We start from the raw sequence: 144,179 nt of genomic DNA, 5'->3' as shown, positions 1-144,179 counted from the left end.
GTACTATGAGAACAAATAGGCTGTGATGGGGAGGCTGAGGTGCTTACCTAAGAATAAAGTATTTAAGCATCAATCTGTGAACTTGGTTATCCCTCATCCACCTCTCTCTTCTCATTCTTTTTTGATACGCTTGAGGCCTTGATCTGAGTTCTGGCTAGGTAATATGATTTTGTCATTTTATGCGTGTGCTAATAAATTTATGAATGATCACTAGTAAATAATATTAATTAATCTCTATTGATGCTCTGAGGTAAGTACTACTTTATCTGCATTATCTTCTTAAATTCTCCCAAACCCTATGAGGGAGGTAGATACTATTTGTATCTCTGTCATACAGGTGAGGAAACTGAGGCTCAGGGAGGGAAATAAACTTGCCTAAAGTCATAGATCCAGTAAGTCACAGAGCTGGGATCCATACCAGAACTGTCCAGTGTCAGAGCCCATGATTTTAAATATCCCCCAAGGGGTGTTTGGGGAGTGCTCTGTCCTTGACATACAAGATATTATTGATAGGAAGAGCACGTAGTCTTCCGAGTTCCCTATTGATGCCAGTGGGACACACGCGGAGACAGAGGGGTCATGATTTTGATCTGATGTGGCTTTTTTTTTTTAAACTTTCTGGGTGGCCTGCTCCTCTCAGGGTTGTGCAGAATTCTTCTACCAGGAAAGAGATTTTCAGTTCATTTTGCAGCTCATACCTTTCTCCTCTCTTGCCTGACTCCGCCTCTTGGAGGACTGTGTGCCCCTCACAGAGTCGTGCATATCGTGGAGGCTGGTCCATATGTAGGACATCACACTTTATCTGAGGCCAGTGGGATGCCACTAACACATTTTTGAGAAGGGGAGCACTAAGATCAGCTTTACAATTTTTAAGGATTGCTCTGACCTCTTTTGGGGAGATGGGGGAGAGGCCAATAGAGTTCAAGAGCCCCTCTTTCCCAGGGAGTATTTCTCCATCAACTCCAAGTTTCAGCCCTGCTCCACACAACACTTTAGTTACCTACATCAAATGTCAGGGAGGTGGAGGGAACGTGTTCAGAAAAGAGGGCATAAATCAACCAGCTGGTGCATTTCCCTGGGGCACTCCTAACCTCTCGTGTCTCTGCCCGTAAGCCCCGAAGGACCCAGGCTCTAACAGCTATTTGGACCATAAATGACCAAATGAATACCCAAATTATATAAAAACTAGGGGGAAGTTAGAAATCCTTCTAGGACAAAGGGAGTGTAGGCCATTGCCATTTTCTGGAAGGAAGTTCAGGATAGAGGGCTGAAATATTCTTCAACTCCAGAGCAGTTCTAACAGCAAACATTGACCATGCCCTTAGTATGGGCCATGCATTGTGCAGAGCATGCTACATGAATTATTATACTTCACTCCTGCCACAAATATCTAGAGTATTCTTATTCCCATTTGGCAGATGAGAACATTGTGGCCTCAAGAGGTCAACTGACATTCTCAAGGTCACATGATAGTAAATGGTGGAGTCTAATTCAAACCCAAGCTGTCTCCAGAGCCAACACTTTACACCCTAATGACTCTGGATTCCCTGATGTTTAATTCAAGAAAGCTGAGATTGTCCCCTTCCACAAAACAGTTGATGCCATACAATGAAATGCATAGCAAGGCTGGGTCCTGCCTAACTGCTCTGTAGTGCTGCCCAAGTGTCATGTGATCCTCATCACATACAACATAGATATACCTATAAATATATAATCTCAACATTCCAATGTGAGGTGTGCCATCAGGCAGTACACAGTCAATTGTCAAGCAGATGGCCCTAGCAATTGAGTGTTAAACCATCTCTACAAGGTATAAATAAATAACAACATGGAAAGAAAGAAATTTGCTAGATGCAAGATGCCAGCTGTAATTTCAAGAAAATGTTGATTGCATGCTTCAGGAACTATTTCACAAAGCCTTGCTCCAGTACAGATTTTCCTTGTAAGGTAGCATGAAAAAAAAAAAAAAGAGAAATTTTTATTTTTACTTGGTGCTTATTGTTTCTTCGTCAGCAGCTGTGCCAACTTGGTGTTGATTATGCAGAGAAGAATTATTTTGATTATTGACAGTTGGCATTCTTCTCATAATTTGGAGTTCTTCATCTCAGAATTGTTTCCTCACCTCCTCTCCTGTCTGCACATGAATAAAAATCTAAAAGCACTTGCCAGGATCCTTACCCAAAGCAGCTGTTAGGAGGAACGTAGTTGAAAGTTCAGATGAAATTTGATGTTAAACTCTCCGTGCCGTTTATTCCTTTCTCTGAGCATCACTTCAGAGCAATGGAGCCTGTGGGGTTCATCACAAGTGTCTGAAAGGCCTCTCACAAGGAAGCCACACTCTTGTGGATTGCCTTTCCCCTGCGCTTTTGTCTGCTAGCTGGATGCCCCATCTTTCCTAGCCATGTCCATTCAAAACTCTATGCCAAACGATTACTGGTTAGGATTGGCTGAAATGAATAGTCTCTGCTACTTTCCATATTTTTTCTTAGAAGAAGACTGCTTGGGGCTTCCCTGGGGGCGCAGTGGTTGAGAATCCACCTGCCAGTGCAGGGGACATGGGTTCGAGCCCTGGTCCGGGAAGATCCCACATGCCGCGGAGTAACTAAGCCCAGGTGCCACAACTACTGAGCCTGCGCTCTAGAGCCCGTGAGCCACAACTACTGAAGCCCGTGCACCTAGAGCCCATGCTCCGCAATGAGAGAAGCCACAGCAATGAGAAGCCTGTGCACCACAATGAAGAATAGACCCCGCTCACCACAACTAGAGAAAGCCTGCATGCAGCAATGAAGAACCAAAGCAGCCAAAAATAAATAAATTTATTTAAAAAAAGACTGCTTGAAAAACAAAAATGATCTAAAGAACTCCCTTTCAGATAATTTTCATATGGTGCTTGTAACAGATTCCTTTGGTGTCCTGTGTCACACCCCCTGGCCTACCTCTATTTCATGCTGAGGTAAGACACACCTCAAATGGCAGAATCCCACCTCCTGCTCTCTCTTCGTGGGGGGAGTTAACACCCCAGAGGATTACCCTCCTATAAAGGGTCAGAAGCCAGTGGAAAATGACCCAGCTTCTCCTCCTGCAGGTGGGCAGTTCTGAGAGGCATTTTATCTGCTTCTCAGAGATCCTGGCAGAATCAAACATGTTGTCTGCAGTAGTAACCCCAATGTACTTCCTTATGTTGGCTTCTCCTATTTCCCTGGATCACCTCCCACGTAGGCACATGCATCCAAATCCTTGTCTCAGGCTCTGCTTTTGGAGAAACACAAAGTAAAACATTTTTGTAAAAAAATTTTTTTTTTTTTTTTTGTGGTACGCGGGCCTCTCACTGTTGTGGCCTCTCCCGTTGCAGAGCACAGGCTCCGGACACGCAGGCTCAGCGGCCATGGCCCACGGGCCCAGCCGCTCCGCGGCATGTGGAATCCTCCCAGACCGGGGCATGAACCCGTGTCCCCTGCATTGGCAGGCATACTCTCAACCACTGAGCCACCAGGGAAGCCCTGTAAAAAAATTTTTTTTTCCCACTGAATTTGTTTCTCTTTTCTCCTCTCCCTGTTCTTATCCATTTCTTTTGTTTTGGAGTAAGTAAAACAGTCTATTCTTTTAAAAAATGTAGGAGTTATATAGATGCATTAAAAATATTCTCTCTATATATGTATTTTAATATATGTGTAAATGTATATTTTTAATTTTTTATGCATCCATATCTATATCTATATATCTCTATCTCTATCTATCTCTCTAGATATATAATGTGAAAGTCATCTCTTTGTGGAGAAAGTACATCATGGGCAGAAGTCAGTCTTGGGTCAGTCAGACCTGTGGTTGAATTGTGGCCCAACAGCATTCAAGTCTTGTGAACGCAGGATAGTTATTCACCCTCCCTAGGCCTTAGTTCCAGCTCCCATAAACTAGAGGGAGCATATTTACAGGGTTGTTATGAATATTAATTGACATTGTGTGTGTGTAACACACTAGCATAGTTCTGAGCATTTACCAGGCACTTAGCATATTTCAGTGATCATTATAAAAAACAAAACAAAGCAATTTCTCTGTCAAACTGACATGCTCCCTCTACTTCCTGGGGAGGAATGGGAAGGGGCCAGGGAGGAAACCATTGTATCTGCTGTGCATCTTTCCAAAACTTTTTCTGTGTTTGTACAAACTTTAAAAACAAATGCCTATGTATATGCACCTTTGTATAGCTTACTTTCTTTCTCTTTTATGCATGTGGGACCATAGTGTACATGCTTTTCTGCAATTTACTGTTTCAAAATTTAATACCATACCGTGGACACTCTCCTGTGTTAGAATATTTACATCTATTGCATCAAAAAATGGCTACATGGCATTCTTCTGCATGAATGAGCCCACTTGTGACAGTTTATTTTATGTGTCAACTTGACTGGGCCACGGGGTACTTAGATATTTGGTCAAACATTATTTTAGATGTTTCTGTGAGGGTGTTTTTGCCTGAGTTTAACATTTAAATAGATAGACCGAGTAAAGCAGATTGCTCTCCCTCGTGGGTGGGCCTCATCCAATCTGTTGAAGGCCTTAATAGAACAAAAGGTTGACCATCTCCTGAGGAGGGAAGAATTTCCTCCTGCTTGACTGCCTTCAAGATGAGACATCAATTTTTTTTCCTGCGTCTGAACTCAAACTAAAACATTTTTCCTGGGTCTTGAGCCTGCTGGCCTTTGGACTGGAGCTACACCATCAGCTCTCTTGGGTCTCCAGCTTGCTGACTGCAGATCTTGGGACTTGTCCTTCATAACTGCATGAGCCAATTCCTTATAATACCCCCATCTATATATGTATATCCGTATCTATACATAGACACGAATTAATACAGGAAACATTCATACTTTATATAATTAATTAACGGGGGAGAGGGCAAAGCAATGGTGTATTAGTCAGGCTTCTCCAGAGAAATAGAACCAGTATGTACATATATGTATGAGGGAGGCTGGTGAGATGAACATGGTCCTGTCATGAAGACTCTCTGACTTTCTTAATTCCCCAGAGACTTCCCCATTCCCACCAGCACCTTTAAATAGATCAGCTTTCTTGAGCTCAGTCTTCCTTCTTGATTTCCAGGCTCACAGCCTGCTGTTTAAGGATACAGTCCCCAAGGATGTTGTGATGATACAGGGTAGAGTTGCCCTCAGGAGGATAACAGCCCTGGTTCCAAGGCTAACCCAGGGGAGCTGTTAGAATAGTGCTCTCTGGAAGTTCCTGAGCCTTCTCTGAAGATATTAGACAACTAAGAGTCAGATAAATTTGCACAATCTCTTAGCAATATCCAAGTCCTTCAACATAGTGTTTCTGAAGGCTGTAGGCAGACTACCCAAAGCCAGAATTCTGTCTGTGATTTTACTCCAAAAGCACTTTGTCCTGGATATATTTCATGTCCAGGATCAGCAATAGCCCTGAGCATGGAGCTCTCTCCAGCTCCAAGGAAGGCAGAGCTTAAAAGGGGACCATGTGCAGTTTAGGATTTCCCAGCTCCTCTCCTACCTGGAAGTAAAAGAAGATTCCTTACGTTGGATGCTCTGAACTGAGGGTCTCCGGGATGAGCAGACTCTCCTCTGTTGAGTGGCCCTATTTTGATCTACAAAGCCCAGCATGAGCTGCTATGGCTCTCAGGAACCAGCTATTCACACAAGCCCTTCCTCTTGAAGGCCACAAGAATAAAGAAAGGATAATACTGAAACAGTCAGTTGTCAGATGTCAGGCATCTGTTCTATTCCATTCTCCTCTCTTCCATTCTCTTCCACTCCATTCTATGCTGTTATATTTAATTACTAAACATTTTAGTCTATGTGGTCCCATTCCATTTGAACTTGGGACTTTTTATTCTATGTTATTCTGGTTCATTCTATCCTGTCCCATCCCATCCCATCCCATCTGATTCCATTCCATTCCAATTCTGTGTAAAACGAGTTCTTGCCTAGTTCAAGGGATTTTGCTAGATGTTACAAAGAAAGCTCGTGTGTGTGTGTGTGTGTGTGTGTGTGTGTGTGTGTGAGTGTATGCACACACGTGTGTTTTGAAGAGTAGTTTTCAGGATATCATTATAATAGACAAAAATTCCATATTTCTCGCACCTCTCTCTAGGAATATTCAGGAGGACGTCTTGAGTGAATTTGAAATATTACAAAATAAAGATTTACCTAGAGGTCATTGGTACTAGCAGTGAGTTAAGGAGAATTCAAGGTTTTAAACCTCTGTGTTTCTTTTCCAGTGATCTGTTAGAGACCATGTTTACTAACAGTGCAAATCCTATGGTAACTTAAGATAAGTTGCAGTCTGTATTTGAAAGTTTGAAAAGTGGAAGACACCAAATAACAAAAAAGACTAAGGTGAATAGAGAAGGTATATGCTTTCAGATTTATTTCCCAACCATCCTTCTTCAATGTTGGCTGCGATGTGGACTTTGACATCGTTTTGGTTGTTTTTTCTTGGAGAGTCAGTTATTCTGGAAATAAAATGTCTTCTCAAGAGGTAGTCTAGTGTCATCATTAAAGTCGTGGGCTTTATAAAGACCTGAGTTAGAATGTCATTTCTACTAATTCCAGCCATATGAACTAGGGAGTATTCCTTAAGCACTTGGATAATAGTAGTGTCTTGTTCAGGATGTTCTTGAAAAAATTCAATGAGATAATGCATATAAAGTGCTGAGGGTCATATTACCAATATTAAATGGTCAATAAATGTTATTTGTTAGTTGAGAAATAGGGTCAGTATAATGCTCTTAGGGATGTTTTTGAGGATAAACTGAGAAGCTTGTAAAGCACTTAGGTCACTACCTGACACATAGTAAGCAGTCAATAAATGTTGATCATTGACACCATTGTTTTTGTTATTACATCTTATCTGTACAATGTGGATAATGTAATTAACTTAGTATAGTTGTAAAGACTAATTGAGATAACGTGTATGAAGTATTTAGTGCTGTGCCCGGCACAGAGTGAGAACCAAATAAATGTTAAACTGCTAGAGGACAGGAATTGTGTTATTTACACTAACTAAGCACCCCAGCCTTATGCTTGACACATAGAAGGTATCCAATAAGTATTTTGTAAATAAATGAGTGAATGAATGTATTATAAATTAGGTTCTATTCTACCCCAAATGTAAAAGGAGATCTTGGAAAAACGTTCTGGTCTCCTTTAGAATCTGATGACCCCTGAAAAATGAGGAATAAAATAAACCCAAGGAGACAGGATGTTCCCAAACTCTGAGATCATTATTCTAATCCCCTACATTAGAAAGGTCTTTATGGTTCACAAAGAACTTTCACATCCATTATGTCATTCAATATAAAAAAAAGTAAAATAAAACAGGCAAGAAATGTCCTTAGGGTCGGCCTGGACAAGGAGCTCAATCTCTTACAAATGATTTAAAGCCCCCTCTGTCTTGCTACAGATATTGCTTATAGAAAACTGCAGGCACGGAAATGCTACCCAGCTTGATTTAGCTTAAAGAAACCTTTTGTGACCTTATAAACAAACACAGCCCAGTGGGAACCCAAGTGGAATTTCAGAATTTTGAAGATGAGCTGAGAGAATTTGCTCAGAAATGGGACTTATTAAAACAATCTCTACCAAAGGAGTGAAACAATAAAGACATTGACTCAGAAGAGAAAAAAAAGGCCAGTCCTGCTTATTGGTGAGCAGTAAGCTCCTGACTCATTAGAACTGTTGACTGTGGTTGACTGTGTAGTAATAATGTTTGGGAACATTGCAGTCTCATGAGCAGGCTTATAGTGATGTTCATCTGCTCATGTGGATGGACAGACTTACATAAACTCTGACTGCTCATGAAAAGAGTTTCTTATCCTTAAACTATGCTATGAGAATGGGACTGGGCAAGGCTGATTCAAAGACATTTTTATGAATGTAAGCGCCAGCTTTGAAATGCCTGTCCTCTGATACAGTGCTGTGTGTTCATGAATGCATTGGGTGAATATGTTTCAACCTTATGTCCTGAGTGAGTGGGTTAGGCCAGTTGATTAACTAAGTGGGTTATTGAAAGAGAGACAGGTGCTGTATTGGTCCAGGTCCCAGTAAGAAACAGATGGTTCGAATGGAGTTTCAAATGGTTCAAATGGAGGGCCTTTATTGACCGAGATATAAGCAGGGCTACTCCCAGATGAGTCAAAAGGACTGAAATATGGGCAGGGTTACAAAAATGGACAAGGGATTGTGAATGAGGTCCGTAGAGACTAGCGATAAGAAGAAGCTGCATCAACCCCTCGGGTGTTCATAGCGTTAGGGGAACCCAGTGAGGGCTGGCAGTGTGGAGGAGGTGCCATCTGGCAGGATCTGTGATCCTGGAGAGACACAGATGCCATCATAGACGTGGGGAAGCAGAGAAGAGGCTCTGGCCTCTCTCCTCTCACTCTCTTGTTCCCTGCAGGTATTTCCCACTGGTCAAACCTAACTGGTTGCTAGCAGGTGAGGAAGCCTGGGAAACACAGTCTGCCAGGGCTCCCAGGTACAGAACAGGACAGAAGAGGATGGATCTGGGTGTGGGCCATATCATCTTTGTCACAGCTACTCGCTCTGCCATTGTAGGGTAAAAGCAGACATAGATAATAAGGAAATGAATGGGTGTGGCTGTGTGTCAATAAAACTTTTTTTACAAAACAGCCAGTGGGCCAAATCTCCAGTTATAGTTTGCTGGCCTTTGGTCTTAGCCTCAAACTTGTCAGAAAATGGTTTACATATTGAGTCCAGCATAAGCACAGTCATTCAGTTTCTTGGTAGCATCAGACAACAGCAGCAATGTCCTCATTAAATCTTTTTTGGTAAGCGCCTGTCTCCACTTGGTTTCTGCCTTGGGTGTCATATAGGTTGAAGCAATTGCCCCACACAGGCTTAATGCACACCAGAGTAGACTCTGGTGGAAGCCTTTAGCGCACTTGAAATGAGGACATAAATAGTTCCGTCGAATACATAAATGATTCAAGGCCATTCCAGTAATGTGTGCACGGGCACACGTGTGTGATGTGTTCTATGTCACGAGTGAAAGGGCAACGTGAGGCTCACATGTGGATCAACTGGCACAGCTCAAAGGCGCATAATCTGTCTCCTAGTTAGGCTGGCAGACTTTGGGGTGGATGTGAGCCCCAGTCAAAGTCTTAGGCAGTTTCAGATGGGAGTGGAAATAAACAATGGCTACCTCAATGAGAACAAACAAAAGCCTTTTATGAAGGGCTTTGTTATCGCAGGACAGTCAGCCGCCATCACGGGTGTTTGGCAGAGACGGAGGGGCAGGCAGGGGAGAGGGCAAGTTTCCTAGTGAGAAAAGGGAAGGCTTCAGTGTGTTCTGACTGGAGGCTGTCGGTCTGGGGAAGCTGAAGGCAGGCCAGCTAGAAGCTGCTTGGCTTGGGAGCATATTTGGCTTTCTCCAGTTGGTCCCGAGTTGGAAGAGAAGGCAAAAATGAGAGAAGCTGGCATTACTGACCAAGTCCTGCTTGTTCTGGATTGATTGCTACCGGGTCTGTGGTTTGGCTTCCCAGGCTGGCTGCTGCAAAAGTTGTGGGTCAGAGTTCTATTGTCACAGATGGTCTGGCCATTGGCTGTTTATATATTCAGTCTGTCACGTTATACAGGTTACTGTTGACTCTCTGTCCTGGCTCTGTCACCTCCAGGATGTTGTTAAGACAGGAAGAGCATCTCAGCAACCAGCTGCTCTGCTCTGTACCCACTCATACTGGCCACCATGGCCATGAGCGGTTCCCTCCCTGTGACATGTAATGGATGCAGGTGACTCAAAATGGATCTCTAGCTACCAGATTATCACCACACTGCCATAATCAGTGTTACCAGGAGAAGCTATGGACGAATTCTCTGAATTCGTCTGTAAAACTCAGTCTTAAGTCAATCCTTTAATAAAAATCTCAAGTTCTTCCCATAATGACCTCATCCTTAGCAGCATAATGGCCTCCTAATTCCTTTTCTGATCTCTCCGTGAGATGGACACAACTATCAAGAGCTCATGTACGTATTCTTCTCTAGTTATCCCTTACCTCATTTGCATAGAGTTTGCTCATAATTTTATCACCCCAAGAAGCATCCTTGAGCCAGGATGACCCAGTGTGGAGTGTACCTAGTAAAATCTCCATTCAGGCCCAAACAGCTGTGGTCAGGTTCCTTCTGTGTCCAGGTTTCTCTGTCGTGTGTAGTGTGGGTAAAAGATTGCCCACCCTTTCACAGGTCTGTTTATTTTCTCTTCATGCCTTAGTTCTTCCTTCCTACAAGGTTTATCTCTCTCTAAACTACTGGATGCCTTTCTTTCCCTCTAAAATAAAATGCATAACCGTCTGAATTTCGTTTCTGATCAGCACTTCCCTCTCAACAGACACTACCTTCTCTGCTCTGAAGCAGACAAGCCTTGTAGGCAGTTTCTTTTTGTGTGTGTGCATTTGCTCACCTGACTCAAATGACAGCATTCTTTTTCATAGACTTGCAAATCCCTGGAGCAGGAAGAGGTCTCAGAGGTCAGGGAGGTTAATATTCTCCGAATGGGATGTATAACCCAGGGTAGGTGTGCATGGTGATGTTGGCTAAACATTTAATGTAATTTTAGTTGTTGAATATTTGCTTTAATTCTATTAGAAAAAATATATATAACTGGTACATTAAGCTACATGAGTTCATAAATAATTACTGTCTAGGCTGAGACAGTTGGTACTTTAGAAAGCTATTGTCCTGAGTGTATATGAACTGTAGGTGCTGACAGGTAATACCTAGATATGACTAAGATCATGAAAGTAGAATTTTTGGAAGCACTGATCTGCTCCAACCTCCTCAGGGTACACTAGAGTAAACTGAGGCTTTGAAGAGGTGAGGTTTATCCAAGGCCACTCAGCTCAATAGAAGCAGAACTAGGTTTAGATCATGCCCAGATTCCCAGTGTTCTTTCATTCAGTTTCCAAAGACTCCTCCTTGGCAACTGTGAGTTCAGCTGAAGAACGAAGACCATGATCTATAACGGCTCCTAGGGGATGGATTTTCAAAAGCACAAGAAGCTGGACAAAAGCCTATTCTAAGTACATGGCGAATTACCTGAACAAGTCCAAGAGCCTCATTTTCGAAGACAAAAACTGCTCGTTTATTGGATCTAGAACAACTGAAATTTTACTGGATTACAAGGTAAATGAATGCATTGCACCATTCACTGCCACAGAGGCCCACAAGCTGCTGGTTGCTCTGTGTAATAGGAGATTTGGAATGCAGTTAATGGGTTAGTGTAGTTTTTATTGTAAAAGCAAACTAAATTAAACTGATAGTTTTAATTAAATTTGAATTGGCTGTGATTTTACTCAGTTTTAAAGGCCACTTGAGACACTAGCATTGCACTTAAAATCTAGTGTTGTAATTAGTGACATCTACATTTATTACAATGGTTACTGCACTTTATTGAATTTATTCAAGAGTAAACAAAAGCTCAGCATCTGAAGAGCGTGGATCCTAGTTAGGTTGGCTTTGGGAGCCTGTTTTGTTTCTGTTAGAATGTCAGGTGATGATGCGGATCTTGGAAAGGGAGGTTTGGGGTTTAGCCATCCAGCCACGAGCTTAAGACCATGGGCTACCTCAGGCCAGAACTGTCCCAAAATGTTGTAATTAAGTTTTTACTGTATTTTTTTATCTGGAAAATCCAAATTATGTGTGTGTTTGAACATTGCTCAATCCCCCAGTTCTTCTAGAATTCAAGGTCCATGAATCTTGATTTGGAGACACCGTCAAGCAACCATTAATTTCATCTGGAAATCTCAAGAGCTGTGTGGCAGCTCCAGGAAATATCAGTGAGGGAGGCTGCTGGCTTCCTGAGGGAGGACCGTGCCTGGGTGGCTCAATATCATCCATTGTCCCAGATAAAACTGGACTCTAAAATGGCGGTTCTCATAACTTGGGTGTGTGCAGAATCACTTGAGAGCCTTGTTGTAATGCAGTCTCAGGGCCTCATCTGTAGAAATTCTGATTTAGTAAATGCATGGGGAAAACCTCATGTTGAGAAAGTCTGCTCTAAAGCATTAATTCAGTCTAATGAAATCCTCAAAAAGACAGCTGATAAACAGAAGTAGGAGTATCTCCTCAGAGGGTCACCATATTATATACTCTGTTGGGAAGTCTGTGTGGCAATGGTGTCTTAAAAATTGTTTGATAAGAGTGAAATTAAATCAAGGATTATATTTTTAATTAAAAATTAGTAAATGCTTATAAAATAATCCAGAAACATATAACATAAGATATGAATTACCCTTAGTTCATTCAGCTCCCTCTCCGCAGGAGCAAACAGCTCACTATCTGGTATGTTTCTTCTAGAGACATATTTGCCTCTTTATTCATAAGCATAGATATAAGTAGATGCTTCCCTACCAGATTTTTCCTATTTTTCACTTTCTTCTGTGTTCTGAGGAATTTCCTCTACTTTGTCTTTTTATGTTCTTCAGTTATTCCTCTTATGTACCATCCTGTTCTTGTTTAATGGTTATAAATACTTTCCCAAGGTTTTTGAAAATAATATTTAGTATTTTTGTTTTTTGGGGGATACTATCTCAGTTTTCTCTGTTACCACATTTCTCATTGTTTATCTTGATCTGTTTCTGCCAAGTAGCAGGCATGGTGGTTCCCATTTATCCATATGTGAGAATGAAGCAATAGGGAACTCTGGGTGTGGAGGGGGTGCCTGACTGTCAGGTGTCTCTTTTGGTACAACAGGCAGGAATCTGGACTGTCTGATTTGGAACTCCTAACACGTGGAGTTCTCTCCACATCCACACTCACCCTAGCTGCCTTCTTTGTCTCTGTTTATTCAGTTTTTGTAGAGGAAGAGTTCTTGCTGTTGTTATTGCTGTTGTTTTTTCCTGTGGTTGTTTTTATTGCAGGTAAACACCTGCCTTTAGGACATTCTGAATATTCCATGTGTAGAACTTTAATTAATTCCACTTTCTTCTTTCCTATTCTCATTTATCTCCTGATGTTTATGAGTTCCAAACCCCAGTGGAGCTGTCTCCTTTTAAGGTAGAGTAGGCGAAACTCAGAATTTTTCAGGAGGGTGACCCATATGCTTACTAAACCGTCTAAAATTTGAACAAGTTGACTGTTAACAAACCAGTACTGGTAAACAAACCTGCATATTTTATTAGGGACCAAGACTTGGGGCGCTCCCACATTATTCAGATGAATTTTAGATTTGAATCTGTAGAAATTGTGTCTATAAAGAACAGTGAACTTTGATCAAAGATGAAACAAATCTGAATCATTTGCATCTGATTCCTTCACCCCAAACTTGTTGTCTTGGGATCTATAGGACCTGAGTCTACTTAATGGCAATCAATCAAACAATCAAAAAAATAGCAAAGAGGGCTTCCCTGGTGGCGCAGTGGTTGAGAGTCCGCCTGCCAATGCAGGCGACATGGGTTCGTGCCCTGGTCCGGGAAGATCCCACATGCCGCGGAGCGGCTGGGCCCGTGAGCCATGGCTGCTGAGCCTGCGGGTCCGGAGCCTGGGCTCTGCAACGGGAGAGGCCACAGCAGTGAGAGGCCCGTGCGTACCGCAAAAAAAAAAAAAAAGCAGAGAAAAGTCCCAAACTCAATGAACATGGATGCAACACAAAAAAATTAAGTGTGATTTCTTTTTAATCAATATAAATTCAATTACTTGTATTCCTGTTGTCATTGTGAACTCTGGAGCACTGAACACCAATTTCAGAATCTCAGAGTTTGTTCACAAGAGCTATTATAGTCAACAAAATATTTTAGACCTTGATAGAGCCTTATTGTATAGATAAAAAAAATGAAGGAAGCCATATTGGGAAGAAATTAAATATTGGGCTTTGAATTTAGGTGACGCTGGGTTCTCATCTGCCTGTTGCTTCCATATTCTACTACTGTCAGAACTAATCACATGGCCCTCTCCTAACTGCAGGAGAGTTTGGGAAATATGGGACCACACAGACTATTTGGTGAGCTCTCTTTGGCAGGTTCAGTCGTCAGCATTATCATCAAATCTAAAGAGATGAAGTACCTTTTGTTTTGTTTACAGAACCAGTTATTGGTAGAATTAGGGCTTGAAGCAACGTAAGGCGTTTTGAACCACAGTTGAGGACTCTATCCACAAAAGTCTTTTATTTTACAAACAGTTAAACTTAGGTTCCCAGAGGTTGAGCAATCTTCTCAAGATGTGGGATGAATTAGGAGTAGAGCTAAATTTTTTATTCTTTCTACTTAACCACCCTGCCTGTCTTCTCCTGGAGATTTCTGTAGTATCTTTTCATAATTATTTCTGTGACATTCTTCCTCCAAATTACCGGATTGTTTATTATCACCTAGAAAGAATAAGTCTTTCAGTGGAATGTATGAGCATGTAAATTTCATGATAATGAGGAACACTTCCTCCTAAAACTAGGATAGAGCATCTGGAAACATAGAATGCATATTAAAATGACTGGAGAGACTCCCTCCTCCCAACCAAAATAATTAAAATTTGGTTGCAAAGATTTGTGTTAAGGTTAGGAAATGCTTATTTAGGTTCTGTCACAGTGAAGTCTTGTCACAACAGCACGGCAGTCTTCTAATGTGTGGACGATCTCGGGACTTCATCGTTGAAGAGCGTTCTTCCAGCGCTATGAGTCTGAACATTACGTGTCAATAAAATTGTGTGAAGTTAGTGGGTGCTATCTCCAAACTAGGTTGGACTTCCGTATTAGTGGGTGAAAAATGGCCACAGATTCTTTAACACACTTCCCAGGGAGAAGTGGGGTACTCTTGAGAGAACGGGCTCTGCGGCTGCTTAGACCAATGGACTGAAAGAATATGGTGGAAGGGACAGTTTCCAGTGCTAGTTTCCAGGCCCAGGCTAAGGTAGTTTCCATTTTTTGTCTCTTAAAATACTCGTTCTGGAATCCTTAACCTTCAGGTGGACAGGCAAACCTTGTGGAGAGAGAGGGCTCCAGCTGTGCTCAGCTTTCTAGTCACTCCTGCTAAGGCACCAGATGTGGGATAAAGAAGTCATCTTGGATGTAGATCCCACCAGCCCCAACTGCCACTCCTAAAGCCACATGGATCAGAGACAAACTACCTGGCTGTGCGTTTTCTGAATTCCTGGCCAACAAAACTGAGCAAATCAAATGGCTGTTGAAGTCATCAACTTTTAAAAAAATATTCTTTTCCATTACGGTTTATCATAGAATATTGAATATAATTCCCTGTATTATACAGTAGGACCTTGTTGTTTATCCATTCTATAAATAATAGTTTGCAACTGCTACCCCCAAACTCCCACTCCATCACTCCTCCAACCCCTGCTCCTTGGCATCCACAAGTCTGTTCCTTATGTCTGTGAGTCTGTTTCTTTTTCATAAAAGTTCATTTGTGTCATATTTTAGATTCCACATAAAAGTGATAACATATGGTATTTGTCTTTAAATACATTAATTCACGTAAGGTACTTAAAGCAGTGCTCAATAAGTACGTATTCAACAGTATGTTGAGCACCCACTATGTAGCAAGTACTGTTCTAGGCTTGGGGCATATCAGTGAAAAAAAATAGGCAAAAAGTCCTGCCTTTTTATGACATTTACCTTCTAGTTAAATATTATTATTATGCCATATATATTTAAAACGAACAGATAAACAAAACCCAGAACACATGGCATCAAGGGCTTTCTTAGCCTCAGGATGTATCAGTTAAACGTGTGCTCCCTTGTCACATTTCTGCACAGCTCCACTTTTTTATGTGGATAATCTTTGATATGGTGATGGTTAAGTCCCTATAGTAGTAGCTACAGTGAGTTACAGGGATGATCAAGAAGAGCCTTTGAAAGGAAAGCAACTGTGTAACTATAGCCAGACTGAACTCTCTGAGTCACGTTCGTTACCTGTAAAATGGACCAGTTATATCGAAGGAAATTTAAGGTCTTCTCCCCTACCTCTGATGCTTTGTGTGTCCATAAAAGGAAGTGACAAGAAGTCACCAAGGAAGGTGTGTGGAGAGTGAGGTAAGAGCACTTTCTCTCTTGGCAAAGGTGAGGGGATTAGAGCCGTGGGGATGGTATTTTCTAAACTTCGCATTTGTACGCATGGTCTGATATGTCTAAGTGCAGTTTCAGGGACAATAGGAAAGCATATTTAAAACGTGATTTGGAAAAGGTGAGGCACATGGCTGCCATGCTGTGGAGTTATTTGCATGTAGGTGAATATTTGCGGCAGTAAGAGTCTCCTTCCTTCTCACGCTCAGACATTGAGCACACAGCAGCCTCTCTCCATCTCTTTCTCAAATTCACATGCCTTTTACAGTAGGGCAATCACCCTGATTTACTGAAGTTGCTGATCCCTCTGCTTGGAGCCTCAGGAGCTGGTTTTTTCATTTATTCATGCGTTTGTTCTATGACTGTGTGCGGTGCAGTCATTTGGTGCTGGATGTACACAGGTGACTGTAATGTTTTGAGTTAATTGAGCCAATAGAGGTTTGCCCAGGATTCCGTGAGAGCTGGGGAAGGAGGCTGTCTGCCCAGGCTGGTAGGCTCAGGACAGGAGTCAAAGACAACTGTTGTTTTTTCCTCTCCAGCACCCCTTCTCCCTCTCTGCAGGCAACAGACCTCTTTCTAGGGAAGAATAAATCCTACGTGTTCTGAGTGGGACTGACTCAGCAACCCCTGGCGTGTGACCCAGACAAATAAATGTCCGCCTAGGAACTTTATGACACAGCCATTGGCAGAGACTCATTTTGTTAGGGTTGCTAATGTGAAGGGGTATAAATTTGGGGTAGCCACTGGTCATCTTTCCAATCATTTGGAGAAGGTTCGACTGTGAATGGAACGTACATTAAAACAGCTGCAGAGACACTTCCCTAATCAATCAAAAGTAATTGAAATTTGGCTGCAAAGATTTATATGAAAATCAGAAAATACACCTTTAAATTTTAGGCTGCTGCTCTCCTATTACAGTGATGCCACTGTCTTGAACTGCTGGAGCATCTGCCTAAGAATGAAACCAAAGAACAGAGGAAAGCAGACCCAAGGGAAGGAGGGAAAGACAAAGCCCTAATAATAGCATTCAAGCTCCTAGATCCAACCATGCCTGAAGGTAGACATTAGTCCTGTACTTCTTGTTATATGATCCAATGAGTTGCTCACCCAGCTTTTTTCCCCTAAGTTAATTCAAGGTAGATTTCTATTGTCTGCAAGTACAAAGGTCTTCTGGAGTATATAATGCCTTAGCTGAGTCGTAATGAATGAATAGGAATTTGTCAGGTGAAATGAGGATGGTGGCTGAGGTGGATAAGATTTTCCAGGCAGGTAGATCATATAAACAAAGGCTTGGGGAGAAAATTTCTAAGGAAAGTATCTATACAAAATAATACAGCGAGCATTGTCCTTGGTCCAGGCTCTTCACTTGGAAAAAATACCGCTACAGAGTGGCCAAAATTAATTTGGAAACAGTACCCACAAGAGCATGGCCTTCTGAGTAAAATCCACAAAGCAATAATGAGTTGGGAAAATACTAGCTCATAAGACTCACTTAACAGGCTTCCGAAATGAAGTTATAATTGTGGTAGATACAGAAGAAGTGACAGAAATATTACCGTTAATAAGAAATTCCATTTAATATATTAGGACACACCCAGAAACATTAGGGGAAATCAGTTACATTCATTTGAAGCTCTTGTTTATTTAGAATGACGGAAAAATAAGGTGTTTTTGTATAATTGCTATGAGTAAAGAAATTATTTTTCACCTGAGCTCTGCCAATTTACAAAAACCACATACTAAATTTAATACAGCTGTTGATGAAAATGAATCCTATACTTGGCTTGCACAGTGATATTAAAGCCAAAAGCGTTTTGAGCACATCATTCTCCTTGCTTGAAACGAGTCCTATTTCCTCTTCTCTACTGTCTAGATTTACCCATCCTTTAATGCCCGCTTCAAATTTTATTCCTCCAAATAGTTGCTTCTGAATGCTACAGCAGAATCAAGGCCTCTTCTGAATACATGCCTAAGTTTACCTCCTGGCCTAGACACTACTTAATGTCTCTCTATGAAATTAACTTGAATTACAACTTAACTTTGGGTTAGAGGCCTCCTTGGATGTAGCATCTGAGGCTATGGGGCTTTAATACCTGATCTTTTGGCTGTAGAATAGATTCTGTATATAACTCTCCAGGAGTTGCACCAGTATACCTCTCCCCTTTATGAAAGATGTCTCTAGGAATTGTAGTTTCATGGGATGCTGATAAGTATCTAGAAAAAATGGATCTGTAATGAAACATGTTTGGATATTTCATGTTATTCGGTGAAATACTATAAATGCAATAGGTCTCTAAAGTGAAAGATTTATCAGAACCTTCAATGTGCTTCTCTTCAAAAGGAGCATATTGTATAGTTGATCCTTGAACAACTTGAGTTTGAACTGTGTGGGTGTGGGTGCACTTATACACAGATATTTTTCAGTAGATTCGTGCTACCACACCACATGATTCTGGATGGTTTAATCTGCAGATGCAGAACTGCACGTACAGAGGAACCGTGTATATGGAGGGCCATCTGTAAGTTACACACTTATTTTCAAAAGCACAGAGGGTCGGCGCCCCTAACCCCACATTGTTCAAGGGTCAGCGGTATATATCTTCATATATTCTCTTGGTTGACCTGTTTCCCTTATCCTTTATTCAATACTGGACTCCTTGGTTTTCTAGAGGAAGATGTGTTACACTTGTGTTGCTCAGTGAATGGCTTCTAGAAACATCTCTTCTCAGATACCTGTTTCACTTGGGAAGCAGAATATCGCAGGCTTGTCATTTACAAAAAGAAACACTCTTGACCCAAGAGACCATGCAGTGTTTGCTGGTCTTCCAGTTCTTACTCCTTCTTTAGGATAAACCAGCAATGAACATCGACGGAGTTTATTTCACTGACTGCTGAATTTTATAACCTCCACTGTCCAGCAGAGGGATTCGTCCCCCTGTGAAGCCGTAGTGCATAAGGTGGCAAACTGTCTTTTCCGGCTGAATTCCTTCAGTCGCATTTGAACGTAAGAACAGTTTTAAACACAGCAATTCACACCTAAATTCACTTTTATTTATGATATGTAAGAGTTGTACTTACTTTAAGCAGATTTTATGAACAGTGATTTCTGTGCCTGTATTTGGAAATGCCTGGAAAGACTCTTTATTTCTCCCTCTTATCTTTGTAATTGGCAGCTCTGGGAGTCGGGATGTAGAAAGAGTGTGGTCTGTGGAGCAAACCCAACTTGAATTTGGATACCTGCTCTATTTCTTACTAACTTCATGGATCTGGGAAAGGATTTCGCCTTTCTGAACCAAAGTTTCTCCATCTACAAAACTAGAATGTTAATATTCACTTACCTCATTGGAAAGTTGTGATGTTCCTCTCTCTCCCTCCCTTGTCTTTGCAAACTGAAATGCGAGATGATCCAAAGCCAAATTATTCCCCTGAGTCCATCTGTTGTTAGCCTTGTTTGAAACTGTGCTTCCCTCTGTAGTGACACTTTTTTTCCCACACCAGCCTGCACTCACCATCCACTTCTGTTCAGCACTCTGACCTTTCCTGGCTGTCTTATTGCCAGTTTTTCTGCATACTTGACATCCACAATCAGTAAGTATCATGTGTAAATATTTCAGAATCTCTTTGGTCAATCATGTCCTGAGATAAACTCTTGGATTATTTTGTTCAAATAAGATTGCCCAGTGTTGAGTCTTACATGCGTAATGTTCTTTCCTGAGATACCTTGGAAGATGCCTTGGAACAAACCTAAGTATAAAAGAAATCAATCTAAATTTATTCTCTTAATCTTAATCCAAAGCATCACAGTTCCTGATTCTCTTTTTTTTTATATTAAGGAATTTATTTTAACTTTCACTATGAAAGATTTCAAACATACAGAACAGAGATAATAAGAGAGAATAGTATAATGCAGTCTCATATACCTGGCACCCAACTTTTAACAATTACCAAGTTATGGAAAATTTTATTTCATCTGTATCTTCTACTTCCTCCTCACCTTTGGATTATTTGGGGACAAATCCAGGATATCTTGTCATTTCATCTATGAATATATCAATGTGTATATTTTGAAATGATAAAGGCAACTTATAAAACTGCAACACAATTATCACGCTAAAAAATTAAAAAATACTTTAAAATGTTATGTCACTGATTTTGATTGGAGTAGGGGGACAAATGTATGGAAGTTGAGGTTCACTACGGAGCCATGCAGATTGAGAAAACAATGCCTTGCAAAGCCTGATCACTTTGTGACCTTGCCCTTCACCCCTGTCTACAGATCAGAAGAATCTGGCAAATTCTAAAATCATGAAAAGGAAAGAAGGGAAGTTTATGGAGTGACCATCCAGTATTCCTGAGCTCCCACCCAGCAAAGATTACAGGGAGCCAGAAGTTTCTGGAGACTTGTAGAGTCACATGCTGGGCTACAATTTTTGACACTCTCACAAATGTCAGTAATCACTGCATCATTGATAGAAGGTGATTCCTTCTGGTTTGGAATTGATGGCGTTTGCTGCAGTATGGATTTTGGACCCAAATGGGAGAATCAGTATGTTGGTGATATCATCATTCCTCTCAGAAACTGACAACAAGGAAAAAGGAAAAACATTTCCAAAATAAGTCCTAAATGTGCTACTGAGGACCAATCAGTATGCTCAGGCAGCAACGTTTCTTATCAAAATGTGACAGAAGTTCTTTTCTTAGAAAGGTGCCAAGTTAATTAGTACCTTATAGGACCTTGTTATAGCGCAGAACGACTTTCCATCTGCTGATAATGTAATTGTTATACACGTGACACAAGGAAATCGAGCTTCATATTCCATTACATAAGGTAAATCGACAGTCAGTGAATGCTGCTCAATACCTTGATGTCATTAATAAGGTTGTTTCTTAAACGCATAACAAATATCAAGTTGTTTTCTCAGTAGGTTAAAAAAATAGAATCAACACACGTGGCAGTTTTGAGAGGTGAATCAGCTGGGCATATCTGCTGTGCTTCCAGAAGTCGTGGGCTGATGATGGAGAAGATCGTGTGGGCACTGATCTTTGTTTGAGGTCAAAAAGTTTCTAGAAGGACATCCTGCAGGGTAGGGTGAAGGACCTTACAGCCACCGTTCTCCCAGGTTGTCTTTAGCTGTTGACTGGTGATGAGGGAAGGGTCCTGTCCCTGCTCTCAAGGCTTCTGCCTGGCTGGCGTGGAGATGCAGCCAAGGCAGCGCCATGTTGGGATGAGGGAAGGAGAGCTTTGTGAGCAGGTGCCAGCAGACTGGCCTCCTCTTATGCTCCACAGTCTTTCAGAACTGGGTCCAGGGGTCCTCTCTGGTCAGAACATTGTGGGAACCTCTGAGGTTTGGTGGCCCAGCAGAGCAGCCCAGGGAGTCACTGTACAGTTGGGGGATAGCACGAACCACGTCCCCACCCTGACCCTCAGCCCAGGCACCTCGAGCAAAGCAAGCACAGAGTCAGCCTGCATGGAGGCTCTGTGCTGCCTGGAGAGGGGGCCTCCTCCCCTGCTTGTTCCCACAATGCTGTCTTAATCCGCAGTGTTGTGCAGTCCTTGGCCTCGCTCCATCCATGGCTGAGTTACATTTTTCCTCTCAGACATCCCGTGGGAGGTAAACAAGGAAATCCTTCCTGCCTCTTTCAGGTGGGGTGGGATTGTGTTCAGAGTGCAGACACATAACCAAAGCCAACAGGCAAAAAGAAGCAAACAAAACCAAGTCAACAACGAAACAAAGAGGAGGCGGGGCTTTGGGCTGGCTGTAAGGATGGTAACTGCAAAAAGTTTGGGTTGGTTAGAGCAGAAAGGCTGCAGCTATTCTCCGGCTGCTGGGGCTGTGGGCTCCGAGATGGCAGGGCTCTTGAAGACCTGAGGGAGAAGATCTGGCGTGCAGAAGGACTGGGCCTGAGGGTGAGGGGCCGTGTGAGCCCAGACTCCTGCCGTCTTTGGATGGTGGGGATTGCACCAGTTCCCCCCACCCTTGGATGGGGAAGCTTCTGGGACAGAAGGCCCCAGAGTAGTGTGTCTGAGTAACCGTCCTCAGTGAGGTGGCAGCTGGACGCATGACATGGGCAGCACGGGGCTGACTCTGGCAGAACAAGGCGAGGGGCAGGAGCAGGCACAACTGTCAGGTCAGTAGCCCGTGAGGGTCCTGGGCACTGGCCACCAGTGAAGCAAATGCGTCTCTGGCCTGGTGGGTGAAGTACAAAGAGTGAGACAAACCGCAAGTGGTGCGAGACGCGGTGGCTAAGTGACTAAACTATGTGAAACAGGCTCCAGGTCCAGCTCGCTCTGTGTTCTTGGAGTAAGAGAGCGCCTAGCTTGAAATCTGTGTCTTTTTTCTTTTTAGTAAATAAATTCATGGTGATTTCAGAAAATTAGAAAGCTTAAATAGTAAAATTAAAGAAAAGCAAAAAACCTCCCAGATATTCTATTATATATGTAGAGATAAATCACTATCATAAACTTGATGGATTCTTCCTCTTCCTCCTCCTTTCTTTCTTCCCTCTTTCTTAATCTCCTCTCATATACATGTGTGAGTATATAAATATAAATATATACCACATACATATATACACACATATATATATATACATATATATAGAGAGAGTATTCTACCTTGTATCGTACTTTTCCTCCTTAATATTGAAGACACATTTTCCTGTATCGAAAACGTTACTGTTGATGGCTGAATAGCATTTCGCAGTATGAGTGTATTCAACCTCATTGCCTAATGATTGACATGATGGTCTTTCTACTGTTTTCTTTTGGGGGTTATATTTCCTGAGCTTCACCTCTAAGAGCTAACCCCTGAAGTTTTCTGGGAAGAGATGAGAAATGCTTCTAGAATCATGGACTCTCAAGGTGGGAAGAGAACTTGGTTGCAGTTTGGGAAAACGTCAATCTCTTTTTTTGTTTTGTTTGGTGCCATTTATAGCCACCTCACCTCTTGGGTAGTCCAGCCTCTATTTCACAAGTGACTGGGAATTCGCTATGTCAGAAAGCCAGCAATGAGCTTATTAAATACCCATCAGAAAATATTTTTTTCCATGAGATGATCCAGAATCTGCTTTAGAACATAGAGATCTGGAGCCAGACAGACTGAAGGCGGCGTGCTGGCTCCTCTACCCACCAGCTCTGTGGCCTTGGGCACACCTCTTTGACCCTCAGTTTCCTCATGGTATGATAAAATAGGAGGTGCCTCAGATGGTTGTTAGGAATATTAAGTGAGATGAGGCATGTGGAATGCATAGTAAGAGCTCAATAAAAGTTAGCTGCAATACAATAATGCCTGCACAGTATAGTAACACAGAATGTGCTCAGTCCCTGCCACCTGACAGACCTGTGTCAATTTAAAGGTGATGCATGTGTCATATCCCCTGACCCAGTCTTCTCTTCTTTTTTTTCGGGAGAGATTTCATGGGGTAGCAATTCACGTCCCTCCATCCCATCCAGCTCTGTCTCTCTCCTGAATATGCTGAATATGCTCCATATCTGCCCACTTCTCTTCATTCTCTTCCCACCCACCTCCACACTACCCGAGACAAAAAACCTAAAGCTTCAGGGTTACTCGTACCTTTCAGCAGGCTTCTCTGCCTCTCAGTGGTTTGATGAGTGAACAGCTTTGATTTCCTATCCAGAATATCTTAGGAGAAAAAAAAAAATTCTTCTGTGGAGACTTTTTCACGCATCAGTATTTTTAAGAAAAATTAAATACAACAGTAGAATTTTGGTTGGCAGAATTCCTTTTCTTGACACAATGGATAACTCTTTTGGTGCTGGCAACCCAAACTGTTTCGACAGCTCACGTGACTGGATCTGTTTGCTAAAAACCATTATGTGACCAAGGAGGTTGACGGATTTTCCAGGTCTTTCCACCCTGACCAGACATCTTGTCCAGTGTGATGTCTTTCTCCCATTGGATTAAATCAGAGAAAATGGTGTCTCGCCTCTAATTAAATTCTCATCTTTGCCCAGCTGTTTGAAAGGGCAACTGTCTTAAACCTCTGAACTTTATGTGTAATACAGAACTTCAATTAGATAAAGGACAATAATTAGCAGATATTTTATCTTTGGGCATAATTAAATCTTTAAGAAGGGACGTTTTAATCGATGAGTTGTAATGACAAGTTCATAAATTAATTAATCCCACCAATGGAGGCTTGGCAGTAATCAATGGATCTTTAAAGAGGTTCAGGGTGAGGGGACAGGGCTGTGGGAATGCAGATGCTCACTCAGTTCAGTTTGGTGTAAAGATTCTAATTTATTAAGGATTAGCTGGCTCAAAAGATTACCTATTTATTTAAGGGAAAATCATTTAAAATATTAACTTTTAATGGGAGGGAACACCTTCTTCTTGCAAGTTTTTGCTTTCAAACTTTCTTCTTAGACCTCTCAACTCAGACCATCATTGCTTATGTACGTTTGCACCCTTGTCCTGGGGCTGTTTTCCAATTTGCGGGCTTGATAGGTAGCTTGAATTAGAGAAACCAAAACCAAGGTTGACTACCATTAGCTGTTTAAAGGTTCTTCTTCTAAAACAGGAGTCAGCAAACTCTGGCCAACTTGACACATCTGGCCCTCTGCCTATTTTTATAAATAAAGTTTTATTGGAACACAGCTATGCACATTTGTTTCTGTATTGTCCATGACCATTTCACAGTACAAAGGCAGAGTTGAATAGTTACTCCAGGGACTACCTGACCTCAAAGCTGAAAATATGTACTATCTGACTATTCGTTTTGCAGAAAAAAGTTTGTTAGCCTCTGTTTGAAAACACTGTGTTCTTTTTTAAAAAAATTTTATTGGAATACAGTTGATTTACAATGTCGAGTTAGTTTCTGCTGTACAGCAAAGTTAATTTCTGCTGTTCAGTTATACATATACATATATCCACTCTTTTTTAGATTCTTTTGCTATAGAGGTCATTACAGAGTATTGAGAAGAGTTCGGTGTGCTATACAGTAGGTACTTATTAGTTATCTATTGTATATATATATAGTAGTGTGTACATGCCAGTCCCAATCTCCCAAATTATTCCTCCCCACCCCCCACCCCCCACTTTCCCACCTGGTAACCATAAGTTTGTTTTCTAAAACATTGTGTTCTTTTACCAAATCTTGAAAATTTTGGTAAAATTTAAACAACACAGCACTACATAGATGGTGTTTATTGTAAGAATGTAAATTAAATATTTCAAATATGAGGTTCTTTGGCTTTAGTCGCCTCCAAACCAGGTTCCTGGCATCAATCTCGGAAAAAAGCAAGGGAGATCGAGCAGCTAAGGGAAGAGTGTTGTTGCTGTTGGTGGCGGTGGAAGGACAGCCATGCAGGAGCAGGAGCTTGGTGTGTTCCAGAAGCAGGAAAAGCACCAGAGTCATGAGTGGTGTAGCAGTGGATCGGGGCAGTGAGGCAGAACTGGAGGCTGAGCCGTTACATCAGGGGCCAGAGAAAATGGTTGGAAATTATTCAGAGTGTGAATGGAAGCCATGCAAGGATTCTAAGTAGGGTACACTTGCTTCCTAGGAGGCCACACAAAATACCACAAACTTCTTGGCTTCAAACAACAGGAATTTATTTCCTCAGAGTTCTGGAGGCCAGAAGTCCTAAATTAAGGTGTCAGCAGGGCCCTGTTCCCCGTGAAGGTGTTGACAAATCTGGCTCTCTGTGCATCGATACCAAATAAAAATACGGAGACAGCGAATTGGAAGATAAGAAATAGAGAGGCTTTTTATTTTCTTTGCCAGGCAAAGGGAAGACACAGTAGGCTAACGCCTCAAGAACCGTGCCCGCCTCCTTGGGGAATCAGAGAAGATTTTATACATGGGGCTCGCAGTCTGGGGTATATTATAAGGATCAAAAGTAGTGGTGAAGTTCTTGCATTTATTTTCTTCTGCAAATTCATGGCCCAAGCTGACATCAGGTGGCTCAGCAAATGGGTCTGTTGTCCCTGAGGTTATTGGCCCGTGACCTCCTTTCTGAATTGAAGAGGGCTACAAGGGAGTGTAGGGGGAGAAGAAATGCCAGGTGCAAAGGGTAATTTGTATGGAGTCAGAGAGTACTCAGCTTTGTGAAGGACAAGTCTAGCTACAAGTGTTTGTTAGTAGTAACAGCTGAAGAATAACCAAGACTGCTTAACTCTTTCAGGCCTGTTTATGTTGTTTCCCCAGCCTGTTCATTGTTTCCTTATTTTCCTTGTTTGCCAGAAAAGTCTCATTTCTATTTTTGCTGCAACAAAGGCTCTAGGGGAGGAGGCTTCCTTGCCTCTTCCAGCTTCTGGTGGCATCAGCTGTTCCTTGGTTTGTGGCTGCATCACTCCAGTCTCTGCCCCTGTCTCACGCGGTGTCCCTCCTCTGTGTATGGGTATTAAATTTCCCTCTCCTTTCTCTTATAAAAACACCAGTCATTGTTGAGGGCCCATCCTAAATCCAGGAAGACCTCCTTTCAAGATCCTTAATTACATCTGCAAAGACCCTTATTTCCAAATAAGGTCCCATTCATAGGTACCGGGGGTTTGGAAATGGACATACCCTTTTGGGGGACACAATTCAATCCACCATCCAGGGGATAACACGATAAATCTGCTTTTGAAGTTAAGACCACACTGCCTGCTTTCTTGAGGCAGGAGATTGGATTGAAGTGGCACACAGCATGGAGCAGGGGGCCAGCTGCGAGGCTGCTGTGAGCTTCCAGATGGGAGAGGACTGCGACTCCCAAATGTGGTGGCCGGGGGGGCGGGTGCGGGGAGGTGCCAGGGGTGGGAGTTGCTTCTCCGGGAAGCTATCTGTGGCCTGGGGGGTCTTTTGCAAAGTCAGGTGATTTTTTTCCCCTACCCTTCTGAGTGCGTGTGCCAAGAGAAGTGCTCAGAAGATCAAGGAGACACTAGTTCAGTGAAGGGTCTGACCTAGCACAAGGAAGATGCTCAAACACTCAACATATGGGGGTGGAATACATGCAAGCAGAGGATTATTCTAGAAGCATCCTTCTCTGAGTGTATGTTGGCTTTGGGCAAAGATGCAGGTCTCCCCTTTACAAAATGTTTTAAAAAATAAACTCGTTTGAATGGGGCTTAGAATTCTTTGGCATGAATACATTGGATACTTGGAAATATTACTATTATTTCTGGAGCCAAATTTAGCAAGGACGGCTCTGTCTTTAATTACTGGTTGATGCTTAGTTGTACAGGGAAATGATTACATGCACAATTAGTTGTTCCCACAAGTAGCCAATAATGGGAACGATTATTTAAGAAAATTGTGGCTCCTGCTAAAGGGACTTTACATTGTAGCCTCAAAGTACATTTTTGTATAAAAATTCCTTTTATTGCATGCATTATTATTTTTTCCCTTCTGGGCTGCTAGAGAAAGTAGCCCTTGTGGTCTCATTTGTGGGGGGAGAGAGTTGTGGAAACCCGGAACTTCGGGGCATGGTGACGCTCAGGCAAGAGTGGGGTTGACAGTTGCAAGCTCTACCAGGACCTGTCTTGCTCTGGAGACCATGTCTTAACCCCAGAGATGGAATCTGGAGGAGGACTCAGGCCTCTGGGTGGTGATAAGGGATCATTTGGAGGCACGTGGAGCCCTGTAGCGTAGCCACGTGTTGCTCTCAACTCAGTCTTGGCCTTTGCACATCATGTTTTCCCTGCTTCCTGATGACTGGGCTTCTTACCTGGGCTCCAGCTCTAAATACCATTACCTTGGGGGCTAGGGCTACAACATATGAATTTTAAGGGGGATACAATTCAGTCCATAGCACTTAGTGTCTGGTTATCCCATCACCTGGGAAACTTAATATGCCATAAGCTTTCAGAATCTGAGGGACGTAAACATCATCTGGTCCATCTGTCTCATTTCAGAGATGGCAAAGCTGAGGCCAGAGAGGAGAAAGACTCACCCAGTGGTCATAAGTCTGGCTGAAATGTGACCCCAGCTCGCCCAATTCCAAGGCCTTGGCTCTTTCCACTGTGCCGCGCCGGCTGCTGAGGGCACCAGCTATGGGGCGGTGCAGCCGTCAGCACATTGTGACCATTACAGTCGAGGGGAAGCCTGATGTCTTCCTCGAGGTCCAGCACGTGCTGGGAACCGTGCCAAGGCAGGGTTGGAAGGGACTCCAGAGAACTTTCTAGTTTAGACCTCTTACTTTGTATCAGAGTGGAATCAGAAGGTGTATTTACCTGACATCCCCTTCCCCCTTTGAACTTTTCTCACAATATAGACCTCGAAACCTCCAGGGGCAATGTAGGAGAAACCACGAAGGGGAGAATTTAGCCCTGCAGATTGTAACACTTTAGAACAGGAGTTCTCAGGGGAGGGGGAATGACATTACCCGCCGGGTGATAGTTGGCGTTAGGAGACATTTTTGGGTATGCCGGGGTAAGCTGCTGGCATCTAGTGGGTGGAGGTCAGGATTGTAAACATCCTACAATGCACAGGGCGGCCCCACGAAATAATTATCTGGTCCCGTATGTCAATAGTGCCGAGAGGGATCAACCCTGTCCTAGAGGTCCTTAAAAAATATTTTGTCCTTGTCTTTAAAAGTCGTGCATAACTAGAAAGAGTGTATCAAGGAGAGTTCGGCAGGGCAGTAAACAACCGCAGTATAGGGATATGCTTTTTTTTGTTTTTCCTCTGTTGAAAGAAGAGTCTGATTAGTCTGAAAAGAAGCTTTGTGTTGTCTCAACTTCTCAGTCGCTGAGCTCTCTACTTCACACAGAGTGGGCTGGGCTAAAAGAAGGCCAGGTAGACGAGTGGTCTAGCTGAGCAGGTTCTGCATCTGTCCTTGGTCCCCGGACAGTGCCCATTCCCGGGGTGACTGAGGTTGAGAAACAGGCCCCTTCAGGTGGTCCCCTCCAAGGCCACTGGTTGACTTGTTTCTTGGGAAACATGGTCCTCACTTGGGGAAGCGTGTGGGCTGTTTGGGGCCACAAGTGTTTCTCCAGAGACAGGCTCTGGCTTTGTACTCCTTGTTTGTTGCTTGTTTGTTTTACTTTCTGCCCCTCTGCTTACTCTGTAACATTATGTCCTCCTCTCCCTTTGCTATGCTGGTCCTGGAAGTGGTAACGGTTTTGCTCTATTGCTGATCCTGAGGAGAAGCCTCACTCTGTGCTTGTTCCCTTGTCTCTGCCCACACCTTGTAAGTCATCTTTTCACTAAGGCCTTTTCATTGTCATCTGAACTATCTGGGTTAGTTCTGGATGTCATTGCTGCTAGTACCCTGATAAACCGCTGTCAGCTCCTCTGACTTCATTCCTTGTGACCTCAAGTTTTTCTACTGGTTCGTCTTACTTCCACCTTCCAGTTGGACTGAGTTCTTCACACCATTAGTGAGGTGACCATGGGCAGGGCTCTGCGATGCCAACAACCTTGGCTTTATAATCTGCTAGACTGAGATCTTAATTATTTGGCCTTTGGACCTCACAGGGCGATTACAACCATCTGAAGAAATCATCTGTACCAGTGAGCTTTGTGAATGGTAAAGTACTACACAAAGTGAAGGTGCTATTACTATTCTCATTTCCCCACATTCACACCATGTTATCACATCTGCTTTCAAAACCCTCCCCCATGAATCCATAGCAATGTAGGAAGGAGGCCTGTTCTTTTTAGATTTCAAACAAAGCACAGACTCCAGTAAGCATCACCTGGAGGTTGGCAAAGAGGGTAAACCATGGAAATTGTACACATGAGCCCCCATTGCATCTCTTCTGAGGTACAAAGCAGTGGAGTTTCCTTGTCCTTTGTTAACTTAACGGGCACCTACTGAGTGTCTTGCATGAGCTGATACAGGGGTGTATAGCCCAGCGTCTTAACTTAGGGTGCCATAACAAAATACCATAGAATGAGTGGCTTAAAAAACAGACATTTATTTTCTTACTATCCTGGCAGATGAAAGTTCAAGATCAAGGTGCTGGCAGGGTGGGGTTCTCGGTTCTTGGTGAGGGGTCTCTTCCTGGCTTGCAGACGGCTGCCTTCTTGCTCTGTCCTTTCATGACAGAGAAAGTAAGCTCTGGTGTCTCTTCCTCTTCTTATAAGAGCACTACTCCTATCATGGGGGCCCCATCCTTACAACCTCATCTAAACCTAACTGTCTCCCAAAGGCCCCAGCTCTAAATACCACTACCTCGGGGGCTAGGGCTACAACATATGAAATTTTTAAGGGGGATACAATTCAGTCCATAGCACTTAGTGTCTGCTTATCCCATCACCTGGGAAACTTGTTAATATGCCAATTCTCACTCCCTCTGAAGACATTTGGTATGTCTGGGGTGTGGTCAAAGATTCTTTGATTTTATATGCACCCCAGGTATGTCCAAAGCAAGTGGTCTCTGTACCACTATGTGAGAAACATCAGGGGTACTTGTTAAGAGCATGAAACTTTAAAAATTCTCTATTCCTTGCTACCTGGGTGACCTGGCCTAGAGTTTTCTCCATCTCTGTCTCTGAGGGATGCAGTTAGTTCATCTGCAAAATGGAGAGAGTAACAGCCCCTTGCTTCTCATGGGCTTTCTGTGGGGGGTAGTTTAAAATTATTGTCTAATTATTCATTACTATTAAGTATTAGTTTCTTTATTATTGATTATTCGTTAATGCATGCAGAGTGCCTGGCGGGGCTTAAATGCTTTAGCTATGCAACCACCATCAGCAACATCCTCAGGTTATTTTTCTCTGCCCTCCACATGATACTGTAACGTCTGGCTTGTCCCTTTTTGGTTTCTGAAAGGACCTTTGGAGCCTGGATCTCTAGCAGGCCCTCGTAATGCTGACTGAGTAAGGAATGCTGTGCTGCCCACAGGGGCGCCCACGTTCTGGGGGACTTTTGCCATGGACACCTTTTACCATACCCGCCATTTCTCTTCCCGCAGCCACGGGTCAGACAGACTGGAGCCAAGCCAGGTTTTGCCTCCTGTGCTGTTGGTAAAAGCATGGTTGACCTTTGTGTTTTCCAAACTCCTTCGATGAGTTTCTTCCTGCCTAAGTTTGGCCAGCCGGAGACAATGGGCATCTCATCTCCCTTAGAGCCACCAGATGGCGATGTTCCCCTTATCATTGCCAGGGCGCCGCATCTCTCCTCTGGTTTTAGTGCCCCAGCCTCCTGCTCCGGGTGCCAGGTCTCCCTGCTGACTGCCGTGGGGTCCCCAGGGTCCGTCTTGGGGATGTGGGTAGGGCAACCCCCGATTCTCTCGGTGGAAATCTCGTGCCTCTGTAGGCGCAGGACGTATTTAGAGTTGGCCCAAGGAAAGCGACTTTCCTCATTTCTAGATGGCCACGCCACTGTTTGCTGACAGCTTTGGTCCGTTTTTGGAGAACTGTGCCCAGAGGCTCACAGGGGTCAAACAATTCATTCTCAGGCTTCAGTTGACTTTTATTCCTCTCTTCCTTCGCTGAATGCCCCCATTGGTGGCTTTCTGATAAATGGAACCCCAATAATTAGCCTTCATAATGTGACTGCAAAACCATTTCCCACACTGTTTGAAGAGCAGAGCCCCCAATTACCATGAATTGCCTGAGAAAAGAAACAGACTGCAGGCAAAACCCTCTGATTTGATACCGAGAAAGGATGTCAGCTAAGCATTCAGCCTTAGCCATCTCAGAGTAATTTTCCGGCAACTTACCTGAGGTTGCCATTGGGGTTGCAGTGCCCCTCCATAACCACTCATTTCTCTGAGCTGTTCACATCCACCTTTGCTGGTAATGTGTAGACCTGACTGACTGTACAGATGCCCCAAACTGGGCCTTTTACCTCATCTCTACTGTATTGATCTCCTCGTGTTTCCCGGCAGGTGTCCCCAGGTAATTCACACCAGCAGGCAGCATGGTAATTAACGTAGCATCAAGTATCAGCCTTGTGCGTTTGAGTCCTGACATAATTATCTATTTCCTTTGTGTTCTGGGTAAGTTATTCAAGCTCTGATCTGAAGAGACCTCATCTGTAAAATGGGGATAGTAACGATACATACATGTCAGGTTGCTGTGAAATGTAAATGAGGTCATATTTGTGAGATTTGGAACAATGTCTGGCATTTTTGTAGAAGACTTTATTACATGACTTACCCCTGTCAGAAGATACACAGAAGGAAGGAACTCAAGGAAGGGATGGAGGAGGAAGAGACAAGAGGTCTGAGTGGCACCCAGGATATCGGAAATAGACACCATTTAGAGTGGTGGGGGTAAAGCAATGACGGCGCGCTTCCTGAGGCTGGAGATGCCAGTCCCTCAGTCTAATCTTAATACTACTGATGAGCCCTAGAAGTTGACTCGATAATGGAAAGTCTTTACTATCTGTTTAGGCTGTGTGTGTGTGTGTGTGTGTGTGTGTGTGTGTGTGTGTGTGTGTGTATTTTCTCCTTCCCATTCTTCATTCTCTGTTCTGGACATTCGTAATTTCTCATTACTCCCATCACACTTCTCAGCCTTTCCCCCCTGCCACCCTCTCCTCTCTCAGGGAAAGCCCCACTTGCTCTTCAAGCCCCAACTCAAACGTCACACAGTCCTGTAGTCTTTCCTAAGCACCGCTCCCCTCACCTCCTCGTCTGCTGCCCTCCCCTCTAGTCCACTCTATACTTCTACAACTGTAAGAGTGAATGCCTCCTGAATTTTGTGCCCTAGGCGCCTCATTCATTTCACCCTAGACCTGGCCCTATTGCACTTAGAGCACTTGAAAATTAAATTAAATTATGCGGTAATAGAAATAATGTCACTGAATATATTTTTGTAAAAAAATCAAACGTTGAATATAAGGCTCAGATTGTCTGACAGCCTTCCTCACCTGATCTTGATCCCTACATCTGTTTTTGCAATGAGGTGGTGGGGGCATCTACTGTTACCTGTTTGAAATGTATCCCGTTTGTGCACATGTCTGCTTCTCTTTAGTACTCTTTACATTCCCCCAAAACAACATTTATTGCATCATGTTGAATGTTTTGTTTCCATATCTGTCTCACCCAATAGGCTACAAGCTACTACACTGACTGTGTCTTATTCATATTTCTCTCTCCAGGACCCAGCACTGAGCCAGGCACGCAAAAGCTGTGTTTCTGTAGGGAGTGGGGGGGAGTGTGTGCTCACCGGCGTGAGGTGGGGAAGCCGGCAGGTGTACAGGGGAAAATCACAAGAGGCAGAGAGGAAGGTTTAATTGGAGTGTAACCTCCCCACATTGGCTAAAATTCCCAGAAGACCTCTCAGATCTTTACAGAAGCCACGAGAAAGGGCAAGGTTGGAGCGAGCAGCTGAGCAGAACATTGAGTTAAGTGCAGGCGCTGATCCCTGAAAGGCCCGGCTCAGCCAGGGAGAGTGCGGGACCTGGGGTGCAGGATGTGCGTCCCGATGGCAAAAGCAGCCAGGTCATTAAGATTCAGCAGGAGAAGCAGAGCCTCTCTGTCTTGACGAAGCCAACTGAGAATAGACTGTACGAGCTCAGATCTGGATGGTAGAAGGACTCATGAATTATGTCTCAAAACCTGTGGGAAAAGGGGGTGTGAAACGGCTTTTGTTATTAGAAGTGTATTTTATTACCGTCGCCTCGAAGGCTGTTTGCAGATGGGGAAAGCCTTCCCCGGGATCCTCCCCACAGGTGGAGAAGGTTTTCTGTATTTGCAGCCTGTCTCCTTCCCTATTAATCTTTCTGATTCTCTCCTCCTGTGCACGTGTCACAGGTCTCTATTTGAAGACTTTATTGGTATTTATCTCGTAGCTTTTAATAAATCATTCGTTGTTGGCGTGTGATCCAGGGTATTTTACATGACTGGAACACCACCCTAACCCCGCTTAACTACATCTCTTTGACATGTCTGAGTAACTTCTGTTCTGGCTCCCTGTCTCAGAAATGGGAGCTGGAAAACTGGGGCGAAATCGGCTGTCTCAGAAGGCTTGTTTGGAGAGAAAGGGGAATTTCACTGAATCTAATTATCTGCAGTCATTATTTTAATCAGAGGGTGCACGTTAAAGCAGAAACATTTGTTAGAACAGCAGACTGCTGAAAAAGAAGCTTACCTTTCAAAGGGGGCATGCACGTTGATCTCTCACCCGCCCGAGTCTTTCTGGTTTCCAGTAGGTTCTAACCCAGGGGCGGGCAAGTTACAGCCCTCTGGCCAAGTCTGGCTGCCCCCGCCCCCCATTTGTCAAAAAAACTTTATTGGCACAGGACCACGCCTGTTTGTTTTACTGTCTTCTAGGGCTGCTTTGCATGCTACAGCAACAGAGGTGAGCAGTTGTGACAGACACCTTCTGGCCCACAAAGCCTAAAACATTTACTTTCCAACCTTTTACAGAAAAAGTTTGCTGGCCTCTGTGCTAGGCATCGGATGGATATCGGTGGGTTGTGGTGCCTAGTGCCTGCCTCAGGGATCCCCTAACCTTGCTACAATTCTGAAAGCAGATCTGCCAGGGACCACAGTACATGTGGCCGCGTGAGCGTGTATGTGCACACTTAAGGTGTACGTGTGTGTGATGCATAGGTGTGCACCTGGGTGGAGGGAGAGTCCTGCGGATTGTACACCAGGGCGTCTGGGAGGCCAAATCTTATGTTCTTTTTCTCATTGTGTGTATATTTTTGAATCTTTCTGCCACTACTGTGTGCTAGTTCTACAACAACAACAATGACAAAACCCTTCCTTCTTGTGCTGCCTAACTTTCCCCACACGGTTTGTGATGGTGAATTTATGTCCCTGTAAGGGAATCAAGCAGTGGATGTGCCCCTTGTGGCTGGGGACTCAAGGAGTCCTGTGTGACGTGTGAGCACATGGTTGCAGCTCTCCTGACACCTGGAGAATAAGCAGTTGAGGTTATCTTTTTGGCATTAAAGCAAAAGAACACAATAAAATAAGTATACACACACACATATATATGTAATATATATACACATTATATATACATATATATGTATATATACACATATAAATTATTTTTCTCTATTCCCCTTTTCTGTGCACCCTTTCTCTATTTTCTCTTTATATATTATCATCATCATCATCATTATTATTATTACTTTGGTCAGAGTAATGGATATAGAAGGTATTAAGCAAACCAAAATGATGCCTTTTTAGATTGATTAGTTCATTTTCTAATGCATTCAATATTTCTGAGCACCTGCTTTCTGCCAGCTATTGGGGTAAGAGAGACCTTTATCACTGACCACATCCTAAACTCCCCTCCCGCCCCCCACACACCTTCAGCGTCCCCCAGGTTTATCCTGTTCTCTTATGTTTTGTCACCTTGTCTCTTTTCCTCCCCTTGGGGCCGCCGTCCCCTTCTTCTCCAGATGCATTTCTAATTATCGTTCAAAACCAAGTTCTAGGTTTTCACCTCTTCCTGGAATCTGCCCTAAAGCCACCTGGACGGGGGTAGGTGCTCTCCCCCCATGATGAGCTCTTGTTGCTTCCTCTGTGTGCCTCCCCCTAGAACAGGACCGTCTGCAGAAGCGTGATTCTTTGAGGGAGGGACTGTGGCTGGTTCTGCGCCCGGATGGGGAAGAAAAGGAGAGCGGGTCACCCTGGACCTGTGTGAGCATCTTCACATACACTGCCTGACGTCGTCAACAGAAGGAGCCTGTGCTGAGGTCCTTCTCGCTCTGTTTGACAGATTGGGAGAGTCGCAGAGACATGAAAGCATTTGGCCCAGAGCTGTCAATGGTGGGCCGAGGCCGGAACCAGCTCCGGCTCCCTTCGAAGTTTGCAGTTTTCCAATTGTGTCGTCTTTTGCCTGGTGTTCAACAGAGAGGGGGAGAGAACAAGGAAAGCTGAAGGGGCTGATAAAGGAGGGGGAAAGAGACCCATGAAGACGTGGCGATGCGGTGTGGTTACAGGAGCAGCGTTCAGCTGCCTGCAGGGCACGTGGGTGGAGGTGCAGAGATGGGCACCTTGGACAGGGGAGTAATGCAAACACAGAGGAACTGCTTATACTTTATTTTTTAAATTGAAAATGAAAAAATAGATTTTTTTTGTTTTTTTTTTTTTAATCTGGAAATTTACTGAGAAAAAAAAACAGCCTTGGCTCCATCCAACTCTGCGTTCCGAGTTTCCGAGGCAGGGCTGCTGTTCCCTTGTGTGGGCGGCGGGACGCTGACAGACCCACATCCTGCTGTGAACCCCAGGGTCTAATAAAGATCTGCTCCCCTGCTTTTCTGCCATTTTCCAATTGAAAGCACACTTAATACCGACAGGTTTTTGGCAGGGCCTGTCTTCACCAGGTTCAAGTCATCACACTGGAAACGGAAGAGTCAATATTCCCATTGAAATAGTTGCACTCAACCTCTCTTGGAAAGAACCCTTGCCTCATCCTCCACCCACCTCTCCCCCAGGACTCGGGCCTCTCCACCGAAATAGTCTTCTTTTTATCACCCCGGGCGCTCATGAGGCCACTGTGTGGGATTCTGGAATGAAGTCCTCATTGGAAGCAGCGGCTTCCTCCCCTCCCCTCCCCTCACCTCCCCTCCCTTCCCCTCCAGGAACTTGCAGAATGTGATTTTCCATTTTCGAATCTGCGCTTTTGGAGAGTGGTTCTCTTTATTCGCAACTGGTATTTGATCTGGTCTCCATTCAACTTCCTTAAGACAGCGCATTGCTGCTGTTATTTTGGCCGTGTGGCTGGGCAAACAGAGCTGTAAACTGAGCCAGTCATCTGGAAAAAGCAGGCTCTCAAGATTTCAGCTCCGTGTGTCTAGAAAACTGAGCCAGTGATAAAATGTTCGAGGTGGGCGCTTGCGTGGTGTCCCTCTCATGTTACGGAAGGGGACACTGAGGCCTGGAGAGGGACAGGCAGCTGGTCAGATCTCACGGGACACGGCTGGCTGGCGGACGCTGTGTTAGAATGCCTGCCTCTGTCTCCAAATCCATTCCCACCCCATCCCTTCTCTGTGTGTCCTGGTGTCATTGCAGCAAATATTTTCTGTTCAGGTGTAAACCCAGTGAGTGGGACTGCAGGGTACAAATACTCTGGGATTTTGTCCTTTTCTGGCTAATTTTTGTGACAGGGAGTTGCATGGAATGCAGCAAACCATGTCAGACTCTTGTACGTTCATGAGATGTTGGGGGAGGGGTGTGGTCTTTGGAGCCAGGGCTGACTTGGGTGTAAGCTTCAACCCAGCCACCAAGGACTGTGGGGCCGGGACCAAATCGATTTCCTTTCCTTTCCTGATTTCCTTGTCAGTGTGTTGAGTCTGATGGCACCTTCCTCGTCGGCTGGTCACCTGGTCGTAAGGTGTACATGACAGAATGTGGGAAATGCTGGCATCTCAGTGGGCTCACTACACGTCGGTGCCTCCTCTCCTCCTCCCCTTCTTCCATAGGCGCATAGTGCCACCTAATTACGTTCACTTTTGAGATCCCTAAATGTTTGGGGGTGTAGTAAGGCAGGAAAAGAGGGGAAAGGGAATATTTGTTGAGCATCTATTGCGTGCCAGGCCATATGCTTCTAGAACTGTCTTGTAATTAATCCTGGGATGTTCTTCACAGGAGAAGGAATATCTTTCTCTGAAAGCGCTTATGTTTGGCCACTCATGTTCACATATGGAATCCCTGAGAATGTTAAAGCAGGCCTTGAATTTTGTCCACATCGTGTATCCTAACTCCAACCAAATCCAAGGTGGTGGAGAGGCAAGAGTGGTTGCTCATTGGCCTCATCTCATCCCTCCGCCTGAGTGGGGACACAGTTTGGATTCCCCACGTGCCTTACCTCCCACGAGAGAGACGATTACCCACTTCACAGATAGAGAAAGTGAGGCTCAGAGCACTTATGCGACTTGCCCAAGGCCACATGGTGAGTGGAGTTGGGTTTTGAACATAGGTCCCTCTGATTTCTAAGGCTTTATTTCTCTTTTGACCCAGTCTTAACTTTGGGTTTCCACAGACCTGTGTTTGAATGTCACCATGTAATTCTGAACAAAGTGAGTTAATATTGGAAAGTCAAGTCCAGAGAGAAGGCCTGTGTGCTTTAGATGTTTGTATTTATCAGCTCAGGCTGCCATAACAAAATATCTTAGACTGGGTGACTAAAACAACGGACATTTATTTTCTCACAATTCTGCAGGGTGGAAAGTCCAAGGTTCTGGCAGGGTTTGGTTTCTGGTGAGAGCTCTCTTCCTGGCTTGCAGACTCTCGCCGTGTGCTCACATGGAGGAGAGAGGGTTCAAGCATCTCCTTCTCTTTTTCTAAGGGCACCAGTTCTATAAGATTAGGGTCCCATCCTTATGACCTCATTTAACATTAGTCACCTCCTTAAAGGCCCCATCTCCAATATAGTTACAAGAGGAGTTAGAGCTTCACACATGAATTTGGGAGACACAGATATTCAATCCATAACAGCCTTTATGTCGGGGATTCACAGAGTTAGACATGATTTTAAATTAGGGATTCTGATCACAGTCTTCTTAAGAGTAATAAGGCCCAGCGTTTAGGAAAAGCAAGTCTTGTCTGAAGGAAGCACTGTTCCCTGATTTTGGGTGTATATGGAACCCCAGGCCACATATCTTGCCCCGTTCACTACTAGCTCTGTTTTTATCCTCCTGACTTGGTTTCCCCAATTTGTAAGGAAAGTAGTTACCACTGTGTTAGGCTATGCCAAATGTGTGTAAATGTTAACTATGATTATTCTCCTATCTTGCTATGGTAGTTACTAGTGCAATTAAGGAAATATTTCTAGATGCCCCTGCCCCATTCCTAGCATTTCTAGGACCCCTGAGTTACATGTGGTTGTATAACTTGCTCTGGCCAATGAAATGGGAATGGAAGTGATGGGCATCACTTCAGGTGAAAACTTTAAGATCCAGTGCCTGATTCAGTCACCCTCATTTTCCTCTGCCCCTCTAACCAGCAACGCTCCGGATAGTGGCTGCTCCATTAGTCTGGGTCCTGGAGGCACAACAGTGTAGAACAGAGCTCCCAGCTGACCAGCCATGGACAAGAAGCATGAGCAAGAATTAAACCATATTGTTTTAAGCCCCCAGACTCTGGGGAGATTCATATTGCGGCATAATAGCTTATCCTGGCTGTTCCCTGCTACGGACCCAACAGTCCCTCCTGTCTACACCGTGGGCTCCTGATTCATTAGCACCTGGGGGTTCTGGGCTACCATCCCAATTTGCAAAAAGGGACACCAAGACTCATAGTGATGAAAGCATGTTGTAACTAGAGAAATAACTAGGAAGTGAGTTTGTTTTCAAACCCAGATTTTCTCAACTCAGGAGCTTATGAGATTCCCACACTGTGGGTACAGTTGTCTCTTTTCTTCACAGGGGTCTGCTGGCGTTTCGACCTCTGAATCAGGGTCTGAGCTGTCAGCTAATCAAAGACTACCAGCCATTGGTCTAGGGGTTGGCAAACTATGGCCCGTGGCCATATCTGACCTGTTGCCTGCATTTGTAAATAAAGTCTTATTGGAATATGGCCATGGCTATGTGCTGTTTTCTCCCTCCAACGGTGCAGTCGAATGGTTGTTACAGAGACCGTTTGGCCCACAATGCGTCAAGTACTTGCTACCTGACTTTTCAGAAAAGGTTTGCTGACCTTTAAAATCTAGGCAGACTATGCTTCATTTGAAAATTTAGGAAACTGAGACCAGAGCAATGGAATATGCATTAAAATGGAAAATTATTTTCATGCAAAGCTGTGCCTAACGAACCATTAGGCATAAGAAAATAATCCTCAGGGTCTACGTGCATAACCGTTCTAAAATTATGTAATTCCAACATACCATTCATTTCTCTCTGCATTAAAAAATGGCTATATTTTTGCTTTTCTTAAAATAAACTAATGAACTGTTTTTTGATAACCCTAAATAAAATAGCGATTAAATGAGAGAAAAAAGATCCATTCTTGAATTGGTTTGAAATTAATTCTTATGTTAGTTTATACCAGATGTCATAGATGGCATTGTCCCTATCTTTGTTCATGTGACCTTATAGCGTGAGCATTTCCCATGTCATTAACATTTTACGTGAATGCAATTACTGATGGTTGCATAACATTGTGCTCTACAGACATGCCATATATAATCACTATTTTATATATATATATATATATATATATATATTTTTTTTTTTTTTTTTTTTTTTTTTTTTTTTTTCGGTACGCGGGCCTCTCCCTGTTGTGGCCTCTCCCGTTGTGCAGCACAGGCTCCGGACGCGCAGGCTCAGCGGCCATGGCTCACGGGCCCAGCTGCTCCGCGGCACGTGGGATCCTCCCGGACCGGGGCACGAACCCGCGTCCCCTGCACCGGCAGGCGGACCCTCAACCACTGCACCACCAGGGAAACCCAATATTTTTGTTTTTTAAAGAAGTTTTCCATTATACTGTGTCTTTTTACATAAATCTCTGCCCACATTTCTGATTTTTTTTTTGGCACAGATTCCTAGAATTCCTGGCCAAAGCATATGAATGTTTTAATGGTCTTGATTCATTTTATAAATTTCTTTTTGAAAGGGTCTTCCAGTTTATATTGTACCTTGAGTATGTTTGTCTTACTACACTCCCTGAGTCATAGTCTGTTGTTATTTTTATCTTTTCCTGTGGTAATATGTAAATATAGTATTTTATTTTTGTTTCAATCAGTATGTTTTGATCACCATTCACGGTGAATTTTCTTTTTCATATGATAGTAGCTATTTATGTTTTATGTTCTGAAAATACTTAATTCTCATTATATGCCTTTTTACTAAGAACTCAAAATACTTTTAGAACTTTCCTTGATCTATTATTTATTAATCAGTTTTATTGATTAGTTCTACTATTTTCATTTGTTAGTGTTTTTCATTGGTTGGAAATAGCCCTTCCTGACCATCACACCTGTCCCTGCCCCACTGTGTTGCTTCCCTCCCCTCTGAGTGTTATATCTGTCATCCTCACAATCTGCATTTCCTCATCTCATCCCTGTTCTCCTGGGCTACCAACTTCCTCTGCAAACTGCAAAGAGTATATAAATGTTAATGTTGTGATTGTTCAACCATGACCCCATGTGCAGTCACTTCAGCATCACTTTTGACAAGTGATTAAGGCAAAGAGAACAGTCCTCAAGTGGCCCTAAGGAGAGAGTGTACCTGGCATGTTCGAAGAACAGCGAGGGGGGCAGTGGCTGGAGTGGAGCACTGATGGGAGAAGATGGAAGGAAGTAAGGCCAGAGGGGTTAGGAAAGAGTGCAGACCATGTCAGGACGTTCCAGGGAGTGTGGATTTACTCTGAGTGAGGTGGGTGAGCAGGGCACAGTTACAGCCTCTCGACCAGAGTGACTTGATCTCACACAGGTTTTGAAAGGCCTCTACAGGTTGCTGTAATGAGAAGTCTCTGCAGAAGGGCAAAGGCAGAAGTCATGCACTGTGCAGTACTGCTGTAGAGAGGATTGCAGCTTGGTTCTTGGTGGCAGCAGTGGAGATGGGGAGGGGTAATCAAATTCTAGACATACTTTGAGAAGTTACAGACAACTGGATTGACTGCCAGACTGGATGTGAGGTCTTTGAGAAAGAGAGAAAAAAAGGATAACTCCAAGGTTTTGGCACGAGCAGTTGGTAGGATGGGCTGCCATCATTTGAGAGGTGGAGGGTTATGGGAGGAGCAGACCTGGGGTTGAAGATTGGGGATTGCTTTTGGACACGTGGAACATGAGATGTCTAATTAGGATTTCAGGTGGGGATGTTGAGTAGATAAGAGTAGAGCAGGTTACAGGAGAGAGGTCTGAGCTAGAAATATCAAGTTGGGAGTTGCCAGGATATAGATGGTATTTAAAGCCAGCGGCACACATAATATCCCAAGGGAGTTAGTGCAGCTAGAGGATGACCAGCTCTTCTACAAATTACTCTGCTCTGATATCAGCTGGACTCTGTGTGCACACTGATAGTTCTTATTCTCTTTCCTTGACTTACTGTGTGCTTTTCAGTCTGAGTGATGACTCCTGCCAGGAGTTACATGAAAGGTTATATGGTATCACATGTTCTGTGTCTTTCTTGACCTCAAATATGATTCAAAAAACTCAGAAAAAATGTTTTTGTTACAATTATGTTTTATGGAGTAGCATGCAAGTGAAGTAAAAAAAAAAGAAAGAAACCACTATGTTTTAAAGAACACTCGTGCTTTTCTATGATTCATCTCATCTCTCTAATTCGGTCGAAGCCCAAGGTATGTGTTCCCCAGGTTAGGTATACTATGGTAGAAGATGGAAGTGTGGTATGGAAGTAACCTTATGAATTCCCCATCACAGAAGAAAGTCCCGAGTTAACACCTTCATTCTTCATCTCACTTGGCTTTTGAACTTTTGATTGTCTCTCAAATCAGATCTTTCTCCCATTGTGAAGGTTTCTAAAGCATGCAATATAGAATCTGAAAGAATATTCCAAGGAAAGGATAAATGTGGTTTGGGCCATGGCAGCACCTTTATAATAAATGTGTGGCCTCCTATGGTAGTGATTTTGTATTTGGCCTTCCTTGGTTGTGTGATTTTTGGATCTATTCATTAAAAATATAGTTTTAGGTCTTTATACTTATATTTCATATAATTTGATTTAACTTCACAATTTTCACAGTTGCATATGTATTAAATTTTATTCCCTCACACGGGATACACAGGAGCAAAATAGGGGGGAACCTAAGGAACCCAGGAAACAATGGATCCAACTTAGAAGAGTAATGAAAGACCTGGGGTATATTAGGCTATGTTCCTACTGATCCATTAATTTAGATTGAAACAGAAGGTAAGTAAGTCTCCAGAAAAGAGATATTTTGGGGGGGAGAAAGTCTTTGATACTTTCTTCAGACACTAGAAATACATACGGATTAGATAAAGACAAATAGTTGGAGAATAGAAAGGCAACTTAAAACACCGTGAAAAATGAAGAGCTATATAAGGAGAGCAATGTTGTCATTGCACTTTACTTAGCTTGATTAATCCTCTCACAGAGGAAACCTGGAGTTGTTTTTAACCAAAGGGTAAGACCCTTTTAGAGCAAAGTACATTCTTAGGGTAGATCAGCATTTATTGAGCATCCATTGTGTGTTTGTACCTTCTTGAAGGTTTTTTTTTTTTTTTTTTTTTTTTTGCTGTGTGCGGGCCTCTCACTGTTGTGGCCTCTCCTGTTGCGGAGCACAGACTCCGGATGCGCAGGCTCAGCGGCCACGGCTCACGGGCCCAGCCGCTCCGCGGCACGTGGGATCTTCCCGGACCGGGGCACGAACCCGTGTCCCCTGCATCGGCAGGCGGACTCTCAACCGCTGCGCCACCAGGGAAGCCCAAAGGTATTTTAAAAATACCTTTATTTTTATAAAATACTCAAAACTTCCTTGTAGGATAACTACTACAATCTCCATCTTACATTGGCAAAACTCAAATATAGAGAATATAAGGCACTGGCCCTAAAACATGCAGCCATGTTTGGATTCCAACCTGATCTGCTTGCTTTGGAAGTCTAAGCTCTCTTCTACCTATACTGCTTTCTCACAGAGACCAATTGCAGAAATGACTGTCAGCCGCCTAAAGGCTATAGATACAATCAGTGTTTTAACTCTAAATACATTGATTAATAGCAGTAGAAGTCCAAAATAAAGCTACCCCAAATTGAAGCACAGCATTCATCTCCAGCCAGTGCATATTAATTAATAATTAGCCAATTATTCTACCATAGTAATGTTAAAAGTAGCGTTTATCAGAGGCCTTAAATTAGTGGTTCTCAACCAGGGGCAGTGTTGCCCCAAAGGGACATTTGGCAATAAGTGGGGTGTGCTCTTGGCATGTAGTGGGTAGAGACCGGGGATGCTGTTAAACATCCTACAAAGCACAAGATAGTCCCCACCCCAACCTGAACAAAGAATTATCCAGCCCAGAATATCAGCCACGGTGAGGCTGAGAAGCCCTGCCCTAAATAAGGAGCATATGCAAAGAAAGGCGACAAATACAATTTGATTAGTATGTGGCTTCTTTCTCCTTTTTTTACTCTAAAAGCTAATTGAGTTTTCTGAGTGAATATTTACTTTCTGACATTATTTAGCAGTGTTTTGATATGAAGGTAGAAACTGTCCATTTATAATAATCTGGTTAAAGCAACTACCCACTGATATCGTGTCAAGGTTCAGGTATTTATAAAGCGTGTTGGTCAGTGTAATGTGTATCCTCTGTTTGAGGTAGGTTGTGAATACATATTGGCTGGTGTGTGTGTGTGTGTGTGTGTGTGTGTGTGTGTGTGTGTGTGTGTGTGTATGCACTTGCTGGTTTTGATGGGAAGTATAAATTGGGTTTTAGAAAAAGATGCCCCCCACTACCTCCAGCTGTAAGCCTTCACTTCTTCCTATTAAGAGTTCCCTTGCAACTTGGCCTCTTTTAAACTCCTATCTTGTGCATTCTCTCTTCTAATCTAATACCTCTGCTTACATATCTAAACATGATCAGTGACAGTTTTCGCTGCGGGGTGAGGCTTTCTCTGACAAGGCCAGTGAGCGCTGATTTGAGACCAGCCATTGTGAGTGACTTCAGCTGTCTCTTCAAGTGACATCCAGCTACTTGAGAAAGGAGTGATGACGAAAGTTCTTTGGACAGAAAACTTTCGCTGACAAGAAGGTGACAGGTCCTTGCACAGCTGGTCTCTGATATGCCTCAGAAGGGTCCCATGGAGTGACTAATTTGAGCTGTGCAGTAGCTGGGAGGAGGTGTGTGGCCCGTGCCCTCTTAGGCTCAGAGAAATCTGTAAAACAAAATGGCAGTGGGTGTGGGCTGGAGGAAGCCATGGTTGGGGGGCGGCCGGCCAGGGAACTCTGTCTACTTAGAATGTGAAAACACAAAAAGATTCATGGTGAGTGGACATCTGTTGTTCTGCCCAGAATCCACTCTTCCTCCTCCGGCAGCAGAACCTCATTTTTCCTGTACAAGCCACCCCATCTATGTTCTCATTTGGTTGGAGCCAACCCAGGTTCCAGGTATTAGCAATCAACAGACCCAATACCTTCATCACAGTGGTTGGTTCAGGGAAGGGTTGGTGACCTAAGACAATCCAATGAGACTCAGTTCTATGCCTTTTGCCACAATCATTGGGAAGGAGGTGTTCTTCCTCCCTGTAGCCACCAAGCTACATATGTCAGCAAGCTTGAAATTTCTAGGAATCATGATGTAGAACAAGTTAGGTAGAGAATGAACCAACTCAGAGAATAAAAGAGCTGAGAAATGGAGAAGAAGAGATATTCCAGAATAGTGAAATTATTTGAGCCCCTAATTCAGCTGTGTCTGATGGCCCCTGTATCCTAGAGTTTTCCATTATACAAACAGTGAATTCTTGTTTTCTCCTTAGTACATTTAAATTTCTTTCTCGACAGAAAGATTCCTGATTGATGTAAACAGCTACCATTTTTGAGTGCCTGCTATGTTCTAGGCACTATATATCCAGGAGGTCATTTATCCTCACAGTGATCTGTAGGGTTGGCAGTACTCATGTCCTCATTCTAGAGACGAGATGACCACAAACTTGGTGGCTTAAAACAGCAGGAATTTATGGTCTCACAGTTCTGGAGTTCGGAGGTCCAAAATCAAGGTGTTGGCAGGGCCACACTCTCTCTCAAGGTTCTAAGGGAGAGTCCTTTGCCTCTTCCAACTTCTGGTGCCATCAGGTATTCCTTGACCCTGGGGCTACATCAGTCCATTCTCTGCCTCTGGCTTCACATAGCCTTCTCCCCTGTGTGTCTGTGCGTCACAAATCTTCCTCTGTACTTCTCTTATACGTACAACTGGTTCTGGATTTAGGGCCCATCCTAAGACCAAGATGATCCCATCTTGAGACCCTTAATTTAATCACATCTGCAATGACTCTTTTTCCAAATAAGGTCACATTCATAGGTGCCAGGGTTTAGGACTTGGACATGTTTTGGGGGGCCACTAGTCAATCTGCCAAGGCAGGTATTAAGAGTCTGAATAAAGATAGGGTAGTGGGGATGGAGATGAGAAAATCTATTTGAACAATATTTAGAAGATAATTGAGACTAATGCGTAGACCAATACAATGGTCAAATTTACTTCACAAAAATCCAAAAGTGGAAAGGAAGAGAGTGGGGTATAAATTAAATAAAATTTCCCCGAGTCAGTAAATTATTGAAACTGGTGGGTATATGGAGGCCATTATACTATCCTCTTTACTTTTGTATATATTTGAAAGTTTCCAAAATAAAAACATTTCAAAAGAAGATAAACAAGAATACTCTATTTCCTTATGTTAATTACTTATTAATTAAATTTTGGTCTTGGTTAAGCCCTCACAGCGTGCCTGGTGTTTGCTGAGTCCCTTGCTGATGAACTGTGGAGCAGTTACAGATTTGTTTGTTTTTCCAGTGATATAATACTCTTGTATCACCTGACAAATAGACCTAAAGATTTACTTTGTGTGGAGGCATGCACATTCCTGACAAGATTATGTCTTCGGATAAATGCCCTTTCATCACAGGTGAATGGGAAATTCATTTCACCTTGTCCAAACCCAGAGTCAAAACCTACGAGTAGCCAGCGTCCTGCTGCAAGGAAACAGTTTGTTTTCCTTAATCATCACAGTGTCACTTACAAGTAGGAATGAACGACAGCGATCCCGACTCCATGTACTAACTGTCACAGGGAAAGATTAGTCTATTTAACCACTGAAAACACCAAAATATCAATATTTTAATTGTCTTATCTCCATAGCAGACGTTTGTTATCAGAGTGGAGGAGGGGGAGGCAGAACGCAAGGAAATATTAAATGCAGACAAGGCATGTGGGTGAGTGTGAATCTGTAGTTTAATCCATGTGCTTTTTTCAGATCCTTTCTTGTTTCGTTGCAAAGTGTGGTATAAAAATGACCTCAGAAGAATGGTTTGCTGGGTTGTTTAAAAGCCTGCATACACCATTTACAAGGTGTGTTGTTGACAGTTAAAAATGATATGTCTATTATTCATGGGGTCCCCCCTGACAGAGAAGAGGTTGCTTCAACTTGGAGGCTGTAAATGAACCAGGAGGGAAGTAATGGAATTCATGATGTAACCTGTGCTCAGCCGCTTCTGGAACTATTTGGGGAGCTCAATATTGCAGTTTTCCTACGAGGGACAACCATCTTGGGGACATCTGAGTCTGACGTAAGCGCCACTTAATGAAGTTTCCTCAGCCCTCCCGTCGTTTGTCTCAGTTTCTGTGCTGTGATCATTGTTGCTTGGTCTGCCGCCTTCAGGCCGCAGTGCTCGGGAGTGCACACCCTGCACGCAAGTCCCAGCTCTGTCGACTGCTGATCAGGAAGCCTGAGTCTAGAAGCTCAGCCCCTCTGAGGACCAGTTTCCCCTACTTTAAAGTGGACACAATGATTTCTAGCTGTTTCACAAAACTGTTGAGAGAATTAAATGGTGTAAAGCATGTGACGCACTGAGCATAATGTTTGCCTTACATGAATCACTCAGTTACTGTTAGGTGCTAGTGAGTTTGAGAATAAAGAGATTTCCTGGGTCTCCAAAAGAGAGGGAAGAAAATGAAATGCAGGTGCTAAAGTATGGTTTGCAGGCCTGTGGTAGCAGATCACTGCGGGGGAGCTTGTGAGAAATGCAGACTCTCAGGCTCCACCCTGGACCCGCGAATGAACATCTGCCCTTTGATCCCCGGGTGATCCGTAGGTACCTTAAAGAGGCGAAGCGCTGGCCACACTCCTATTATAGGACATGGAGAGGAGGGCTGTCCCTTTGCCTTGGAGCTGGAAACACAGGTGCTATAAGAAGCCCATCCGTGAGAGAGCTGAACACGCTGTGGATGCTGACCCTACCCCCGCTTGCTGAGGGTCTGCGGAACTGACTCTCCCGCAGCCCAGGGGTCATTATCAGTCAGGAGTGGTTGGCTGAGAGTACAGCACATTTAAAATGTTTCCTTTTGCTTCCCCCAAAGCCAGGTAAGGGGTTACCTTCAGGGATGTCACCCTTGAAAGCTGGGAATACTTTCAAGAGGCAGAAGTCGGCTTATCATATCCACTCGATGGTGACAGCGCTGGCAACCTCCAGGCCAGCGTGGCGCGTCATTTCGCCAGAGTGGAGCCCGTGGTGAGGGCGTTCTTGGGAGAGATTCACATGTGTCTGCTGAATTTAGGAGTGTGTCTAGATATAGGGAGTAGAGGCTGATGCTTCTTGTGGAGATTTCTGAAGTCAGGAGGGGCCCGAGAAGAGAGCTGAGGAAGCTGCCCATCCCAGGCCCTTGTGACCGTCATGGCACACAGGAGGGGACCTCAGAGGTTCCTTGGCTCCACGTGAAAGGGCGTGGCTGGGCTTACAGGAGGCACAGCCTTTGTAATGCTGCCCCTCTGGGCTGGGGTGAGTTGGGGCAGGGATCCTTAGTGTGGCTGAACGGCAACAACAGCTTCCTGTGTGTTGTAGGGTCCTTAACGATGGGCGGGGTCAGGATGGCGTTTTCCACTGCCCCACAGCACTGGGCGGTCAGTAGCAGACAGAATCTTCAGACACTGTCAGAGTGACCGCGCTGCTTCCCTACCATCAGGCGGGTGACCATCTCCCCCTTAGTCCTCAGCTCCAGGGAGGAGGTACGTTAGAACCAGCCTCGGGGTTTCCGTCCCTCCAGAGTGCTAGGAAGGGAGGAGTGAAAAGGAAAACAGCCCCCTTGCAACGTCCCTGAGCTACAAGCCCAGCTGGTGATGAGGAAGGAGAGGGCTTTCAAAGTGGGTGTGAGTTTGGCGTTTCAGGGTGGCCTGGACTTCTCATAACTTTTAACACGTGAAAGTGACCAAGGTATTTTGGAATCTTCCCAGAAGTTTACCAAGAGAATAGGGTTAGAAAATCAACAGACTATAGTCCAAGGCAGTGACTGGAGAAAAAAATGTAACGTTTCTGCTTAACGTCTCTCTGAATTGTACCACTCTGAGCTCCAAACACAGGTTCCTTAGTTTTTCGGGTATTTAACATCCACAATTTTGGCGCTCTGTCAGCAATCCTGGGCTCTCATGATTTGCAGTAATTTTCAGTTTTCCCCGAGGCTGTGTTTGAGGCCCTGGCTTCCACTGAGACCAAGGAGTGAGCACTGCCCACTCCACAGCCTGAACCCTTTGAGAGAGTTAACTATAAAGTCAACGCGTAAAGGACCAGAAGAGAAGTGACTGTAAAGTCATTGTAGCCTTAATCACAATAACAATAATCGCTAAAATTAGTGAGTACTTGCTCTGTGCCAGGCGCTTTGCTGAGCCACTCATCCAGCCAGCCAGCCACGCACCTGCTCATCGTCTATCGTCTACTCGTCATCTTAATATTTTATTTTATTTTATTTATTTGCTTATTTATTTTATATCTTTATTGGAGTATAAATGTTTTACAATGGTGTGTTAGTTTCTGCTGTATAACAAAGTGAATCAGCTATACGTATACATATATCCCCATATCCCCTCCCTCTTGCGTCTCCCTCCCACCCTCCCTATCCCTCCCCTCTAGGTGGTCACAAAGCACCGAGCTAATCTCCCTGTGCTATGCGGCTGCTTCCCACTAGCTCTCTATTTTACATCTGGTAATGTATATATGTCAATGCTACTCTCTCACTTTGTCTCAGCTTCCCCTTCCCACCGTGTCCTCAAGTCCATTCTCTACATCTGCATCTTTATTCCTGCCCTGCCCCTAGGTTCATCAGTACCGTTTTTTTAGATTCCATGTATGTGTGTTAGCATATGGTATTTGTTTTTCTCTTTCTGACTTACTTCACTCTGTATGACAGACTCTAGGTCCATCCACTTCATTACAGATAACTCTATTTCATTCCTTTTTATGGCTGAGTAATATTCCATTGTATATATGTGCCACAGCTTCTTTATTCCTCTGTCGATGGACATTTAGGTTTCTTCCATGTCCTGGCTATTGTAAATTGCACTGCAGTGAACATTGTGGTACATGACTCTTTTTGAATTATGGTTTTCTCTGGGTATATGCCCAATAGGAGGGTTGCTGGGTCATATAGTAGTTCTATTTTTCGTTTTTTAAGGAACCTCCATGCTGTTCTCTATAGTGACTGCATCAATTTACATTCCCACCAACAGTGCAGGAGGGTTCCCTTTCCTCCACACCCTCTCCAGCATTTATTGTTTGTAGATTTTTTGATGATGGCCATTCTGACCGTGTGAAATGATATCTCATTGTAGTTTTGATTTGCATTTCTCTAATGATTAGTGTTGTTGAGCATCCTTTCATGTGTTTGTTGGCAATCCGTATGTCTTCTCTGGAGATATGCCTATTTAGATCTGCCCATTTTTGGATTGGGTTGTTTGTTTTTTTGATATTGAGCTGCATGAGCTGCTTGTATATTTTAGAGATTAATCCTTTGTCCACTGCTTCATTTGCAAATATTTTCTCCCATTCTGAGGGTTGTCTTTTCATCTTGTTTATGGTTTCCTTAGCTGTGCAAAAGCTTTTACATTTCATTACGTCCCATTTGTTTATTTTTGTTTTTATTTCCCTTTCTCTAGGAGGTGGGTCAAAAAGATCTTGCTGTGATTTATGTCACAGAGTGTTCTGCCTGTGTTTTCCGCTGAGTCCTCATCTTTTTAAATCCCCTGTGAGGTTGGCATTACCATGTCAGTTTTACAGATAGGGAGTGGTTCTCAAGTCCACAGGTTTGATCTGTAACCTGATTGAGAATATTCAGAGTCCAAAGATAAAATGAGTTTCTAGAGCTGGAGCTAGTCAGCTCTGAGAGCGTGGAAAAGCAGAGACACAGAAGCAGAGTCTTGGAGGGCAAGGCCTGCCCAGCCCAGGCTTTATTCAGGGGAGAAGGATTCTTGCCTGAGTGTCCTCAAGCTCTATGACATGCTGGTCATGCTGACCCTTTCACTGGGGAGTTTTCTACTTGAGGAACTCTTTGCTGTTGCTTCAGTGGGCATCAGTTTGGGACTGGAAATCCATCTTATTTGTATCTTAACCGAAACTGCTTAATAAAACACAGTCTGTAATGTGTGCATAAGTGAGATCATGAATACATGTGTGCATGTGTTTGTACAAATACATGTGGTACATGTGTTACATGTTGGTACAAATATCGTGTGTTTGTATGATGTCTTATATATCATATACATATAGATGATTATATATTACATAGACCTAGTGATATCTAATTTGTGTAGATTATATTTTATATCTATATCTTCTTTGTATTTTGTACATACACAAAGTTTTAGATTACCTGAGGCATTGGAGGGGGTGGGTGGGCAAAGCTTTCTCTCTGTTCTGGGAACTAGTATTTGTTGAGTCCCTGTTTTGCGTCCGTTTCCTCCACTATATGGTAGAGCCAACATTTGAACTCAACTCCGGCCACTTTCAAAGTTGGGGCTCCTCCAGGTGAGAGCAGCTGTATTTCCTTCCCTTTCTTTGATATACCCAGCAGTTGAGGAATCTGATTTCTATCTGAGCCTCAAGTAGACCAACGCTCTCTTTAATTTACCCACAGCCCAGAAAAGCAGCTGGGACTAGAGGCGTAGGGGGCCAGGAGCCCTGTCCTGTGTCTGGGGCCTTTCTCATAGTCCAGTAATTGAAGAGCAGCCACCCTGACCCTCCTCTCGTGGCTTTGAGCTGGGTATGGAGTGACGTGAGCCGAGGTATCTGCAGTCCTGAGGTATAAGTAAATCCACAGAGATCAATCTCAGCCATGGAGGTGCAATCACTCAGTGCTTCTCAGAGGCTTTGAGCGGCAGCAGTCAGAGCATTTGCCCAGGGAGGGCAGTTTGAGTCCATCTGGCTGAGCTGGATTTCCAGGGGAGACCAGGTGGAAATGAGGCTGAGCCAAGGTGGATCTCAGGTTGGGAGCATTGGGTTCATGTCTTGACCAATTTGACCAAGAGCAGAATTCCAGAGGTAAGAAGAGATTCTTTTAGGAGATGCTATCAGATAGCATATATTCCTGTGGTGTTTTTTGTTTTTTGGGTTTTTTTTGGTCTGTTTTGTTTTTGGTTACTGTGAAGGGCAACCTCTTTTTTTAGAACCTAGAACCATGTCTTCAAAGTAGGTGGTTGGGACTTTACAGTAATTAACTCTGTTTCTCCAGCAGCAGATTCGTGTGCCTGAGTAGTTTTTTCTTCCCTTGCAAACTCCTCTTCCCTTAGAATGAAACTATGGTGGCGAGCGGACGTTCCCAAGGGGGTGGGGAAGCCATGCTTGGGGCCCCCTCCCCACCAAGGGGATGGCAGTGGGACCAATGTTGCTCCGAGTTCACCCTCCATATGTTTAAAATTGAACTGCTTAGAAAAGTGGAACATGCATTTTGCCAGCCCAAGAATGTTTCTTGCTTTGGGTGGGAATTCTCTTTTTCTTCGTGCACGAGGCCTTCATCCATCACTGCCCTTCCTTGTCCAAGTTCATTAACCTGAGCTTGTGTTCATCTTGTGGCAGCTTAATAACCTTTATTTGTGGACTCCTTCAAAGAAAGCCTTGGTTATAAATCCCACGTCACAGAAATGAAGGCATAAATGCCAGTCTGTGTCACTGCATAATATTTATTATTTTAATTAAAGAAAATGGATAGTGACATTTATTAGGTCACAAGTTACTTGTTAATGGCAACGAATGACAAAAAAATTACTGATTTTATGAGCAAATCTTGGAACGTTCCTCAATGATTATTCTGTTATGCTCTCAACGTGAGTGATGCTGACAATGCATTGGGCATATTTTTGGAAGCTCGTGCTTATTTTTGGTGAGACACAATTTCTGTAGGGGAAAGCGTCCACTTAACTGAGGAGAGTCAGAACTGACTGGTGAATTCAGACTTGCTTTTCCCCCCAGCTCTTTTTAGGATATAGTTTGACCTTCTGAGATAATTGTGTGTGTGTGTGTGTGTGTGTGTGTGTGTGTGTGTGTGTGTGTGGTTTACTTCCAAAGCAGAATAAACATAGTTTCCAGAAACAGGGATGTTTATTACAATTTTGGTCCCTATACGAGGCATCCCTACCGAAGCACCCATTCAGACCGGGAGATAAGTGAAGAAGAGTGACGTGCAATAAAATAGTCCAAAGGCTGGGGACTTACAGGGTGTCTAAACATATATTATTTCATTTAATGCTCATACTACTGCCATGAGGAACATACTTTCATATCTCCATCTGTTTATTTATTCACTCAGTCCACATACATTATCAAGATTAGTTATTTTAGGACAGAGTTTATGGATGAGAAAACAAACACAGTTGTTTGGTAACTTGCACATGGTGCCACAGCCTGGAAATGACAGTGCTGGCATGTGAACCCTTTGTTTGTGTGACTTCAGAACCTGTGATCTTATCAATATCCCACTCTGTCCCCAAAACAGTGTCTTCTAACCATGGGGATTTTGACCTCCCAGTGAAGAAGTTAAAGATCTGTGGCTCTGAGGAGCTCACTGCTGCTAAGGTTAATTTTAGTTTGTCAGGATATCTATAAAGTTATGTTTCCCAGGTTCATACTCCTTTGATTTTTGTGTGGCTTGTTTCCTAAGTGAACAGGCTAAAGAGCAGTGCTGAAAATTTAAGGCAGACCGATTTCTTTGGGAAGATTGTTAGCTTGTTTACCATCATAACTGGTTGTTGTCTTTATTTTGATGTATATTTTATTTGCATCCTATTGATGGCTAAACATTAAAATAGAAGGATTGTGTTGTTTTCACTTCAGTATGCTGGTAAATTTTTATCCCTGGAGTCCAATGACACCAAGAATAATTTCGTTCTAAAGACGGACAGTCCACATTTACAAGGTGGTCTTAAAGTCCCATGAGGGAAGAGAGAGAAATGGGTATTTACTGAATACATAGCTTGGTATTAGCCATTATACTAAGCATTTTCCATGCATTATAGCATTTAATCTTTTGAGATATGCTCTATTTTTGTCCCACTTTATAAATGAGGGAACCGAGGCTCAAAATCTTCCCACTTTACAACCCAAAGTTATTAAATCAAGTGCAACAGTTGGTGTGTATTCCCACAAAGCCTCTGATCTTGGAGCATTCACTGCCTGACCTTTGTAAAAACATTTTATGGATAACTTCTATATATCCACATGTGTCTTAAGTGTGTGGTTGAACACGTTGTGACAAATGCATACACCCGTATAACTGGCACCTCCATCAAGATGTAAAATGTTAACTTCACTGCAGAAAGTTCCCTCATGCCCCCTTCTAGCCAATCCCTATCACCCACAGGCATCCACCTCACCGTAGATTCGTTTTTCCTTGCTCTAGGACTTCATATACATGGAATTATATGGTGTACTATTTCATTTTTGGCTTCTTTTATTCAGCATATTGTGTTTTTTTTTAAAGACTCATCCATGTTGTATGTATCAACAGTTCATTCTTATTTTATTGCTGATAGTATTACATTACATGGAAATGCTATCATTTATTTATTAATTTACCTTTTAATGGATATTTGGGTTCTTTCCAATTTGGGGAGATTATGCATAAAGTTGCTATGAACATTCTTTCACACGTCCTTGTGCAGATGTGTGTTTTCAGTTCTCTTGGGTAAATAGCTAGGGTTGGGATCGCTTGGTCATAAGATAGGGGTATATATATATATATATATATATATATATATATAATTTTTAAAAAATTAATTTATTTATTTTTGGCTGTGTTGGGTCTTCGTTTCTGTGCGAGGGCTTTCTCTAGTTGCGGCAAGTGGGGGCCACTCTTCATCGCGTTGCACGGGCCTCTCACTATCACGGCCTCTCTTGTTGCGGAGCGCAGGCTCCAGACGCGCAGGCTCAGTAGTTGTGGCTCGCGGGCCTAGTTGCTCCGCAGCAGGTGGGATCTTCCCAGGCCAGGGCTCGAACCCGTGTCCCCTGCATTAGCAGGCAGATTCTCAACCACTGCGCCACCAGGGAAGCCCATGTAGCGGTATATTTAATGTTATAAAAAGCGGCCAAACTGTTTACCAAAGTGGCTGTACCATTTTATGCTCTCACCAGGAGTGCATGAGAGAGTTCTGGTTGCTCCATATTTGCCAAAGTTTGCAGTGTCAAGTTTTAAAATTTGAGTCATTCTAGTGGTTGTGTTGGTACCTCATTTTCGTTCTAACTTGTTTTGCCCTAATGATTAGTGATGTGGGGCACTTCTCATAGCTTTTGGGGCATTTGAATATCTTCCTTTTAGAAGTGTCTACTCAATTCTTTTGCCAGTTTTCAATTTTTAAAAAAGTGGATTGATCATATAAATACTATTGATTCGTAAGTGTTCTTTATGTATTCTGGATATAAGCCTGTGGTCAGATACATACTTTGTGAATGTTTCCTTCTAGTCTGTGGTTTGTCTGTACATTTTCTTTTTTAAATACCATGTGATTGAGGTATGATTGATATATAAAATACTGTAGATATTTTTAAATGACTTTTCATTTTGCTCATCTAACTTATCCTTTTTTCTTTTATAATTATTATTTTCATTGTCCTATCTGTCCCAAGGTTGCAAAGATAATTTTCCTATGCCTTCTTCTAGTAGTTTTGTAGTTTGGTTTTTATGTTAATTCTATGACTCATATTGAATTGATTTTCATATGTGGATTGAAGTAGAGGTTGAGGTTCATTTTTTGCCAGGTGGACATCAAGATGTTCCAGCATCATTTGTTGAAAAGGCTCACTTCCCCATTGAATCACTTGGTAACTTTGTAAAAATTCAACTTACCATATATGTATAAGTCTATCTCTGGACTTTATTCTGTTCCATTGATCTATGTGTCCATCCCATGCGGATACTGCACAGATATATGTCCTTTGCATTTCCATATATACTTCAGAATTAGTTTCTAAATATAACACCTGCTGGGATTTTGGTTGGTATTATGTTAGACATATAGGTCAATTTGAAGGAGAATTGATATCTTAATAATAATGAATTTTCAAAGCCATGAACATAATATATCTCCCCATTTATTAGGAATTTCGTTAGTTTCTCTCAGCAACGTTTTGTAGTTTTAGAGTCTGAATCTTGCATATATGTTAAATTTACCCTTGAGTATTTTTGGTGCTATTGTAAATGGTATAATTTTAAAATTTTATTTTGTAATTGTTCATTACTGGTACATTAAAATGGATTTTTGTGTATTTACCTTGTGTCCTGTGATCGTGTTAATTCACCTAGTCATTCTAGAACTTGTTTACAGATTCTCTAAGATTTTCTATTATACCCAATTATGTCACCTGAAAGTAAAGATATTCTTACTTCTTTCTTTTAAATATGTATACCTTTTATTTATGATTTCTGCTTTATTGCTCTGTCTAGGACTTTCTGTTAAATGCGAAGTAAAAGTAGTGAAAGCAGAAATCCTGCCTTATTCTTCATCTTAAGGGAAAATGTCATTTTCTATTAAGTATGATGTTAATTGTAGTTTAAAAAAATTAATGCTTTTTATCATATTAAGAGATTTCTCTTTGTTCCTAGTTTACTGAGAGGTTTTTTTTAAAAAAATTATGAATGGGAGAGTTGAATTTTGAACTTTGTCACAAGCTTTTCTGAATCCATTGAGATGACCGACCATAGCATATTTTCCTTTTTACTGTTGATATGGTCAATTACATTGATAGATTTTCTAATATTGAACCAATCTTGCATATTAGTTATAAAGACTATTTGGTTATGATGTATTATCTTTTAATAAATTGCAAGTATTTTGTCTAGGATTTTTATATCTACTTCAGTGACATACATTGGTCTGAAATTTCCTTCGTTCTTACCTTCCTCCCTTCCTTCCTTCCTTCCTTCCTTCCTTCCATCCTTCCTTCCTTTCTTCTGTTCTCCCTCCCTCCCTCCCTCTCTCCCTCCCCCCTCCCTTCCTCCCTCCCTTCCTTCTTTCCTTTTTTCATTTTTGTATCACGGTTATATTGCCTTCATAAAATGAGTTGGCAAGTGTCTCCTCCTCCTCTATTTCCTGAAAGAGTTTGTGTAAGATGGATAATAATTTTTCCTTAAACAGACAATAGAATTTATCACCTAGGCCACATAGACCTGCAATATTCTTTGTGGAAAATTCCACAGAGAAACTTTTAAATTATGAATTCATTTTTAAACAGATATAGCACTATTCAAGTTTTCCATTACTTCCTATGAAGTTCTGGTGATTTGTGTCTTTCAAGGAAACTGTTCACTTCACCTATAATAAATTTATTGTGATATGTTTTTCACAATACTCCCTTATTGTCATTTTAATGTCTGTAATGATATATTCTCTTTCATTATGGATATTGGTAATTTACATTTTTCTTTTTTTCTTGATCAGATTTGCTAGTAGGGCTCAATTTAAAAAAATTTTAAAGAGCCTACTTTTGGTTTTGTTGATTTTTCAGTATTGCTTGATTTTTATTTCACTGATTTCCCCTCTTTATTATCTTTTCCTTTTAGTTACTTGATTTAAACTTGCTCTCCTTTTTCTAGCTTCTCCCTAGTATTGGATCATTGATTTTAGACCATGTGATTTTCTTTTTTTTTAACATCTTTATTGGAATATAATTGCTTTACAATGGTGTGTTAGTTTCTGCTGTATAACAAGGTGAATCAGCTTTATATATATACATATATACATATACATATACATATCCCCATATCGCCATATAAATTTTTAAAGCTATGCATTTCCCTCTAAGCACTGCTTTAAGTGCATTACCCAAATTTTGATACATTGTTGTTTTCATTTTCATTCAGGTAAAACTATTTTCTCATTTCTCTAGTATTTTTTTCTTTGAACCACGGATTATTTAGAGGGATATTGTATATTATACACACTAATATGTATAAATTAGATAACTAATAAGAACCTGCTGTATAAAAAATGTTTGGGTATTTTATACACATTTTTTCTTATCGATTTCTTATTTGATCCCATAGTTTCACATTGACTTCTATAGGTGTTTTTCTCATAATGTCTTAATACTCTTAGAAATTTACATCCTTACAATGGGTTGATATAGTAAATATTCCTGCAGTAAATATCTTTATGTCTGTATGTGTGTATTCTTGTCTCCACTGTTTGCTTAAGAAATTATCAGGAGTGAAATTACAAAGTGTTTGCAATTTTTAAAATAGTCTTTTCTTCTTAAAATTTTTGCCAAGTTTTCTTTCTTTTAACATCTTTATGGAGGTATAATTGCTTTACATTTTTGTGTTAGCTGCTGCTGTATAACAAAGTGTATCAGCTATACGTATACATATATCACCATATCCCCTCTCTCTTGCGTCTCCCTCCTACCCTCCCTATCCCATACCTCTAGGTGGTCACAAAGCACCAAGATGATCTCCCTGTGCTATGCAGCTGCTTCCCACTAGCTATCTATTTTACATTTGGTAGAGTATATATGTCAATGCCACTTTCTCACTTCATCTCAGCTTACCCTTCCCCCTCCCCATGTCCTCAAGTCCATTCGCTAGGTCTGTATCTTTATTCCTGTCCTGCTGCTAGGTTCTTCAGAACCTTTTTTTTTAGATCTCATATATATGTGTTAGCACACGGTATTTGTTTTTCTCTTTCTGACTTACTTCACTCTGTATGACTCTAGGTCCATCGACCTCACTACAAATAACTCAATTTCATTTCCTTTTATGGCTGAGTAATATTCCATTGCATATATGTGCCACAGCTTCTTTATCCATTCATCTGTCGGTGGACACTTAGGTTGCTTCCATGTCCTGGCTATTGTAAATTGTGCTGCAGTGAACATTGTGGTACATGACTCTTTTTGAATTATGGTTTTCTCAGGGTTTATGCCCAGTAGTGGGATTGCTGGGTCATATGGTAGTTCTATTTTTTTGTTTTTTAAGGAACCTCCGTACTGTACTCTATAGTGTCTGTATCAATTTACATTCCCACCAACAGTGCAAGAGGGTTCCCTTTTTGCCACACCCTCTCCAACATTTACTGTTTGTAGATTTTTGGATTATGGCCATTCTGACCGGTATGAGGTGACACCTCATTGTAGTTTTGATTTGCATTTCTCTAATGGTTAGTGATGTTGAGCATCCTTTCATGTGTTTGTTGGCAATCTGTATATCCTCTTTGGAGAAATGTCTATTTAGGTCTTCTGCCCATTTTTGGATTGGGTTGTTTGTTTTTTTTGATAATGAGCTGCATGAGCTGCTTGTATATTTTGGAGATTAATCCTTTGTCAGTTGCTTTGTTTGCAAATATTTTCTCCCATTCTGAGGGTTGTCTTTTCATCTTGTTTATGGTTTCCTTTGCTGTGCAAAAGCTTTTAAGTTTCATTACATCCCATTTGTTAATTTTTGTTTTTATTTCCATTTCTCTATGAGGTGGGTCAAAAAGGATCTTGCTGTGATTTATGTCATAGAGTGTTGTGCCTATGGTTTCCTCTAAGAGTTTTATAGTGTCTGGTCTTAGATTTAGGTCTCTAATCCATTTTGAGTTTATTTTTATGTATGGTGTTAGGGAGTGTTCTAATTTCACTTTTTTACATGTAGCTGTCCAATTTTCCCAGCACCACTTATTGAAGAGACTGTCTTTTGTCCATTGTGTACCCTTGCCTCCTTTGTCATAGATTAGTTGACTATAGGTGCGTGGGTTTATCTCTGTGCTTTCTATCCTGTTCCATTGATCTATATCTCTGTTTTTGTGCCGGTACCATATTGTCTTGATTACTGTAACTTTGTAGTATAGTCTGAAGTCAGGGAACCTGATTCCTCCAGCTCTGTTTTTTTCCCTCAAGACTGCTTTGGCTATTCAGGGTCTTTTGTGTCTCCATACAAATTTTAAGATTTTTTGTTCTAGTTCTGTAACAAATGCCATTGGTAATTTGATAGGGATTGCATTGAATCTGTAGATTGCTTTGGGTACTATAGCCATTTTCACAATTCTGATTCTTACAATCCAAGAACATGGTATATCTCTCCATCTGTTTGGATCATGTTTAATTTTTTCATCAGTGGCTTATAGTTTTCTGCATAGAGGGCTTTTGTCTCCCTAGGTAGGTTTATTCCTAGATATTTTATTCTTTTTGTTGCAGTGGTAAATGGGAGTGTTTCCTTAATTTCTCTTTCAGATTTTTCATCATTAGTGTATAAGAATGCAAGAGATTTCTGTGCATTAATTTTGTATCCTGCAAGTTTACCAAATTCATTGATTAGCTCTAGTAGTTTTCTGGTGGCATCTTTAGGATTCTCTATGTATAGTATCATGTCATCTGCTAACAGTGACAGTTTTACTTCTTCTTTTCCAATTTGTATTCCTTTTATTTCTGTTTCTTCTCTGATTGCCGTGGCTAGAACTTCCAACACTATGTTGAATAACAGGGTGAGAGTGGATATCCTTGTCTTGTTCCTGATCTTAGAGGATATGCTTTCAGTTTTTCACCATTGAGAATGGTGTTTGCTGTGGGTTTGTTGTATATGGCCTTTATTATGTTGAGGTAGGTTCCCTCTATGCCCACTTTCTGGAGAGTTTTTATCATAAATGGGTGTTGAATGTTGTTAAAAACTTTTTCTGCATCTATTGAAATGATCATATGGTTTTTATTTTTCAGTTTGTTAATATGGTGTATCACATTGATTGATCTGCATACATTGAAGAATCCTTGCATTCCTGGGATAAATCCCACTTGATCATGGTGTATGATCCTTTTAATGTGCCGTTGGATTCTGTTTGCTAGTATTTTGTTGAGGATTGTTGCATCTATATTTATCAGTGATATTGGTCTGTAATTTTTTTTTTTGTAGTATCTTTGTCTGGTTTTGGTATCAGGGTGATGGTGGCCTCATAGAATGAGTTTGGGAGTGTTCCTTCCTCTGCAATTTTTGGGGAAGAGTTTGAGAAGAATGGGTGTTAGCTCTTCTCTAAATGTTTGATAGAATTCACCTGTGAAGCCATCTGGTCCTGGGCTTTTGTTTGTTGGAAGATTTTTAATCACAGTTTCAATTTCATTACTTGTGATTGGTCTGTTCATATTTGCTATTTCTTCCTGGTTCAGTCTTGGAAGGTCATGCCTTTCTAAGAATTTGTCCATTTCTTCCAGGTTGTCCATTTTATTGGCATAGAGTTGCTTGTAGTAGTCTCTTAAGATGCTTTGTATTTCTGCAGTGTCTGTTGTAACTTCTCCTTTTTCATTTCTTATTTTATTAATTTGAGTCCTCTCCCTCTTTTTCTTGATGAGCCTGGCTAATGGTTTATCAATTTTGTTTATCTTCTCAAAGAACCAGCATTTAGTTTTTTTTTTTTTTTTTTTTTTTTTTTTTTTTTTTTTTTTTTTTTTTTTGTGGTATGCGGGCCTCACTGTTGTGGCCTCTCCCGTTGTGGAGCACAGGCTCCGGACGCTCAGGCTCAGCGGCCATGGCTCACGGGCCCAGCCGCTCCGCGGCATGTGGGATCTTCCCAGACCGGGGCACGAACCCGTGTCCCCTGCATCGGCAGGCGGATTCTCAACCACTGCGCCACCAGGGAAGCCCTAGCATTTAGTTTTATTGATCTTTGCTATTGTTTTCTTTGTTTCTGCTCTGGTCTTTATGATTTCTTTCCTTCTACTAACTTTGGGTTTTGTTTCTTCTTCTTTCTCTAGTTCTTTTAGGTTTAAGGTTAGATTGTTTATTTGAGATTTTTCTTGTTTCTTGAGGTAGGATTGTATTGCTATAAACTTCCCTCTTAGGACTGCTTTTGCTGCATCGCATAGGTTTTGGATCGTCAAGTTTTCATTGTCATTTTTCTCTAGGTATTTTTTGATTTCCTCTTTGATTTCTTCAGTGATCTCTTGGTTATTTAGTAATGTATTGTTAGCCTGCATATGTTTGTGTTTTTTACGTTTTTTTCCTGGTAATTGATTTCTAATCTCATAGCGTTGTGGTCTGAAAAGATGCTTGATATGATTTCAATTTTCTTAAATTTACTGAAGCTTGATTTGTGACCCAAGATGTGATCTATCATGGAGAATGTTTTGTGCGCACTTGAGAAGAAAGTGTAATCTGCTGTTTTAGGATGGAATGTCCTATAAATATCAATTAAATCTATCTGGTCTATTGTGTCATTTAAAGCTTGTGTTTCCTTAGTAATTTTCTGTTTGGATGATCTGTCCATTGGTGTAAGGGAGGTGTTAAAGTCCCCCACTGTTACTGTGTTACTGTCGATTTCCTCTTTTAGAGCTGTTAGCAGTTGCCTATGTATTGAGGTGCTCCTATGTTGGAACATATATGTTTATAATTGTTATATCTTCTTCTTGGATTGATCCCTTGATCATTATGTAGTGTCCTTCCTTGTCTCTTGTTACATTCTTTATTTTAAAGTCTATTTTATCTGATATGAGTATTGCTACTCCAGCTTTCTTTTGATTTCCATTTGCATGGAATATCATTTTCCATCCCCTCACTTTCAGACTGTATGTGTCCCTAGGTCTGAAGTGGGTCTCTTGTAGACAGCATATATATGGGTCTTGTTTTTGTTTCCATTCAGTGAGCCTGTGTCTTTTGGTTGGAGCATTTAATCCATTTACGTTTAAGGTAATAATTATTGATATGTATGTTCCTATTACCATTTTCTTAATTGTTTTGGGTTAGTTTTTGTAAGTCTTTTTCTTCTCTTGTTTTTCCATTTAGAGAAGTTCCTTTAGTATTTGTTGTAGAGCTGGTTTGGTGGTGCTGAATTCTCTTAACTTTTGCTTGTCTGTAAAGCTTTTGATTTCTCCATCAAATCTGAATGAGATCCTTCCCGGGTAGAGTAGTCTTGGTTGTAGGTTCTTCCCTTTTATCACTTTAAATATGTCATGCCACTCCCTTCTGGCTTGTAGAGCTTCTACTGAGAAATCAGCTGTTAACCTTATGGGAGTTCCCTTGTATGTTATTTGTCAGTTTTCCCTTGCTGAACCTTATGAGAGTTCCCTTGTATGTTATTTGTCATTTTTCCCTTGCTGCTTTCAATAATTTTTCTTTATCTTTAATTTTTGCCAATTTGATTACTATGTGTCTCGGCGTGTTTCTCCTTGGGTTTATCCTGTATGGGACTCTCTGCACTTCCCGGACTTGGGTGGCTATTTCCTTTCCCATGTTAGGGAAATTTTCTACTCTAAGCTCTCCGAATATTTTCTCGGGTCCTTTCTCTCTTCTCCTTCTGGTTCCCCTATAATGTGAATGTTGTTAGGTTTAATGTTGTCCCAGAGGTCTCTTAGGCTGTCTTCATTTCTTTTCATTCTTTTTTCTTTATTCTGTTCCACAGCAGTGAATTCCACCATCCTGTGTTCCAGGTCACTTATCCATTCTTCTGCCTCAGTTATTCTGCTGTTGATTCCTTCTAGTGTATTTTTCATTTCAGTTATTGTATTGTTCATCTCTGTTTGTTTGTTCTTTAATTCTTCTAGGTCTTTGTTAAACGTTTCTTGCAGCATCTTGATCTTTGCCTCCATTCTTTTTCCGAGGTCCTGGATCATCTTCACTATCATTATTCTGAATTCTTTTTCTGGAAAGTTGCCTATCTCCACTTCATTTAGTTGTTTTTCTGGGGTTTTATCTTCTTCCTTCATCTAGTACATAGCCCTCTGCCTTTTCATCTTGTCTATCTTTCTGTGAATATGGTTTTTGTTCCACAGGCTGCAGGATTATAGTTCTTCTTGCTTCTGCTGTCTGCCCTCTGGTGGATGAGACTATCTAAGAGGCTTGAGCAAGTTTCCTGATGGGAGGGACTGGTGGTGGGTAGAGCTGGCTGTTGCTCTGGTGGGCAGAGCTCAGTAAAACTTTAATCCACTTGTCTGCTGATGGGTGGGGCTGGGTTCCCTCCCTGTTGGTTGTTTGGCCTGAGGTGACCCAACACTGGAGCCTACCTGGGCTCTTTGGTGGGGCTAATGGCGGACTCTTGGAGGGCTCACTCCAAGGCGTACTTCCCAGAATTTCTGCTGCCAGTGTCCTTGTCCTTTCAGTGAGACACAGCCACCCCCCGCCTCTGCAGGAGACCCTCCAACACTAGCAGGCAGGTCTGGTTCAGTCTCCTTTGGGATAACTGCTCCTTCCCTTGGGTCCTGATGTGCATACTACTTTGTGTGTGCCCTCCAAGAGTGGAATCTCTGTTTCCCCCAGTCCTGTCGAAGTCCTGCAATCAAATCCTGCTAGCCTTCGAAGTCTGATTCTCTATGAATTCCTCCTCCTGTTGCCTGACCCCCAGGTTGGGAAGCCTGAGGTGGGGCTCAGAACCTTCACTCCAGTGGGTGGACTTCTGTGGTATAAGTGTTCTCTCGTCTGTGAGTCACCCACCCAGCAGTTATGGGATTTGATTTGATTGTGATTGAGCCCCTCCTACCGTCTCATTGTGGCTTCTCCTTTGTCTTTGGATGTGGCGTATCTTTTTTGGTGAGTTCCAGTGTCTTCCTGTCGATGGTTGTTCAGCAGTTAGTTGTGATTCTGGTGCTCTCATAAGAGGGAATGAGAGCACGTTCTTCTACTCTGCCATCTTGAACCAATCTCCTGAATTTAATTTTTGATAGTTTGATTAATATGTGTCTTGGTGTGTTTCTCCTTGGATTTATCCTGTATGGGACTCTCGGCACTTCCTGGCCTTGATTGACTATGTCCTTTCCCATATTAAGGAAGTTTTCAACTATAATCTCTTCAAATATTTTCTCAGTCCCTTTCTTTTTCTCTTCTCCTTCTGGGACCCCTATAATTCAAATGTTGGTGTGTTTAATGTTGTCCCAGAGGTCTCTGAAACTGTCCTCAATTCTTTTCATTCTTTATTCTTTATTCTGCTCTGCAGCAGTTTTTGCACTATTCTATCTTCCAGGTTACTTATCCATTCTTCTGTCTCAGTTATTCTACTATTGATTCCTTCTAGAGAATTTTGAATTTCATGTTTTGTGCTTTTAGTCATTGTTTGTTTGCTCTTTAGTTCTTCTAAGTCCTTGTTAAATTTTTCTTGTGTTTTCTCCATTCTATTTCCAAGATTTTGGATCATCTTTACTATCATTACTCTGAATTGTTTTTAAGGTAGACTGCCTATTTCCTCTTCATTTGTTTGGTCTGGTGGGTTTTTACCTTGCTCCTTCAACTGCTGCATATTTCTCTGTCTTTCCATTTTGCTTAAATTACTGTGTGTGGGGTCTCCTTTTCGCAGGCTGCAAGTTCATAGTTCCCATTGTTTTTGGTGTCTGCCCCAGTGCGTAAGGTTGGTTCAGTGGGTTGTGTAGGCTTACTGGTGGAGGGGACTGGTTCCTGTGTTCTGGTGGATGAAGCTGGATCTTGTCTTTCTGGTGGGCAGGACCACATCTGGTGGTGTGTTTTGTCGTGTCTGTGAACTTACTATGATTTTAGGCAGCCTCTCTGCTAATGGGTGGGGTTGTGTTCCTGTCTTGCTAGTTGTTTGGCATGGGGTGTCCAGCACTGGAGCCGGCTGGTCGTTGAGTGGAGCTGGGTCTTAGCATTGAGACGGAGATCACTGGGAGAGCTTTCGCCAATTGATATTACATGGGGCCAGGAGGTCTGCAGTGGTCCAATGTCCTGAACTCTGCTCTCCCACCTCAGAGGCTCAGGCCTGACACCTGGCTGGAGCACCAAGACCCTGTCAGCCACACGGTGTAGACAACTGTGGTAAAATCTGACTGACATCTGAGGTTTGCAGTGAAGTCAGGGCTGATTCACAAGGCAGCCAAGGAGAAGACAGGAGAACAAATCTCAAATCTGACTCCTGGAAGACAAGGGGCTGGGGTGTTTATGGGATAAAGAGTAATGCAGCAGGGCCGTCTGAGGCATAGGGAGAATGGAGAGCTGGGGAAAGGTGACTGGGAAAAGCTGTGGTAGGTGTGGTAATCCCCAAGTGCCACTGTTGCCCCATCTGTGTGACCAGGATTTCTATTTCCCTGGAGTTTTCCTGCAGAGATTCCCATCTGCATGGAAGCCCCCAATGCCTACTTAAGCTGTATAGTTTGTCTGCCTTGAGGAACAACCTAAGTTTTATAAACCTTCTAGATTCCACAAGAGGTAAACAGCCTCTCCCGTTTCCTGTCTCCAAAATACACTTGTATTTTCAAACTTTAGGGCTGTGGGAGTAATTGCCACTCAGAAATTCTGGCCATATCCTAGCATCTCTCCCACTTTTGTTTTAAAAGAAAGAATTTCCATCTTCTAAAAATTTCACATCCCCATAGAGGGGCCTTAAAGATCACTTTCTTGGCACACTTGATTTCTTGGTATCTACCTAGGATTTTTGAGCAATCAAGAGGCTCACAAAAGGCTCACAGACTGTATAACATTTCCTTTGTTTCTGAACATCTTGCTTAGAACAATAAACCCACCCAGGGTCCTGAAATCAGGCCATAGGGTTTCTTTAGTTTCAGCTTGTTCACAGCTTAGAGGAATCCCCAGATCTCTGAGAACCCATATCCTTCCCCAGGTTCCAATCTGTCTCTAATAGAGTTATTACATTCATAGTAAACATATCAACTCACTCTTATTCTAGGGCTAATAATTTGTCCATGGTGCAGATGTATACTGTGCTGGGATTTATAATGATGACAAACAAGTCTCTAAAATGTATGCCTAGTTTACCTGGGCTTCTTCAGCATATGGGTATAAATAAGAGTTCATTCACCATAATAAACCACACATAGTAATAACCTCCATATTTAAGCATACTCAGCTTTTGAGTCCATGTGACTCACATGTACTAACAAATTTGTCTTGTTGAGTCTTATTGCTGTTTCTGCTGGATACAGCTGAACCTGCCTGCCACAAAGGCCAGCCCAAATTTTAAAAAAGTAAAAGAAGACTTTCGCTCTCAATGGGAGGAATAGCAAATACTGCCATGTTTAGTTTTCCACAAAATGAAAAAAAACACAAAAGCTATTGTATCAGCCTCAGATTAGTCAGGAAAACAGAGCCATCACATATATTATGGGAAAAAGTTTACTGTAAGAACCTGGCTTCCATGAATGGGGGTGAAGTCTAGGTGTAATGGTTTGGAAGCCAGAAGATCAGAGACACAGTCACTAGTGACTGAGGCTTGACACACTGGGGCAGGTGGAGGAGTCACAGCCCCTGAGGAAGGGAGGGGAGCGAGGCACCTAGTACCACCCTGCACCTGGGAGCTCATGGAGAGGTCTGTGGTGCTGCCACACCTGGCTGTCAGTGTCCCCAAGCAATGGTTTCCACTTCACTGCCATCTTCCAAATTTCAAGTGAGTTCCTGTCATTAGAAAACCCTAACCTGAACCCATATGAGAAAGGAGTTCCCAGTTCCCATAGAAGGGAGTGAAGGCAGGGTCATCCTGACAACAGATGTCTCAGAACAGATGCTCTTCCTTTGTACACCTGGCACTGCCCTGAGGTTCTGTAAGTACTACTACTCTTCTTGTGTCAACACTTAACTAATGCTCTTTGGAGACCTTGCACTATGCTGTGATGGGAAACTGTAAAATCAGGGAAACTATAAAAAACATAATGACCTGCCTAAGCCCTCAGTCCGGAGATAGACGGACCCTAGGACAGACAGAGTCTGCTTGTAATCTGGCATGCTGGCAAGGCGCTTCTGCACTGAATGTTATCCCTCTGTGGAGCCTGGGAGTGCATTAGTCATGTTGCTTTTAATTCTAGGAGGAGAGATTCATTTGGTTTAACATGTATCCTTTTAAAATGCAAATACCCTCAAAACCGTGATATGGTCTCTGACTTTAGTGTAAACTCGTCTCATTGACATTGCATGCTGACATCAAAGGCCTCCTGTGAGCAGAGTTAGTGTTAGCCAAGGTATGATGAATCTGAAGAAAGGCTCACTGGGTGTCCTGTCAAAGGGTCACCATTTGTGTAATAAGGCCTTAGACCAGAAGAAGCATGAGATGAGTAGGGACATCAGACTTGGGGTCCATGGGCAGTGACAGGGTGGTGCACAGGCACCTAGGACCTAGAGATGGTGGCGAGAAGGCTTCAGGGAAAGAAAGTGCACTTGTCACCGATGAATGACATTTTTTTTTTGAAAATTTGCCCCAGATTATCCATGCATATTCAGAAAGAGTCTACAGACACAGAAGAATGAGTGTCAAACTCTTAGATCCATCTGACATCTTGAGTTGAGATCCATCTGACATCTTGAGTTGAACTAAGGAGGTAGACAAACTGCTGCAGGGCATGAATATTTTGGTGATATACTGGCAGATTGTGGAATTAGGTAGAAGGACATCCAATGGCGGGGTCGGGTGACTCAGGCACTACCTGGCTGGCAAAGCCATCTACCACCCCAGCCCTGGTCAACAGCATAACTCAATTCCAAGCCCCATTGGAAGGGGAAGCTAGAGTGTCAGATACACTTTCTATCTCCTCTTCTCTAAAGATGACCCAGAAAGCTGGGAATTTGCCTTGAACAGCAGAAGCCGAATAGCTGTGATGTCTAAACAGCCTGGAGCAGCCTGTCGCGTGAGGCACAGCTGCCAGGGAAGTTTTTCCTCTCCCCGAGGATACTACCAGACGGCTAGCCTCACCTAGCTTGTCTCTCTGTTACTTTGATCAAAACCTCTCATTGTTCATTGATTTAGCATTTCAGGTCTTACCCTGTACAGTCAAGTTCTCCTTTACTTACTTGCATCTGTATAAACAAGTAATAACAGAGTTCCTTCTTGTATTTTTTAGCAGATAAGGAACCTTGGCAGTCATCAACATAATCTTAATAGCCATTATCACTATTACGATGACTAATAACTATTGAGAATTTATGCCCAAGGACTTTCTAGGTGCTTAATGTATGTTATCTAATTTAATTCTCAAAAGAGTCCTAGGATTTGCAACTATTATTATTGGTTAACTTGCTTGCTCAGGATCACACCTCAGATACAAATCCTTGGTTGGAATTCAGAGCTGAAAACTGCTGAGGTCTTGTTTTACACCTGATAAGTTGCTAAACTTCTCAGAAACTAAACGATCTCGATACCCATGGGAAAGAGAAAAGTAACAATTTCCTTATTTTTCTGTTGCTTTTGAAGAATCTATAGGTACTAGCCTTGTTCTTCTGACTCATTTCATTTTTAATCCTTGAAAGAAAAAAACGCAAATTTTTCTTTATTACTAAACTTTTTCAATATTTTTTGATTTTACTCTAATTTATTTTCAACAGTATAGATGCTTCTAATCATGCTTCTATGTATGTATGCTTCTAAGAGTGATACTATAAATCATTCTTATTAAATTCTAGTTCACCTTCTCACCCACCTCTAAGATCTTCAGTAGAAATCTGGTGTTCAAGGGCTTTCAGAATAGCCTGGACTAGATTGGAGACATGCTTCACAGGTCTGTAACTCTTACATGGTGGGTTCTTAGACTAAAAAGGGCAGGTCGGGGATGAAAAGAGGAAAGAGAGTTAAGGTGGACAGCAGAGCTGCAGAAGAGAGCTTTGTGAAACAGCCTTGGGACAAAAGGATGTAGAGGTCAAAGATAAGTACTTGTTGGATTTTCAATGGAGCGTCCACATCTGAAAATGGTGAGAGGTTCAGACTTGAGGTGAGGGGAGTGAGGGAGCCTGAAATATTAGAAAGAGAGGAGGCTAAGTTTGTATGGTTAATTTAAGTCTTTAGAAATATGTTCTTGGGAATATGAGGAGAGGCTCATTAATAATTTTCCCATTTAAAGCATCCATAGCACCTCAGTGGGACAGACTGAAACTGAGGATAGAATATTCCTTTGTCTTTGCCTCAGCTCAAGTCTCTTCTCCATACTGGAAAACCAGCTTTCAGCCCTTGGGCAAGTCCTACCTCCTGCTTTGTGTTTTGGTTCCAGCTGTTTAATGCTCAATCTGTTTGTAATGAAAGAAACAGAAAAGTGCAGGGCCAGCTAGTCTAGCTGGTTTAGAGAAAGGCTGTCTCATTGAGACACAGTGTTGAAGATTCTAACTATTAGTGTTTTCCAATTTTCGTACATTGTGGGCCATTTAAAAAAATTTTCTTTTTTAAAAAATTGAAGTATAGTTGATTTACAATGTTTCAGGTGTGCAACAAAGTGATTCAGTTGTATGTTTATTTGTGAGTGTGTTCATTTTCAGATTCTTATCCATTATAGATTATTATAACGTAACGAATATAGTTCTCTGTGCTGTATAGTAGGCCCTGTTGTTTATCTGTTTTATATATAGTCGTGTATATCTCTTAATCCCAAATTCCTAATTGATCCCTCCCCGCTTTCCCCTTTGGTGACCATAAGTTTGTTTTCTATGTCTGTGAGTCTGTTTCTGTTTTATAAATAAGTCCATTTGTATTATTTGTTTAAGATTCTGCATATAAGTGATATCATATGATATTTGTCTTTCTCTGTCTGACTTATTTCACTTAGTGTGATGATCTCTAGGTCCATCCATGTTGCTGCAAATGGCATTGTTTCATTCTTTTTTTGTGGCTGAGTAATACTCCATTGTGTATATATACCACATCTTCTTTATCCATTCCTCTATTAATGGACATTTAGGTTGCTTCCATGTCTTGGCTGTTGTAAATAGTGCTGCTATGAACATTGGGGTGCATGCATCTTTTCGAATTAGAGTTTTCATATTTTCCAGATATGTGCCCAGGAGTGGGATTGCTGGATCATATGGTAGCTATATTTTAGTTTTTTAAGGAACCTCCATACTGTTTTCCATAGTGGTTGCACCAATTTACATTCCCACCAACAATGTACCATTGTGGGTAGGTTCTGTTTTCTCATTGTGGACCATTTTTCCTGGTAATTTTCTCCTTTTTAGTGGCTTTGTTTTCACATTGCCATCTTACAAGGAATAATTTGTGACTAAGTCAATTACATTGTGCTATGGACTGAATGTCTGTGTTTTCTCAAAATTCATATGTAGGTCCCTAACCCCTAAAGTGATAATATTTGGAGGTGGGGCCTTTGGGTGGTAATCAGGTCATGAGGGTGCTGCTCTCATGATGGGATTAGTGCTATAATAAGAAGAGACATGAGAGCTTGCTTCAACAGCTTGCTCTCTCTCTGTCATGTGAGGATACGACAAGAAGACAGCCATCTGCAAACCAGAAGGAGGATTCTCACCAGGAAACAAATAGTCTGGCACCTTGATCTTGTACTTCCTAGCCTCAGAACTGTGAGAAATAAATATCTGTTACGTGAGCACCCAGTCAATGGTAATTTGTTATAACAGCCCAAACAGACTGATATACATTGTTGTAATGGAAAGTTTTGAAATCCTTGGGGGAAAAAAAACCCCTTTCAAATCAATTGAGAATCAATTGAGAATAACATAATATGTAAATAGTACATATTATGAAGTCATACAGAGTTGGGATTTTATTCCAGTTCTCACACAGTCAGTAGATGACTTCTGACAAATGGCTTAATTTCCTTGAATATCATCAGTTTACTAAACAGAAAGATGGAGATACTGTTTCTGAAAGATTCGGACATATAAAATATGTAGGCTGATTAACACTAGGCTTGGTATATAATAAAACCTCAGTAAGAAGTAGCAATTATTCATACCCACAATAATGATTAACATTTTGCCTGACAACACCAACTGCTGGGGACAATGTGGAGCAACTGGAATGCTCATTCATGGCTGGTGAGAGTGTAAATTGGTACAACCACTTTGGAAGACTTTTCCGCAGTATCTGCTGCAACTGAACAAAGCAGAACCTATAACCAGTAGTTCTGCCCCAGGTATATACCCAACAGAAGTGCATTCATGTGTGACCCAAAATCCATGTATAAGAAATGATCAGAGAAGCACAATTCACATTAGTCAAAATCCCCAAATAACTCAAATGACTGTTGATACTAGATCCAGCAGTGAGAAAAATGAACTATTGCTGCAAACAACAATTTGGATGAATCTCACAAGAATAACATTACGTGAAAGAAGCCAGACATGAAAGAGTACCTACGGTATGATTCAATTTATGTAAAATCAAGCAAACCTAATCTATGTGGTAGAAGTCAGGAGAGTGATTACCTTTGAGGAGAAAACGGCTGGTGACTAGGGCTAAAAAGAGGGTCCAGGGGCTGGTCACTTTCTGCATTTTCTTAATCATTTCTTGATCTGGTCACAAAAAGTATGGGCACTTTGTAAAAAATTCCTTGAGATACATTTATAATTTGTGCACTTTTCTGTGGTGTTTTTTTGTTTTGTTTTGTTTTGTTTCTGTACGCGGGCCTCTCACTGTTTTGGCCTCTCCTGTTGCGGAGCACAGGCTCCGGACACGCAGGGTCAGCGGCCACGGCTCACGGGCCCAGCCGCTGCGCGGCATGTGGGATCTTCCCGGACCGGGACATGAACCCGCGTTCCCTGCACCGGCAGGCGGACCCTCAACCACTGCGCCACCAGGGAAGCCCCATGTGTATTTTTTATAGTTAATAAAAATGTGTAAAACGGAAGCTGTTATTTCTCTGCGTTGTTAGCTGTCTCCAGAGGGGTTTGCTTTCATTCTCCTCCCTTTGTGACCCCTGCTCCAGCCAGGGCCTCTTGCTGTGAAGGCAAGTCCCAGCTGTAGACTCCTTCATTGTCAACTTTCTGCCACCCTCCTGGGTACTCTCACAGACAGCACTGTAAAGTCAGACTTGACTCTCCTGTACAACAAACTCTTCCCTGAGTGGAGAGAAGACAACAGCCCTTCCCCTCAGGCGTCATGCCCTGCCAGCCCCTCAGAGCTCTTGGTTGATTGAACTCTACATCTTGCCGAGCTTGCAAAGTCCAGGATACTGTTTAGATCTAAACCTCTGGAGGGAGGGAGGCCCCAGTGGAAGTGCTCACATTCTGAATCAGAGAATTAAAGCAGTTTTAACTGTGTGCTTGGGCACAAGTTTATTCATGGATCCGGCTATAAACTACGCTAGTGCCTAAGAGAGAGAGAGAGAGAGATCTTGTTCTTAAAAAGGAGATTGGTTAGCTTTAAAGGAAAGACAGTAATTTGAAGCCCTAAGCAAAGTTGGTGGAAACTTCTATCACCTCGATTTCATCCGTTTCCTTAGCATATGAAGACCTGTGTCTTCCAAACAAAAACATTTGGGCACCTGGTATCTACTGGACTTAGCATGATGCTTATACAAATGTTATGTCAAATTTGATCTTCAAGCCAGCTCAACAATAAAGATAACCTTAGTTCATCTTTCATATGAGGAAATTGAATATCAGAGGGCTCTAAGTCACCCATGTACATAGACTATTAAATAAATAAGGAATAGCTGGGGTTTAGGTATACCTGGTGATGGCCACAGCTGACAGTCATCAGGCTAAATACAATGAATTTCATACCCGAAGAACTAATGAGATTGATGCCAGGATTTTCTCTACAGAAGTTCAGGGATAAATCTGTAGGTAAGTGGAGCTCAGCAAGCAGGAGTTGAACAAGCCAAGAGAAGGCAGCCTTGACATCTACACCATCACTTCTCTTAATCTGTACATGTTTCATTATTCTGTCATATTGTGATTTCATGGTTCAGGTGCTTGCCTTGGGTTCCTGGCCAGGTTGCAGGCTTCCAGGGTGAGCACACACTCTTAACGTGTCTCCCATTCTTACAAGGTGTCTAGGTGAGGGCTGTGCACATAATGACCCCCAATGGGCATCTGACAGTCATATTTGGTCATTACCACATCTTAATGGTCATGGAAAAATGCCAAGTACTTGGCTCTTGGTCTTTCTCTGGGACTTCTGATCTGCCCAGTAAATGGAACCCTTCAGGACATGGTGAGTTGTCTCTTGTCAACCTGGTGGGTAACTACCACTGCCACCCTGTCCATTCATTGCCTCAGTCACTGCTAATCAGTTAACTCATTCCAGAATATGTTGATTCAAGATCAACCACAGGGGTGGCTCAAGTGACTAGAGTTGCAAGGCTGCTTCTCAGGGCTCCCTGCCAACTCCCTGGGCAGTTGTGCCTGCCCAATTAAACCCCTTGCTTCACCCTGACTGCATCTGCAGATCTTCCTCTTTCCCTTCACCGGTTATTCAGCACTAAAGGCAAACTCAATTTTATGCAGATAAATAGAGTTTAGTGGTAATGTGCTGTATGACCTTTGAAGTGACAAGATGACATTAATTTTTAGGGATTCTACCTTCTCAGGCTGTCACTGTTGAGCATGTAACTTGATGAGAAGTGGAGGTCTCTGCATTTTGAGGATGTACTTATAGTTTAACATGCTGTTTCAAATGTAAGGAGGCTCCCTCTTTAATTTTTTTTTCACCAGCTTGACAGTTTTTCAAACATATTCACTGTCAGCCCTAACAACCTGTCAACAAATGCCATTATGTGAAAATTGCCAAGACTCGCTTGAGGACTGTGAAAAGTGACAGACATGCCACACAGATAAGTTTCTCAAAAACCCAGGGCTGAAACTTTTGAAAGACACTCTGGCCCTTCCAAGGAAAAAAATGAACAGTCAGATCTCCAGGAAAAAAAAAAAAACATACACCTGTCATATCAGATATCTGTTTCTCTCCCAGGCAAATTAAGGTGTATGTGAAAGAATAAAACATACAGAGGACAATAGCTGCTGAGATCCGAGGCTGTGCCGTGTCTCCACTCTTATCAGTGAATCCAAGAAAAAAACAGAAAACTGTTTCTTTTTCTTCCACTAGAGAATTTAAGGGAAGGTCGCCTTCATTTTTAGGTTGAATGTTTCTGGGAATAGAAGAGAGGAAGCCAGAGAAACTGAGATAAAGCAAAGTGAAGCCCATCATGACATATGAAAATGAGAGCTTGTCCTAGTGTTTGGGACAGGACATATCTTGGCAGTAATATACAGCGGAAGTGTAATGGGTGGTACAAAGAGCCTTGGATTTGAAATTAGGAGACCTGGATTTGAATCCCAACTCTGTTATTTAAGCAATGTCTGGCCTTGAGTTCTTTCATTTAACTCCCCCTGTCTCAGGTTCCTCACCTGTGTGCTGGAAATGGTAATACCTGCCCCAAAGTGTTGTAGTGAGGATGAAATGAGTTAAAGTATGAATGGTACTTTACTCAAAACACAGATTTGAAATCTAAGACTCAAACTGACATGGGAAGAGAATGTCTCTGACCCCAAGGGTCCAAAATTCCATTTTTGATGTAATTTGGCTCTTCATTTATAACTGAGGTTTCTGTTTACCCAAATTCAACTCCAGTGAAATGCTGTGTATCTTGGGTGATGTTTCAAACCAGAGACAACCCATCCATGAACAATGGAGGTGAGAGAGGGAGGCAGGTGACAGAGGAGGGAGGGAAGCCGTCCTGGACGGCAGGTGTCTAGCCCCTCCTGTCCAAATGATGTCTGTCATTTGATTATCCACAGGCCCTGGGCCTGCTAGGTTGTGTTCTTATGGTTGTTTGGACATTTTTATTATTTTTATTTTAAACTCCAAGGCTTACTATCTGCTTCCCTCTTATATCTGATGCCCCAGAGATGAGGAATTCTCCCCTAATGAGGAATCCCCATGGGAGACCCACAACAAAAGGACCAAGGGAACAACTGTCCACGCCACTCTACAAGGGCAGGGAGGGTTTGCCCTCAAGTCTTGAGTGATTTGTCCCAAGGAAGCATAGAAAGGGGTTATTTAAACAGAATTAGAGTGAAACTTCCTAGGGACCCTCCCTAACAAGTAGGGTCTGAGGTCAGTGTGCATTTCAATGCTGCATATATCTGTGTCTTTTCCCCAGGTTTCCCTAGTACCTTGCTTTCATAGCTACCTTCCCATTTTCAGATATATCTGGGTGTCCTTGGTCATCTTAGAATCTATTTTATATTCTCCTGTTGTGATTGGGGTGTCTTTTAAAAGAGATGGAACTTTTTTCCTTCCCTATGGTTTTTCTTTGCATCTTAAGTGTTGATGCTGAATTTGTGGTTCAGAGGAATGTCTGTGGCGCTACTCAGGAGGTGTTGATTCGGCTGGGGGTCTCAAATGATGGTTGGCTTGTACCTATCAAGGGCCCTCAATATCCCATATGAAAGCCCAAGGGACACATGAGTTCTGAACTGACTGGGTGTAAAATCCACATTTGTAGGGTCATGCCTCCATATTTATGATCGACACTGTGATCAAATGTGTCGATTATGGTGATGGTGCAGGGACAAATGGAAAAGTGCAGGGAAGACATGGATACGTGGTCATGGATTTAGCCTGGGTAAAAGTTTGTAAAAATCTTGACCCTGACCCTTGTTTATCAGACAAGACAAATGTCCTCTTTAACACAGCTTACCTTCTCTGAGCCTCTGTTTCTACCAGCTGTGAAATGGAAATGACGTCTGTGTTTCAGAGCATTTGGGAGGATGAACTGAGACTGTGTGTAAGAGGAAAGAGTACTCACTCTGTGACAGCTTGTGGGGTCTGATCTAGGTGGGGTCATCATGGTCCTAGCAATTTGCTCTTGGAAACCATTTGACTTGAGAAAAAAGTATCTAAGACATTCTCCATTCTGCAAAAGTGATAAAGTTGTTGTTAATTGTGATGACAATGATAGTGCAAATAATAATACTGATAGCCCTAGGTCACTTTTATTTATTTTGTATAATGCGTTCTGTGTGCATCATATCATTTAGCCTCCCATATAATCCATCACAACTAGATGAGTTATAAACCTCTGTTATACTCTTTCTAAAAGATGAATAAACTGAGGTCTAATTGAAGTTCATCACTTTCTCAAGGTTATACAGCTACTAAATGGAAGAGCTAGTCCCACTTCTGTCTCAGTGCAGGACTAGAGGCCAGATCTCAAAGATACGTGCTTTTCACAAAGTCTAGACCTCGATTCCTAGAGTCCTTTATGCAGCTGCAGAGTTTTTCCAATTTAAACTTTCCCTTTTCTTCTCTTTGCCTTTGTGCCCTTGGGAACGGAGCCTTCACCTTGATTTTGGCTATAACTCCCATTAACTCAAATGGGCATCTAGCACATCTCCCCCAGCATGTTGAGATGAGATTATTTCCCATCCAATTGTTTTAACATTGTGGGTATTGAGTGAATCTACAAACATTTAACCTTTGGTTTCATTATAAGGTTCAGAGCAGACAGGGTGTGGGGAGAAGATGAACCAGGACACAGATGCCAGGAAAAGATGTATTGAAGATGTCTTTATGAGAGCACAGCATATGGAATAATAGAAAAATAATCACAAGTGCATTTGCGAAGTGGATGGATCTTTCTATTTGAACTTTGAACATTGGATAAATATTGCCAGAATGCAGAATGGAAGATGCTAGGAGAAGGAAGAAAAACAGCCCAATGTTATGTAAAATTGTGATACAATAGCTCTGTTTGCTTTTCCATTATTTAAAAAAGTAATAATATTCCTGAATGTTTAGAGTGCATCAGGGTTTCATACACATGATTTAAAATTTTTATTTATTTACTAGTCCTCATGGTAATGTTGTATGGTTTGAAGGTTGTAGGATATTGCCTTTGGATACCCTTGCTTTGAGTCCCACCAATACCACTTATAGGTTTGCAACCTAGAGAAAGATTATTAACCCTTCTGATAATAAGGACACATTCATACCTCATGGGGTTATTTATGAAGTATATATTATATGAAAATAGTTTAAAAATATATATATATAGATATATTATTACCCTGTACAGGGCTTGGAACTTATTAGGTGCTTATTAGATGCTGTTGTCATAAAACTATCATTTCTGTTATTCCACATCCTTCATTTAATAGGTGGGTAAGCCAAGGCTCAGAGAGGAGACTTGAATCACGCATGGTCACACAGCTCATTCATGGCAGGGAGGGAGCATGAGCTTAGGGTCTCCTGATTCCCTTGGTGTCCATTTTTGTTGGTTTTACAGGGCATAGTTGGAGAAATGTGATTTTCCGAATCCACTGATAAAGACTCCAGAAAGTCATTCCCAAACCACTCTCAGCTGGATCAAGTGGTTTCTGAGAACATTTTCATCCACAGCCCCGTGTGATGTCCCTTCTCCCGGCTCATGGGGGCAGCTGCCCTTCCAGTCACTGTGTCGGTAGCCTCTTGCCTGTTTTGCTTTCACTGGGAATCACACTCCTCAGGTGCCCTCAGTTACTAAGTCCCAAAGCCAGGCTGGTTGGCTTTCTGAGTTCTTACAGCAGCCTTAGCTCTTTGGTTTAACTAGGTCCCTTTATGTACCCACCGTCTCTCTGCCTAGGATCTCAGAATGGTGAACTTTTTTTTTTCTTTTTTTTGTGGTACGCGGGCCTCTCACCATTGTGGCCTCTCCCATTGTGGAGCACAGGCTCCGGACGCGCAGGCTCAGCGGCCATGGCTCACGGGCCCAGCCGCTCCACGGCATGTGGGATCCTCCCGGACCGGGGCACGAACCCGTGTCCCCTGCATTGGCAGGCGGACTCTCAACCACTGCGCCACCAGGGAAGCCCAGGATCTCAGAATGGGACCTCAAGTAACTGAAGGTTGCCACAAGCAACAGCTCTCTCAGCTTCCTTTCCTCAACTTTGTTCTCAGAGTACATTTATGACTTCAGGGTGAATTCCACCCCACATGACACCTTTTCTAGGCGTTACACGAGTCCTTGGACCCGTGACCAGCCTCATGGGACTGATTTCAGTCCAAAGAGGCCCTTTAGGTTTTCGAAGGACCCATTTCCCAATATCCTGATCACAGGTCCTTTCTAGATGTATCTGATGTTTCCATGGAGCAGTTTATTTCCACTAGCTGTGTTCATCAGACTGGCTCCTGCAATAGAATGCATGCTTTGAGAGCAGAAGCCATTGTATGATGTACACTGTACATAACATATTTATTATATGGATTATATATATATATTTCTAAAATTCTTCAATGATTCACTGCCACCATGAAGCTCTGCTGAGATTTTGACATGTACATAGTGCTTAGTAAATGTCACTTCTCTTGAGTTTAGAGATTAAGATCAACTTTCCTTACATCTGGAATCTAATATAGAAATGAGAAGATATTCACTCTTTCTGATTCACTCTAAGTTTGTCTGCTCTCAGAGAGCATTTGGTTCCTCTTCCCAGTTTGGGGTAAGTGGAATGGGGTCAACCTCATTATGGGTATTAAATGCTGGATATTAAATGCTGTCTGCTGGCTGTTAATCAGGCTTAATTTGGAAATTGGCAGCCTCTGGAAGGATCATGATAAGGCTTGTAAGGTCTTCAGAGCTGGTGTCTGAGCCCATTATAAAAAGGTTTACCTATCATGTGTTCAGATGAACGCATGAGTGTTCTTATTAACGATTTTGTTCAGGGCGGGCAAGTTCCTGAGTAACACTTTAACTTCATCAGACAGAGATTAAACCCTGCCCAGCATGCATCTCATCATCCCTCTTTTCTCAACATAGGAAAGTTCATGGTGAAAAACATTATGACCCCTAATATTTGGAACTTCTGTTCCTAAGACAGAAAGCTGAGATGGGTATTTCCTGGTTCTGATGAGCTCAGAAAATATTTGTTATAATGTCAATATGATCATGCCACTTACTGATTTAAAAAGCTTTCCATGTTGTCCCCCTGCCGATGAGATAAAGATTGTCATCATTAACAAGGATAGCAAACCCTGATCAGGTACCCACAGTCCCTAGAATCGCCTTTGTGCATTTCCTCTAGTTCTTCTCCACATTTCTAGGTGTCTATTTTAAGGGCACCTGGGGTTTGCTTTAATCAGATATGGTAAGCCTTACAGATATGGAAATGATGGCCTTGAGGGGAGAAGTTTAGCAATGCTGGAATGAGGAAAAGAGATAAGGGAAATCTGAAGGAATTCTAGTCTTTTTATTTCCTTTTCTAAGTAGATATTCAGGAACTAGGAACTTTCTTTATGCAACGTCACCTGAAGCTATGGTGAAGTAACTTCAACGTGTTGAGGATTGGTCTGTGGACTCTCCACGTTTCATAAAATCACATGGGCCTACACCACAAATTTAATAATTCAATTGGGTGTTTATTTACTATTAAATCTGGATATCTTCAAGGACAACACCCTTTCCTCTCCTGAGATTGATTTTCCTCCAATTCAGATTCAAAGAACATTTGTTGAATGGTTACATGTTCCAATTACTCTTGCATACCTCTTTGGTGATGGTTGGGTTCATTCTTTAAATAAGGAAACAGAAATTCAGAGAGGGTGAATGACTTACTTGAGGCCACACAGCCAGAATCAAATCCCAATTTGCTCATTCTAAATTCTGATCTACTTTGCCATTTAACCAAGTATGGCTACCTATTCTTTCTTATTATTGACCTTTCTTTTGTCTCATTATGGGCAGCAGGGTGACTCTCCCAATCAATCATCAAAAAAACCCTCTTGGAAGTTATTTGGAATCTGTAGTATTTCTGATACAGACCAGGACTTGGGTAGAAAAGACACCCAGCCATCCCTTTGAGATTTCGTTATCTTTTCATGACTTGGCTATTGGCTAAGCACCTACTCTATCTCCCATGATGTGCTGGGAGCTGGGGATATAACCCTGAATAAGGCTGCATGACCTCATCTTGAGGAGCTAATATTCTATGGGAGGGGGGCACGTGATAAATAAGTAAACAAATGAATAAGTAAAGTAGGTAATTGTGATCCTATGCTTAGGACTTTGAATGTAGTAGGAAGCTGAGAGAGGATTTCATTGTGGCTGAGAACTCTGTTAAATGGAGTGGACAGAGAGAAGTGGCATTTCAGCCAGCACCTGGAGGATGAATGATTACTAGTTATGGGCCAATGTGGGGAAAAGCACTCCAGCTACAGGGAAGAGCACTAGAAAGGCGCACTGGCCAGGGCTTTTGTCTTGGGGAGTTTTGTTCTGTCAGCGACACCCGACAGAGGAGTCCTGGCAGACGGTACATGCAGTCCACTGCCTGTGACAGTCTGCTAGGCAGGTAGTCTTCTAGTGACCAGCAAAACTTCTACAAGGGCAGCTTATTGCAAACCACAAGATTTATGCTCCTAGAGGGGTGGTGAGGCTGGCAAGTGCCAAGAATGTTGCCTGTGTCTGGAAGCACTGAAAGCCAAGGTCAGCCCCAGAGCACAGAAGCCTATCTCTGCCTGTGGCGGTGGCAGACAGCACGAGTCCATCATTTCCGCCGCACTGCCAGCAGTAAATCGCAGCTGGTTATTGCTAAATTCTGGGATTTGCTTCTTGGAGAAAAATAATTAACACTGGCAGGAGTTTGATTGCGTTAATTCACAGAAAGAAACACCCAAATGATAAATCCATAGTGGGAGAACTGCCCATATGTTACAGATTGGCTTAACATGGTTGAGGCATTAAATAAAAGAAGTCTGGGAAACAAAAACCTTTATCAGCTTTATTAGCATTGAACTCTGTGGCTTCCACTGGGGCCGACACACTTAATTAAAGATGCTCTGGTCTAATTAGGTTGCACATCAAATATACAAATACGAGCTTTTAAAAAGCCCAGCGATTGGAGTTTAGATTCCCTCTGGTGTGCATATTTACTTCATCCCAGCACCAGGACCCTCTCTGGTGAGATATGAACACTGTTAGGCAGTTCCAACCTGTCTAGTAGGAGTCGGCTTGTGCTTCTTTGTGCTGAACTTCTTTGCATCCAGAGGAAGGTGGAGAAAGCAGACTTTGACTTTCTTCCTTTTTCTTAAGAAGAAGGATGCATTTTGGAAAGTTCATCCAGAAAGCCCTTTTGGCCATAGTTTTGATACAGTATTTTTTGTCTTATTTATTTAGATCACCAGTTGTCCTCCTCTTCCTTCTCCTCCTCCTCATCACAATCATTACCCTTTACTGAGGGCCTAATTTGTATTGGTTGCTATTTTATATTCGTTTACTTATACTATTGTGGCTTTGGGAAAGTTATTTAACATTAAGTAACTTTTTTTTTTTTTTCGCGGTACACGGGCCTCTCACTGCTGTGGCCTCTCCCGTTGTGGAGCACAGGCTCTGGATGCGCAGGCCCAGCAGCCATGGCTCACGGGCCCAGCCGCCCCGCGGCACGTGGGATCTTCCCGGACCGGGGCACGAACCCGCGTCACCTACATCGGCAGGTGGACTCTCAACCACTGCGCCACCAGGGGAGCACCCAACATTAAGTGACTTTTGAAGTCTTAGCTCTCTATTGCTGCATAACAAATTACCCCCAAACTTAGTGACTAACAGAACAAACATTAATTATCTCACAGTTTCTGTAGGTCAAAAATCTGAGTGCAGCTTAGCTGAGTCCCCTGTTTCAGCTGTCAGCCAGGCCTGTGATCTCATCTGAAGGCTCAACTGGGGGACGATCCACATCCAAGTTCACTCGTGTGGTTGTTGGAAGGATTCATTTTTCTCACAGGCTGTGGGCATGTGCGTCTCAGTTCCCCCTTGGCTATTGGCTGCCACATGGGAGTGTGTGGGGCAGCCCAGGGGAGTGAGATGGACATCCAAGATGGAAGCCATCATGTTTTTATAAATTAATCTCAGAAGTGCTAGTAGGTTCAGCCCGTAGTCAAGGGGAAAGATCCCACAAGAGTGACTACCAGCAGGCGGGATCATGGGTGCCATCTTAGAGGCTGCCCGGCACATCACTCCTCTCTGGGCCTTCACCTGTCACAGGAGGCAGTGATAATACCTGCCTTGGGGGGTTTTGTGAAAATTAAACATAAAGGTTTTGGACAATAACTGGTACATCATAAATTTTCAGGAAATGATCGCTGTCACTGATGTCTTTCAACTCTTTCAATGTGGATTAATCATAAATATTCACATTCTAGAGATGAAGCACCAGAAGCTTAAAAAGGCAAGATGTCCTGGTCATAAGTACCCTCCTGTACTTCGCCTTGAAGATTCCCCACCTTCCTGAACTCTGTCTCTGTTTCCTCAACTCAGTGATACCTGCCACACTTTGTTACAGTTCCCTTGTCCTGTGCTGTAGTCCAGGAAGTGCCTCCAGGCAGAAAGCCTAGGGTAATTGTAGTGCTTACCTCATTTATTTCTTGTCTCTCACAAGGTTTAAAGTCCTGTGATGATTGTTGTTCAGTGTCTGAAACCAGCCATTTCATGTATCCTCTCTCATTTTCTAGTTGTGCATGGCTGTATAGGAAGTCCAGTACTGCTTATGTCAGCATGGACAAAAGGGCAGATTTCCCTCATTAATTCAATTAAAAATTATATATACCTATACATTTTGTATATTAATTTATTATTGTAAGAAAGTGAGACTGTTCAAATAAATCTAGGGCATATGCATTGAGGAAACCGGAAAAGGTTGACATTTGGGGTTTCTTACTCTTCAATGATTTATCAGTCAAATTTACTTGGGTCTATGACCACCTCTTTTCTCAAATACTTGCTTTCTAGTTGTGAAATAGAAAATGCTGAAATCTAGTTATGTGGCCCAACCAGCTCTGAAGAAGGGAAACCTGCAGAAGCCTTCTGTTGTAAGCCTCCCATCTTGGGATAAAGAACAAAGTATTCCTAAAATTAATTTTTTTCTAGGAGAGTGTTTCTTAGGGCTTCAGTAATCCATGGACTCCAGTAAAATTGCTATTGTTTGCATTGAGTTTTAAGTTCTATGGGTCTCTACCTGTTTTCAGTTTACCTGTTGCCTCAGATGACAGCTTCTGTCTGATGTACTACTGGGAAAATCTGGCAGTGAATGTGTTTACCTAATGCACAGGGGACAGAATAAAAGCCAAGGCTGGGGTGCCCAGATCTCTGCTCTGCCATAGTTATCTTGGAGGGGGTTCTTTCTCTTGTCCAAGAAGCAACTGAGTGGGACACACGGAATGGATGGTTCAGCAGCCACCACCTCCAGTGTCCCAGGTTCCAGGGCAAGTTCCTGGCCAAACTGGGAACCAAGAATGTCTCTATCTCCTTCCTGATTCATCCTTTCTTTTCAACAACCTCCTGCAGCAATATTGTGCCTCATTAACTTCCAGGAACCTTGGCAGCCAAGGAGTCCCCTGAGATGCTTAACCCACCTGTCCTTTCAGGCTGACCTCCCTCCACCCGCATTCAAAATAGAGCTGTCCATTGTTTCCTTCTCTTGGGCTCCTGAGAGCTGACAACCGTAAATAAGTGATTTTCTATGTGCTTGTTTATGTCTGTAGCCCCTATTAGTTTGTAAGCTCCATGGACATGAGGGATGCTGTTTGTCATTGCCACCCCCTTGCCCAGCACAAGAAACATTTGTAGTTTGAATAAAGGCATGAAAGGATATACTCGGCGGTACCTCAGTGTTAAGACCTAATTTGGTCTTAGAAGGCCTGAGATCAAATCCCAGCTCATTAGCTTGGAGGTTTTTTTAAAGTGCCTTTCCCTCTCAGGAGCCCCGATAGCCACCTCAATAGTTGTTGGGGGATCTCGTTGCTGCTGTGAGTTTGGAAATGCGAATGTGTCTCCTGGAGGGCTAGTTACTGGTGTTTGGTCCATGTTTGGTAGAACCTGAAGAAATTTTCATTCTGACATGCACCATGTTGTTCACTTAAAAAAATTAACTGTGATGTCGTATACTCAAAAGTGCCCTGGGCTTCCCTGGTGGCGCAGTGATTGAGAGTCCGCCTGCCGACGCAGGGGACGCGGGTTCGTGCCCCAGTCCGGGAGGATCCCACATGCCGCGGAGCGACTGGGCCCGTGAGCCATGGCCGCTGGGCCTGTGTGTCCGGAGCCTGTGCTCCGCGATGGGAGAGGCCACAGCAGTGAGAGTCCTGCGTACCGCAAAAAAAAAAGAAAGTGCCCTAAGTCAAAATCCAGGTTTGTGTTCTAGGTCAGTCTCTTACCAGCTTCGTGTCTTTGTCAGTTACTTTAACTTCTTTGAGCCTTGCTTCCCTCATCTGTAAAAGGGGGACAATATTATCTCCTACCTCCTGGAGTTGCATGGGGGTGAATTAGTACAGAGTCCATAGAGAATTCACAGAGCACTCTGGTGTGAAGTCAGCTCACTGAATGGCAGTTCCTACTATACCGGATAATCTCAGATGCATCAGCCCATGTAGAGCGCTACGTGGTTATTCGACCTTCGAGATGGTGATATTAAAATGGTTTAGAATTCAGGAATGCCACATAGACTTCTTATTGTGTCTGAATTCTTAGTACGTGATAGTAGCTGCCTCTAGATTTGTATCAAGAGGGATTCTGAGGTTGCCTGCAGGTTCAGAGAAAAGGATGCCATGATGGATGGATTAGCAATCCCTACCCTGGTAATAGTGGCAGCTCACATCTCATACACTGGCAATCTCTGAGTCTTCTTAGTGAAACTGTGCTGGTGGTCCAGTGTGGGGTGAAGGATGAGAGATTTGCGCATTGAATGGGGAAAGAATAAGAAGGGAGGTTTGGGCAGCTCTCCTCCGGGAGATGCTGTATCCCAGACCATCCTGACTGTATCTCCCCAGGATGGTTCACCGGGGTTGCCAAGCTCCTTCACAGTGGAGAGAGGGTCATATCCAATCTGTGTGTTTAATGGTCCCCTCTTTGTTGCCCTGTGTTTGCCTCTACTGTGGACTCTGAATTTGTTTGCTCAGAGTTTCGAGGCTCATTAAGCAGGCCAACTTGGGCTTTCCCTAAAGAGCAACCAGTTGCTTTTTGGATGATTGTTGGCAACCTTTTCCTTTGATTTCTTTGCTACTCCAACAGGCATGCTCTTCACTGATTCTTAGCTAATTGGAGGATTTTTGTTTTCTCAGAGGTGGTTGACCTTTATGTCAGCCCTGCTGATGACCTGTAATTATTAACCAATATAACAGAATGGTGATGGGGACTGTGACCAAATAACAGGACACATTTTGTGGAAAGGACCCTAAAGTGGAACACTTTCCAAAGGCTTGTCTCAGTGAAGTACAAGAATGCATGCAGATATGCCTGGGGAATTAAAAATTACCATAGAAACGCTCGCCATTTTGTTGTCTTTCATAGAAGATTTTAAAAAATGACTTTTCCTCCTGGTGCTTTGCCTCACAAGCTTCTTAACTTTCAGGTCTTAGCTTAAATGTCACCGCTTCAGAGATGCCTTTCCTGACCATCCTGATAAAAGTAGCCCTCCACCGTTTGCTGTTGCTCTAAGAGATTATCCACTGCTGAAATAACTGTTTATGGACGTGTTTAGCATTTCCTTGCCTATTTATTTTGTTTCCTCCACTTTAAGATTCACGAAGGGGTTTGGGTCAGCCTAGTTCACCAGTCTGTCTCCAATATCTAGTATGTGCCTGGTACATAATAAGTGCTCAATAAATATCTGTTGAATAACTATTTGGGACAAAACATGGTATAGCGATAGGATTAGTGTGGGACTAAAATAAATGCAATGTTGGGTTTGTGTCCTGGTTTCATTTCTCATTAGCTGTGTGATGTTAGGAAAGTTACCTTAATTCTTATTTATAAAGAGAGAAAAATCAAAAGGAAGTGATGAATGTAAGCACTGTGTGCAGTAACTACCATAGGGTAAGTCCTTTATAAATATTAGCTGTTATTATTATTAAAATGAGTGGATATTGTTCATTCACTTACTCATTCAACAATAATTTACAGAGTATTTGTTTATTATGTGCTGGACACTGCCAGGAGGATTTTCTTTCAGCGAGAACTGAGCATCCGCCAGACGTGATAGCCTTAATTCCTTTTTTTGTTGCTCTTCTTTCCCCCATTCTGGGGCAAATCTACCTGGCTCAAGAGCTACTTTAAAATTTCCTCCCAATGCAGAGTGTTCTCTTAATTCCTTCTTCTCCAAAGAAGAGCTACTGGATTAGAAAGAAAAATGGATCCCAATACGAGACAAAAAGCCAGTGCTAAGAAAATATGACCTTGTTAGCTCTAAGAGTATGATATGGGAGTTCAGGTACGTAAGTAAGCAAAGGATGAAAGTGATACTTGTGACTTGAAAGAGGCTAAGATTTACACCCAGATCAAAGACTCTTGTAATGAGTGCCTACTGTATGCCAGATGCTGTGCACTTAGACATTCTCATTTTTATTTCAGATTTTCACCCTCTGATACCCTCTACCATCTTCTTCTAAAATCAAGTAGGTGCCACTTCTCTTCAACTCCAAAGTGTAATTTTGACCCCCAGGTCAGATCCTCTGTCCTCCCCATGAGGACCACTTCTCCTTTCTTTGAATTCTCTTAGCATCTTGTTTTCGCCCCCCGTATGGTAATTTTATGGGACTTAAACTCTCAGCTCCCTGTTGACATTAAATAGAGAGATGGAGAAGAAGATGCTCTGGCAACTCTGTCAAATCTAGAAAAGGGGCAGCACAAGGGAGAGATTCCTGTAATTCCAGCTATTCTATCACCCCCACTTCAATTTTATGAATTTATCTGGAATTTGTGGGCATGTCTTAAGCTGACCAAATTCATAAGAGACTATTACATAAATAAGAGTCAGTAGTATATTGATTTTCTGTGGGAAATTTCATTGCCACAGGGGTAGGAATACTTGTTTTAGGTGTTTAGAGCTATCTCTGGGACTCCTCTCTCCCTGGAACTTGCCACTATGTCCAGATGCCCCTTTTCAACTGCTCCAGCCTGTGACTGGGGACTAATTGCTGACACATTCCTCTTTCTCTCTCCATACATCCAAATGACCACCAAGCCCTACAGATTCAGCCTCCTAGATGTCTCCTGAGTTGGTTCACTTCCCTCCATTCTTACCTGCAGTCTCCAAGCGCAGACTCCCATCACCTTCCCGACCACATCGCCTTCTAAATCTCATTTTCCTTCACTTTCACTGGCTGTCCATACCACATCAGAGGGGTTGCTCCCAAAACTCAGTTTTGGGATTGAGTCCAATCGTGAACTTCTGTATAGTGATTGAAATGAATTGTTGCTCCCTCAGTCTGAAAGATGAATGTGCCCTGCAGATGAATCAAACATTCAACTCAGGTTCTCTTCTTGCCATGCTCACTGTTAAAGGATCCTTCTAACTTGGGATCTGTTTCCCTCCCAGGGACGCTCTTCTGTCTTTCCTCCTTGGCCACCATATGCACGAATAATTCATGCTGGGCCCCAGCACCTAATATGCTCTTCCTGAATACTCTCTTGAGAGGCATCTTTCTATTTGGACTGCCTCTCTGATGTGGCAGAAAGAAATTAGCGTTCAAGACAGAGACAGCTCATTATTAATGCCCTTGGGGCGAATTCTAGCTGAGAAGGGTAATAAGGAGCCTCTTCCTAGAGCCCCAGTTTCAGACAACTAAGAGAATGTTCTTTAGCAGAAACATGCCATGAAAAATATTTATTTTCTAGCAAAAATGCTAGGTGAAGATACCATGGAAAGTTTCCTTTTCCAGGGGCAATATTCCCTGAGCGCACATCTCAGGGGGACTAACCCCTCCCCTAGAATAAAGAGAAACAAATAACCTACAAACACAGCTCCAATTACATGACAACTTTCTGGAAGACTACTGATGCTCTTCTGGGCAACTGACAAATTCTCATACAAATCTATGATTACCTTACCACCTGGACCAAATGTTTATCATGTTGATGTTCTCCCTTACAGATACTGTCCCACCCCCAATCCTTTGAGGTTTTTACTATTTACCCCATTTCAAAAGTGATGAACTTGAGATAAGAAAGTTTAAGAAATGTTCAAAATTATTTCCCCATTAGTGTCAGAGCCAAGATTTGAACCAAGGTCTGTTTGTCTACAACACACAGTTTCTTTCTGTTCTGATTCCAAAATAAAGAAAATAAAACATTTAATTAATCATTAAAAACAACTTTTAATCATGACCTTTAAATAACTTTCCCAATTTCTTCACTATGGGAATATTTACAAAGAGCATTTTCAACTTTTCAGGAGGAATTCAGAGACTGAGTAGGAGACATTGACTCCATTCATCCACCAACACAATGTGCTTGAATCTGTTTCCAAGGGGGAGAAAAGAGAACAAGGGAAGAAGAATTCAGAGGATGGGGAGCCACTGAGAGAACTTAACTTTTTCAAGTTATGAAACAATACACGCTCATTGTACACATTTTAGATAAAACAGAAAAGTATAAAAAAACAAAAAACACCGTATTTAATACCATGCTAAAATATGGTGGGCATCTATTATTTGTCTGCTCAGCCCCTCATCCTTTGGAAAAAGCTTTTCCCCTTTGCCTTTGGAAACTTGGTCTTTATTTTTTCTGGTAATTTCTTTTCCTGCTTCAACTTTATGGTTTCCTAGAAACTTCCATTTTGTTCCATGATTCTTATGCTCCTCCCACTGTCCTCTAGAGGCCACAAATGACTGATCGAGGAGGAGCGACTGACCCAGGATGGGCTAGTCACAGCCCTTCCCTTGGATTTTTAAATGTGGGATCAGAAAGAGCATCTGTCTTTCTCCACTAGTGGAAGGTGTGAGGTGAAAAAACAATTAAATACTCAATACTCATATTTCTACAAAGTGGTGAAAATCCGTTTCTAGTGACCAGGCATAAGTATGCCTGCCTAGGTTTAATTCCTTATTTTACTCTTTACCACCTGTGTGACATGGGCAAGTCATTTCACCTTTCTGTGCCTCAGTTTCTTCATCCAAAAAATGGTATTGTGCTGAGGATTAAATCTGTTAATAAATGTAAAGTGCTTGGATCATTGATATGCACACAGTAAGCACTATATAAATGTTCATTGTTGCTGGTAGCGGCAGCAGCAGTAGTAGCAGTTGTGGTCATCGTGGTAGTATTGTGTGCAGAAAGATGCAGACACCTGAGTGGGTAAGAGAATCCTGGTGGCATTCCTGTTTCTTGGTTCAGGTTTGTTTCTAAGATCGGCTGCAAATTTATTCTTCCCAGGGCTTGGTCTTTCCAACTGTCCTGAGATTCTGTGAATCAAACTACTCCATTTTTTGGGCTTCCCTGGTGGCGCAGTGGTTGAGAGCCCGCCTGCCGATGCAGGGGACACGGGTTCGTGCCCGGGTCCGGGAGGATCCCACATGCCGCGGAGCGGCTGGGCCCATGAGCCGTGGCCGCTGAGCCTGCGCGTCCGGAGCCTGTGCTCCGCAATGGGAGAGGCCACAGCAGTGAGACGCCCGCATACCGCAAAAAAAAAAAAAAAAAAACTACCCCATTTTTATCTAATCTGATTGACTAGAGTTTCTTACACTTGCCAACAAGAGTGTAACAACTAAATTTATTGGCACTTAACATGTTTAATATAAATGAGTTAATTATAAAAGTAATATAACACATACTCCTGTCCATTAATTAGAAATAAAGTTTAATATTTTGACTTTTTGCTTCAGATTTTTAGTTTTATAATTACCATGTTTACATAAAATGTGACAGATATTGTTGAAGCCTCCTTTGTACCCCTCGCCAGCCTCATTTCCCTGCCCCGCTCCCCAGGGAAAACTATCTTGGCGCATATCCTTCTCTTCCATAGTTTTATACATTTATTACATGAGCATGTATCAGTAGATAATACCTGGTATTAAAATGCATTAGTGGTACATTATGCAGTGCTTACCCTTCTGCAATTTGCTTTTAAAATTCAACATACTTATAAAACAAGTTCTTTCATCTTAGGTGTTGAATTGTTTGAATATAACATAATTGATTTCTTTCCTGATGAACACTTAGGCGTTTTTTTCTTATTTATTTATATATTTACTAATTTTCCTCTCACAAACCATTAACATGTTTACTAATTTCTTCTTGTGTATGTGTTTGAGCATTTCTCTGAAATATGTACCTAAGAGAAGTGGGGTTACTGGTTGGCAAGGTTCGGGTGTTTATAACATTACATTTTGACATTTAACATTTTAACACTAGATGCTGTCAAATTGCCAAAATATATACTCACCAGTAGCATATGCGTGGTCCCTCCAACATTCGATATTATTATTTTAAAAAATGTGCCAATCTTTTGGGTGAAAATGGGATTTTATAGTTGTTTCAACTACATCTCCTTGATAAATGGAAAAGTTGAGGAACTTTTCATGTACTTTTTGATCACTCATAATTCCTTTTTAATGAATTGAATGCTTGTAGCTTTTGCTGATTTTTCTATTGAGTTATTTGTCTTTTCCTTATTGAGTATTAAACATTCTTTATACATTCTGACACTAACCAATCATGAGTTAGAGGCATTATCCCAGCTTAGGACCTGTCTTTCATATTTTTATGTTATCTTCAGTTATATAGAAACTGAAATTTTACTTTTAGTCAGAATTCTCATCTGTTTCTTTATGATTGGTGCTTTCTGATGACTTAAGAAATAATTTCATAGCACTGTTATAAATATATTATTTTATATTTCCTTCCTGTTAAAAATTTGATTTTTGTTTTTAGGCTTTATACATTTATTTCACCTAGAGTTTATTTTTCTGTTGTATAAAGTAAGGCTTTATTTTTTCTTCCTATATAAAAATAATTTGTAGCAGAATATTTTAATAAATAGTCCAACATAGAAAGCAAAGGGAAAAAGATGTGGGAGAGAGATGAATTAGGAGTTTGGGATTAGCAGACACAAACTGCTATATATAAAATAGATAAACAGCAAGGTCCTATTGTATAGCAAAGGGAACTATATTAGTATCCTGTAGTAAACCAGAATGGAAAAGAAAAAAAATCATCCAGACTTTCCTCACCAATTGGTAATGTCAACTCTTGTTATATCAAATATCCATATATATGTGACTGTTTCTTGGTTCTCCGTCCCATCCCATCCCATTCCATCCCATGTTTTGTCTATCTATCCCTGAGTCATTCTTAATTGCTATAGTTTAAATATCATATCTTGTGGGGATATGCCCATGGTGGTTTTAAAACTTGTCTATAAATTCTTTTAACTGTTCTCCCACCAAGAGGTCTAATTCCCCACCCCTTGATTCTGGAAAGGCTTTAGTGCTTATTTCTAACTAATAGGATGTGGTGGTAGTGATGTTGTGTGACTTCTAAGGCTAGATCATAAAATGTGATACAACTTCTATCTGGCTCTCTTGGGACATTTTATTTTGGAACCCAGCTGCCATGCTGTGAGGAAGCTGAGCCACCATGTGGAGGGGCCAAGTATAGGTGTTGCAGACAACAGCCCAACCTAGGTCCCTGCCCCCAGTCAGCGTCACCTGCCATATGGGTGACTGAATGAACCTTCAGATGACTCCAGCCCTAAGCAGTATTTCTAGCGCCCCCTGCTGATACTTTTTGGTACAGAGATGAGAGGTTTCCACCAAGATCTGCCCAAATTGTAGAACTGTGGAGAAAATAAATTGTTGTTTTAAACAACTTAGATTTGAGGTGGTTTATTACATAGCACTGTATATTGGAACAGTTTCCTCTCATTATTCTTTACAATTGTCTTGAAATTCTTGGCTTTCTTCTTCAATATGAATTTTAGGATCTGTTTGTCAACTCTATAGGATTTTTTTTTTTTCATATGGTAGTTTGTATGTTTAGTTTTTTTTTTTTTTTTTTTTTTTTTTTTTTTTTTTTTCAATACGCGGGCCTCTCACTGTTGTGGCCTCTCCCGTTGCGGAGCACAGGCTCCGGACGCGCAGGCCCAGCGGCCATGGCTCACGGGCCCAGCCGCTCCGCGGCATGTGGGATCTTCCCGGACCGGGGCACAAACCCGTGACCCCTGCATCGGCAGGCGGATTCTCAACCACTGCGCCACCAGGGAAGCCCTAGTTTTTGTTTTTTTAACGTCTTTATTGGAGTATAACTGTTTTACAATGGTGTGTTAGTTTCTGCTTTACAACAAAGTGAATCAGTTATACATATACATATGTTCCCATATTTTAATTGTAACTGTATTGAATTTATAGATTAATTTGGAGAGACTTAAATTTAAATGGTGCTATTTTTTTCCCTTATAAATGTAGTGTATTTCCCCATTTATAAATTTTATATCTTTCAATGATTTTTATTATATTTCCCCCACAAGTCATGTGCATTTTGATAGTTTCATTCCTTAATTACCTTGAGTTTTTTCTATAATATTTTCTAATTGGTTAGTGCTGGTTTGTAACAATGTTATTTATTTATTTTTATTTTTATCCATCTATCTTGCTAAATTATCCTTTTAGTTCTAGTAGTTTTGTTTTCATATGTAATTCTTAGGATGATATGTAATTTGTATATAAAAGCAATATTTTCTTTTAATTTCTAATCTTTAACTCTTATTTCCATTTCTTGGCCTATGTCATGAACTAAGACCTCCAGAACAATGGGACAAAAGTGATTATATAGGACACATTTGCCTTTTTCCTGATTTTAAAAACAATGTTTCTAATATTTTACAGTTAAGTATGAATTTTATAGTAGGTTTTTAGAAATCAACTTGTATCAGGTTAAAAACTTTTCCTTCTATTTTTAGCTCTCTAAGATTTTGTCATGAATGAGTATTCAATTTTATAAAATTTTTTACTTGAATCAGTTGAAATGATTGTTTTCTACTATTGAACCATCCTTGCACTTCTAAGATAAAAATCTGCTTGATCATCTTTTTCTGCTATATAGGGTCATGAAAGCTATCAGGGGACTAAAAGTTTATAATATCTGGGTTATCTGGGATATAGATAACATTTCATGAGCCAGTCTCCAATGGCTTGATGATTCTTTCTGATTTCCCTTTATATCTCAATCTCATAGGCAGCGTTGAGTACTTCTATCAGGAGGTATATAACATCTGCTTGTATCTCTTTTTGTGATGTTAAAATGTATCAGTGTGTTCAGGTATGGTCAACTCCATCCTTTTATAAAATTTCCCACCAGCTTATCACCCAGTAGCTTAATTGGTCATTGATAATTATTGCCAGGATCCATCGTTTAATTAAAGGTTGCAAAGTAGTGATATTCTATCTTTTCTTCTTCGTTTTTTTACCTGGAATTCTTTAGAAAAGAAGAACTTTTATTCCTCTCTCTTCTTCTTCTTCTTTAAAATTTTCCCCAAGGTAGAATTCATAAAGGAAAGGGGGGGGAATATTTGATTTTTCTTCTCTTTATTTTCCAGTTTTCAGTAATGAGTAAATTTCCTAACATCTTCCAGAGGTGACTGTCTTAGTCCTTTTGGTCTGCTATAACAAAATATGACAGACTGGGAGATTTACAAACAACATAAATTTATTTCTCACAGTTCTAGAGGCTGGAAGTCTGAGATCAGGGTGCCAGTGTGGTCAGTGGAAGGCCGTCTTTTGGGTCTCAGACTTCTTGTTGTGTCCTCACGTGGTGGAAGGGACTAGGGAGCTCTGTGGAGTCTCTTTTATGAGAACACTAATCCCATTCATGAGGGCTCTGGTCCTCATGACTTAAGCACCTCCCAAAGATCCCACCTTCTAATACTGTCACCTTGGGCATTAGAATTTCAATATATGAATTTGGGGGTGATACAGACATCCAAACCATAGCAATGAGAAATTTTAAAAAAGAATATCCTATAAACACATGCATTTTTAACATGATTGATGTGTTTCAATCAATGACAGATATTATTCTTTTTAAGTTCAAATTGCTCCATCTTTGGCCAGTGGAATTTACTTTAAGCTGGCTTCTGAGTCCTTTTGATGTGAACCCAGAAGTCTTGGTGACTCACACTTTCCTGCTCGTCTCTGGGCTCATCTCATACATTTCTTGTGCTATCTGCAATCAGCCATTTCTCCAAGGAGCAAATGCTTCCTATCAGTGAGAGAAGATATTTTGAGACTGCAGTCTGAACACGGGGGTGCTCTTTGTATTGGCTCGGTCATTTTGCACAGGCCTCTTCTGCAGACAGCTTTAGGAAAAACTTATTTTAAAGAACAAATACAGTCTGAGTAGGTAGTGACAGTATAAATGCTCAAAAGAAGTATTTCTTTGCAGTTCTTTTTGACCTTAGGATATATCCATTCAAGACTCATGGTCAAATTATTGTATTTTAAAATCACTTGATGATGTCTCTTGATGGTGTTTTTTACAGTTAGGTTCTTTTTTCACTTAGTTTTCAATTTTGAAGTAGGTTTTCTTATTCTGATTTAAATTTTTAATACAATTTGGTAAAACATTTACATAGTTCCAGAGGCGTGTCTGAAAAACAAGATATGTTCAGAGAAGTCCAGCTTTTGCCCTGACCCTCTGTGCTGTTCTTTCCCTGTCCCTACATGGCACCTTTAATAATAAGCAAACTCACTTACACACATATTCCTTCCTTAACTAAAAGGTAACATACTCTACATGCTTTTCTGCTCCTTGCATTTAAAAAATTAACAGTATTTTCTGATTATCATTCCATAGCTATATATATTTTATTCCTTTTTATAACCACATACAGATGGACATCTGGGTTGTTTCTAATTTTTTGCTATTACAAATAAAGCTTCAGTGAATGTATGTACATATGTATGTGTATATATACATAAGTGTGTGTATATACATATGTAGTCAAAGTTCATAGGTGTGAAACTCTATTTAGCTGTGAATGTAATAGGTGTGAAATTCTATTTAACTGTACTTTTACTTCTCACGTTTCTTTTATTAGCAAGAGTCAGCACTTTTTTCATACACTTAAGAGTCATTGTGTTTCTTTTTCTGTGAGCTCCTGTATATTTTGTCCTTTTTTCTACAGGATTGTTTGGTTTTCTTTCTCTATTTATAGAAACTTTTAATATACTCGAGATGTTAACTTTATTGTGATAGAGGTTGCAAATATTTCTCCATTTGTCATTTGCTTTTTACTTTGCTTTTCCCCCCACATATTGAAACAATTTTGCTGTTTATTCTTTAAATTGTTCCCTTCATCATTACCCCATTCCACCCTTCTGACCTCAACATTCATTGGCAAAGAGATATATTTAAAATGCTTTAAAATGCTTCTAGAAAAGGCAGAGATGAGCCCTTTCTTCCAGGGAGCTATGATTGCCTTCAGGAGAGAGGCTCTTGTTGACCAAGAACTGCAGTTCCAGAAAGAAATCTACTTTGCCATGAATATTTGGGAGGGAGCTCTGGAGAATCCAAGTCGCTGGAATTATCTGAGCTGTGGAAAGAACTGTGGCCTGATGCCAGAAGTCGGGGTTTGACTCCAGTTTTCTGATCTATTGGCTGTGTGACTTGGGTCAAGCCAACTTACCATCATTGAGACTCATGTCACCTCCCTTGCAAGGTGATGTTGTCAATGAGTGCTCAAAGGTGTAATGGCACTTGGCACTGAGTTAGCCCTGTCTGTTTGCTACTTAAAGGTGAAAAGGTGCCCCTTTCCCACAATATGGGTGGAGAAATTTTAACTCATTCCTTTCCTGGTCATCATTTTTCCTACTCATGAAGGGCAACTGGTTACTTTTTCCTTCCTCTATGTCTGTGGTTCTTTCCAGCAAGCAAGCAAGTTTCCATTTTCCTTTTTTGTAGCCCTTTACTTCCCATCAGTTCACAGACCTCCCACGGAATACCTCCCACCAGCTGCCAGGCCTTGATATTTCATAGCTGAGTTACAAGTACCTTAGGTAGGTCGGGAATGCCTTCATGCCTTCCTCTCAGGCTGTTGCTGGGGGATCTGATGGTCTCATCACCTAATATTTTCCTCCAAACCTTAGATATTGTGCCTGAAATTGTATCATTGCTCATTTTTTTTTGCCTTCAGTTTTAATATATGACATGAAAATAGTACAAATTGTAAAAGAGGAAGCAAATATTCTTGGGGATATTTTACAGTGTGTGGCTGAGTCCACCTGTGTTGTATATATTTGGTTGCTTCTGTTAGTTCTACATCCAAAACATCTCTTCCATCCAACCAGTTCTCCCCATTGCCACTGCCGCCTTCTTTGTCCAAGCCGCCAAATGTCTCCTGCCTGTATTACTGCAAGTGTTTCCTAGCTGTATTCACCTCTTTTTATAAAAAAAATAAATTTATTTATTTATTTTTGGCTGCTTTGGGTCTTTGTTGCTATTTGCAGGCTTTCTCTAATTGCGGCAAGCGGCGGCTGCTCTTCATTGCGGTGCACGGGCTTCTCATTGCAGTGGCTTCCCTTGTTGTGGAGCACGGGCTCTAGGTGCACGGGCTTCAGTATTTGTGGCACGAAGGCTCAGCAGTTGTGGCTCGCGGGCTCTAGAGCACAGGTTCGGTAGTTGTGGCGCACGGGCTTAGTTGCTCTGCGCATGTGGGATCTTCCCGGACCAGGGCTCGAACCCGGATTCTTAATCACCGCATCACCAGGGAGGTCCCTGTATTCACCTCTCACTCAGTTGCAACCCAGTCCCCTGCAGAGGCTGACATGAATACATCACTTCCTGGTTGGAAACAACCCAGTGTCTTCTCATTGTTCTTAGAGAGAAATCCAGCTCCCTGTCCCATCTACAAGGCTTTGTATGGTCTGATCTACTTCTCTGACTTCCAACTTGTTTCGTGTCCCCATCCGTCAAAGCAGCCAAGTTCCTTCCTGCTTTGCGGCCTTTGCACAGTCAGCTCTCTCTGCCTGGGATGCTCTTCACGGAGCATGCTCTTGTCACTAACAACGTCTTATTCTCGATTTTGCTTCAGTGTCAGCATCTCAGAGAGGACTTTCCTGACCCTTCTATCAAAAGCAACTCCCTGATTCCAGTCACTCTACCAGATGGCTCAGTTTTATTTTCTTCATAGCACTTATATCTGGCACCTTATTTAAATGTGTCAGCTGATTCACGGCTGTATCCCCGATACCTAGAACTCTGCAGAGTATATTGTAGCTTACATAGTAAAATAAACATTTGCTGAACGAATGAACTAATGAAAAGTGTACTTGTGCCCGTGGCATGGACACATCTGGACAGTCACCAACCGAGGAGGCCCAGTAGCATGAGGCATTTTGCTGAATGGACATCCCACACACCGGCCTCATGTTCTATTCTGCTCACGTAGCCTTTATGTTTATTGCCTTAACTGTTCTCACCCGTGAGCCGTCAGGGCAGCTCGTGGGGTTGCATTTTACAGATGAGGACACTTTGCTAGACTGTTTGCTAAATGTTACACTGTGGCTGAGGCAGCCCAGGAGCTGCTGTTCCGGTGCAGTGTTTTTCTGTAAGGTCCTTTCCTCCTGCTCCGGACTGCAGGCAGAGAAAGTGAAGATGAAACGAAATGAGTCATTCCTGCAGAGCATATGACTCGACTCAGGGAGTAAGTTTTCCAGAGACTTAAAATAAATGCCCAAATTGAGACTGGAACAGAAAAGTAAGCAAAAGCCCATTTCAAAGAAAGAGTAATATATATTTATTTTTTTAAATGCCACAGTTAGAAGAGGGAGGAAGATGGGTTGCCAAGATTTGGCATAACTGTATTTCACAAGCTCCCTTCTGGAGCTATTTCTTTGACTTCAGCGGGTCGTTTTTTATGTGGCAGCTGGGAGATGGGGTTGCAACGGTGCCGGCTCTTGGTTTGCTTGGTCAGTTAAATTTAGGGAGAATCGGGGCTCTTCAAGGTCTGTTTATTGCTTCTTCCCCTTCAGCTCAGGGTGGAATAGAGATAACGAGGCAGCTCGTGGGAGACATTTCTAGGCTTTTTAAGGAAGGTGAGCAGGGTGCTGGTGGTGTCCTGGGAACGTGGACCCCTGCTGGCCTTTCCTTAAACCACTGTCCTCAAACCCTTTCTCCACCTGGTTGTTTCTGGCTGGCTTCATTACAGCCGAACTACAGAGAAAACAAAACAAAACTGAAATCTGCATCCAACAGGCTCATACACAATAAATATTTGGGAACAAAAGTGGTAGAATTCAGTCAGGCTGGCGGGTAAGCATGTATCCTTGACATTGCCAGTTAACTAACTTCTCCGTTAGGAAATCTGCTTTCGCCTCCACAGACTGTCATGTTGAAGAAACCATTTTATGAGCCCTGTATCATTTTATGATGTTCTTTTAAAAATGTTTATCTCAGTAGGCTTTGGAACTGGAAACAAAATCATTGCTTCCTTCTCTATCTACACCCCCTCCCCCAGGAAATAGCTTCAGCTTTCTGATTTATTTTACTTTTAATAAAATATTGAATGCCATTTTCTCTAATTATTTCTTATTGAATGTACTCCTTAAGTCCCCTTTTTTCAAATAAAAAGAATAAAACCGACCATGTAATAGGACAATGGTTCTATCACTACTGATAATTATACATTTTGTTCTCATTGTAATTGCCCTGGTTTGAACTGTGCTTATTTTAGCAGAAAGCGTTCATTATTTTATCAACAACTGGCAGACCCTGCTGGTATTTACTGACTTTTCTTTAACCAAAACAAGGATTATAGCTCCTATCCATGGCTCAGCTGCTAAATCTTTGCTAAGAAATTTGGGAACCCCTTTTGAATGAAACACTGTACAAAGCTTTAAGCATTCTTTGCAACTGAGTTGTATTAAATGATAGACAAAAAAAGCCCTCTGAAGAATTGGTGCTTAATTACAACTTAATTAGCATAATTATGCATGCTAATAGCATCTCAAATGAATAGCAGTTGTCAGGAGGTTGGGACCATCTGTAAGAATGTCGGATTAATACATCATTTTTTATTTCTAACAACGCTGTAACTCTTTCCCTGAAAGTGATTTTCATTAATCAAGTTCATTTTTATTATATAGAAAATTTGGCATTTTTCATTATGGGCCATTATCTGTTTCCCCATGCAGCCCTAATACAATACTAATGAGCCCCCGTGTGGCTGGTCCACACTGACAATGGTGGTACAGGTGTATTATTATAATTGTTACAAACAGCACATTGTACCTCTGGAGTAGCGGAGTTCTAATCTCCCAGCACCCGCGTTTCCACTTGGTACCTCCCCAGGGCCTAGTACAATTTTCAGAGCTTTATGAAAAACATACATGTTTGTGGTTACAAAGAAGCTATTTAAAGAGAAAGAGGCCCGCGATTACCTGCGGCCAGGATGATGTTCTGCTGAGAATCCCTTCTCTGGAAACAGAAAGCTTTGGGGGCAAAATGGATGCCTGTGCCTGGACCGGCCTGCTTTGGGGAGGAGGGAGGCAGCGGCTGCGAGGCCCAGGCGTTTGCTGCAGAATGGCTCCGTTCCGTGCAGAATCGCTCATTGCTAAACATGGCTGTAAAACCGCAGGGGGGACCTGTGTTTTCATGGTTCTTAGCCCCAAGAAGCACCCCAAATGGCAATCTTGAAGTTCACATCTGGATCCACGCACACGTTACAGCAGGCTCTGTAAATATCTGGAGTCTGTCTCATCTCCGAGCTGCCTTTTACTTTTAACTTGGGCTTTTGATTGCCTTGAGGGTTTTTCCACGCTCCACCCTGGATGCCTCTCCCTGGATGCGCACCCACATGGGCTCTTTCTACTCTATTCTTTTCAGAGGAGCCTCATCTAATCCCGCACCCACACTCCGGACTGAAGCCCAGGGTTGATGCCGCAGAGGGGCAGGAGGGTCCTTCAATACCCTTCACCCATCTAAGCTCAAGGAGAGTGTCAGCCTCATCCACTTCGTACAACCGCAAGACAGAATGGTTACCACTTTATTCTAAACCTCAGTTCCGGGGGAGTAGAAACAAACCAGCGGGCGCGTGGATAAGCCCCATGGTCCAGAGGTGAAGAAAGACCCCTCCCTTTAGCATTGCAAGCTATGTGGGGGCTGAGAGGGGGCTCTATGTGGGGCCAGTGATGCGTGTTTATACCTTGTACCCACAGATGGGAAATGGGGGTGCTGGAGAGAGAGGCTCACGGCCATGGTGTGGTGTGAGAGGATGGGTCAGGCTGTGGGCGTCTCCCCCGCTCAGGATCCACACGAAGGTGAGTCTGTCAGACATTGTGCTGGCCACATGTCTGGGGAAACACACTCTGTGTAGGACATGCAGGCTGTGGAGCAGGGAGACTGCCTATGACATTCTTATGCTTAAACAGTTACTTGTCGTTTTTGTGGTTTTGTAAGTTGCTAAGTCTGGAAACCCTACTCCAGAACCAGACTGCCTGGCCTTGAATCCTGGCCCTGCCCTTACAAGCTGTGTGACTCTGAGCCGCTTACTGAACCTCTCTGTGCCTTGTCTCCCCTGTAAAATGAAGACGGTGCTACTGACTTTGGAAAATTGTTGGGAGGATTCAAAGATTTTCAAAAGATCAAGCACATAGCATAATATTTGGCAGTAAGCACTCATGGAGTGATAACGATGACTGTTGACTCACGGGAACTGTTTGCCAAGGTCCCAAGATCAGGTGTAAGATGCCACTTGGAGTTTAAATGTAAAACAGGAGGGAAGCTGTTGCAAGTGGTGCTGGTGGGGTCAGAGGTGGTGTGGAGCAATGGTTCCGAGCACGGGCTTTGGAGCTGAAGGGGTCTGGGTTCCCAGGCCCCCCAGTTACTAACAGCAGGATCATCCACAGACTCTTTGAGGTGACCTCCTGTGTCCTTATTGGCAAATGGAGCTGTACATGGTCTCTGCTTCCCCGGCTGCTGGGAGGACCATCCGAGTTATGTGTGGATTGCTCACAACAGTGCCTGCACTATAGACAGACTCCCCTGCCCCAAACCCCCAGCCTGATGGGAAATAGTTATGGGCCGAGATTCCTGTTCCACCTCTGCCACATACTGACTTTGCGACTAAACAGGTTACTCAGCCTCCGTGCCTCAGCTTCCTCTGTAAATGCGTATCATGGTAGTACTGGCACCACCGGGGGGCAATCAGATGAGCCTAGCACGTTATTAGCCATCAGCATAAGATGTTGTGGTTTTCAGCTGCTGTGATTCCTTATCACCTGCAAACCCTCCCGTTGTTGGAGGAGTCAGGCCCTGGTTTCTTGCCAGACTGAATTCCCAGGCAGGGCATCTGCAGAGCTTGCCTGGCGTACAGCGAGCTGCCACTGGGAGATGCACTGTGTCCGTGACAGCTCCAATCAGCTCGGAACAAAAGAGCGCCAGGCAGTCCTGCTGACAGCCTTTGCTGGGGGATGTAGGGTTCTTCCGAAGGTCATGGGTAGCCTGCTTCTGTTGTTTTTTGTTGCTGTTGGAACAACCTGCTTTGTGCTCAGGTATGCGCATGCACACACAGACACGCCCCATGGTCCCTGGCCTGTGTGGGTCCAGGTCTGCTCTGTGCTCCTTTGTACCCACAGAGTCACCCTGAAGAACACAGGCACGACCTAAAGGAAGGCATCTCCCTCCACACTCAAGAAGGGAGAGACCTTGTATCTTCTTGTTAAAAGGGTTGAGAGTAAAACCTATTGAAAAAACTATGAGCCCCTTATTAAGTGCTTGCTATTCACTGCATCATCCGTTAAGGGACCCGTGGATTCTTTTAGCAGACCTTTAATGAACTGCTTCTCCCTGCAGAGGGAGGAAGGTTCATCTGGTGGGACTCTGCAGGGGATGGGGATTTGGTTCTCTGTGGAGCTTTTGACCCAGGGGAGGAGACAGTCAGTACATGAGTGGTATGGGGGGGCCGGAAGGAGAGTCAGGGGGACTGGAGGAAGCTGGAAAAAGAAGCCAGGCTGCAGGGGAGACAGATGGAAGGCTTCTATTGGTATGGCATAGAGGCTGCCTTAAGACCCTGTGTCTGATTTTAAAATGTCCATCATGTACAAGCTAGCACGTCCACTACTAAGGGTTTATCCTCCAGACCTGTATGTGAGACTGTTGGTCCAGCATAGATTTGAGAAACAAAAGACTGGAAACAACCAGGATGTTCATTAATAAGAGAATGGTAAATAAATGATTGTCTGTTTAAACAATGGGATATTATGAACTTGTGAAAAAAAGAATAAAGTGGATCTCTATACGGTGACATGGAAAGATCTCAAAGCTCTTTTGTTGAGTGAAAAATACCGAAGGCGATATAATGAGTTTGGAATGTTCCCCTTGGTGGAAAGAAAAGAGAGATATACACACAGGCAAGGAATGAAATATGGTGAACAGCACTTGCATCTGAAGACAGGGCCTGGATCCCGGAGTCTGATGGATACTTAATTTCTTTGTATGTGTTATTGTTATGTTTTCATTTTTTGTAGTATGTGCACATTAATTTTTCAGTTGAAGAAAACAGAGCAGAAAAAGAAAACCTCCCCCTGCAATGAGACACAGAGAAGGCTGTTCAGGAGAGCAGGGTGCAGGCCGGGGCCTGGGACTAGGGGATCCTTTTACAGTCCTGCAGCCTGGAAGAGTCCTTCCACATCCCTTCTCGAAGATTCTGTAGCCTGTCAAATCCTGCAGCTGGTAGAATCACCTCATTGCTAATTTCCCGATATCATTTTGCCCCACGGGGAATGTTGACAGGACTTCATTTGAATGAAACTTGTACCTGTCTGTCTTGTTCCTGGAACTGAAGTGGTTTGGGGTAGAAGAAAGTGGATTTCCTAAAAGGGCCATATCAGTTGGAACCAAGAAGCATCCCTTCTTAAGATTCCCTCATCAGAAGAAATTAGCAATTCACAGTGTGGTTGTGTAAATAACAACCCGTAGTTGAGCTGCCGCTCTTGTGAGATGGGAACACTGGATTCGCTCTTCTGAATTGCTGGAAGAAGACTGAACTAAAATCAGGAGCCCTGGGCTTCGGGCCCGGCTGGGTCACTGGGCGTGCAGTTTGGGGTGCGTTACCTTCCCTCTCCAGCCTCAGTTTCCTCAATTGTGAAAGGGATAGTTACTCCTCACCCCTACTGGGACCCTTCAGTTCTGATAGCCCCTGGATTTATGAAACTTAATGAAAGAACAGAAAAAAGATGCAGGAGAAAATTCTTCCACCCTGTGGATACCAAGATGGTACTGCTGACACTTGCTGGCTGTATCTGCCTAAACCATTTTTGGCTTCAATATTAGGATAATTTAAAAAACAACAATATCACTGAGTTCAAACAGCTACTTTAGGTGTTCTGCCTCCTCACTGTTTTTGAAACTCCTCCGTGCCTCCAGCCTCCACTGTTTATGACCCACGTGGGTATACTTACTCTAGAGACCCTGCCCCTAGTCCCCTGCCCATGTCAGATCTGATACTGGCCCCAAGTCCCGGAGACAAGCTTTAACCTCCTTTGGGATCCATGACCTCATTCTGCTTTTCCCATAATGCTCTCTGGCCCCTTCACCAGGCCTCCCAAGGGTTAGGATCTTTCAGTTCCAAAGCCAAAATGTTTTTTAGCTCCTGTTTCCTAACTATATATAATGTTACTTTAAAAGAGTGAGAAGGCAAGAAAGGAAGAAAAAAACGAAGGGAGGGAGAGAGAGAGGGAGGAAGGAAGGAAGGAAGGAAGGAAGGAAGGACGGAAGGAAGGTGGGGGGAAGAAAGTATTTAAAATGCTTCATGAAGTCAGGGCTGGGGGTGGGTGGGGGAGTGGCAGGTACTCTTCACTAGAATTCCTATAGAGTAATCAAGTCTTTTCATTCCAGAGGGTGTTAACGCCTGGGAATTAATATTAGATCTGATTCTGAAATAAGCCTAATGATGATGACGTTAGGAGGTATTTGTTTTTTTGCTGTATTTGCATAAAGCCTCTTAGCTTTGCATATGGAAGTTAAAAATATGGGTTTTGCCTGTAAAATTCTTCTTGTCTTATATGGCAGAAAAGGTGATTGTTTACAGGGATCACAATTAGGAAAGTGAACTTAATGTTGTTTGAAATGTTGCTTTTGAAATTAAATGGCCTTCCTTGGGCTAGTCAGTGCTGGGAGAGCTTGGAAGCACTGACTGTCTAGAACCTCTGGGCCTTTCCTGAGAGGCTGACATTGGATGTGGTGGAGTGGTCAGCTCCGCATATGTGCATGTTTCACAGACATTTGTCTCTTTCTTCTGAACCGCAGCAGCACCTCTGTATCTTCTGCGTCCCCGGCATTACTCACAGGATGAATTTAGCAGCACACACACAAAATGGTGTTTTATCCTATATTCGTTACTTATTGCTTTGTAACAAATCACCCTAGGATACAGTGACTTAAAATAACAAACATTGATTATCTCAGTTTCTGTAAGTCAGGAATTGGGGAGTGACTTAACTAGGTGGTCTGGCTCAGGATCTCTCTTGACCCTCATTTTCCTTTCTTCTTATTTGCACACAATTTTCTCTCTGCTTGCAGTGTTGATCCTTGGCCTTTCTTTATCAAGAGGCAGACTACTGTCCATCTTACAAAACCCTGATTAAATAACCCATCCTCTTTTATTTTTCCCCTTGCTCTCCCCAGAAATTGGCTTCTACCTCTAGGCTCCCATGACATTTGGACATTCCTCTATTAAAATGAGAGCCTATGAGTTTTTAATGTGTGTGTGCATGATGTCCAGACTTGAGGTGTCCAACATGGTAGCCACATGTGGCTATTTACATGTAAATTTAAGTTAATTAAAATGAAATAAAATAGGGACTTCCCTGGCGGTCCAGTGGTTAAGACTTCACCTTCTAATGCAGGGGGTATGGCTTTGATCCCTGGTTGGGGAGCTAAGATCCCACATGCCTCACAGCCAAAAAACCAAAACATAGAACAGAAGCAATATTGTAACAAATTCAATAAAGATTTTAAAAAATTAAATAAAATAATAAGTTCAGTTACCCAATCATATGAGCCGTTTTCAAGGGCTTACTAGTCACACATAGCTGGTGGCTACTGTATTGGATGTTGTGGGCAGAGAACCTCTCCATCCTCATAGAAAGTTCTACTGGACAGCATTACTCTAGAGTGTTAGGTCTTTCAAATCTGGGGTCCTGTCCTCTTTATCCAAAAAGCAAAATTTTCTAGTCTAATGCAGCAAGTACTTGGCCTGTTGACCTCTGTATTGCGTGGGTATGACATAGTGTCTGGTTGAATAAATAAAATAACAAAGTAGTTTCTGGAGGGTCTCAGAGACTTATCTGACGTATACTGAGTTCCCATTCTATGTCAGAGACTGAATGTCTGGTCACTGGGACTAACTGAATGAAAAAGGGCTAATGTGGCAGTCAGTGTTAATTGACTGGCTCAATCTCTGTTTACAACACCTGTCTTGAGTGTCACCTTCCAGCCAGAGGTGGCAACATGACACAGTGGCCATTGGGAAATGTGGATATAAGGCTGCTATGGAGTTCCAGGGAGTTCTTTTGCTTTCCTAATATTGGCGTTGTCACAATGATCTTTTATGCTAGTTGATAAGTTGTTACCTCCTTCATCCCTACTGAAGTACAGATATGACAGGTGGGTTCACAGCAGCCATTTTGTGGCCATGAGGTGATGAACAAACATGCTGAAATGACAGAACAAATGATAGAGAAAGTGAGGCATAATGTTGTGGAGTCTCTGCACAAGCCCCGGACCACATTTCTCCAGCTTTCTTATTTGTGTGAGGAAAAAGTAGATATCTGTTTTTGAAAATATAATGGTTGAGTTTTACATTAATTACTTGCAGCCAAATGCAATTCTAACTAACACAGGTGGAATGAATAGAAATCCCAATCCCTCCTAATTAAAGGTAAGCAGGATTCTTCATCAAAGCTTAGTGCTTAGAACCTCCAGCCATGGGGAACACAGCAGCTGAAGGTAACATTTCTGACCAGATTGTCAAGTGAAGAACTGGAGACTGGGCTCCCTGGAGGCACTGGGACACGGTCCTCCCCAGGTTTGACCGGCGTGGTGCTCCACCTGGTTGCTCCACTCTCAAAGCCTTCCAGGTGCTTTCAGGGATGGCATCACTGGGGCTGTTACCTGAAGGGCACATCCGAGCACCTGTACCCATGCTGACCGATGGGACCTGGGAAACACATCATCAACTGAGGGCCAGGCCAGCTCTGGACACTAGACAGTCCTCTCTAGTCCCAACCTGCTGCAGAGCATAGAGGTGATTAGAGAAGGTTCTGGAATGACTTTGGAGTCCTTCCTTTTGTACATTTCTTCTATTATACTTTTGATTTAAAGCAGGCCAGAGAAAGTACTTTATTCTGGCTAAATTCAGAGATGTTTTTCAGTGAGTGAGAATTTCAAATATAACATTGCTTTGATCTCAACCAGATCTTCCCTGCATCCCATTTCACTGTGTCAATTAAGTATTTAATTACGTTGACAGAATGCTGTATAGTGTGCTTATCATCCAGGGGAATAAAAACACTTGTTGATACTGAATGCACAGGGAAAACTTTGCCGTAACTGTTGAACCCCATTCTGAGCAATATACTCTTGTTTGGCCACTGGTTTGCAAGATGTCAAACCTTTAATTGGCCCATAACAGCAGAGTGACAGCAAGCTAGGTTTCAGTCAGCATACTCATGGTTTGTCAGTATTTTGAGCAATAAATCGCCAACTAATACATTTCCCATAGCTTCCTTTGTAAATGCCAGCTAAAGGCCTAAACATTCCGTGTAGATTTAATTACACATTTAGTGTTCCTATAATTTTGAATTAATTACATGCCAAACAGATTTATGTTCTATGTACTTAATAAACCTCAGTAAGTGCCCTTTTAGCTATCAATTGGTATTTAGGACCTGGTTTGTCTCTTAAAAATAATGGTTTATGTTGCTGGGTCTTGTTGTTCCTTACATATGTTTGGGTGTTGATAGAATTAGAGGCACCAGATGTTGATACTAAAATGAAAACAGAGTCACTGGTGGATAGTGGGGTTTGGGGGCGTGGGGTGAGGAAGGGGGATGAGCTCATACTTGGACGTCAAGGAGCTGAATCATCAACTTCATCAGCGGGTTTGGGCTTTGCCATTTGTCTCAGGACATGGTGTGGTGGAGAGCCAATGCTGACTTTGGGAGGAGAGATGAATTGCAGAAGAAGGGCAACGTCGTTGCCATTTCCAGGTGGTTGGTACCCTGATGGTCACTAGGGATTTTATTTGTTTTTTATTTTTTCTCAAGGTGCTGCTTCTTATTGTATTCTTTCTCAGGACAGGCTTATTTCCAAGCTCACTGGGAATCTCGATTGTGTTTATCGAGGATTCACTCAGTGCTCAAGACTGTGTTAGATGTTTATGAGTCTTGTTTCCGTGATTTATGATGTCTTATTACAATCCTCTGTGGTGGGGGAATAGCAGTGAGGGAACCCATTTGTGTCTAACAGATGAGGCAACTGAGGTCCAGAGAAGTGAAAATAACTGCCCAGGTAACAGTGAGTAAAGGATGGAGTGGGCATTCAGACTTGGGCAGAATACACAGATGTCTGTTATTCCTAACTACATTTTTGTTTCGAGTTGTTTTGTTTTGTTTTGTTTAACCCTCTGTCTTAGTCTGCTCAGGCTGCTCTAACAAATGACCGTAGACTGGGTGGCTTAAACAATGGACACACACACAGTTCTGGAGGCTGCAAGTTCGAGATCAGGGTGCCAGTGTGGTTGGGTTCTGGTGAGAGCTCTCTTCCTGGCTTGCAAATGGCTTCCTTCCCACTATGTGCTCACATGGTTGGGGGGAGAGAGCAAGTTCTCTAGAGTCTGTTCTTATAAGGGCAGTAATCCCATTGTGAGGGCCCCACCCTCCTGACCTCCTCTAAACCCAATCATCTTCCAAAGGTTTCATTGCCAAGTACCACCCCATTGGGGATTGTGGCTTCAACAGATGAACCTTGGGGAGACCTAGCTCCGTCCATAGCACCTTTGAAATGGCTGATGATAACTCAAACTTGGAGGAAAAACCACGAATCAATAACCTCTGGAACCTCTCAGGTGTGCGTGACCTCTTGCTTCGGATTCAAGCAGGAGCATTTAAATACGTGCTGCAAAGCCCCCTCTCAGTGAGGAAGCAGCCACATTTCATAAGAGCCTTCAGGAGAAATCCTCCTTTAGAGCAGAAGTGGAGGAGGCTGGCTCTGCCCTCCGAACGTGAAGATAAAAGTCGATCGGCTGGGGAACGCAGAGGCAGGTCAGGGTGATGAGAAAAGGGCAGCAGTGAAATGAAAAAGCAGCTTCTGGGGGTGGGATTGGAATTCTACATAAAACAGAGTCACATAAGTCCTCCCTCTGCAGTGCCAACGTCTGATTTCCCTTGTTGTCAGAGGTCGGGGAGGCCGGTTTACAAGCACTGGATAAGGGATGCTGCACAATCACTAAGGATGCTCTTTGCTGCTTTCTGTGAATGTAGTTCGGGCAGATTGCGCCCACCTGCCAGAAAATGCACGCAGCAGCAGCTCCTTTCTCTGACCACCTCCCACCCTCTCTGATGGCAAGTTGGAAATTGAACTATGTTAAATACAGGGAGAAACTTGCCATTTTTGCCTGCGTTCTCCCTTTATCTGGAAACATCCCCAGGCCTGTGAAATTAAGCAGTAACATAGCAGGCGGCCGTCATTATTGCTAGATAATTGACTGCGTATCCTGAGTGAAACAAAGGTGGCTGCAGAATGGTAAAGTCAATTATCATTTATTAATGGCGGTTACAGAACACAGCAGAGCAATTTATAAATTGAATTTTTAAATTGAACAACTTTCCATTTATATTTTTAAAGGCAGGAGGCAGATATATGGAATAAAGCATATGACCTTTAGCTGGTGACACCATGTGCCTGTTTTGGGAGATTCTTTTTAAATAAATTATTAGGCCACTTTTATGATGGACCTTGTTCCTTTGGACAGAAACTGCTAAATGAGCTAATTCTCTCCAATCTGATTTGGATGAATGGATACAGTTAGTGTCTGTATGTGAGCCACAAAGTGTCCATACACATATGTGTGTCTTTACACATCAAAAGGGTCCACGTAGAAATACATGAAAAAGCCAGGCGGAAGGCCCGAGAAGTGTGCGTGAACCTCATAAGACTTCTTCATTGCGAAGTGTGCCGTTTTAACCTGTCCTGAAATGGAGAGAGAGAGATTGCTGAAAAATAAGGGAAAAGATCACTTCTATCAGAGCTGTGTTTTCTCAGAGGATGGTTTAGGCTTCGCCGCCTTTTGAAGGCATTTTTATCTTTAATAAAAGGATGTTTTAACTTGACACCACTGATTAGCTACAATTCCATAATTTATGGCAGGCTGAATGAGTTTCTTCCATTTTGGGGGATTGAAAAGCTCCCTTCTAACACTTAGAGTAAGTGGACTAGTGAGGTACCATCTGTGAGTTTAAAAACAGTTTGGCTCTTTCTACTCATGCTGTTGGCACACACCTCAACGGTGGTGTGAGATCTTATTTCTTTTGTGATTTCATAACTCACGAGACCCTCATTAATTTACATTCTGAGTCACACTTTCACCTACATGGTACCTCACGAACTGAGTCAGAAGTAAAGGTGACCTTCCGGGGGGCTTTTTCTGACATCCTTGTTTTGCTTGTGAAGTTTTATTTTGAACCACCACGTGACTTAGCTAGTTCTCCTTAAACCTACCACGATGGACAGAACTGCTTGAAAGACACAAAGCTGGATGTCAGTGTCTCCTCTCCCCCTGTATGAGTAGTTATTCACCGCGATTTGTAGGCAGCACAAACCATTTTGCTATTTCGCCCCCTTCCCCAAACACCCTTTCTTTACCATAATGTTTGGGGCCCAGGAATGTTCATGCTTTATACAGATGTTGCCTCATGCATGATAAGTACAAAGGGGGATTGCACAGCTGGAATTCCCCCAGACCCTCTGCTCAGCGGAAGATTCCCTCCTGTCAGCTCCTCCTCTCCACTGTGAAATCAACAACGAGCCCTACCCTCTCTGTGTTTCCATTAATTTCTCCTTTAGCACATCTGATTTCGATTGCAGGGTCTCTGGGTAGAGCCCTGATTAGCTTTTCTTTTGGAGTTGGTCCTCACATTGCTTACAAAATGAGTGCAAATCATGAAAATGATTCTAAACAAAATCCACTAGCTGGAAATAGTGTGGGGAAAGAATATTGCAGTGGGGTGATGCATATTTGAAAACTCGCTGAGTTGGAAGCCGTTTGCCAGAGATTCTGCATAAACAGTGGTGATTGTTGGGACTTATCTTCCTTGCAGTATTTCTGCTGAGAACTGTTAGGCAGGCCGTATCTGGAAAATTCTGTCTCTCTCCTTAAAAAAAAAAAAAAGAAGGGTGGTGGGGCAGAAAACTCATCATCTCTCCCAGGCATCCCACTTCTAACTTCCCAGCCCACTCAGCACTGACTTGGAATTTTTGGCCCCAATCAAAGCTTTTGTGCCTTTTTGCATAACGGCTGGGCCCCTCTGTGGAGGGATGGGTTGAGTGACAATTTTCTGCATTGTGTCTGTGTTCCATGACTGGGTCAATAGTACATCCCTTAGAATAGGAAAAATAGCTTATGGGTGAAAACAAAACCATCATTTAAAATCCCCACACAGTTGCCCCCACCCGCTGCGGGTGGGGCTGACATTTGGGAGCGCTGGTCTTTGGAAGAACAGTGCTGAAAACGCACTCTGCCAGCATCGCGGAGTCAAAGGGAAACAGATCCTCCTCCCTCCGCTGCGCTTCTCCGTTCCAGCCAAACTTCCTGCACCGGTTATAAATATTTAAAGCTACAGTCAACAAAGTTTAAACGGGGAAGTGAGGAAACCCAATCCTGTCTGCAATGCCTTCTGTGTCTGCTGGCCTGCCTCTTCTGTCCTTCGGGGTAAGGTCAAGGGTGTGTGGCTCAGAAGGAACAAGTGCTCACCCTCAGGAAAGCCGTCAGCCCCAGCAAGTGGCACAGATCTTTCATCTTATGAGTCTCACTCTGCTGAGTGTCTGATGTGGAACAGTTTGCTGGAAATAAAGATCCTGAAGCAGCTCACTATTTTAGACCCTTGCTCTGGATACCTTTAGCACAACAAGCTCATTAGGGGCACTCAGCCTCTGCCACGCTCGGTGCTGGATTTGGGAAATGCAGAACTCAAAAGGTGCAAAGCCTCTCCTCCAAGAATTCACATTAATAATACAAGGTGTTTATATACAACACGGGCCATCGGGAGGTTTATCAAGAGTAATACAGAGACTGACTCATTCATTCAACCAACAGCTATAAGCCCGTACTATGTGTTAGGCAGTGGCCTACCTCTAAAGCGTCAAGGATGAAGCAGGGATGAAAGTAGGGTGTGGAAAACTTAGGAGATCATAAGGCTTCACTTATGGGGCTACCTTTGTTGGATCTTGAGGGGTGAATAGGAGTTTTCCAGGTAAAATAGTGGAGAAGGATTGGAGAGAGGACATTCCTGGCAGAGAGAAGTCAAGGGCAAAGGCGTGCAAGTGCATGACTAAGGAATGGGCAGAAACCCCATGGGGGTTTCCCAGGTGCATGGGTACGTCACAGGCAAGAACCTTGTAAACCAAGGTTTACACTTTGGGTCTTATTCCAGCTGGAGGCTCTGGTCCAGGGCTGTGTCACTCAGAGAGTGAGGTATGTTTTTAAAAACTGTTCCTCCCAGAGGCAATCCCTTTTTCTAATTCTCACAAATACCCTGTACATCATCCACTATGTTGTGAAAATGTTAAGCTCTGCTCCATCCCTAACGAAGAAGGCAGAACTCCTTGTTGTGTGGGAGAGAAGGAATTGCCTCCTGTCTTGCCTTTGCTCAGGAGCTGACTATACTCAGCTGACTGTCTAGGCAAGCAGTGCGAGGACCCTTCTGGCAGAGTGGATGCTGCCTGCAGCTTGCAGGAGCAGGGGGTCACTGAAGGAATGAGGGTCACTAGGTCCTGCTCTGGATGCAGTTGCAAGTTAGTGAGTTGTAGGTGTGCTCTTGTTGGATAATATCGGTTAGGGGCAAATTTTATAGTCAGAGTGTAAACCCCAGCCCGGAGGTCAGTTTCTAGCTGAGGTGGATGGCTCATGTCTGTCAATGGAACTGTCTTGCTAATGGGATGACAATCCCAAGCCTTTATTTTATTTTATTTTATTTTATTTTTGCGGTATGCGGGCCTCTCACTGTTGTGGCCTCTCCCATTGTGGAGCACAGACTCCGGACACGCAGGCTCAGCGGCCATGGCTCACGGGCTTAGCCGCTCTGCGCCAAGCCGTAATTTTAAAAGACCCTTTTAATCAACTGCGGCGAAACTTTAGTTGAATAACATGAAGCGTGTTTTTATGAATGACGTGTGAAGTTGCATTTGAAAATAAATTCTGTTTTTGTTTTCTTCCCATGGTGAAAAATCTCTAATTCTTCATTTGGTCTAAGCACATATAGTTTATAAAGCGTTCTCATATAATTACCCTTCATAAGAACTTCCTGACAATTGGGGCAGAGATTCTTTAGCCCATTACATGGGGGAGAAGACAAGATCAGAGAGATCCCGGGACTGATTCCGTGTCTGTGTTATTTCAGGTGGCTCACAGGGTCTGTAAGAGGCCCTCTAGGGATTGGAACCCTGATATCACATCCTAATGAGAGGGTTGATTGGACGCCCTGCCCAAAGGTTTTGGGGTCAAAAGGGCTTTGTTCTGCTGCTGAGGAGCTGTGGCTTCAAGGGGCACGTTTGTTTGTAGAGGCAAGTGTGTAACTCGGGGCCCAGAAGCTCTGAGACGGCCCTGTGATTGTTCCTTTGATAAGACACCCTGCTGTCTTCTGTCCTTCTGTCCATGACAGCATGGCTTTGGCGGGGGGGGTCAGTGCCCTGCTCAACAATGGTCCCATAGCAGTGAAGGGACTCACACATGCTCGGACTCCCTAAAGTAACCAACTGGGGACCCTGCCCTTCTAAGGTGATCAAACGTCAGAGCTGAGTTCATCTCATCGCTGTGATTTAGTTTTCTCTCTGAAGTCACCTATAGTGGCTGTGTGGCCTGAAAGAGGCTCCTTAAGACTTTGGAAGTGGGCTTTTCTGATTCATCTCAAACATCAGTACCTTCCTCCACCCACAGAGGGAGAAGTGCTGTGAAACAGTTCTTTCTCTTCTTAATCACATTTACCTGAGGCTTTCTTTGGAGGCTTCCCTATAGGCTGCCTTATTTTTTTGCCCTCACCCAATGTTTCTCTCCTCCCTGTTTACCATTCAGAAACGCCATGCTGTAGTGCACGCTCTGGGCTGAGGATGGCTCAGCTGTATTTGGAATCCTAAGAAGCCTGAGGCATCGACAGTTGCAGTCGGTCCTGCAGGATTTGTGACACCCAGAGATGAGCCCCTACGCTTGTTCATTCCATTTTCCACAAGGCCTGTCACTTTTGTGCCTGTGCTCATAGTGGAGGAGGGGCAAGCAGAGTGGGACATTCCCTCTCTTCTGAGACAGTGTTGAAAGTCACTGTCTATGAGGCCTCCATTAATCCGGAGTAAATCTCTCTCTCTGCCCCCTCTCACCTCTGTCCACACAGATATATAATAGTTGCTAGTATGGTAAAACCTTCCGGAAGCTGTTGCAGAGTTGGGTCACCTACGGATTCCCATTACCATTTTGGACCTACGTGGGAATGGTTTTAGTAGTTAGTGAGGAGACCTCAACCCACTCGGTGGTACATTTCTGTAGGAAGGTAGCTCCAAGGGAAAATCATTTCCCTCTCTGCAGGAATCATGAACCCCCAGCCTCTTCTGGGGGTTCTAGTGTTCTAGTGTTCATTCTAGTGTTCCACTAGAATGGAAATTGCTCCCTGACCCTCTGTGAGGCAAAGGCACCTGGGTGTGGGAGGACGAGGTGGGCTGAGGAGTCCATGCCTTTAGAACAGTTTTATGAAAAACAAGATGTGGTTCCCGAGATGAGAGCCCCTCTAAAGTGACTAACTTATTTACAGAGTAAAATGAGCGATTCTGCACCACAGCGTGTGGATGGAGCTCATACTCTGGGACTGAGGCCCATTTACTAGACACCGTGCTTCACTGGGCCACGGTCACTGCTAACCACCAACTTAGTGCCTGGGGAAAATAAATGGACTGTCTTTAGAGTTGTCTTTTATTTTGTTTCTTTAAAAAAGATTGCCTGAGTCATGGGCAAATTAGGAAGACGGTATAGCTTAGCGAACTCTGGCGTGAGAGTAACTGGGTTTAAATCCTGGTTTTGCCTGTACTAGTTGCAAGACCTTGGGCATGTGATTTAATCTCTCATGCCTCAGTTTCCTCTTCCTGCAAAGTGGGAATAGCAACATCACCTCCTTGTGATAGGCTGAAAAATGGCCCCCCAAAGATATCCATCTCCTAATCCCCGGAACCCGCAAATGTTGGTTTATTTGGAAAAAGATACTTTGCAGAGGTGATTAAGTGAAGGATCTTGAGATGGGAAGATTATCCTGGATAATCTGGGTGGGCCCTTAATGCCCTTACAAGGGTCCTTATAAGAGTGAGGCAGAGGGAAATTTCACAGACCCACGGAGGAGAAGGGAATGTGAAGACAGAAATGGAATAGAGAGGGACTTGGATATACTGGCCTTGGAAATTGGAGTGATGTGGCCACAGTAGCCACCAGGGGCTGAAAGAAGCCCCTGGAGCCTCCAGAAGGAACCAGAACTGCTGACACCTTGATTTTAGTCAGTGAGGCCGATTTTGGACTTCTGGCTTCCAGAGCTGTCAGAGAATATGTTTCTGCTGCTTGAAGAGATTTGTGGTGATTTGTTACAGCAGCCACATGAAACTAATACACACCTTCATGCTGTCATCGAGAGGGTTGAATAAGGTAATGCATAGGAAACATTTGGCATAGTCCTGGTGTGACATAGTAAACCCTCAATAAGTATGAGCTTTGATTATTGTTTTATTTTGAAGCTGGGAGGAAGATTTGCAGAGGGTAAGGAGAACGGTTGAGGGAGTCAAAAATGGGGTGGGGGGCGTGTCAGGTCCTGGCTGGGTCACTGTCACTTGCAAGCCAAGCTTCTGTTTCTCTCCTTTGGCAAAAGAAGGCCACCAAGTCCTCCCCCGAGTTATGGATCAAATGAGTTAATGAACGTGAAACTGCTTTGCACGTCACCCACGTAAATTGTTAAGCTGTGGTTACAAAGCCCGGGACCAAACTGAAGCAACGGTGGCAGAGGGCTGCGGAGAGCTTTGTCCCTTTGGCCCTGTGAGGTGAGGTCATCTCTTTCAGCTTTTGTTCCTGCCTTTCTGAGCTCATTTGCTGGTTTTCCCCCTAATCCCGGCCCCTTCAGCCCCGAATGGAGCTTCAGATGACAAAGCTCCAAAAGTTCCAGCCAGCCGTGAGCTACCCCTGGGGCATATTTCTTCTCGTTTCTATTTTTAAGAGGCACAAACAAAAATAAAAACAAAACCCAAAATACACTAATCTTAAAAATGATTTGCAATGCCCACCAAAGAGATAAGGTCAATGGATTCCAATTCCACTTCGCTGAGGTTTGAGATGTTTTCAGTCTGTTTTTCAGGCCCGAGACCCATGAGACCCAGCATCGGGTGTCAACTTAGATGGGAACAAGTCAACCTTTGTCAAATGCTTGAAAGCGGTGAATTCATCTGTAAAGATACCCAGCCTCCCAGGAAATGTGCTGTTTTAGCCTGAGTAGGCAAAGGACAGCACACAGGATGAAAACAAGCCATTTGTGCCCATGACTTGCTTTGTCTTTTACTGGTACTTCCAGTAAAATCTTCACACTTCCTAAGATGGTCAAAGGTGTGTGTTGTAAAGGCAGCCCTTTGTTGAAAGACTTGGCAGGTTCCTCCATTTCACTGATTCAAATCTGCTCACCTACTGGAAAAGAAAGGACCCCATTCACATGCATTCATCTTTAACAAATATATAATGAAACCCACAATGTTCTAGGCAGGGTGCTAGGCGCTGGGGGAATGCTGCTGACCGCTAAGCACGTGGGTTATCTGGAGCTGAGTGGGGATGACGTTAGCCAAACAATGGCACGACATTGATAAACTGCAGCCGTGGCACAACAGGGGCACCTAGTGCTAAGAGGGTCTCCAGCGGAGATTTCTCCCAGCAGAGAGATCCTGAGTTCAGTTCAGGAGGCGTCCAGGGATCAGCTGCACCAGAAGGAAGGGGAACACACTAGATGCAGAGAGAATGATGTGTGCAGAGGCCCCAAAGTGGGAAAAAAACACATGACGTGGAGGAGGAACCAGGTGGAAGCCGGCGTGGTGGAAAGCAGAGGAAGGAGAAGAGTTTGGGGTGAGGCTGCAGGAGTAGGAGGGGCCGAAGTGGAGGTCCTGTTGGCCGTGCTGGGCGGGGGTGGTACACTATTTGGGGAAGAGAGATTCACCTTGGTCCCCCTCCCCTAGAGGTGCATCAGTGTGGGCCTTCACTGCGGGCCGCCCAGGCCTGTCCAGCTCTACGCTGATCTCGGCAGAGCCAGCACCATTAGCAGGAACCTCAAAAGCAGCGCTCTGTAGCTCCTCGGAGCCTGGACCTCAGAGCCCGGAGAGTGTACCTTCCAAACTTGTTTTGGGTCTCCTCCTGTCCTTGTTCTTGCATAAGGAGTTTTGCCTCCATTTCCCTGCAGGTCTAGGTCTCTACGCTGAACTCAGCAAGTCTTGCTTCTTCAATACCGCTCTCTGTAGTTTGTTCATTCACTCAACAAATATTTAGTATCTGTAAGGTGCCAGGCATGGGACTAGGCCCTGGGATGCAGAGCTGAAGGAAAGAAGGCCTGCTCCCTACTCTAGAGAGCTTCAAGTCTCGTGCGAGGGAAGGGGAATAGCTTGCACCCGCCACAATCAGACATCAGTTTCCCATTTGCCCATTGTCCACGCTTCCCCCGGTCACCCTGCATGGATTGCCCACCAGCCTCCTGTCCTTATGACAGGGGCTTGGAGAAGGGCCAGACTCTAGACTGTTTGCCACGGACTGCATTGACTCCTTATACAGAGCAGGGCTCGTTCCCGGTTCAGCTCCAGCTCCGTCCTCTTGGGGCTTGGCTGCCGAGCCGCAGCTTCAAACAGCAAAATCATCTTCCAGAGAGCCACCTCGCTGCGCTGTGGCTCCAGGTGCCCAGAAAGGCCGTCTTCCTTGTTATTCTCCACGGGCACAAGTCTTCTGAAGGCAGCATAAGCACCCTCCAACAGCGGTGCGTTCCCACCTGCCAGCAGTTAATGAACTGTTGTCGGGGATGGTTAATGCCCTGTGAAATCAGTCATTAATTGTAGAAACAACTGATTTCAGAGAGATTGCGGCAATTATGAGCCGTGTATGATGGCAGAGGCATAACAAAGCACACGGCCGTGCTGCCCATTTGTCATAAGGGAAAGAGTCTGCAACCTGACTTTGAAGTTGCCTTCTAATGGGAGTGGTCACGCCCTGGCGAGCTCCCTGCAAACCACCAGGCTCCTAAAGGCCTGGCTTTGGCTGCAAAACCTGCAGAGAGCTAGTAACTGTGCTCCTTGGGAATCAGAAAGGTACACCTGCAATGGGCCGGCTGAAGGAGGCAGCATCGGATAATGGATAAAGCTGCTCTCGGGCTGTGGCCTTTCCTGAGCCGGTGGCCTCTGAACTGCGGTCCCAGAACTATGAAGGAGCAGTGCAGCTTTTCCCGGTGGCCTCTGGGCTGGCTTCTGAGAGTGATGATTCTGAGACTTATTCTTCATCTGTATTGCTTCTGGGGAGAATTTAAGATAAGCTGACCCCTTTGTTGGTAGTGCATCCAAAACATGATCATTCATTTGTTCTTTTCATAATGCAGGTTCCCCTCCTGGTTTCTGTCCAGTCAGAAACCAGTCACATTAATAGGAACATTCACAGTCTTTCTCTGAGCTGTCCCTGGCAACACGGCTAAGATTTTCAGCTTTCTGCATTCAAGTCTCCCAGCTATTTCTAGAGCCCCAGAGAATGTCTGTGTAAACTCTTGAAGAGGTTCTTAGAGACCTCTGTCCTCTTGCTCTGGGCAGATGACACCTGGGGGCGTCTCCCCTTGTCACTGGCTCTGCGTTCTCACAGGCATTGGGCTTGCATCAGATCCTACCCCCTAATCCCCTAATATCCAGGAGGAATGGCGACCATAAAAGTTTCCTGAAGCAGAATAGCAGGACCATTCATTTTTTCTACAAAGATCCGCTAGATCAGGATTGGGTAAGGATGTCAGTGTGTGCTCATAGCCAGGTGGTTTATGATACGGAAATACTGGAATTGCCCTGTATGATCAACAACATAGGCTTAGCAAAATACACTTTGGTCCAATAAGCTGGGATCCTATGCAACATTTATATGATTATTAAAATCTGTGCTTCCTGACTTGAGAAAAATACCCATGGTCTATTACTGAGTAGAAAAAGCAGGCAACCAACTATGCCCGATACTGTTTTAACAGAAAATGTGCACACATGTGGGTATGTGGGAATGTGAAAGTGATGGTCTTTCCTGATCCCTCCGAACATGGTACAGTGCTTATTCTGGGAAATTGAAGGTGACTTTGAATTGCCTCCTTATGCTTTCAGATAGTGTCTGAATTTATTGTGACAAGCATGTCTTGATTTTATAAGAAAAGTAGCATTTTTTTACATTTATTGAAAGCTGCTATATTTTATTTACTGTAATAAATGTATGTCTTATCAGGATTTTGTAAAGCTTTTTACATTACTTGCCCTTATTGGACAAATTAAGTCACAATACTATTAGAAAAATTTTTTTAAATTTAGAAAATAACATCTCCAAAGAATTTGAAAGATTAAGTTGTAAAAGTTGAAAAATACATGGTTTCCCTATTTTATGGGTTATATTATAAATGGAAACCAAATATCAGCTGGGCAGCATCAGAAAGTAGACTTGGCTGGGAGTGAGGGATGGGGGATGCAGGCAATGCTAACTTGAGGCAAAGTTACAGGTGAGTAGCTGGGTAACAATAAGCAAATAGAAACAATATTTCTATTGTTTGGGGGGGAGGCGGTTGTAGATGATGTTTAAGGGTCTGTTGTGACCACAGAAGTGATTCTTGGGCAAACAAGCCTGGGAATTTGTGAAGTGACTGAAATTTTCACTCTGCCTTTAAATTTAGACTTTTCTTGAATTTGTGCATAATTCCATATTCAGCCATGCCTTTTCCTGATAATCTTCTGTCCTGTCTCTAAACGTTGGGTATCTGCTTGGCCCCCTAGCTGAGAAGTGGCTGTGCATATAGCCAAGGAAACAACTGTCATTCCCATGTCTCCTTAAATGAGGTCTTCTTCTTGTTAAACATCATTGCAGGCAAACTTTATTTTAAAATACTGCAGCACAGTTGGACTTTCAGCCAGTGGTGTTTTTGAATTCCAATGCAAGAAGTGATTTCTTTAATGAAATTTGATGCAAAGTGCAAAACCTGAAATCTGAAATCAATATTGTGAATCCAGGTTTTAGCTAAGTTATGAAGGGGCTGGAAGGAGAGAGCAGGAATTTTTTCAAGCAAATTAAATAAAACTAGATATTTGAAAAGTTATCTCTGGGGCTTAATATAAACAACAGGAACAAACATACGTTTAAAAGTGGCTTTAGAAGCATGGTCAGTGGAGAATTCCTTAAAAAAATTCCACAGCATCATAAGCATAAAAATCATTTTATTAATGATTGAACAAAAATAGTATTTATTCCACAAGTCCTATTTTTTTTCTACTAAAAAAAAATCCTGTGTCTTATCAGAAGTTCTCTAGCTTTGGGACGATATTTCATAAATAAAGCAAAAACATAAAATAAATGCAAGACACATTCTGATTGGAAGCTAATAAAAATGTTGCAAGACGCAGGTCAAAAATAAAAAAACAAGGAATTCTCCAAATTATCTCTTTACAATGTATCCCTTTACCAATGATGAAGACAGTGTGTTCTTTATTATCTGCACTAAGGCAGCTTTAAAATAACTTCCTTCATTGTATCATAGATCTATATTTTTGTCTCTCTAGCAAGATTTTGGGCTATTGAAGGCAAGCACCATTTTCTCTGTTTCCCTGATATTTCCCACTACTTGGGTTGTCAGGAGAGTTGGGGACGTGTCAGGTGCTTCACAATTATTTATTCACTGGGCAAGAAAGAATTTGAATCAGAAAAGAATAGGTTTCATTTTTCACATGACTTACAACTCCAGTTGATTGTTAATAGCTCCTTGGAGTCCTGAGTTAAGAAAGATTCTGAGGATCAGTTGGCACCACATAAAGAATATCGTGGTTGATGGAGGTAAAGTCTGTGGAGGGTACAAAAGCAGTGGTACCTATGCTGTGTTCAGTCCCTGTCCCTGAATTAACCAACCCCAGAGCCGCCACACCTTTGGAGTCTGTTCGGTGAGAAAAACACTTCTCATTATTTAGGCCACTTTTAATCAATTTTTCTTACACATCGCTAAAAGCATCCCATATGATACAATCTCCTATTCACCAAACCCAAAACTTCAACAGAAACTTTTTTGACTCATAAATTATGATTTTTTTCCCCACTAGGGAATTAATATGTTTTATTGAAACACCACATGAGATATAAGGTTGCAAAAGTTCTCAAATATTGATTCTCCTACTTACTAGTTGAGCGACTTCTGCTTAGGTTTTCTTAAAGTGCTCCAAGCCTCTGTTTTCTAATTTGTAAAAACGGGACAGTGTATATCTTCACAGAATTATTCTGAGAATTAAATAAGATAATTCAAGCAAGTAAGCACACGTAACATATAGCAGGTGTACCACTCAGCCGAGTTTCTTGCTTTTCTGACCTCCTTGAGGAAGTTTAAGCTCAACCACTTTATAAAAACATCCACTTTCCTTCATTGCTGGAGTTTGGCCCCAGCATCTCTTCACAGAGAGCTCTGGCAGCTCTGGAGGGAGGGAGCGGAGGGCTTTCCCTTTGGACTGATTGATTTCTTCACACTAGTGCGGCAGTTCTGGCATCACATCCGCCCAGCTCTGGTGCAGCTGGAAGGCAATCTAATCAGGAAAAGAAATTCAATGCAAACTAATACACACTTTGGAAACCTTCTGAGAGTCGGTGCATTTTACACTTTGGAAGAGTTTTGCTCTTATTTTATTACTGGGGCTCCTGATAAATTAAAGAGAGACGAGCTGTTCCTCGGCCAAAGAAACCCTTACATTTAAATTAAAGTTTAAACCTTTTCTGCGGTTCCTCTGTCAGAGTCATAGGACTGCGTCAGAAGGGACCTGAGCTATGTGACAGTGTTTTATATTTTTATTTATTTTTTCTTGGTCAGAAATGTCTGATTTTTTTTCCTGCGATTTTGTGGTTTGTCACTAGAATGTTCTTCTCTAATATAAACGAAGTGGCTGAATCTGTAGGGAGAATGACTCAACATTTAAGAACTGATTCAACACCTAATACATTCCAAGATAGTTAATAGAATGGGTTTAAAGTCCAGACAGATTTGGTGGTTGATCATACCACTTAACAGCTATATGACCTTGAACAAATCATTTGCCTCTTCAAGGCTTTGTTTCCACATCTGTAAAATGGACATGATGCTTGCATTGTCTAACCATCGCTGTATAAAAGCCTACCAGCAACAATCGTTTTTTATTTCTCGAGTGTCTGTGTGTCGCATGAACTCACCTGCACTTGGTTGGGTGGCTCTGCTCCTCTAGGCTGGACTCACCCACAGGACTGTGGGTTGCGGGGAATCCACTGGGGCAGCTCTGCTCCATGTGGCTCCCATCCTTCTGGGAACAGCAGGCTGCTCTTATCATGGTCATGGCAGGGGCTGGGAGTGTGACCTAACCTTTCGAGCCCTTGTCAGGCCTCTCGTCACACCTGCTACCATTTCACTGGCCAAAGCAAGTTACACGTCCAAGCACAAAGTCGCGGGGTCGGGAACTATGCTCCCTCCTCCTCGTCCTGCCTCTTCTCTTCCTCTCCCTTCCGTCTCTTCATCCCTCCCCCTCCCCCTCCTCCTCCTCTGTCCTCCTTCCACATCCCTCCTGCTCCTCTTCCTCCTTCCATCCCTTCTCTTCTCTTTCTCCTCCTTCTCTGGTCCCTCCTTTTTCCCCCTCCCCCTCCCTCTCCTCCTCCTCCCGCTCCTCCTTTTCTGCTTCCTCTTCTTCTCTTTCTGGGCAATTGAGCGGGGAAAGCCAAGTTGTATTAACCTCTCTCTACCTGACACCTTGTAGGTACCTGATTCATGTTGACTTAACAAAAACCATAAGGGACTTTGTACTGAGCTCATGGAAACATGTATGCTCATGCACGGACACATGTGTGCCTGTGTGCGCGCACACACACACACACACACACACACAACAATCACACGGCTTGAAGATGTTGGACTATCTTTGCTTATGAATAAAAAAAATGACCTCAGTCTTGTCAAATGCTTCAGGAGAGAAAAAACATTTTCTCTTCCATGCCATCATTTGCTCAAAGGCAGATCCAGAGTATTCATTCAAATGTTTCTTCTCTCCTGATTATCTTGTACGAAGCTCTCCATTTGGGAATAGTTGCAGGTGTCCTTGTCATTCTCCAGCTCTGGTTTATATAAAAATGGATCATCTGTTGAGGCAAACTTCAAAGCCGGAGAGTGCCCTAAGTTATAAATGGTTCTGTCTTTTAATTCAGGCATAATCCTATTAGAGACACAGCTCTCAGGGCTGGGGAATCCTTTTAGGACTCTTTGATCAAAGGAGCACTTTTGAGTTCAGTGGCTTCAGCTGTCCAAGTCCTAAAAATAACAGAGAGCCCATTTAATATCTGGAAATGTCAATTTCTCTCATTTCTGGTGAAAGAAGTATATTCTCCAGTGAACCAGTACCCGAATTCAGGGGGAAAAGTAGGAAGCAGGAATAGCATTGTGCTGTATTTCCAAAGTGTTGCAGGGCTAACCTTTGCCGGTGCACCAAATAACTTTAGGGGGCATTAAGTTATATCCAAAGGCGTTTGGTACCCTGCTCATTCGTTGACCGTCCTCAAACGATCTCTCTGATCATGAGGTGAAGGTTTCAGTTTGGGCTTTGTCTTTAGCTTCTCGAAATCTTGTTAACTTTTGTGTTTCACAGAGATCATTAGCCAGTCTTGACCCAAGACTCTCTGCATTCTGCTAGCCTCTGCTACCGGGCTCCCTGACCTTCTCTGGCTCAGCACTGCTTTTCTCGCCCTGTCTCACTCACTCTGCTTCCTCCATAGGGTTGACCTCTTTGCTGTGTGTTAACACACCAAACACATTCCCACCTCGGAAACTTAGCACACTTTGTTCCTTCTGTTCTGGGGTCTCTTCCCCCATTTAATCCTTGTGACTCAATCCCTCACCTCCTCTGATCTTTAATCAAATGCTGCCTTTTCTTGAGGCTACAGCTCTGCCCACCCTGTGTCAAATGGCTCCCCATCTCTGGTGTTCTCTCTCTTCCCGCTCTGCTTTATTTTCATAGCACTTTTCACCACCTATTGTATTGTAGGGTTACTTATTTGTTTATTGTTTTTCTCCCTCAAGAGAAGATAAGCTTCATACTTGCAGGAATTTTTGTCAGTCTGGTTCACTGCCATATGCCCAAGACTTAGAACAGTGCCTGGCAAGTGGAAGATGCTCATTAAAATTTTTGTTGAATGGATGAATGAGAGAATGGATTTTTGACATTGGGGAGTGGTATGATTTAGTTAGAGTTTAGTAACACTGCTGTTTGCATTGTAATTATTTTCACCCGCACTTTCTATTTAAGGCAAGTGACACTAACATCCGGGCCCACAATTCCTGGTCCAGAATTCCTCTAAAATTCCATATTCTGATGCTTCAGTTATCTGTCAGGGCTCTGAATTCATGGCAATATTCAATACACTCTTGGGATCATTTACAGTCGAGAGGAAATATGGATCTCATTGGGTTTTGAATTGAATATTTTGAGGCCCTATATCAATTTATGTTTTTTACTTTTTTTTCTGAGTTTCTCATATACAGTCCACATTTTTCGTGATCTGGAGAATGAAATTTGTTGACAAGAGGGCTCTGTGCTCTTTTTGGGGGGCTTGTCTCAAATGTAAATGAAGAATTCACCAATGGAATTTAGATTTCAACTATACCCTAAGTGCCATATTAGAAGTAGCCCAGTGGGCTGGCTTGTCTGAGATCAAGCATGTGAGACATGTCCAGACACACAGAGAATGTAGTCTAATGGACACCAGCATCAGAGAAATGAAAGATGGTAGAAAAAACCTTTAGGGAGACAAAAAATTTGAGGCCTGAGCTCGACAATGATTTGGGAGCAGAGGTCTATGACTCAAAACCAATTTAGATGTGTCTGAACAGTCCACACCCAAGTAGTTGCAGTGACCCAATTAATTCTTTATGCAACAAATGTATCGAGCTCTGCTCCTATGTGCCAAGCACTGTTCTAAGTGATGGCCACCCAGTGATGAAGAAACAGATAAGACCCCTATGATCATAGAGCTTAACATCTAGCAGATGAGGTGACATACAAGCCAACACACCCAAATAATAATTCAGTGACAAACTGGGGGAAGATCTTTGAAGGAAATGTATAGAGAGAAGTGGCACAGACTAATAGCAGGGGTCAGGGGCTCTGACTTAGATTGGGGGTGAGGAAATCTAGGATGCAAGCTGAAGGTCCGACCAGGCCACCTTGTGACTCCCAATCCCTGCCCTCTCCTCTCTTCACCCGGGAGTCCTTCCTGCCCTTCTCTTACTCATTTTTTACTCCAAGACCGGTGGTTATTAAGCTGATTATTGCAGTCTCCTAGGGAGATTACAAATGTACAACCCTGGGACCCTTCACAAATGAAGGGACTCTGAAGCTCCAGGGGTGGATCCAGGGAATCTGCATTTTGAAAACATACCTGCATATTCTTTGGCTAGCTCAGGTTTGGGAACTCTGTTTAACCATCCAGGAGAGCTTCTGAGGCTCCCCTACTTCTCCCACCAAATAACCCCTTGGAGCAATTTGGCTTAAATGCCAGCCTCTGCTTTCCCTCCTTCATTTTTCACCATCATTGTTCTGGAGCCCAAGCATACTGGGCCATGTAATTGATTCGCCTGCCCATCTCCTTGACCTGTCCGGAAGCCCCCTGGGGGCAGGGCTCTGATTTTCAGGACTATATTCCCAGCCTGCAGCACAGGGCCATTCCTCATGAGAGATTAAATGAATTATAATGATAACCAGCCTTAGGTGTGTCCTTACTATGAGCCCAAGCAGTTTCCTGATACTTACATAATTCGCTAAATCCTTCCAAATTCCCCAGGAGGTGGATACTGTTATAATCTCTACTGTGGTGAAGAGAAAAGTGAGACCCAAAGAGCTTAAGCAATGCAAACACGTCGCTAGAAATGGCAGAACCAGGCGGCCTAATCCCAGAATCCAGACCCTTGACCATCATGTCCTCAGTAAATGAAAGAATGAACCAGTGAATGAATGAATGATTTTTGTGTCACCCCACCCCATTTTATTCTTGAATAATTAGTGCATACTGTGTTGGGGACACCCGTAGAGTGATAGGAAACTTTGTTCTCTGCTAACCTAAACTCTATTTTGGTTTATTCCTGGCCTTTGAAGATATCATTACAAATTCCTTGAGACAGGCAGTGGAGGAAAGTTTTACAGGGAGAATTTCCTAGTAGATAGCCTCTCTCTTTCTCTTTCCTCCAGCCCCAACATAACTGGTCTCATAAGGCACATTGTTAAATTGTAGATACGTGCCGTTGATACATATGGTTGTTCCTCGTGGCTGGGGCAAGATAGGGGGAACTAATCTTGGTTTACCAAACCTGATGCATAGAGGGAGTCTCTGTGGGCCTCTCTTGAAATCCTAAAGTGCCCAGAACCCTCTTCTCTTGCATCTTGTCTGAGGTAAATAAAGTACAGTTATCATTCACTTAACACCCCTGCATGCCAGGCACCACACAGGTAACATACCTGCCACCACTTAGCTCATAGGGGCACCTTGGTTGGATGCTTGACCCACCTAATTCACTGATATGCAAACTTTGGTTATATCAAAGTCACTTGGAGACCCTGGCAAACATACAAAGACCCAGTTGCTGTCATAGTTCAAGAACCCTGGCCTCTGTTCTTTAGTAGCTTTCCAGGGGATTCTGATACACACATTTGAGTTCCTCTGTACGAAGGCAGGAGTCCTCGCACTTTAGGACACGTCACAATTGCCTGGGAGAGCTTTTTAATGCTGAGCTAGCTGGTGCTCCTATGATTATCTGGGCTTCATTCTCACCTGCAGCTGCCTGCCGTCTGGGAAGGCAGTAAGTTGGTTGCTTCTCCTGAGTCCTAAACGTTCCAGCTCTCCCCTCCCTGCCGTGCCCTTCAGCCTGCTGGGAAGTTCTGGGGCTGCCTAACATCCCGGGAGAAAAACTCTGAGAAGGAGCCCTCTGCCTTTTATTGTGAATACAGTGTTTTTGCTCTAGGTGGCTTTTTGGGTTAGGTCTGTTTTTGTTTTGTTTCGTTTTGTTTTAGGTCTGTGTTTTGAAGCTCAGAGTAATGTGGCTTACTAAAACTTGTAAAGCCCAAGGCTAGGTATTTGTTTTTTCCACATGGGTTAAGATGAAGGTAAGCTCTGTCTCTAGTGAAGCCTGTTCTGTGTTGCATTTTCCTAAGCCTGTGCACACCCAGCCTCTCCTTCGATTCTCCCCAAGTTCAATAAGATTGGAGGGGCTGACTTTACAAAAGGGGAGACTGAAGCACAAGAGAGATGAAATGACCTGCTCAGTGGCTCCGGGTGAGTGAATTACGTGGCTGGGGCAATAATCGAGGACTGGTGGCTCCCAAGTGGTGCTTGAATAGCCTGTGCCGGTCCCTTCACACTGGCTCCCATGGCATTAGTGGTCCTTGATGTCAGGAGCTAAAGGTGTGGGTTGGGGGAAATCTGCAAACACTTCTCCTAACAAGGAGAAGTTCACTAACTTCAGCTTCTACCACAAACCACGGTGACACTAGCTAGACTTGGGGCTCTGGTGATAAACTGGCAGTAATGAAATCTCAATATCTACCCGCGAAGAGAAAAACAAAAAATCCATAACGGGCCCTGATGGGCCATTAGGTGTTAATAGGAATAATACAAATGCCCAACAGAGTACATTACTGAACTGAGTAAGCCTCGCCCAGCCCATCGCAATCTGTAACGTCTCAGTATTTTAACTGTACATGTATGTTGGATTGAGAATAACAGCAACTGAGATTAGGGAGTCAGGGCTGTAAAAGTCAACAATAGCCCATCTTCACTCTCGAACTGAAGGGACGAATTTGGACAAGTTATTGTAATTCTCTGAGCTTCTGTTTCTATCTGTAAATGGGAACAACCATGCTCTCTTATAGGGCTGTTGAGAGGATGAAAGGAGGTCACAAGATCTCATTGTTTTAAGTTGCATCTCCCTGATTTCTCGGTGGATTGAACACCTTTTCCTGTGTGGCTTTCCAAAGTTCTTTGGTGAACTGCCTGTTTATCTGCTTAGTTCAGTCTTCTTTTGAGTTGTTGACCTGTACATTTAGATATTAATCTTTTTGTCAGATATGTTGCAAATATTACTTCCCCATCTCTTTTTTTAAACAGCTGTGTTGAGATGTCATTTACATACTACAAATTCAGTCATTGTAAGGGTACAATTCAAGGATTTTGTGTAAATTTATAGAGTTGTGCAACCATTACCACAATCTACTTTAAGACCTTTTCCACCAACCCAGAAATTTCCCTTTGCCCATTTTCAGTTAATCCATGCTCCCATCCTCCAGCCGTAGGCAACCACCGATCTGCTTTCTGGCTCAATAAATTTCCCTTTTCTAGATGTTTCATAGCAATGGAATCATGCATGCAATATGTAGCTTTTTCCATCTGGCTTCTTTCACTTGGCATCATGATTTTTAGGTTCATCTGTACTGTAGCATGTGTCAGGACTTCGTTTCTTTTTATTGTTGAATAGTATTCCATTGCAGGGATATATCACATTTGTGTCCCTTCCAGTTCTTGCTGTGTGTGTGTGTGTGTGTGTGTGTGTGTGTGTGTGTGTGTTTGTGTGCGCACACGTACGACACATCAGCCAAAACTATGGTGCCTCACACCTAGACCACAGCCTCAGACAACCAGAGCCATTGGCCCTCCCTGCCTCCTAGATCATCACCTCTGAGGATAATACTCGGGGCTTGAATGTTGCCCTGGTAGGTGTGTGAAGCTGTCAGTCCTCACAGTTATCCACCCTGGTAGAACCTCTGCCAACCTGGCTGGTGATGGTGGTGATGCTGGTGTTGAGTGGTGGTTGCAATCCCAGGCCAGAAGGCGGCAGAGTCCCACGGTTCTCACTTAAAGTCCAGCAGTTTTACAAGCGTAAACACTTTTCAGATTGTTGTTTGACTTTGGTGATTTCCAGGGTATTGAGATGGTAGTTTTTGTCAATTTTTTCCAGCTTTGGAGTTGATTTTGGGGAACTGATTTGCCAGTCTCCTTATTCAGCCATGGCTGGAAGGCTCACCCTGTTTCCCAGTCTCTTGATTGTCTTTTAACTGAGCTATGAGGTCTCTTGTCATTTAATGATTTCAATTTTTGTGTAGACGTGCATGTCAGTATTTCTGTTTCGGCATCTGTGTTTTTTGGCTCAAATGTTTAGGGAGACTTTCTGCATCCTGAGATCATTAACAAATTCTCTGATACTGTCCTCTAATATTTTTACAGCTCTGTGACTTACTTTTAAAGGCTCTTGATTCATATGAAATTGCTTTCTGTAAGAATTGTACCCGTTTATAATTCCACCAGAAAAATATCAGAATTAAAAAAATCGTATCTTAGCTATTGATGAAATTCGTATATATTCTCTCACCATTAAAGTTGACTGTTTCTTAAGTAGTTGTTTATCTTGTTTTATGAGCCTATGTTATTTTCCAAATATTTCTTTCAAAGTTTTTATACACAGAAGAGATTGAGCCCTCATTTACCATATTGCTGCAAATATTTCACCAATATGCTGTTTGACTATGAATTAAATAACTTAATTTTTCATAACATCAATACAAGATCATTTTATATTATTATTTGTGTGTGTGTGTGTGTGTTACGTGGGCCTCTCACTGCTGTGGCCCCTCCCACTGCGGAGCACAGGCTCCGGACGCGCAGGCTCAGCGGCCATGGCTCACGGGCCCAGCCGCTCCGCGGCATGTGGGATCCTCCCGGACCGGGGCACGAACCCATGTCCCCCGCATCGGCAGGCGGACTCTCAACCACTGCGCCACCAGGGAAGCCCACAAAATCATTTTAGAAAAATGAGAAAATAAACATGGTTTCATTTACACCTTATAGTATTTACGCTTTCCTGGTTGGTGTATGTATAACTACATATTTACAAAAAAAAGGTCACATGGCATATAGTATTTTTTCAGTTTTTATATCATGAATCTTTCTCATGGTCACTTCATCCTCAGCATAATTTTAATGATTGAAAAGCATTCTATTATACGGATATACCAAAATTTATTTAATTCATTTCCTTTGGTTGGTCTTTCAGGTTCTTTGCAACGATTTACTCTTACATACATTCTGAGGAACAAAACTAGCCTAACTGTTGTGGATATGCTATTTATTTTGTAGTAGGCTATGTCAGAGAGCATACCAATTTCTGAAGTTTCTGATACCCGTGGACAAATTGGTCTCTAGAAAAGTTACTCCGATTTACATCCCCACTGGTGATATATAAGGGTAACTTTACTCTTAGAACAGGAATTCTCATTTTAAGAGGCTCTCTGCAAATTTGGGAGGTAAATTGTATCCTTTCCATGTGTTTAGAACACACTCATAAATTTATACAACTTTGTAAAAAGTAAAGTGTGTAAATACATGTATATGTGTTTATATGTATACTTATATATTTATTTATGTGCATATATATTTTAATTGCAATTATTCAGTTACTAATAAGGTTAGACATTTTTCAGTTTAAGCAATTACATTTCTTCCTTTATGAATGGCCTCATCATGTCACTTGTCCAGTTTTTAAATGAGTATTGATCTTTTTCTTATTTACTTATGGTCTTTATGTAATGTCATTTTACCATATGAGATTGCAGTATTTTATAGTGTACCTTTCTTAATTTAGACTATGTAGTTATTATAATTCCATATCAATAATATAATTTTTATATTAATATCACAAAGATGGTACCATTTTACCTTCTCCCATTATTCTATCCCGAACTGTGGTAGATTGGTTGCACAAATCAGTCAAAAAGTCCCCAATTCTCCACCCTTCCTGGCATCTGTGCCCTTTGCAGCCTGACTTTGCAACTCCTCCAGAGATGGAATTTTGAGTCCATGCTACCTCAAAGGCTTGCTTTGGCCAACAGAGTGGGATGGAAGTGACAAAACCTCATGACGTGAGCTTTTGCATGCATGGTCTCTGTCTTGGAATTCTGACACTGTCACGTGACCAAGCCTGGGCTAGCCTGCTGGGTGATGGAAGACATGTGGCTGTATCTCACCCTATTGCCTTAGCAGACAACAGACCAACTCTCAGACTGGTAAATGAGATTTTCCTTGACCACCAGACCCTGCTAGCTAATCACAGATGCATGAGCAAGTCAGGTCAAGATCAGCTCGGACAACACAGATCAAAAGAACCATCCAGCCATCCCCTGGAGTTGTCAGTAAAATACACAGTGGTTGTTTTGAACCACTACATGTTGGGGTTGCTTGTTATGTAGTAACAGATATATTTCTTTTTAAGAAAGTGAGGTGGTGCAGAATCTGGAATTTCTTTTATGCTGCAGATGATTATCTTATATGTATTAAGTCTTTCAATGGTTATTTAATTTTGTTTTATTTGTATCTTATAACAATATGGAGGTTATCAATGTTCACCACCAATTGTTTTATACAACATGCTAACATTTGAGTTCTTCATTTTCATTGATCTCTTGTGCTGTTCTGCATACTGATGAGTCAAGATGCAGTGCTGTCTTAAAATGTTTCTATTATAGTCACCATTTATTCTTACTTGTACCATAATTTGTACAAGGTAGGAAAACGTTATTTTCTGTTGGTTTGTTTCATAACTACATGATAATATGGACTGCTTTTATATTGGTTAAGATAATTATAACAGGGCCTTCCCTGGTGGCGCAGTGGTTAAGAATCCACCTGCCAATGCAGGGACACAGGTTCGAGCCCTGGTCTGGGAAGCTCTCACATGCCACGAAGCAACTAAGCCCGTGAGCCACAACTACTGAAGCCCATGCACCTAGAGCCCGTGCTTCCAAAAAGAGAAGCCACTGCAGTAAGAAGCCCACACACCGCAACCAAGAGTAGCCCCCGCTTGCTGCAACTAGAGAAAGCCCAGGTGCAGCAACGAAGACCCAGTGCAGCCAAAAATAAATAAAATAAAATATATTTATTTTTTAAAAGATAATTATAATAACTTCGGTTATAACAGAACAGTCATGATTGTTCTGTTTGGTGAGCAAACTAAAATTCCGTGCCCTACAACAAACACACAATGAGTAAATAAAAATTCCCCATTGTAAATCATTCACTGTCTCAAGTTTAACATTATATAGCAACAAACAACTAAAGTTAAAGTAGAATTGTACATCAGAGCTTCAAATCAACTCACCAGAGTTCATTTCTTTTATGATAGAAACATACTTTTAACAAAAAAGGACTTTTACCCCACACTGGCTAATATTTACATTCTTAGTATATTTAAGGTATCTGATTTTTCTCCAGCTTTCACCTTTATCTATATTTTAGGGTATAATGTACCCTAAAACAGTACATCATATTCTCACATTTTTTTATCAATAATCAAAATTTTATAATCTCTCAAGGTTCTCTGTGACCTAGTTTAAATTTGATTTTAATCAAGGTTGAATGAAAAATGTGGAGTTTGTCATTTTACATTTGCCTAATATTTTAGTAACTTTCTCCCCCAAATGATTTATGTATCATTACTTATGTAAGGATATTATTTAATCATTTTCAGATGCCCCTATTTGGCTGGGTATAATATTCTCAGGTCGCCCATTTTTTCCTCCTTCAAAACACTCTTAGGATTGACATTATTCAGGTTTCTTCTGGCATATACTGTTTGAAAGCCACATGATTTTTCTCCCCAAATCCTGTTGATAGTCTTCTATCCTTAAATTTAAAAGACAAAACAAACAATCAAAAGTAAAACAGGTTTTGTCTTGGTGTTGGTTCTTCTATGTTGATTTTACCTACCTTTTCACTTATTGTAGCTTTGCCTTTTACTTTTGTTTCCTTTGTTTTGGTTTCCTGCAACATGAATTATCCACCTCTTGGAGTTGGAGCTTTGCCATTTGTTTTTCTTACCTATTACCTTCCCTCTCAACTTCTATTTGGTCTTTTACTTGCTGTTCTGTGAAAAGCACACCAAGCTTGTTCTCCACATTTTTTTTCCAATGCAAATTTTAGTCTTCATGGCTTTTAATGTTATTTTCTTTTTAATTCCATCGTGGGGTTGTTTTGTTTTTCTTTACAAATGGCGGAAACCATTATATCTCTCTATATTGTCTTGTCTACACATCTTATTTGAGTTCCCCACTCCAGAAGCAGATCCTGAGCAAGGATCCAGTGACTGTACAGTGAAGAGAAAACACTACTAGTAAGCAATGAGATATTAAATAGCTGACACAGTGGGTAACTAAAACTGAATCCCAAACAGAAGTGCTTGGAAATGGTGTAAAACATGTGCTCCAAATTATCCCATCTAAAGTGTGAGGAATCTGGGTATTTATACTCCACACCTGTCAGCTAGAGCTTGGGGGCTACTGCAGGGGCTTGTTAATTCCTCGGGAGTGCCAGCTCACCGTATGCCCTGGGAAAAGTGGGTTCCTGCAGCCTTAGGAGATTACTCTGAAAAAGATGCAGGTGTTGTGGCCCCTGTCAATGAGGCCAGTTCGTAAAGTGGTTTGGGCGACTAGGGGAAGAGTGGGACTTTCGGCTACACGAGAAGAAAAGAAAGTCAACAAAACTAGATGCTGCCCTGAAAAAACTATGATGACTAGGATGTGATAGTAAATACAGAGGTTTGCACTCTGAAGGCTGTATATAAATTAAATTCACTACGGCTACTTCTCGGCTGTCTCTCATCTCTAAGACTCCCATCACCTCTTGTGTAAAGCAGGTGTTATCATACTCTCATAGAAGCTTCGAGGGTCAAATATGGTAGTGCCTGATTTCTAATAAGTGCTTAAGATGTCCACGTCCTAATCCCCTGAATGTTTGATTGTTATTTTATATGGCAAAAGGGGCTTTGCAGACTGAAAAGGTATCTTACATGCAGAGATTGTGCTGGATTCCGTGCGTGGGCTGAGCAGAACCCTAAGCGTTGCCACGAGGGGGAGGCAGAGCCAGAGAAGGAGGTGTGACGAGGAGGCAGGTGTGGGTCATTGAGTGAGGGGGAGGGGAACAGAGAGCGGGGAGAGCGAGGGTGAGAAAGAGAGAAAGGGAAAGAAGCTGTGCTGCTGCCTGTGAAATGGTTGGAAGGGCCTGAGCCAAGGAATGCAGGCGGCCTCTAGAACCTGAAAAGGTGAGAAAACACTTCCCCCCGGAATCTCCAAAAGGAGCCCAGCTCAGCTGCCACCTCGGTTTTAGCAGCGTCAGAGCCTTGGCGGACTTTCACCCCCAGAATCGTAAGATGCTACATTTATGCTGTTTTAAGTCATTGTTTGTAGTAAGTTTTTACATCGGTCACAGGAAACTGATACTTTGTAATGGTAACAGGCTTGCACACCTCTGTGTGTGCCGTAGGCATTTAGAAATTGTTTATTCATTTTTCATGCAAGGACCGGTGCACGGAAGGAGCGGGCAGAAGAGGTGAGGGCAGGCTCCTGGCAGAAAAGGCCTCAGAGTTGCAGCAGCAGCATGGCCGGCTAGAAGCCTTTGCCCGTGCCTTCAACTAGAGGCAGGCTTAGGGCGCTCCGGGAGTCGAGAGCGAGGGTTCAGAGAGGTCAGGGTGCAGCTGGAGCAGTCTTAGGAATGACTCTAGTGCTCCCCAGGGCGGGATAGGAAAAGCCGACCCCGGGAAGTGGGGGCAGCGTGGGCAAAGCCACGGGAGTTAGGGGGAGTGCATGGTGGGTCAGGGGGCGCTCAGGTGCCAACTGGAGCCGCGTTACATACATACATACGCATGGGGATGATAACGTGGAACTGGGCGGGTTCCTCTCCCCCCACCAGCGCTCGCCATGTGCAATATGGGCTGGCCTCGTGCCTTCCAACAAGGCCCCTGTGGGCTTGCCTCAGTGCTCTGGGTTGGGATCTGGGTCCTCGCAGCAGTGATAGCAGGTCAGCATCCACCAGCGGTCCTTTTGGCTCCAGAGGTGCCCCCAGACTGCTGATTCGTAAGTGCCGAGCATCAATAAAACAATCAAAGGAAACCAGCAGCCCATAAAGAGTATTAACTCCAGGACTGGTAGGATGCAAGGGGCTTGAGAATATTGGAGCGACATGCACTTGAATGCTTGAAAGAAGCTCCACGGTGCAGTGTGTTTTCTGTATCAGGAACAGATGCTGATCAAAAGACCAAGACAGCAATGGTTTAATTTTCTATGTTGAGGGGAAGTCCACATTCTTTCCCCTTTTCCACACATCTGATCTCGGAGACACGTCTTTTCTCTAGAGTTCAACCCTGAGTGTTTGCAGGTTTCCCAGGTGAGCTCTGGACGCCATACGTGGAGCCTCCCCAGTGCGGGGTCTCAGGTTTGGTTGAGCTCTTAGACTTCCTCCTATAACTGTTTTACACCAGACTTCAGATTCCCTTCTACCCTGCCCATGGCCATAAAATTCACATAGCAAACACTTGGATATCCAGCCCACATAAAAAATCTGGACTAGTTTGTTTTGAACTGTATTATGGAACAGACTGCTTTCAATATTGAGAAAAGGTAACAGAGATTAGATACTAACTCGGCATGCTTGGTATTTCTTTCAGCATCCCTTGCCTGGTTTAAGTAATCAAGTTAACTAGTAGTGGCTTCCAAATCTCCCCTTGAGCTTGTGCTGTATGGACAGAGCCTAACACCCAAAGGCTGGATGAACGAGGTGACCTGTGCTTAATCTCCCCCCAGTGTTATTTCATTATTTATATTTTATTTATATAGCATGTACTATGTGCTAGGCATTCTTTTAAGCACTTAAAGGTATTAATTCATTTGATCTTTGTAATAATCCTACATGGCAGGGACTACTATTATCTCAGTTTGAGAGATTAAAAAACCTGAGGCATAGAGAGGTTAATGAATTTCTCAAGGTCCCATGGGTAGTAAGTGGTGGAGCTAGGATTCAAGTCTGGACAGTTTGGTTTAGTTGTAATGCTGCCCCCTTGGGAATGAGAGACTCAGTCATTCCATGGTGTCTTCCAGCTTGCCCACCTCTGCCCTGGGTCAGAAGCCACATTCTCATACACCAGGTCTTCTGGCCTCTCCTATACCAGCCCCACGCACTTTAGGAGAGCTGGATTCTGTCTGCTTGCCTCGTCTTGGCCTTGGCAGCATCATGAGGCCAGGAGTGAGGCGTGGCCAGGGAAGTGCCCCCCGCTCCTCCTCACTTGCCAAGAGCCACCAGGCCCTGAGCCAGCCACCCCAAGGGAAGAGCTCCAACACCCTGGGCCTGCTGTCACCCACGGACATGTCCTTTCCCAGCAGCACAACCAGGACCTTTCTTGGAAACTGACAAGGGGATGCCAGTGGAGAAGAAGCTTAAACTTCCTGCTGTATCCACCCTGACTGCCACCTGTACCCACTATAGTCCCAGAGTTTGGGGCAAAAATATCCATGATCTTTTATCAGCTCCTTTGAAGTCCCATCATTTTCCCGTAGGGCTTAAGGGATGTATTAGTCCCTTGGGGTCATTCGCTAACACTCTAGACAAGGTAACTGGAACAAGGTCTGCAGGATCGGACTCTCTTGGTAAAGGCACATCCCTTGCATTGACTCTGTGCCCTGTACAGAGAGCAATTTGATTTTCTCAGTTCAGGATGGCACTTGAGCAATCCCCTTCTGCTGCTTGTTCATTCGGTCAACAGATGTAGACAAGCCAGGCCCTGTGCACAGCACACAGAAACCAGAAACAAACAAGCCTCAGTTCCTGCCTCATTGAGCTCACAGTCTCCTGGGGGATAACAGATAAATGAGCAGTTGCGTCAGGATGGAGATGTGCCTTGAGAGTAGCAGACAAAGTGGGAGAGACAGGTAGCCTGCTCGAGGCTGACGCCTGCCCTGGGTTCTGGGATGGATGGTGGTTACTTGCACAGAGGAAAAAGGGTGAGACTGGCCAGGCATAGGGAACAGCAAATGCAAAGGTACGAACAGGGAGAAAACATTGCCGAGTGATGCCTAATGTGACAGCTGATCATAGGGATAAGACTTGTCAATCAGATAGATGCTCTTGTGTGAGCAAGTGATGTTTGGCACTGCAGCAGCCACCTTGTGATCATGAGGCTATGAGCCTGAGGATTAGGGCCAACTCCTTTGGGATGTTTTGTAAAGTATTAAATACCCTTAGGATCTAAGCAACTCTTTGTTGTTACTTTCAGCTTAAAGATATTAACTGATATAGCTATGATAAGGAATTTGGCCTTTACCTTATATCAATGGGAAGACATAAAATGTTAAGCAGTCTGTTTTTCAGACATACCATACCCATGATGGATGTGTGTATGTTTTCCTACATGGCACACTCCAGTTGTGCCCCTGCTTTATCAGTTGTGTCCCTGCTTTATTTATTTATTTTATTATAATAATTATTATTATTTTGCTGTACGTGGGCCTCTCCCGTTGTGGAGCACAGGCTCCGGACGCACAGGCTCAGCGGCCATGGCTCACGGGCCCAGCCGCTCCGCGGCATGCGGGGTCTTCCCGGACCAGGGCACGAACCCGCGTTCCCTGCATCGGCAGGCGGTCTCTCAACCACTGCGCCACCAGGGAAGCCCCCTGCTTTATTTTTTAGACTGATAAATAAATATCAGCCTAAATGGAGCGATAGATGAAGACACATGTCCATCCCATACCACTTCCCAGAACAGAGAACCTTGTGAAGTCACCCCCCCAACAAGCCACGCTCATGCAAATGTTCACAAGGAGGACACCAGCTCTCTTCACACCCACTGCTCGGCTCTGGAAGACTTTTCAAGTTCATCATTATTTATAAAGTTAATACTCATAATGCAAGGGTTTCTCTTTGATGTGGGAGTGTTTTCGAAGCCTCGGTGACCTATATTGCCAACACACTCTGTACGAGGTGAGGCACGGACGGCTGGGGAATTACCCGTGTTTAATGAACACTAAAATTAGAATGTGACTGAAATCCACAGAAACGGCTCGACAGCAAGTTCGAGATGCCCGTGGGGAGCTGTGGGCAGCTCAAATTTACCCACAGGCGTTTCTGAAAAAAAATTTTTTTTTTTTTTTTTTGCATCAGCATAGTTGGCTCTTTTGAGCCGAGAATGCTGCTTGCTCTCAAAGCTTCTCCCAGCCCCCGCCCCAGCCCCCTGACGCTGACGCTTCGGGGACAGCTAAGCGCCTCTATGGGCCTTTGTCCTACTGGTCATGCCCAGTGAACACAGAGCATGCAGCCTGGCAGTGGTTTGTCTGTCCTGTCGCCAGGGGCCACACTCCTCATGGAAAGTTCTAAGAAAAATCACAGCCTCCAGAGCGGGTGTACCGTCAGCTGAAAAGGACCCTAGATATCCTCCTGTTTTGCGGACCCCAAGAAGGGGGACTCGGGGTCGATTTTGGTATCCTAAAAGACCTAATAGAAAGTCTACTTTTAATGAGAACAGAGGCCCTAAGTGAATACATGAGCTTAGTTTGATGACCATCACTGCAAACCCAGGAATAATAAAGACAAAAAACAACTAAAAATGAAGTCCTGGATGGTGATAAGGGACGAGTTGGAGATGCAGATTCAGTGCAGCGGCCTCATCTCCCAGGAGGGGAAGCCGCTAGGAATCGGGCAGAACCGGATTTTGGAAGGCAGATCTCTCGGTTCTGATGCCGGTGTGCTCTGTGCTGGGGGCTCCTCAGCTCGCTGTGCACACTGATGCTGTACGAGTTGCACTGGAATTCTGGGGGAGAGTTTTTATATACTTGTGTAATTGTAAAACTTTATTTTCTAAGTTATAAAAGCATTTATAAAAATGCTTGTTTGAACAAGTTAAAAGAGAAAGTGTTAATAATGACTTCCAACACTCCTCCAGTCTCTCGTCACTAGGAAACAGGTGGTAATATTCAATGTATGGTCTTCGGTAGCTTTTCATACCCTAATATAAACATAAAAAATATATAAATTATAAGCATACAGGTCTGCATATTTTTAATAGGATATTATACTCTTTACCCAGTGTTTTGCTTTTTTACTTACTCAAAAAGTATCATAAAAAGATGACAGTCAAAAAAACACATCAGAAGTATCTTTCCTCATGTGTGTGTATCATCTAATTCTCCTTAATGGTTCTATAATATGAATTTATCAGAAATTATTTACTATTCCTTACTGATCCATTCATTCTCTTTTTCAGAATATAAATTCACTCATCCTCCTCTTTCTTCTGTCACTAGTACCCTGACCGGGGGTAGTCTAGAGCATATAAGAATCACCTATAGATCCGATTAAAACATTCTGGGGCCTTGCTTCCAACAATTTTGAGTCAGTAGGTGTAGGTGGGCCTGGGAATGTGCATTTCTAAAGCTTCCAGGTGCGCTAGGATGCTGCTGGCTTTGAGTGGCTCGGCTTCCTTCTAAATTCTCAATCAACTCCGGTGTGTTGGGTGAATTTGTCTCTTAACTCACTGGTTTTACCAGAACCACTCCTGAAATTTTGTATTCCTTTCAGCCTCACAACATGTCCCTGTCTGCAGAGGCCTAGTGCCACTGTCCCATGCTTTGTGATGGCTTCCCGTGTGCCCACTTCCTGTACCAAGTGTATCTCCTAATGGCTGCAAGCCTCACACTGGATTTGAATTATAATCATATCCCACGTAACATCAATAATCCATACCCAAACCTTGGACACTGCTCGAAAATGTTAACCAGGGGCCTGTATCCTATTATTTTAAAAAAAGAAAAATTATATGGCATTACACATCAACCTCAAACCTTTCAGTTTCTTAAATCATAACTAAGACTCATTAAAACACCTGTATATGTAACAAACTATCAGTTAGAATGTAAAGCATTTAAAACTTTGGTTCTGAACACCAAGCACCAAATAATCTGGATGTTATCAATCAGCTGCCTTGTCTGCAGTGAGGCTGCAGTACATTTCTTAGCATCAGCCTCATCTGACGCATGTTTCCCTTTTGCTGACCCTCAGCTAGCTCTTTAAAATATCTACATGTCATTCTGACATTCTACTGATTTTATTTGCAAGGTCACTCAATTCTTGTACATTGTTTTTAAAAATATATATATTATGCTGAGTACTGGGGGTGTAAATATGTTTCCCTTGATAAACATTGGCAGAAGAGCTTGATATTGAGAAATAGTTGTCTTCCATGAAGTTCAAGTATTAAAAAACAAAGATATTCTGCTGCTAGAAAAATGTTAACTGGGGAGATGTTATCTTTGGGGGAAAAAACCGCCTTTTCCCCTAATCCCAGCCAGTCAATAGCACTACCTGGAGAATTTTCTCTTTCACATGATTCACAGGCTCCTCCCCACAGAGATTCAGTTTCATTAGGTCTGGGGATCTGGGGGTGGGGTCCTGGAATCAATCCCCAGCTATTTCACATGAACAAGCAGGTTTAAGGATCACTGGTTTCAGTTATGGTGTCTGCCAGCTAGATCATGGGTTTTTCAACAACAGGAATTCTTGTGTGTCTTGCTGCTCAGATGCCTGGAATGGAGTAGTGTAATAACTGAGTGGACTAGTACTGAGGCTGTGCATACAGCAGGACTGCCTTATCTAGAATGGTTTGTGTGCAGCCAGGCTTTTTGCAGACTGTCCTTGTGTACCTGCTGCAGGACCACGAGCATGAAGAATCATGTGAGGGTCTTTGTTGGTGACAGATCTGGGAGGGTATTTTGTGCAAAACATTCCCTCTCCCTTTCCTGACTCAAGCAGGTTTGTTGTTTTGCAAGGCTCAGAGTTTCTTGAAGCATCTGTGAGCACTGAGTGCAGCCTACACCTTGTTATAATCACTATTGTCATCTGGTTCTCATATCCTCCTGTCCACCCTGGGGCCAGGTCAAGCTGCCCCCTTCCTAAGCTCTCACCTCCAATAAAGCTTCCTGCCCTTGACCTTGGGGCCCATCAGATTGCCCTTCACTTTGCCTCTTCAGCAAATTCAGGGTTGCCTCTGGGGCTCTCACCTTTCATTTTATTTTCACGAAATCCTTCTGGGACTTCTATTTTTATCCTTGTGTTTGAGGTGTCGAGACTGTTTAAGATGAGGCCTTTGCTATGGGCGCAGCTCTCCAAGGTTGGAGGCTGCTGTCCCCATGCGGCCACCTTGTAGCATTTACCTGGGCACACTGGGTGACTTCCTTCCCCACTCCTCCTCTCCTTCACTCCCCACTGCTAACAACGCTAGCACACACTGCCATTTACTTGTCCTGCTGATAAGAGGGAAAAATGTTGATTTGTAAATTTCTGAAGTCACCTGCTTTTTATTCATTAGTCACTTCTCTTATCCATAGTTCCTTTTTTAACTCTATTTTCTAACTAGTAACAATAATTTGCTTTTTATCCTGTAATATTCTGTCCCTGCAGTAAGACTATTTAACTCTTTGAGATTGGGAGTTTGTCTCACCCATCTCTTTGTAACACCCAGGGCACCCAGGAGAACTAAGAGACTACTTGTTGAATGAAATGTTAGGCCCCGGATTTCTGAAGACATGGTCACTGCTGCATAGCAAATTAAAATGATCATAAACAAATTAAATGATCATAAACACATTTTTATTTTTGAAAATGTGCACCATGTAAGTTCTTAGTTTATAAAAGCATTTACAAAAATGTTTGTTTTAACAAGTAAAAAAATATTAAAACGTAAATAATTGCTCTCCACCTTTCTCCAGTCTCTATACATTAGGGCACTGATGTGAACACTTTGATGTGTGGCATTCTGTAGCTTTTTCTATCCTTATATAAACAGACAAATATATAAGTATACAGGCATATGTGCCTGTATGTTTTTAATGGGATTTTTCATGTGTTGCCCACTTACAATTAGATGTAAACACCCCAGGCAGCATGACTTGCAGCATGTCGAGAAAAGAGGTTGCTGAACATACCAGGGCCCTGCCGCACGTCTGTCTGCATGGTGATGCCACCTCACCTTCTTCCAGAGAAGTGCAGGAGCCAGTTTGAGCAGAAACCTAATCACAGTGGAGGAGAGGGACTGGGAATGGTCCTCAGAGCCATACTGACTAATCACCTATATGTGTGCCTGCAGCCCAATCTTGTTTTTCTTTTTTTTCCCTAAAGAACCCTTTGCCCTCTAAGCTTCAGCACTTTTCTTCTGCTTGAAACACAATTTCCCTAACCTCTTAGCATGATTAAGGTCTGGCTAAGTTTTCAGCAGTAGGGGCCCCTTCTCTGCGTTTCCATGGCTCCCTTTCTTCCCCTTCCTCAGTGTCGTATTATCCTTTGTAGCAATTTTCCAGTGTGGTGGGCATGGAGATGCGCGGCCCATTCCCTTCGAGGAAGGACGTGTAGATGCCCAGTGGCCGGTAGACTGCACGTGGCAGGCTCCTTCAGGGTTGCCTCAGCTGCGGAGAGCCGTGTCGCCAGGGCTGCCCCTGTCTAGTGACTGAGCAAGTCGGGGCTGTAAAGACCCTGACACTTCACCCTGGTTCAGGGCAACTCCGACAGGTGATTCCTGCCCCAGAGTGACAGGCCAAGTGAGCTTCCTCTTCTTTTACAGGTGTTGAGCCCTAATAAACATCTTACATCGAACTCTATCCCTTTGTTTCTAGAAAACCCACCCTATGACATCTGATTGTCTAGCTGCCTTAATGAGGGCCAGAGAGTCTCAGTCTCTGTTGAATCCCCGATACCTATTACACAACAGAGAGTAAATATTTGTTGACGTATTTATTGAATGGATGGATGGATGGATGGATGAATGAATGAGTGAGTTTGGATGACTCCAAAGGAGGCTCAGATGCTGGTTTCCCCCCCACGACCTCCGCCAGATGCCTCTCTCTGCCCATCACCCTGGAACCTGAGCCTGTCAGTCCCCGCTCCAGTGGGAAAGCATGCGGTCATTGTGTGTCTTCCCTTTTGTTCTCCCTCCTTGCCTGTCCCTGGAAAGGCTGGGCAGGGGTGCTGAGCAGCGCACACCAGACAACCCCTTTTATTCCTTTTGACGGCCTCAGGGAAGTCTGATGGGGATATTTGCATAATCAATGAGGGAGCCCTGTCACCCCAAACATGGAGTCTTTAAAGAGAATAGGTTTATGCAAATTAGATATTGATGGAGTAATGATTAATTGGCTCTGAGCCTTTGTTAATATGCAATTGTAGTAACAGAGATACATTTATAATTATTTCGGTTAATTGTTCAAACAAGCACTCAGGACTTAATTGCACAGAGTAATTGAAGAGCCTTGGTATCAGGATTATTTCTTTCCAGAGAAAAATCAGAGTTGTTTAGTTGGATTCCTGTGCTGAGGGGGTTAGGTGTGTCTTTGAGGTCCTGGTATTACCGAAGGAGAGGGGACAGTCACATATTCTGAGGTCTTCCTCTGTTTACAGAGGGTTGGGATTGTGGGCTTTGAATTTGGACAGATAAAGTTTCTAAGTTCCAACTCTGCCCTTTCAATAGCTCTGTGGTTTTGGGCCAGTTAATTTAGCTGCTCTGAGCTACAGTTTCCAAATCTGTAAAATGAGAGGAATACCCCTTCACTTATGCAGTGGTGGGAAAAATAAATGAGGCAGTCCATGTAGGGCCCTCTGCTTGGTGCCTTGTACCTGGTAAACAGTCCTGATGGGAGCTGGTGTAGCTATATTTACCAGCACAGCTGCCAGCAAAGGCCAGACGAGTGAAAGTGAATATACGCCGTGGAAGTGGAACACCCGTGAGCCCATGAAGGGGGGGCGTTGGGGGTAGGAAGGGTGCGGAAGGCCTGACTTCAAGAGTTTGTTTAAAAACACAGAGATGGGAACAGATTGGAGGAACATGTGTTGGCTCTGTACTGATCTGTGAAAGGTGACGACGGCATGTTGCCAAGGAGCTGGCTTGGCTGCGTACCTTACGGTGACCCACGTCTGAAGGGTGTTGTTTTGGATTCCAACTTTCTCTCATCTACCTTTGTTCAAAGTCTAAAATCACACACACACACACACACACACACACACACACACACACACACACACACAAATTACAAATACTGTGGTAAGGAGAAGGAACTTCATGTTCTCTGATAAGGGGGCAGTCCTTTCCATGGTCCCTGTGTTTCTCTCTCGCTCTTCCTGAAAATGGACTCTCCCAGCCATGCAGGGTGAGAGTTTGCAGGATGAGCTGGTCAAGGCTCTGAAATCCAGCCGCCGTGGGAAGGGAGAGAATATGTAGTGGTGTTCAGAGCATGGGCTCTAGAGCCTGACCAGTGTCTTTGCCACTGCAGGCTTTGCACTTCAAGTCTGTGATCTTGGACAGGCTGTCTAAGCTCTCTCGGACTCAGCTTCCCATCAGCAGTTTGGACCTCATAAGGTTAAAAGGAGGCACAGATGGGATCCTACGTGTAGGGCATTTATTTAGCGCAGGGCCTGACCTCTGTAAGCATCCGACAGGTGTGTTTTGCTGATAACGAAGAGCAAGTTCTTTGGGGTGCTCAGGCAGCCCTTCAGGAAGTTTTAGAGGCACCACCCAGGGGGTCACCCTTTCGCACACCACCCCATCAAGCGCAGCCATCAACAGACGCACCCAGCGAGGCTGCCCCTCAGGCTTCCTGGAGTCTGGGAATTTAGGAGCCTTTATATTCCATGACTCTCAAGTCATCCCCGTTTATTTCACTCTC

Source organism: Kogia breviceps, chromosome 18 (assembly GCF_026419965.1).
Source record: "Kogia breviceps isolate mKogBre1 chromosome 18, mKogBre1 haplotype 1, whole genome shotgun sequence".
Taxonomy (NCBI): domain Eukaryota; kingdom Metazoa; phylum Chordata; class Mammalia; order Artiodactyla; family Physeteridae; genus Kogia; species Kogia breviceps.
Note: the sequence above shows the minus strand (reverse complement) of the source record.